We start from the raw sequence: 144,179 nt of genomic DNA on the forward strand, positions 1-144,179 counted from the left end.
AGTTAAAGTGAATAGAAAATTGTCTCCAAGCATAACTTTCAAGGTGTAGCAAAAGTTAATATCTGAAAGGCACCCTAGAGAAATGCAGAGGGCCCAGCAGAGAGCAAGAATGCAAAGCCTGGCCACAGAGCCAGTGGCCGTGAGCCATACTGATTCTCTCCAAATCATTTTCCTTTGCAAAATTGGGCCTGTCACCATGCACTGGCCCACTTCATGGCATGACCATAAAGATACAATGCGTTGATGGCTTAAGCACTAGAGATATACATTCAAGGGTGCTTGTGATTCAGTGATGAACTTGGTGGGCATTGCAGGCGTGAAGCTCCGCCCTGCTCCAACCCACTGAGGGGACACCCCTCTGAGCCTCAGTGTCCTGGCCAAGCATCCTGCAGTGGCAACAAGCCCTTCCTTGTAGGGTTGGTAGGGGGATATTAAACACCATGTCCCACATAGAGCACACTCAGATCGTGGTACGTTAACAAATGTATAACCTGTATTGAACAAGCGCTACATAGGTGTGGGACCACAGCTATTCTTTTGTTTTCCTCTGTCCCTTCAGACTTCCTACAGTGAGGAGTAATATTCTAAGAGCCTGGGTGAAGACTCGGGCAGGATGAGAATTTTCTGGTCACTCACAGATAGTCCTCTGTTGCTCTTAGCCATAGATAATCTTGATCACAGAAATTAAAGTGTCTAGTCCCTCGCGATGGTCTTGGTCTCGACAACCGTGGTTGTCAGTTGGCTCTTCACTGTCTCCCCTCTCAGCTCATTCCTGCTCCCAGATGAAAGCCTCCAATGGGAAGAGGGATCCCCTTTCTCTTTGCCCCTCTTTTCCAGCTCACTGCTTTTCCTGTCCCCCTTTGCTTTTCCTCCCTTGCTAGTTGTTTCAGAGAGAAGCAGTGGTCAAAGTCATCTCTCATGGGCTCTGCAGAGCCTCCTCTTGTCCCTGAACCTGAGCAGGTGCATCTATTTTCCAGGTAGTCCTTGAAACTCTTTCCTTAGCCACCGGGCACCCAGCCTCCTCCTCCTGAGGACACCCCATCCTATGAGCTGACCCTACTAGACATGACCAAGACTCCCTCATGTCAGCTCTCCCCTGTATGGTCCCATCTGGTGCATGGTGGATGCTGTCCAGTCTCCCGCCCAGACTAGTTCTAGGAGTGCAGACCCGTCCCCACCTGGCCAGCCTACTGGCTCCAAGGCAGAGAGTCATCTCTTTCCCACTCTGGATTTTCTGGGGTAGCAGGGCGTCAGGCTCCATTTGTGGTTCACTTTAGTTTTCTGAGGCATGGGTCAGGCCTCAGTTCTGGGTCTCCCAACTGGATGGAGTCCAGATCAAACTCCCCAAGTGGTTTCCTGGAAGCCACCCTTGCTGGGCTTATGTCAGAAAATATCTCCTCACAAAGGGAAAGGATTCAGCAGAGCGGCAGCTCTCTCCCTTGAATATCCGTTTGAGCCACCATAAACGTTAACTGACTGTTACTTCTAAGGCTCGACCGGTGGCCAGGCATCACGCTGGGTGCCGGGAGAAGAGAGATCAATAAGACACTCTCTTGTCTCTCGAAGAGGGATTGTTCTTCCTCGGGGTCTCTTGAACCCGCCACTTGCTTTCCTAGTGTTTCGCTCTAACGTAATGGCTGTGGAGAGGGCCCTCTGCTTGGTTACCTCCTTCCTGCATGCTCAGCTCTTCCAGATCAGCCTTCCTGAGCCTCGACTCTGACAGTCCCACCATTCCACAACTGCTCAAAAAGGAGATTTCAGACCCCATGCATCCAACGAACGTGTACTCTGGGCCAGGCACTATTTTCAGCAGGAGGGATACAGCAGGGCGTGGAGGAAGACCCTGCTCCAGCTGCGGGCTGGAACAGACCGACAATGAACAAGCACACCATGTGGCACGTGTTGGAAGTGTCAGGAGGAGAAGGAAACCAGGGAAGTGCCTGGGAGGAATATCCCATCTTCGAGTGGTGCCAATGTTGAAGTTTACCTAAGCCCTGCGATCCTGCAGAGCAGGGAAGGTTAAGGAAGCCCCACCCACTCCACCCTTTGTGTTCCAGAAAACTGCTAACGGCAAAGAACCACCTTTTCCGCCATAACTGCGATAAGACTCCCAGGTGCCTCTTATTTATCCATGACAAGGCCAGACTCTCAAAATTCCCTTTCTTTGCCGCATAATTAAATGAACTGTTTGTCCCCACTGATCAATTGTAACAAAATGCTTGTCTACCAAACTTTGGTTAAGCTTCTCTCCTCCCTTTAGGTTCCTGAACTTTGGACCTCCCTCACCCTGAGCCAGCATATGACGCCCCCTGAGAACAGGCTGGCCTCAGGGTCAGACATTCTCCGATCTATCCGGTCACGCCACCCTGTCATCCCACTACCCCAAACCTGGTTGATTCTAGTTTTATTTACTCCTCTCTGTAAATAATCTCTTGGAATCAATCCATTGACACCGACTAGATCAGCGATGTGTTTATGTGTAATATGTGAAACGATGTACTTTCCCAGTGTATGAACTACACTACTACCTTATTCTTATTTTATTTATTTATTCTATTCTTATTTTAAAATTTAAATTATATTAATGAAGATGATATAAAACTAAAAGTTCAAAAGAAGACCCACAGACATAGGAAACAAACTTATGGTTACCAAAGGGGAAAGGTGGGGAGGGGTAAATTAGGAGTTTGGGATTAACAAATACACACTAATATATATAAAATAGATCATCAACAAGGACCTACTGTATAGCACAGGGAACTCTACTCAATATTTTGTAATAACCTATAAGGGAAAAGAATCTGAAAAAGAATAGATATATAGAGAGATATGTAGATATGGATATATGTATAACTGAATCACTTTGCTGGACACCTGAAACTAACACAACATTGTAAAACAACTATACTTCAGTAAAAAGTAAAATAAAATAAAATAAAAATAAATAAATTAAAAGTTCATCTTCTCAGTTGTACCACCTACCTTTCAACTGCTCCAAGTGTTACATGTGGCCAGTAGAGACAAGAGCATTCTTTAGAAAATTGAAGTTTATTCATTTAAATACTGAATTAAAGATCATTTGGATTGAAATATTTAAGTATATTGCAAAGCACCTGTCCATATTAAGTTTTTTTGGTGATTTAGATCATTCAGTTTTTTCTTTAATATTTACTTACTTACTTACTTACTTACTTATTTTGGCTGCCCTGGGGCTTAGTTGTGGCATGCGGGCTTCTTAGTTGCAGCATGGGGACTTCTTAGTTGCAGCATGCATGCAGGATCTGGTTCCCTGACCAGGGATCGAACCCAGGCTCCCTGCATTGGGAGCACAGAGTCTTACCCACTGGACCGCCAGGGAAGTCCCTAGATCATTCATCTTTGAACTGTGTATATAAATCATGGTACTGTGTGTATACATTGTACATACAGTGATTTCCTATCCCTTTGATATTTACTGTGTTTCTACTGTTTCCCAAGAATCCGAGCGCTCATCTGCTTTTAGTATAATTTTCCCATCTGTGAAATGGAGATAACAATACTATTAACTATCTCATAAAGTTAAATGATATAGAGAATATAAACAACTTAGAACAGTACCTGACACATGGAAAATACTCAATGAATATTTGTATGTTTAAGTTACAGTAAATCAACTATACTTCAATTAAAAAATAAACTTAGGGCTTCCCTGGTGGCGCAGTGGTTGAGAGTCCGCCTGCTGATGCAGGGGACGCAGGTTTGTGCCCCGGTCCAGGAAGATCCCACGTGCCGCGGAGCGGCTGGGCCCGTGAGCCATGGCCGCTGAGCCTGCGCGTCCGGAGCCTGTGCTCCGCAACGGGAGAGGCCACAACAGTGAGAGGCCCGCGTACCGCAAAAAAAAAAAAAAAAACCAAAAACTTAAAAACAAACTTTTTGCCCAACTCCGGAGGCACTTGTAGATCTTATGGTCACAGTGTTCTCTCCATTGTAAGTCTCTTTCCCCCCTTGCAATAATCCTTTTTGAACAGAAGTCTTTCCTTGCTAAGTCCAGATGTGTTTTTTATTTGGCTTGGTCAGGGAGAGTCTCTTTCCACAGGAACGTTTCAGCAGAGATGTGAGGAAGTCAGGGCGTGGAGCTGATCCATTCTGGTGGGAAGAGACACTCCAGGCAGGGGGAAAGCAAATACAAAAGCCCCAAGGAGAGAACACACTTAGCATGTTCAAGTGACAATGAGAGGACCAGTGGGTTAGAGCATCACAAGGAAGAAGAAGGTGATCAAATATTAGGGCAAAGGGATGCCAGGGACATGATTATGCAGAGCCTGTGGAACATCAGAAGGACTTGGGATTTTATTTTAAATGGGACGGGTACCCAGTGGAGGATCTGGAGGCAGAGACAACTTGCATTTTACTGAATCAACTTGACTACCGTGTGAAGAATAGCGGGGCAAAATTAGAAGTAGGGGAATAAGTTGGGTTTTTTTTTTTTACAGTAGTTTGTCAAGAAAGATGGTGGCCGAACTAGGGGACAGAAGTGGTGGAGATGATGAGAAATGGTGAGATTTGGGATGTTTTTAAGGAAAGCAGACCGAGTTTGCTGATGATTGAATAGGGGTGGAGAAGTGGGCCGGTGAGAGAGAGGATCCCAGAATGAGTCTAAGGTGTTTTTTTTTTGCGGTAAGTGGGCCTCTCACTGTTGTGGCCTCTCCCATTGTGGCGCACAGGCTCCGGACGCGCAGGCTCAGCGGCCATGGCTCACGGGCCTAGCCGCTGCCCGGCATGTGGGATCTTCCCGGACCGGGGTACGAACCCGCGTCTCCTGCATCGGCAGGCGGACTCTCAACCACTGCGCCACCAGGGAAGCCCGAGTCTAAGGTTTTTGACCCGAGTAACTAAAATTAGAGAGTTGTCATTTACTGAGCTGATGAAGCTATGGGAAAAGTGGGGGAATCAAGGGTTATATTTGGGGCACATGAATTTAAAATGTCAGTTAGATATTATCTTAGCTGGGACAGAGCCCAAGGTGAGGACCTATGTGTAAGTCGTTTATTTAGGAGATGCAGGGGCCAGTGGTAAGAATAGGGAGAGTGAGACCAGGATGGAAGAGAGGCCAATGAAAAGGTGTGCTATCCACTGCTATATATAAAATAGATAACTAATAAGGACCTACTGTATAGCACAGGGAACTCTACTCAATACTCTGTAATGACCTATATGGGAAAAGAATCTAAATTCAATCTAAATCTATGGAGATATATATACTTATAACTGATTCACCTTGCTGTACAGCAGAAACTAACACAACATTGTAAATCAACTATACTTCAATAAAAATTAATTTTTTTTAAAAAAGGTGTGCTAGCAAGGTAGCTGCCATGTGCGATGATGGCTCAAATCTTCAGAGATACCTGAGAAAATACACCAAATGCCCCCAGGATCATCTACCTGAAAGGCAGGAGGCAGGAGCATTTTTTCCACTAGCTCCCCACCCCTGCTGGCTGAGAGTTTCTCCAGGCATGCTAACATCACTGCACTTTCTAGTTGCCCATGCCCTGAATGAAGCCAGCTGTCTGCTGTGGAGCACTGGAGGAATCCCTGGGGCAGGAGGGGAAAACTCTTGGTGACTGCTCTCTGCTAAATGAGTCAAACCCTGCAAGAAAGTGTTTATCCCAGCCACCTGATCAAAGGCATGGACAAGAGGCTTCGAACCAGGACATTGGGCTGGAGATATGAAGTCATCAGTGTATATGTAAACATATACATGTTTTTCCTTGAGTGGGAAAAAGGCTAAAAAGGAGGAAAACTTCCCTGTCACACTTCAAATCAAACCATTTAGACAACCATCCACTCTATCCATTGGTGAGCTTGATTTTGACATAGCTACCGGCAGAGCCCCCTCCTCTCTGAGGTTTTCCCATATTGGAAAGTGAAATGGGAATTCCCTCCTCCAAAAATGATATAATAGACTACAATGCTGGCTCTAATTCAAATGGAAAATTTGAGAGGCATAAATACAGGCTCCCTTATAGAGATGCTAGAACACGGGCACATGCACCACAAACATCCTTAGACAGGTGTGCAGCCTCATGCAGAAGCAAGAGAATAAATTTGTGCTTGCCTTGCTCTCTCTGTCAGACCAGAGGTGACTGTCTCGCGAAGAATGGCCACTTGGAAGTGTGGGCAACTCAGCAGCAAGCAGAGGAAACACTCAGGAAATGACTGATTCACAGCACTTTTAAATTACTTAGCTTCCCCTGCCTCACAGTAGTAAAATGAAGAGGTGAGACTGGATGATTTCTGAGGTCCTGTTCTGCTGACAAATTCCCATTGTGTTCCATTTTGGACTTATTACATTGAGTAATTGACTTCATCGGACTCAATGACACAATCAAAGGCTCGTAAAGAGCGTGGGGTTCCTGGAGCCAGAGTAAAGAGCGGTGCGTCATCCTCGGCTGCTCTGGATCTGGGGCCCTCTAGTGGACAGAAAGTCCATTGAGTTTCCAAGTCCGGGCTTTAATATCTGAAGTAAAATATTTGGGACCCACTGGCCAGTTCTGAAATCTTTGATTCTTTTTCCCCCTAGAGGTAAAACAGGATTATAGATTTGTTTTTCTTACATTTAAAGCGTTCCAATATGTTATTCTCTGCTGAATATAAGATTCGGTGATATTCCTGGATGGAAGATTCACAATCTAAAGTCGAATAAGAAGCTACCCCTGGTGAAAAGATTGGAAATACTTAGGAGAAAGAAAAGCGACCATGTCTTGGGAGAAGACAATGGTTATCCTTGCATTATTTAGACATTTATTTCAAGATGGCGAAAGAACATTTCCTGCCATTATGGCAGAACAGAAGTCTTTCCTTTTATCCCCTTTGTTCCTTCATCTTCACTTTTAGTTACAGAGGGGTTCTCTTACCAAGAAAAAAAATTACTTTAAGTATTGTAAACAGAGGAATATAATGCAGGGGTAGAAGAATTGAGAAAACAAACAGGGTTTGATGAGGTGCCCAGAGATCAGTAAAAACAGAAAGGCACTGCTACTCTGAGGATGGAGGGTAAAGGGACCTCAAGGCACCTGGCTGAAGCTACACCCCAGAGAGCCTGCCCAGCAAGAGATGGAGGCCCAGAGGAGATGCAACTGCTGTCTCATAGACAGACTGAAGCAGAGGAAGATCTGGGGAAACGTCTCCCTTCTCCATTCTCCTACCAGTGTCCTTCATTGACCAAATCTCACCCATGATCCAGAAGCATGGAAAACACAGGCTGAGGGGCTAGACCCTGTGATTCAGAGCAGGGCAGAGGCAGAGAGCGGAATTTCTCCGAGTTCAAACTGACCAAGAACCGGCACAATAAAGAGTAGAAGTTATGATGTCAACACTGATAAATATTAGCCATAGAGAGGTTTGTAGACCATGGATCTACAGGGCTAGCTAGCTTCCTGGGCACACAACCTGTGTAGTTGCACAGGGTGTCACACTTAGTTTAATACTCTGCTGTCTCTGTCTTGAAATCCTTAATTTTTAACAAAGGGCCTCCAAAAAGTACATTTTCATTTTATACTAAGCCTCACAAATTGTGTAGCCAGTCGTGTGCATTAATCATCTACAAATTATCGTTGTAGAATGCAGAGAATGCGGCTCTGCTGTCATCTTTCCAGCATAGAGCTAGGACCTGCCATGAACAAGGGACATGGTTGAAGCAGTGATCCTGAAGTTGACTTCAAGGGCTAAGCAGTAGTGTCCACCAGGATCCAGGGACAAGGGGAAAGGGGTAGAAAATTAAAAGGGGGGGAGGGGAACCAGAAGAGAAAGGACTCCCGAAGGGCTGACTCTGAGTGGACTGAGATGCAGTCCAATAGGCATGGGTAAATATTCTGCTCCATATTCTGGACTCGCAAGTGTATGAGATCTGCCACCAGGAAGATTGAGTCTTTTCTGATAAACAACTGTGCCTGCCCTTTCCAGACACTGCCAAGCACAATAGTAGGATTATGATAATCATTTCACAGAAGAAAACTTGTATAAACACACCTAATCGCCTCAAGTTTTCAGTGAAAGCAGTTTGGTATGAGGAATTTTAAAACTGTAATAAAGATTATAATTTTCTTATTCAGAACACTCAGGGAGCTTGATTTTGCAATTTCCTATGCTGCTAAGCTCTTCCCATTTCTCTTTTATGCATTGCTCAACAGTTACAGGCTTAAGTCTTTAAATTCCTGGGCCTATAGCCCACCTTAAGACCCTCTGCTTTTATTAAGACCAAGGAAGCTGGACTCTTGAATTTTTATGTTACCAAGACCTTAGTAACAATGTTTATTTTGAAGGTAGTAAATGTCAGAATTATATAGGATTTATCTTTCAATATAGAGGTTTTTAGTTAACAAATCTAGTTGTTGTTTACAATCTGCTAGGCATCGTTGTAAGTGCCTTACAAATATTAGCACATTTAATTCTCAGGAGAACTCCTTAGAACTCCACCTTCTGTAGCATCTTCAACAGGGAACAATAAACTTGTATAGCGATTACAGGACAAAGGAAAGCAGTTTTAGGTGTGTAAGGGTGGCAAATCGCAAGAAGGTAAACATATGGGAGGAAACTAATAGAGTAAGTTTTATTTGCAGATTCCTCTAATGCCATCTCCAAGCTGATAAGAGTCTAGAGTCATCTCCAGTAACGGAGAATTTATATCTTGCCTGCACACAGAATTGAGGGAGGGTAGAGAGTTTTTCCTGCATTTCCTGCGGCTTAATTGCCTTCAGCTCAAAAAAATGTTTATGTCAAAGAGGCATAGCTTGGGATGACATATTCTGGTTTCCTTCAGGAGGTGCTCTTATTTCATTTTACAGATGAGGAAACTGAGGCACCAAGCGAACTTGGAATGAGCATGTAGCCAGAAATCCATAAAATAACTTTTTCTAAATTCTGTTATTTTAAGCTGTCTTCCCTTTCTTCCTGTATTCACAAGTACTCACACTCTCTGCACCACACCTACCATCCTTGAATGCATAACACACATTGTGTTCAAGATCACCAACTTCCCCTTTAAACACACAAAATGCACAGATTAAAAGAAGGTACCAGAACTTCCCTGACGGCTCAGTGGTTAAGACTCCGCCTGCCAATGCAGGGGACCAAGGAAGCTGGACTCCTGGTGGTGGGTTCAATCCCTGGTCCAGGAAGATCCCACATGCCGCGGAAAAACTAAGCCCCTGTGCTGCAACTACTGAGCCTGTGCTCTAGAGTCCGCGAGCCACAACTACTGAAGCCTGCGCGCCTACAGCCCGTGCTCCACAACAAAAGAAGCCACCGCAATGAGAAGGCCGCACACCGCAACGAAGAGTAGCCCCCACTCCCTGCAACTAGAGAAAGCCTGGGCATAACAACGAAGACCCAACACAGCCATAAAAAAATAAAAAAATAAAAGATAAGGTACCTGCCCTGAGGGGGACATACAAGTAAACAGTTGAAAGAGACGAGTTTGCAGGCAGAAACACCTGACCGCTCCAAGTGTAAGGAGAAAGTTAGGCGGGAAGCTTCCTTGAGGGGTGATCCTTGCACTGAATCTTGGAGGGGAAAATGTACTTCACCAAGCAGACAAGCAAAGGAAGAATTTCCAGGACCAGCATGTAGAGAGGGAGACTGTTGGGGAAGCTAGTAAAGTAGTCTTGTTCAGGCTTCAGAGGCGGCACCAGGCCTCTCAATGATGCTAAAGCTGGCTTCATGCCCAACTGCTGAGCTACACCCAGGCCAGCAGGGTGGCACCAGCACACATCATAAACCACTAGATAAGACAGAGTCAGTCATGGGACCCCTTGAGGGTCTGGCCAGCCCCCGGAATCAAGAACATTTCCCAAACTTCCCAGAGCTGCAAATTTGCACGTAGGCTGACTGTTATCAGCCTGCGGCCTGGTGCTAAAAGCTGTGCTCCTTCGAGTGGCAAACTGAAGTCTTACCCGTCGGGTGGACGCACCACCAGGACTTTCCCAACTGGGACTCCAGATTGCTGTTCAAGGGGCTTCCCAGCATTGCTTGGACCTGGATGTAGGTGCTTCCCCAATTCGGAGACGTATAAACCTCTGTCTTTACTATTCTCTCTTAGTTAGTTATACTATTCTTTTCTTAATTAGTATAATGCAATTTGTTAATTCAATAAACTCTCTCTAAATTCTTGTTTAACTGAGTGTAGAGTGGTTATTTTGCCAGCTAATCCTATGAACCTTGAAACCGAAAGTAAGGCTTTCAGCAAAACACAGTCATTGAACAATTCATCTCAGGACTTAATGAAGCTCAGGTTCTTTAGGTCTCAGCACAGAAGGAATTCAGTGAGGAACCAAGTGGTAAGAAGTGGATTTGTTAGTATAGGATGCTTGTGGATTTATTAGTACAGGATGGATTAGTATAGGATGCTTGTGAAGGATACAAGCGGGCAGGCAAGAGAGCTCTGCCCTGATAACTAAGTGGGCTACATTTTTATAATCCAAGGAAAAGTGGGGAGGGGGAGAAGACCACCTTCTTCCTCATTCTTTGAGTAGACAGCAGGCTTACATCATTAGCTTCTCCTTCATGTCATGGGGCTATTCAAATCAGCATAAGAGTGGTAACATACAGTAAAATATGTTTAATCATCTCAGGTTTCAGTATAATGAGGGTCTTCTACTTTGGAATGTCACCTTTTCCCTCTATTCCTGTCCTTGGTACGTGCAGAGGTGCATGTCCTAAGGATCATCATCTTGCTGACCTCCACCAGCAGGATGCAGGTCTCATTTTTTCACTTAATGGCCTGGGGCATATCTCGGTGCTTTCGTTAGGGGAAACACTGACTGAAACTGCCCACTCTGGCCAGGCAAAGACTGTAACAATTTGCATGAGTTATTTTAGGACAGGAGATCCTGGTAAGGAACACGGAACTAACAAACCACCACCAACCAGAAGAATATGGGAAAGGTCAAAAGGAGAGAGGAGACTCCAGTCCACATGTCCTACCAACCTCCCAGAATCCTCGCTGGAATCCATCTTGGCTGAGTGACGTGCCCACCACCAGAAAGGACGCTGAGTCAGAATGGTTGGCCAGAGACAACCCAGAAACTAATCCCATCACCATAAAACCTGAGACTGTGAGCCACATGGCAGAGCAGTTCTCCCGAGTTCCCTTACCTTCCTGCTCTCCACCTGGGCACCCCTTCCCAATAAAGTCTCTTGCTTTGTCAGCACATGTGTCTCTTCGGACAACTCATTTCCAAGTGTTAGACAAGAGCCCGCTCTTGGGCCCTGGCAGGGGTCCCCCTTCCTGCAACGCTTTTATTGCATGGTTTCATTGTTAAGCAGGCCTGTCTTGTTTCACAATGTTCTGATTACTTTCTTGAGTGGTCATTAACTTACAATGGTCTCCCAAAGTTCCTTCTCTAACTATAATCCCCTAGCGGGATTTCTAAAGCTACCTGTGTAACTATCCTACTCTATCCCTATCAGCATGATGGATCATATGGAATCTAGGGAACTTCAGTAGTATTCCAATGTGGTTTAAGTGCAGGCAGGCAAGGGTATGTGTGGTGTTAAAAGATAGCACCCCCGCCCCAATTAAAATTGTTACTGAACTTGAGTCTGCTCACCCACAGCACAGCAAAGCCAATTTACTGACACCATGTTGTAGTGAAGGAAAGTACAGCATTTATTTGCGGGGCACCAAGCAAGGAGTACAGGCAGCTCATGCTGCAAAAAGAGCCAAAATCTCTGATGGTCTTCAGGGAAGAGTTTTTAAAAGCAACATTTAGGGATGAGGACTGCAGGATGCATGACTTTCTTCTGATTGGTTGGTGGTGAAGTAACAGGGTGGTGTTTCAGGAATCTTAATCATCAGTCTTCTGGTTCAAACTAGTCTGGGGTCTATGGGGTCTATGTGTTTGTGCTCAGTCTGAAGTTACCATCCTCTACCTGGGTGGGCTACTTAGTTCCTGTAGAACTCAAAGATATCAGATTGTTCTGTATATCCCTTGAGGAGGAATTAAGACTGTGCTTTATCAATGCACTATTGCTTCTTGCACTACTGTTTTCCCTTTGTTTCTACATTCCCTCACTTCCCTAATTAGTAACTGTCTGAATCTGCCCTTTTGGAACTCAGGGGAAGCCTATAAACAAGAAATGGGGAAACAGAAAGACTTTTGTAAGCAGGAGGGCCCCACAGGATCCTGCTCAGTTTCAAAATCATGACTGTCATATAGATGTAAAAATGAACATGTTAAAGATTTTGTTTCTCCCATCAGGCAGATTTTATAATAACCACTCAAAGGGTGAGTCCAGAGAACAGACCCGTTTATAGACCAGGAATATTGAAATAAATGTGCAAACGGAGGCAAAACTGGCTTCTTCCACAAGGAGTGGGAAGTCCACTGAACTTCTGTAGGAGAGAATTTGCATATCTATAGACCATTATTTTGCAATGCTACCACTCATTTACAACTTATATAGTTGTAAAGTATCTCCCATAGAATCAGAATCAGATAATGCAGAAGGATGACTCCTGTGCATAGATTTCCACTGAAGCACACCTTCTCCCCTACAGTGGCAGTAAGAGACAAAATCAGCAATTCAGGGGCCATATCAGAAAGAGCCACAGATACCACAATGAAGAGTTTGGACTTTCTGTTAGTTTCAGTCTTTGAGCAAAGGAGGTTCATGAAAGGTCAAGCTGGGAAATGCCAAGACATCCTTTCATTGGAAGGGCATGGCCTGGCGGCAGGTGGAAGCTGACTGACAAAGCACAAGGATGGAGGCATGAATAAAATCTAGGAGGTTGATGCAGTGGGTCAGAGTCTGCAAGCCAGAGCCAAGGCGAGTGGCTGACAAACACAGAAAGTCGAATCAAGCGGACCTAATGAACGTGGATGCGAGGGATGAAGTGGAAAGAAGGGTATCTGATGGTTTCTAGGTTTCTGACTTAGACAACTGGGTAGACGGTGACGCATCCACCAACACAAGAGGAGCAAGCCCGTGATGAAAGACAAGGTCACTTTTGCACAACTTAAGTCTGAGGTGCGTATAGGATGTCAGGAAGGCATATGGAAAGGGACCCCCCCACAAGAGACTTGGGGAGGAGTTAGAAGCCACTCGGTTTTTGCGAGCAACCAGGCGCCAGAGGTGGCCGTGGGAGAGTCCGGCCTACTGGAAGGCTCCACCCCCATGCCCCGCAACGAACGGCAGAGGGGCCAGCTGCAAAGCCTCGAGGTCCTTCCGCCCGTTGGGCCTTGCCGCGCCTGCCCCAGGCAGGCATCGCGGACCCCACTTCCGCTTCCGGTCCCAGGGTCTTGGCGGCTGGGCGCGGCGGGGCGGGGCTGAGGGCCGCGGGTGCCTGGCAGCCGAAGCAGCTTTTGTGTGGCCGGTGGGCTCCTGCCAGCGGGCGTGGCGGGCCTCGGTGGGCAGACGGGCGGCCCGGGGCGGATGCGGCAGCCGCGGGCGTCGGGCCCAGCGACGGCCCTGGGGCGTGAAGGCGACGCGCGAGGCCCGAGGAAGAGAAGCAGGCGGCCGGGACCAGGCGAGGCGGGAGGCTGTGGCCCTGAGGCCGGGGGGCGCGAAGAGAGCAGGCAAAAGAGGGGGATGGTGGCCCGGACGTCTGGGAGAGAAGAGGTAGAAAGTGACAAGTCGGGTGAGGCGTTCGGGGCTGGGAAGGCCTCAGCGAGGCGGCGAGTGGAGGGGCCGGGGGGCCAGGTGGGCTCTTCAGACCCGTCGGACCAGCCGGGCTTCGAAGCAGCGAAGGAGGCGGAGCTCCCCTTGCAATCGGGAAGACACAGTAAGGAAGCACGCAGGGGTCACTCCCTTTCTAGCCTTTGCACCCCTTCTCCTGCACCCGTGTTTTACCACTGGCGTTTCACTTGCATCTACATGGGCTTTACTGATGCACACGGTTGACCCGGAGAGAAAAAAACAGGAATTCGCTTAAAAGGTGTTTGTCCTGTTAGGATCCCTTGCTCAGAAGTTCTGTAAAAGGAATTCCTACTAGTGATTCACTTTGGCTTGTATGAAATCATGATGCTGGAGGTTATTCAGCTGTCTTAGAATTTATACAGGACCTTAGTAAAAATTAGGTCTTTGATTTAAAAACAAATGTATGTTTCCATATGGCTATTCAGGGAAATAAAAATGGATGGCTTCACAGTTTTTTTTTTTTTAAGTGATATTGCTTTTTCCTCCTCAATGTAAAATGTTTTCTGGTGTGTTTTGTTGTTTTGTTCAGCCAAGGAAAAAAGAAAAGTTTCTGAAGCCTCAAGTGATGATCCACAGCCAGGGATTGACCTGGTAAGAAAGGAATCATTAACCAGTTCGGAATCTTTCCAAACAGTGGAATGCGGTGAATTTCAAAGTATGGCTTTCTTGCAGTCTTTGGGTAAGGAAAGTTTGGTAAAAGGTATTAAAAGAAGAATTCGAATTAAAAAAATTAAAAGCTTAGAACGGCCACCTCTCAAAATAACTGAAAATAAGGCTACACAAAATAGTAAGGTTGAATTCCAAGATGAACTGTACAAGAATACTCCAAAATATTCTTGTCACAGCTTGTCACCTGGAGTAGGAAATAATTGCATTTTAAGATTACGTGATTGCAGTTTTTTCCCCCATTCCAAGAGTTGTAACGATGAAAATAACCTTGCATATAAACCTGATGGTGGATATATGCATGTACCAGAAAATTCCTCAGAGTTAAAGAAAGAAAACCCTAGGAGTCTTGGAGATAAGAGTGACACAAATAATATTCCTCAGCATTTACAAACTGAAGAAAACTTAATGGGAGTAAATCAGTTATTACTTGAAGAAAATGACTCATACCAAAGTAAAAATAAGGGCTTGCTTTCCTGCCTTCAAAGTGAAAAAAATAAACATTCATTAGAGGAGAGCAGTGTTGGGAGAAAACCCAGGAAAAGGATGAAGGTGTCTGAAAAAGGAGATGAAATGGTTATTAAGATGAAATTCTCTAATGTGTATAACAAATATGAGCTGGTGTTACAAGAAAACAAAACAGGTGCTGAAGGTAAAGAAACAGAGACTTTAGAGGCTAAAAAAAGTCCTTTAGAAGTTTTGAGAAAAGTAAACAATAACACGCTGTCACCAATGGATCCTTTATTAAGTCTTCCAGAAACAGGGAAAAAAACAAGTCATGAACACCATGTAAATCCTATGTTTCAGAAAACTCTTGAGCCACTTTCAAAAGAAGAAAAAAAGAATGCTTCAGAGCCTTTAGGATGTAAAAGGATGGATCCAGAGGAGTATTTTAAGTGGATGAAAAACTCAATAGTGAAGTCACCTAGCAATTGCCATCCTATTGAAAAGAGAGCTTCGAGGGAAGACTCGAAGAATGAAGCTGAAGAATCTAAATTTAGCTGTCAAAGAACAATACCAATGACTGGCAAAAGAACTTGGCCTTGTTATTCGTGTGCTAGAATATCTGCCCAGTGTTGGAAAAAGGCTTCCTTGCCACAGTCAAATAACTTTCTTCCTGGGTCTCAGGAAAGTTTTAGGCAAGATGATTTTCTTAAACACCAAACAAATCAAACTCGTTTAACTGATTCCAAATTGATGCTACAAAGTTCTCTAACAGAAACAAGCAGTGAATCTTCAAGTAGAGAGAAATTGGATTCTAATTTAAATTGTTTATCTTCAGACTCTACAGTGGAACCTACTTTAATGGTTATAAAGGAACCTATCATCAATGATAATAAAAAAATGAAGTCAGAGAAACTAAGCAGAAGTGCGTCAGAGATAGTTTCTAATACTATTGAAGATACTCCATTAACTAATGTGACTCAAAACTTAACAGGAAGTCAAAAAAAAGATAGAGGGAATTTAACAAAACTGAATTTGACAGTGGCTTCCCAGGATGGCCAGGAAGCAAATAGCTCTACAGGCAAAACTATTCATCGAAAAGCATGCATTGCTAAGCAAACACTGGTTGTTCCAGACTTGATTAAGATATTGAACACAGGACGGCTGACTAATTTTAAAATTCCCTTACTTAAGAACAAAACAGAAAAAAGAAAAATACATGGCAAGTCATCAGAGAGAGAAGTATATAGTCCCCTAGAACTTCTTGACAGTTTATCTGGAGCAGAGGTAAGGCAGAATAGGACTAAAGAAAATGTCACCACAGTAACTTCAGGACCTCAATCTTTGAGCATACAAAATAGTGTAGTTCCAGTGCAAGCTGGTTCTGACTCATACTGCAGTAAGAGTTCCTGTATTATTTCTCCAAGCTTTTTAAAGCAAGGTAATGATAATAAGCCATCTAACCACATCTCTAAACCAGGCAATATTGTTTCTAATAAGGAAGCTGTTTCTCTCACAGTTGAAAATAATACTATTTCTTATGATCCTGGGTGTATAAAGAAAAGTCCTGCCTTCTGCTCTAGTGAACAAGAAAGATTCAAAGCAGTTTTCTCTGAAGTTAGTGGTAGAAAAATGACTGAGAACGTTTCAGAAATTGAAGTGGGGTTTCCAGATATTCTTAAAGCATATGAAGATGATGTCCTCTTAATCGATGTAATTCAAGATGACCCAGATCTCTTTGGAGTCTCCAATGAAGGAGAGCTCTCATTTACTTCCGAGGTTCCCGTGATAAGCCAGGAGCCCAATGTTGCTGAAGAGCACCAGTCAACAGACTCCAAGCACATGGAACTTCCAGAAAAGAAAGAACCAAGTGATGACTTGAGGTATGCATATTCAAGTATGCCTTTTGGTACAGATTATTGTTGCAGGTTTCAAAAGCACTTTCTACTCTTAGGTGTCACTAATTTATTCAGTGATCATTGACGCTCCATTATTTTTTTAACCCAGTTATTTATTAAATGTAATATAGTATATAATTGCTAAGACCTGGAAATGTCATTAATGCTGAAACTTAGAATCAAAATAAAACAATTATATATATTTGAAATTATAATGGAGCAGATTAGCTGTTCAGAATTTTAAATGGTGGTTTATAAAGTGGCTTTTTAAATTAGTGAGATTGCTTCTTTCAAAAGTCAAATTTATTTTCATAGTTTTTTAATAATTGTAAATATACAGATATACTTTTATTTCAACCAAGTTACGTATTAAGAACAGTGCTATGTATTTTAACCCATTTTCTGTGGCTTCCTTGTTAGATAAAAAATCCATTTTTCAGTGACCAGAGAAGCCTTGGAAAAGTTTATTTGAATTAGAACTTGAAAGTCGAATCAAAAGTTAAACTAATATTCAGAGGGGAAAAGCACGAATTTTTTTTCATGGTTTTACTTTTAAGGTGATGGTTTTATTTTTTTTAAATTTATTATTATTATTTTTTGAGCAAATGTTGCTTTAATATCAGCAAGGATAGAATAGGCCTCTTGGTTAAAAGCAAGTAAAGGTGATTCTTTTTTTTTTGCCATAAATAGTAGAATTTTTATTTATTTTGTTTTTAATTTTAGAATTTTATTTATTTATTTATACAGCAGGTTCTTATTAGTTATCCATTTTATACATATTAGTGTATACATGTCAATCCCAATCTCCCAATTCATCACACCACCAACCCCCCAGCACCACCACTTTCCCCCCTTGGTGTCCATACATTTGTTCTCTACATCTGTGTCTCTGTTTCTGCCCTGAAAACCGGTTCATCTGTACCATTTTTCTGGGTTCCACATATATGCATTAATATACGATATTTGGTTTTCTCTTTCTGACTTCACTCTGTATGACAGTCTCTAGATCCATCTAAGTTGATGGTTTTAAATGATGACTTAGCCACCAAAGAGAGTGAGTTTGCCTGAATCAACTTTAAATGGAGCCAAGTAATAACCTTCTTGTTCGGGAAATTGACCTATCTGATTGGCCTAAATTTTATTTACTATTATGTTATATTTTACTAAAGTTTTATAATTCTTTAAGCTCTAATTTATACTTGTATGTTACAGTACTTGAATATTGGAATGTTCTGTGAACAGACTCGAAACATAAACACTTTCCACTAAGATTCAATAGTACATGACTTAAATTTGTCTGGTATTCATAAATTTTAGTTACTTTTGTGATATTACATTCTTCTTGATGTTCTTAGTGTGACGATAACTTGTAACATCACCAAATAGAGTACTTTCTATATCCCAAAGGAAGGACCAAGAGCTTTATCTGTTATTTTTTAAAACCGTCCATAATGAGGATGGTAATCTGCCCATTTTGAGGTGGAAAAAATGAAGATGAGAAGTTGTCAGTTGTCCAAATTCACACTGCTAGTAACAGAATCTGGATTTGAACTATCTTAGTTTAAAATTAGTGGTCAAGAACTTAACCTTTATAGTCTGACCTAGGTTTTTGAATCTTTTCCTTTCCCTAATAGCTCTGTCACCTTGTAGGCAAATTATTGATATTTTACCTTATCTGTAAAAAGGGAAGGTACTTGCATCTCAAGGTCATGAGGATTAATCAATGAAGGGATGGGAAAGGTTTTGGTGTAATACTGAGTGAATAGTAAGAGCTCAATAAAAGGTAGTTAATTAAAGGTGCTTTTAACTCTTTCAAAGGCAAACATCTCTGTTAGCTAACAAGATGTTGACAATGAACTGCAGTTGAAGGTAGAAAGAGAGAAGTGTTGTAAACTGGGCATAAAGTTTGTTTTTTATACTTTTTTTTCTTTCCTAGGATAATGGCTGATTTTATAAAAATGATACGTGTTCATTATATTAAAAGTGTAAGAGGGAGGGAATCTCACCACCCAAAATAACAAATTAATTACTCAAAATTTGTATGCCTGTCTAGGCATATATGTGGATATAATTTCAGAAAAGTTGGATCATGCCACTTTTTAGTAAACATTTAATTTTACTTACGTTTAACTTGGGGAAGGAGGGACTGAAGTGAAACTAAAGGAACTGCTGAATCAATATACTTTTTTACAACAAGAAATTAGTTCCTGGGCTTCCCTGGTGGCGCAGTGGTTGAGAGTCCGCCTGCCGATGCAGGGGATAAGGGTTCGTGCCCTGGCCCGGGAAGATCCCACAGGCCGCCGAGAGGCTGGGCCCGTGAGCCACAGCCGCTGAGCCTGCGCGTCCAGAGCCTGTGCTCCGCAACAGGAGAGGCCACAACAGTGAGAGGGCCGCGTACCGCAAAAAAGAAAAAAAAAAAAAAAAGACCAAGAATCAAATTTACTTCAGATAATTTTTCTATTATTGTAACTTCATTTCCTTTTATGGCAGGAGTACCAATTATACTTGTTTTTAGCTCTTTTTCCTTTCATCCCTGCTTCTGAAGTTTTGGTTTTTAAGTAAACTTTAAAATTTCCTCAGTAGTTATTTTAATATTTTCATTTTTCTGCACTGGAAATACCAGTTTTACAGTCATCCACAGTGCTAGGATAAACCTTAACAGGGAAAAATGGATGCATGATCACCAGAGGGTCTGCTAATAGTTATACAGAAAATTGTTAATGGTTCTAGAACTAGATGAAGCTTAAAACATAATTTCTAATGTCAGCTCTCTCCCTTTTACCAATCAGTTGCTAATTAGTACATTACTGTATCCTCACTCTACGACACTGAGAGGTTGAAACCTGTTAGAATGAGTTTCTGTTTTACAGAAATAGAAATTGAAGATGGGAGGGCTATGCCCAGAAATTGTCAGAAGCTCTGGACTACCTCTTATTGGTAAAACAGGTAGACAAACATGAGCTTATTTGTAAGGCATTTAAGTTATGTTAGAATACTTATTCATTGTCAGTCTCCACTGTGGGGGAAGTCCATATTAAAATCCAAAGCATTAGAAGCATATTAGAACTAATTCCCTAAGACTTGAACTGATGAACTTAGACATATATAATGGGTGAAATAGGTAAAACTTTTGAATTAGCCTGTAAGTATAGTTAGAGATCTGAGAATGTCTGTAATAGTCAGTGCTGGACAGTTAATCTGTACTAGAATATAGGATTATGTTCAATCACATATGCTAGAATATCAGTCAAGTGATATTATACAGTGGATCATTGAGATTTTAAGAATCTGCCAGATATTCACGGGAATTACTATATAGCTGGGGAAGTGGGGACTAATGTGTTTGAAACAAAAATATGCAAACTGAGGTACAAGAACACTAGTAGTTTAGAAAAGAGGGTTGAAAGGGCCTCTTGGAAAAGCCAAAATTTGTACTGATCCTTAACTGTTGGATTGATTTAGATTAACAAGGGGGAAGAAGGAAGAAAGTTTGGAGAGGTAGAAAATTAATAAAGAAAATGTGGGCAGAAGGTAAAGGTAGCTATGAATATGGTTGTGCAGGGCAGATTATGACTTCTTCAGACAGAAGTAGGAGCCGTTCTCTTCCCACAGCACCTTTTGCTACCTCACTTATGGCACTGATTTCATGATGATATAATTTACATCTCTCACCTGCTAATACTATTGGACCTCTTTTTTTTTTACTTTTCTTTTTTCTCTTTATTTCCAAATTTATTGAGACATATTTGACATATTTGAGACATTTGATGTATCATTTATGTAAGTTTAGGGTGTACAATTTGATGATTTGATATATGTATATGTTGCAAAATGATTACCATAATAAGGTTAGCTGACACATTCATCTCTGTTCCTATGAGTTCTTTCTTTTAGATTCTACATACAAGTGAGATCATACACTATTTGTCTAGACAAAATGAAAAGGCAGCCTATGGAATGGGAGAAAGTATTTGCAAATCATGTATCTGATGAAGGATTAATATCCAAAATACATAAGGAATTCATACAACTTAATAGCAAAAAACCAAATAACATGATTACTTTTTTTTAATCTTCACATAGTTAGGAACTCAACAGATTGAGTCAGCCAACTAAGAGCATTGTACAGGCCTGATTACACAACAGGAATCAGAAAATTTAACTTTAGCCAACAAAACATACACTAATCTAGTAGACCTTAATAATTTTGATAAAATATGTTTTATTTGCCCATTTTATTATAAACACAGTTATTAGTCTTGTTTTATTTTCTTTGTAGATGCAACATTTAATGAGTTCAGTGAAGTCTTGAGAGGAGAACATATTTTTTGTTACTGAATACAGTCTAATTTTCATCTTGATACCCACCAATGTAAATACAGTTGCACAAGAATATATACTCTTGTGTATATTCTCTATTTTTCTTTCTTTCTTTCCTTTTTGTTTCTGGTGTAATCCTCTCTAATAAGTTCTTGGTTTAGAGTAGATATCTCAGACACTTTTCCATGGGACCATCATTTTCTCTTTGTGTGTGTGTGAGACAGATATTTAACTTTTGTGTACCATATCTTGTATTCCATGGCTCGCATAAACTGTTGGACTTCTTGAGGGTGGGAAATGTCCATGTCTCATTTGCCTTTGTAAACCCAGTCACTCATACATTGAGGGAGGGGAGAGAATTAAGGTTTCAGTTCCTACTATGTTGTAGGCTGTTTCTCAAGCATTGGAATATATGTAAATGGAGACAGTGAATCCTTTTTTTCTAAAGCAGATAGATGTTTAAGAATAGTAAAAATAAGACTTGATAAGTAGGGTGATACCAGACTAAGAAGGTTGGAAAATTAGGCATCAAAATTTGAACTTGGTATAGAATTGATGCTGGTGATCAGTTTGGATCATTTATACCACCTTTGCAACTTGGACTTAAATCCATGAAAAGCCATTGTACATTCTAGAGCTGGTAAATAATAACTTCTAGGGGGAAAAATACCTAGCACCACTGTACAGAAAATAAAAGCCTATTACTTTTGCTCAGGCATTTGAATCCCATTTAGACCATGCCTAGCATGGATCTATGTTGGGTAAATTATATTGTCTCAAGAAATCCACCCCACTTACTTTCTCAGATCTTGGGGAATCAGTTTGTTCACCAGGTTTACAATACCAAATGACCAAAAAAAACCCAAAAACAAAAACAAAAAATGCTTTCCAGCAAAAGTAAAGGTCATTCTCTTTCTTTCCCTCATTTATTTAGACTCCTTGGCCTGTCTTTCAAGAAGCTCATCTTACTCCATTCTCCCTGTCCACTGAATATCTGAGGCACTCTAACTAGAATGCACAATTTTACACTTAATTGTAAGAACTGACATTTAGTGTCTACCCTGTGCTAGATACATTACTTATGCTATTTCATTAAGTAGAACAATTCTGAGATTGACCATATCTTTAAAATTGAGTCAAAGTCACTAACTTTCCAAAGGACACACAACTAGTAAGTATCAGAGCTGAGATCTGGACACAGGGCAACCTGCTCCAAAGTCGATCTCCCCTCCCCAAAACAGCATGCTGGAAGAGTGGCACTTTGGTTCTTTACATGGCTTCAAATCCATTATTCTATAGACTGCCACAGAACATTATTTACTTTTTGACCCCTTTCCTCTCTCATCTCGTCCTCCTCTTTATTTTTTTTAATTAATTGATTCATTTATTTATTTATGGCTGCATTGGGTCTTCATTGCTGCACGCGGGCTTTCCCTAGTTGTGGGGAGCAGGGGCTACTCTTCGTTGCTGTATGCAGGCTTCTCATTTCTGTGGCTTCTCTTGTTGCGGAGCACGGGCTCTAGGCACACGGGCTTCAGTAGTTGTGATGCATGGGCTTAGTTGCTCCGTGGCATGTGGGATCTTCCCGGACCAGGGCTTGAACCTGTGTCCCATGCAATAGCAGGCGGATTCGCAACCACTGCGCCACCAGGGAAGCCCTCATCCTTCTTTTTAAAGTAGCAGGTGGTGCAGTTTGAAGAAGCATCATTCTGATTTTTACTTTTTTCTCTTTTGGACCACATAAACCATCGTTTGTTTTTGCTGAAATAAATGGTACTGTACTTGATGGAGTTATCGTTTGTAATATTAGGAGACTGAGCACCTCACATCCTGGCATCAGGCTTGGGAACCTCTGGCCCACTGAATTGGATACTGTAATATTTCTGTTTTGGGCCGCTGTTATCTGCAGAATAATTGCCCCAGTGAGTTTATGGTAGTCCTTTTCGCAAACAATACGTGAGTGTGTAAATAAGTGAACATTGACTGCACTCAGCTAGTTAGCATCTCAAAAGAAAGCAATAACATTCTGAATTTTTCTTGGGCATTCTGAATTTTTCTTGGGAATTTTTTCTGAATTTTTCTTGAGCAATAACATTCTGAATTTTTCTTGGGCAATAACATTCTCTTAGTTTTCAAGCTTTTTCTGCTAATAATTATTCTAGAGCTGTCGTCTTCAAACCTGTTTGTCAGTTACCCATACTAAAGATACATTTCACATTACAGTCTGGTACCTACCTATGAATATGTAAGACAATAGATTTATAAAAATAGTATTTCCCTTACTACATGTGGTCTAGTATCGTATTTTGTATTTTATTCTGTTTTATTTAAAAATCCTGGTTGGAACCCATTAAATCACATCACCCCTTGAAAAATGCTCTGTTAGAGGATAAACCTGATGTAATCTATGTAGTTCTTCAGAAGCCTCTCTTATTCTCCTCTCCTTTTTGCTCAGATCTTCTCTTTTGCTTCCCTGTATTCTGTAGCCTCACCCAAGTCTGTTTCTCTCCTTTCCTCCTTCTACCCTTCATTTTTCCCCCTTTCTACTCCACTAATGCAAAGCTGTAATATATTTATGGGGGTTACAATTTTATTTTTCCTAATCTAGTTGAATTTAACTTTTTCCTATCTCTTTGTGTCTTGCAAATTCAAAACAAAACTAAATTACTTCTAACAAGAGTGGCATGTGCAATTTTACCTTCCTTGTAAGTTACTTATTCATAGTAAAAAGTTTCTCACTCTTATGAACTATACCAGCAGTATTAAAAAATACTATTGTAATACACTTGCTATACTTATTTACGTTTTTGGGTTTTGGGTTTTTTTTTTTTAAGGAATAACCTTCTGTGTGTCTGGGCTGTACCTATTTGTGAATGTAACTTTCAGCATAATTAGAAACAGCCCTCAATTCTCTATTTATTGAGTCAGTTAATCCTATTCATGCTATTATCTTGAATATCTCTCATGGTTTTTCCTTTCTCTCAATTCTCACTGCTACTATCTTATTCATATTTCTTCTAAATTATTGCAATTAGCTCCTGGTTAATCTTCCTGAAATCTCTTAGTATATCCTCCTCCGCAGTAATATTTTGAAGTAGAAATTGATCTGCCAGTGACTGCTTACAGTACTCCGGTGGCTCTCAGCCACCTGAGGATAGAGTCTAAATTGATTGGCATGGCTTATTATGGCTCTTTGGTGGATCTGCATCCATTCTGTCTTTGGCAGCTATGGGGTTGGTGGGGAGGAAAGTGTGGGGGGAGGCTAATAAAAGATAAGCAGAGCAGGCAGCTCACTGTTTCCACAATATGTCATTATCTGAATCCTTTTGCACGTGTTTCTTTATCCAAAAGTTCCTTTCTTTTCATTCATTTGTCCTCTAAATCACATCTGAGATATTATTCTAGGGATTTGTTCCAGTAGTTCTCTTGGCACAGATCTCAGTATATTATGTCTCCTTGTATGTGCACCTCCTCCTACGCTGGGAGTTTGTAGACAGGAGAGAGGCATCTTCATTTGCGTCTCCGTAGTGTCTGGCCAGGAGGATGTTAGGTGCTGAGTATATGGTTAGCAACTAGATGCACATGGACCTTGTTCTCACAGAGCTTTTAGTCTATCAAGGGCTGCAAATGATTAAGCAAATACAATAAAATATGATAGGAAAAGTGCAAGGTGTTGAAGGCTTCCTTGCCCTAGTAACATTTAAGTTGAACACTAAATAATGAATAGGAACTAGGCAATAGGTGAAGAAAAGTGAGTAGAAAATTGAGAGGGAAGGAGTAGTCTATCGGTAGGCCTGCAGGGAAGAGCATGTTACAACTGAGAGACAGAAATAACATCCCATGGCTTAGTGTTCAGGTGGCAAGAAATGAACCTACAGAATATGCAGAAAGCTCAGTCGTGCAGGGCTTTGTAAATAGGATGACCATAGAATTGATCTTCTGAATTGCAAAAATTTTGAGAGGGAAATGCGGGGGGAGGTATTAATAATTAATATGCCAGGATAAGAGGCATACACAGATCATCCTAGACAAACTAGAATTCATGGTGAGTTTGAACTTTATCCTAAGAGTATATAGGGATTCACTGAAGGACTTGACTTCCAGTAGAGAATTTGATCAGATTTACATTTTAAAAATCATGATAGCTCTGGTGTGGAGAACAAATTGGCAAGGAGCTATTGTCATAATTAGACCAAAGGACATGGTGACTTCAACCAGAAGTGGGAGTGGATTTGAGAGAGGTTTAGGAAGTGAAGATTGATTAATCAAATGGGGGTGAGGTTAGAGGTAGGAGTTAAGGATGATACCTGGTTTCTCTTGTTTCAAAGAAGGGCATTACAGTTCTCTGATGAAAACAGGCAGGATTGGGGAGGGATGCTGGTCATGAGGTCAAATTTAGACATGTTGAGTTGGAGAGACCTTTGAAATACTGAAATGGAGATATTCTAATAGATATGAGTCAAGAGGTATGAATTGGGGGAGGAGATTTGTATATATTTGTGTCTTGTTTGTACTTTTATTTTCCCATTCTTTTTTTAAATTTATTTATTTTATATTTAATTTTGGCTGCGTTGGGTCTTCATTGCTGCACAAGGGCTTTTCTCTAGTTGCGGCGAGCGGGGGCTACTCTTCATTGTGGTGTGCGGGCTTCTCATTGCGGTGGCTTCTCTTGTTGCGGAGCATGGGCTCTAGGCACGTGGGCTTCAGTAGTTGTGGCACGTGGGCTCAGTAGTTGTGGCTCGCGGGCTCTAGAGCACAGGCTCAGTAGTTGTGGCGCACGGGCTCAGTTGTTCCGCGGCATGTGGGATCTTCCTGGACCAGGGCTCGAACCCGTGTCCCCTGCATTGGCAGGCGGATTCCTTCTTTTTTGTTATATACACAAGTTTTTTCAAATGACAAGGTAGTTCAAAGCAGAAAATCAAAGACGATACTATTTTCAGAGAAAATTTTTTTAAAAAGCAGAATTAAGGTTCTGAATAATTGAGGTAACATTGAAACTTGGAAGGAAAATCCCTCTCACAAAGTATAATATCATATAATTTAAAAAGCCATTGGTTTTCATACATGTGTCTATAAACTTAAAGTTATATAAATGCACTTACTTTTTTTTAACATCTTTATTGGAGTATAATTGCTTTACAATGTTGTGTTAGTTTCTGCTGTGTAACAAAGTGAATCAGCTATATGTATACATATATCCCCTCCCCCTTGCGCCTCCCCTCCCACCCTCCCTACCCCACCCCTCTAGGTGGTCACAAAGCACCGAGCTGACATCCCTGTGCTATGCAGCTGCTTCCCACTAGCTATCTATTTTACATTTGGTAGTGTATATATGTCCATGCCACTCTCTCACTTCGTCCCAGCTTACCCTTCCCCCTCCCCGTGTCCTCAAGTCCATTCTCTATGTCTGCATTTTTATTCTTGTCCAGGTAGGCGGATTCTTAACCACTGCGCCACCAGGGAAGTCCTATTATATTTTATTCTGTGTACTTTTATATACTTTTGTCCAAGTTTTTAAAAATGGAATAGTGTTTGGCCACTTTTTTTTTTTTTCCCCCGGTACGCGGGCTTCACACTGTTGTGGCCTCTCCCGTTGCGGAGCACAGGCTCTGGACACGCAGGCTCAGCGGCCATGGCTCATGGGCCTAGCCGCTCCGCGGCATGTGGGGTCTTCCCGGACCGGGGCACGAACCCGTGTCCCCTGCATCGGCAGGCGGACTCCCAACCACTGCGCCACCAGGGAAGCCCTGGCCACTTGTTTTTGAGTGGCTCCTATAGCTGTAGTTTTCATTTGTTGAGCCTGTGCCATTGGCTTTAAGGACATTTTATCTTATTTAATCCTCACAATAACCTCGTGGGTAAGTGGTATTCTCATTTTACAGATATGGTTAGACTCAAAGAATTTAAATAGTTTTGCCACTGTTGACATAGTAAGTGGCAGAACAATATTTGAACCCAGGTTGGTTTAACTCTGATCTCCATAGCTGTTACCTTTAGACCTTAGGTTGTCTTCAGAGACTACAAAAAGAGATTCAAAGTGCTCTCACACTCTTCCTTTTACATTGGCAGTAAGACATACATACACATGCTTAAGAGTAGGAGGTAAACATTATCTTGCATTGGTGTAATACTTTAAAAATGTTTTAAATGCCTGGTATATGTCATCAGTTCTCTCTGAGTAACAAAGTTTGAGTGGCAGCACTCCCTAACAATTGTGGCGAATGTGATTAAAGAATCAAATGCAGGGGCTTTCCTGGTGGCGCAGTGGTTTAGAGTCCGCCTGCCGATGCAGGGGACACAGGTTCGTGCCCCGGTCTGGGAAGATCCCACATGCCGTGGAGTGGCTGGGCCCGTGAGCCATGGCCGCTGAGCCTGCGCGTCCACAACGGGAGAGGCCACAACAGTGAGAGGCCCGCGTAACGCAAAAAAAAAAAAAAGAAAAAAAAAAAGAACCAAATGCAGAATCTGCTTGGGTGTGCTATCCCAGAATAGTACTCTGGCCTTGGAGGACTTGAGCTGATGTTCGCCAGGCTGCTAAAGCTAGTATTGTGTAATGTTTAGAGGAGTGGATAGTTTTGCTAGAATATGTTATAATGTGTAAGCTCTGTTTGCTTTATAATAGAGAACTCCCTGTACTGGATCCTGAATTGATGAAGTCAGAGATCTGTGCTTCCTTGTCAGCAGGTAAAATTTGACATTTTCAGAATGTGTAATATTGAAGTATTTTTATATCTCTATTTAGGCATAGTCAGAATGAATTCATTAAAATAGGAAGCTTTTCATTTTAGAGTCTGTCAACCACGTTTTACAGTTTGTCAGTTTTCCTCAGTTTTGCCTGGTTGGCATATCAGATTTTGAGAAATTTTCCAGTTGATTATTTAATAAATAACTTTGTTAGGCTTTATCTACAAAAGATAATTGACCTTAGCAATTTTTGTAGTCTCATTTTTGAAATTGAAATATATATTTAAGCTTTACCACATTTTAAATCTGAGTCCTTTTTAATATTTTTTTAATAATAGCTAATCCTAAGTTTAAATAACTGAATCTTTACAGGAAATAATTTGAAAGTTAATTTCAAAAACTTGAAAATTTTAAAAATATATTGAAAAATAGCTGGACATGATCAAGAAAGATTCTTAAATTTATCTTTATGTCTCAATTTTGTCTTACTGCCAATTCTTTTTATACCATGTAATGGAGTTATTTTGATAGAGAGGGAGGAATAAATGTATAATTTGCTGAAAATGCTGCTTCATATTTGTCACATTGGACTTTAAAAGAGTCTCTGAATTCTAACTCATTTTTAGAACAATCTTTAAATGACTTGGTTATTTTGTCATTTAAAGTTTCTACAGTTGAATATTATTTCTTTTCAGCAAGTGAGATAAAACATGATTCCAAAGGTGCAAACATTTCCTTAGGTGAAGTTACTAATGAGACTTCTTCAAATGAAAAACTGGGAGACGTCAGTGAACACACAAAAAGTTCAGACTTGGATGAAAAGGTACTAGGGAATCTTTTGCATATTCTTATTTCTTGGTCCAGATAGTGGTAAATACAGAAGTCCATCTTAGCAGTGCTGTCAGGTGACAAGGGAATGGCCTTTTTGTTGAGTAAAAGAGTCACGTCATTCTGGCCATGGGACATACTGCTTGATGCTTGCCATAAGCACAGTATTAATAGAGTTTCACTTGTCTGGGAAAATGGGGTATGCTGTTTAATTATATATTTAGCTTTTTAGAATCCTAAAGTTCTTAAACCTATGTAAATCTTTCTAAATTGTTACATATCTTCCTGCCTCACTAAGTACAAAGTACTGAATATCATTTGATCTTCTTTGAAATTTTAGAATATCATAGTGTCTGAGTGCTATGAATGCAAGCATCAGTTATTCGACCACAGATGTAGAAGGCATAGGAATTGGAGCTAAACCTAACTTGATGTTGGAACATACCACTGGTGTATGATATGGAGAAAATTGGGGGTATCAATTATCTGCCGGATAATGTGTATGATTGTCTTAACCTTTTGAATAATTTAATTGACTCCTAGACAACGATTTCATGTTTCTTTCTCCTTATTCCTCCTCATTTGTCCTCATAGCTAACAACCTTGTTTCCTACTTTGCCAAGAAAATTGAAGTAATTGGAAAAGAAGTTCCTACCAATACATTAGGCCACCTACCTGCACCTGTTCCCAAAACTCCAGCTTCACTTCTGTTACACTGGATGAACAGGCCAAGGCTATTCCCTTCACCTGTGTGCTAGAATCCATCTCTTCCCTCTCTTAAAATACTACTCCAGTAATTCTCCTTTCATTACTGGATCATTCTCTTCAACATAAGCATGCTTTTCTCCCATCTTCAAACAAAACCAAAAATACATTTTCATGGTCCCATTTTCCTTTTCACCTGTCGTCCTGTTTCTCCAAAGACTTGTCTAGACCCTCTATCCCCAGTTTCTCTCCTCCAGTTCCAAAGATACTCACCTTCACCTCCACCAAAACTACCTGTCTTAAACTCTCCAGTGACCTGCTTGTTGCTGAGTCTAATAGACATAGTTCAGTCTTAATCTTACTTAACCTATCACCAGTATTTAACAGTTGATCACGCTTTCCTTGAAACATTTTTTTCACATGGCTTTCAGGTTAAACATGCATGCCTAGTGTCCTGTCTGTCTGCAACTTCCCAGTTGGTTTCGCTGGTCTCTCCTGCTCTCCCTGACCTCTACATGTTGGAGCGACCCAGTGCCTAGACCAGGAGTCTGTTCTTTTTTCCTGTCTAGATTTGCTCCTTAGATGGTCTCATCCAACCTCATTGCATTGAATGCCGTCTGTGTGCTAAGACTCTCAAATTGCTATCTCCAGCTTGAACTTCGTCTCTGAGCTGCAGACCTTTCTGTCTAGTTGCCTATTTGATTTTTCCACTTGGATGTCCAATTATGCTTCTCAAACTTAACATGTTCAAAACTGACCTCCTGTTAGATGTCCCCTACCCTACCACAACCAGCCGTTCCTGTAATTTTCACCTTTTCTATTAAAGGCAACTCTATCCTTTATAAGTTATTTAGGCTCAAAAACCTTGGATTTTCTTACTTTCTTTTTCTCTCACTCCATATCCAGACTGTAAGGAAATCCTGCTGGCCTTAGCTTCAGATGATGTCTGGAAATGATTCACTTTTCATCACTCCCACACATACCACACAGGCCCAGGCCCAGGCCCCGCCTAATATCATCTCCTGCCTGAATTACTGCAGTGGTCTCCTAACATTTCTCCAGCTTCTGATATTGTTCTCTTGTAGTTTATTCTCAACATAGCATAAATTAGATCATGTTATTCTTCTGCTTCAAACTCTCCAGTGGCTTTTTATATTGAGATTCCTTACTGTGACCTACGTGGCCCTTTATCTGTTCCCCCTACCCCTCCCCTACGTTGTTACCTCTCTGATCTCTTTGACTACTCTCCTTATCCATTTTACTCTGACCACATTAGCCTCCTTGCTGTTCTTGGAACAAACCAGGCTTTCTCTCACTTCACGGCCTTTGCCCTTGCCATTTTATCTCCTAAAAAAAAAAAAAAAAGATGTAGTTTACTTTCTTATTTCCTTCACATCTTTACTCAAATTTCATGTTCTTAGAGAGACCTCCGCTAGCCATCCAGCCTAAAATTCCAGTATTCTCCGTTCTGTCAACATTTCATATCCCCCTTTCTTGTATTTATCATGATATAATATACTTTACATTTACTTATTTATGTTTACCTCCATCTCTTCCTGCTAGAATGAAACTCCATGAAGGCAAAGATTTTTGTCCATTTTGCTCACAAATGAATCTTTAGCACCTAGAGCAGTGGCTGGTACAGAGCAATAACACAAATGATTGGGGTTTTTTGGCCGCTCCGCACGGCATGCAGGATATTAGTTCCCTGACCAGGGATCAAACCTGTGTGCCCTGCAATGGAAGTGCAGAATCTTAACCAGTGGACAGCCAGGGAAGTCCCAAATGGTTGTTGAATGAATACTGAATGTGAACCTCATTTGAAAATAGTCTTTTGAGACTTCCCTGGAAGTCCAGTGGTTAGGACTTCGCCTTCCAGTGCAGGGGGTGCAGGTTCGATCCCTGGTTGGGGAGCTAAGATCCCACATGCCTCGGAGCCAAAAAATCAAAACATAAAACAGAAGCAATATTGTAACAGATTCAATAAAGACTTTAAAAAATGGTCCACATCAAAAAAAAAAAAAGTCCTTAAGTGTTAGAAGTGTCCTGTAGCATGAATAAAAATATCACAAAGTACTTGCTTAATGGTTTGATGATAACAGCCACTATGTATTGAACCTTTATTAAATGCCAGCCAGCCAGTGCTAGAGACTTAGCACTGGTTATATCTTATCCCTATGACATAAGGAGGTGCTGTTCAGGAGTTCCCAAAGCCACCCTCAGGTTCAGTGATTTGCTAGAAGAACTCACAGAGGTCAGCAAAGCTGTTATTGTAACTCAAGGTTACAGTTTATTTCAGTGGAAGAATACAGATTAAAGTCAGCAAAAGAAAGAGTCACATAGGGCAGAGCACAGGAGAAACGGAGTACAAGCTTCCAGTTTTTCTCTCCCAATAGAGTCACGTGGACACTGCTTGGTCCTCGCAGGAGTGATGTATGACAAAAACAGAATATTGCCAGCCAGGGACTTGCCTGAAGCTTGGTCAGGGTTTTTATTGGGGTCAGTCACATAGGCATGGTTGACCACCTGCATAGCTGACCTTAGTCACTCAGTCTCCATCCAGTCCCTCCAGAGGTCAAGCTGATACCACATGGCTCAAGGACCCCGTCATAAATCACAAAGACTTTCTGGAGTGGCCCAAGGCCTCTTCCATAAATTACACTTTAGCTTACATTATCTGTTGTGATCCCAGACACCCAGGTAAACAAAGACACACAATCAAGCAGCATATTCCAAGGGCTTATAAGTTACCCTCTAGGAGCAGGTCACAGGCCAGACCTTTAACATACGGCATATGGACAACCCAGATTTACTGCACATGAAGTGTGTACTGCTATTTCCCTTTGCAGATGAAAAAACTGAGACTTAGTATCTTGTCCAGGGTCACACAGTAGAATCCCTTGACTCTATAGCAGGGGTCAGCAAACCTTTTCTTTAAGACTAGATAGTAAATACTTGTCTGGCTTTGTGGGCCATATGGTTGCTGTCCTAGCTACTCAGCTCTGTTATTGTAAGGAGAAAGAAGCCATAGACAATATGTAAACAAATGTCAATCGCTGTGTTCAAATAAAACTTTATTTACAAAAACAGGCAGCCTGCAGGCTATAGCTTGCCATAGCTTGCCATCCTTTGCTCTAAAGCATTAAAAAATAAACAGTTTGTACTCTATTCTACTTAAAGCAGAAGAGAAGACTTTTTGCTTTCAATTCTGCAAGGATAGATTTTAAGAGATGTTTGCCAGAATTCACTGAGTTCTTAACTAAATATTTAAAGATGTAGACTATTTTCAATATTAGCTCTTTTAAAAATAATCCCCAAAATCATTTATCTACTTCCTAGTGTAAACTTTTTGGATTTGTTTAAGGGAAGGGGAATGATACTTTTATCTTTCAGATACCGTGGTAAGCTTCAAAGTAGCAACTCTTTAGAAAATATTGATACATGACCCTGTCAATAATATTTGTCATTAAAATATCTGGCCCCAGAATTTGGGAATTAACAAACTTTATCCATCTCTCACCTTATATTTTAGGAACTTTAGAGGGTAAATAGGTTGATTTATAGGACATATGTCTAGCCTGCCACTTTTCTGCTTTTATGTATGGTTTTCTGTGAATTTTTAGAAATGCTTCCTTACTGATCTTTTACATATATATATTTCTGTCTTTTCTACAGACCTTGTTTTTTCTTTCTCTTGTATATCAGTTATACCCAGAATCCATATATAACAATTTTTAGATTTACCATGGTAGTAGTTGCTTAATGATTCTAGTTTTGACCCCCAGATAGTTGAAATGCTAGTGTACTTTTTAATTTTTATTTTGAAACAATTGTAAATTCACAGAAAGTTGCAAAAGTAGTTTTCCTCCATGATTACATCTTAAGGCACAATATCAGAAGCAGAAATTTGGTATTAGTATAATGAGTGTATGTAGTTCTGTGTATATTATCAAGTGTGCAGATTTTTGTAGCCACCACTGCAATTAAGATAATTATGCCATCACTACAAAGATATTCCTTATGCTACCCCTTTGTCACACATCCCTCCCTACCCCTAACTTCTGTAACCTTAGGAACCATTAATATGTTTTCCATCTCTGTAACTTTGGTATTTTGAAATAAATGCCCAGGTTTGCAGTTGCTGGGCTGTCTGGTAATTGCATGCTTAGGTTTTAACTTGGGTGGACTTGGCCTCCAGGTTACTCCCCTGCGGTAGTAGGCAGTTGAAATGTTTTTTCAGTTCGTTTAGTGTCATCTGGGTTGTTTGGAGTCTACCTTACAAAGGTGTAGTTCAAGGGTCAGCTAGAGATTTGGACCAAGTTTAAAGCAGATTTGGGGGCTCTCTCTCTTAGGCTCTCCCGTTTCCAGGATTCCCAGCCTCACTTCCCAGTTTCTGACTTTGCCCTGTACTCTGTCTTCTGGTTCTTTGTGTCAGTATAGCAAATTTTTAGCCTTCCCCAGTGGTTCCAACCAATTAAGGCCTCTCTTTAAGAATAAATCCATAAAAACATGACTGTTACCCAGTGTCATTCCCTCTTTTCCTCCAGATTCTGCCTACTTTTCATATCTCTCCAGTGTTTTCAGGCAGAGTTTTTTTTTATAGTTCATCTGAGAGTTATAGTTGTTACCTGAAGAAGGATTAGCCCAATAAGAGATACTTACTTGCCATTTCTCAAACTGGACCTATTGTGTGTTCTTTTTAATTTTATACAAACGACAGCTTATCGTTCTTTGTCTTTTTTTAACTTAATGTATAATGGAGATTGTTTCCTTTCCATATATGTAATGATACTTTGTTTTTACAATTATATAATTATCCACTATATGAGTATACTCTATTCAACAAGTTACACTGTTGATGGACACTTGGTTTGTTCCCATTTTTTGCTATTTTAACATTGTTGCATTATGCATCCTTGAGCATAAGGCATTTTGCATATGTGCAAGCATTTTTGGATTAATTCTTAGAAGTAGAATTTTCAGATTGCCCTACATAGAGATTGCTTTGATTTATGCTTCCATCAACATTGTATGGGAATGACAGTTTTCTCCCCCACACACTCACCAACTCAGTATTAAATTTTTTTTATTTTTGTCCATCTGTACATTTTTACAAATGACTTTTCATTTGCTTTTCTCTTATGAGTCTAGTTAAGCATCTTTTAGTATGTGTAAAAACCATTTACATTTTCTTCTGTGAACTTCTCTTTTACATCCTTTGCCCATTTTTCTTTTGGGATTTTGGTCTTTTTTTATTTGCAGGAACTTTTCATATATTAAGCATATTTGTTCTTTGTCATATGTTGCCATAACTTTTTCCTGTTTTTTCATTTGTGTTTGACTTGGTTTTCATTTGTGTTTGACTTGGTTTCAAATGCCATCTTTAATAGTTTGGTTTTACCTTGAAGGAGCTTTTTATTTAGTTAAATGTATGTGTTTTTTTTGTTTTTGTTTTGTTGTTGTTTTAATTTATTTTATTTTTTATTTTTATGGCTGTGTTGGGTCTTCGCTTCTGTGTGAGGGCTTTCTCTAGTTGCAGCAAGCGGGGGCCACTCTTCATCGCAGTGCGCGGGCCTCTCACTGTCGCGGCCTCTCCTGTTGCGGAGCACAGGCTCCAGACGCACAGGCTCAGTAGTTGTGGCTCACAGGCCTAGTTGCTCCGCAGCATGTGGGATCTTCCCAGACCAGGGCTCGAACCCGTGTCCCCTGCATTGTCAGGCAGATTCTCAACTACTGTGCCACCAGGGAAGCCCCTGGTGGGCTTGTTTTATTTTGTGATATTTGAGTTATGAGTTGTGTTTAGAGAAACCCTTCCCCGTTTCTGGATCAAAAATGTTCACCTGTATCTTTTTCTAGTGCTTTTTTGGTGTTATTATGTTTAAATTTTTTATCAATATAAATTTAAATTTTATCTTGGAAGAAAAAAAGTAGAAACGATGTAACCTTTCTGTTCTTATTTTGACAGGTGACTTCTGTCATCTTAGCATATGAAAATATTTTAAATGTTTGTATTCAAACCTACTGATACCGTAATTCATGGTTTCTGCCTTTGGTGTCAGCTTAGGCTTTCTCCAGCCTCCAAATTATATAACTACTCACCTTTATTTTATTTTTGATACTTTCAGTAGTTTTTATATTTAAATCTTTAATGAACTTAAAGTATTTTGGCATATGGTGAATTGGTACCAAGCTTTTTTCCATCCAGTCAGCTAGCCTGTTGTTCTGTTACTATTTATTTTTTTTATTTTTTTGTGGTATGTGGGCCTCTTACTGCTGTGGCCTCTCCCATTGCGGAGTACAGGCTCCGGACGTGCAGGCTCAGCAGCCATGGCTCACGGGCCCAGCCGCTCCGCGGCATGTGGGATCTTCCTGGACCGGGGCACGAACCTGACCTGCATCGGCAGGTGGACTCTCAACCACTGTGCCACCAGGGAAGCCCTGTTACTATTTATTGAATCATTTCCTCACAAATTTCAAATGCCATCTTTAATAGTTTCGATTTTTATGTATAGAATTATTCTTTTACTTATCTTTTATTTCATTAATTGCTCAGGTCCTGTACCAATTCCATACTGTCAATTAGTTGAAAAATAAAAACAGTCAGGAAGGCTTGCTTTAAAAGATACTAACATGTATTATAAATCTAAAATATTTCTGGCTATTCTTATATTCTTTTAAGAGCTTTAAACACACATTGTAATTTTTTAAATGTATAAATTAATTTGCAGGCAATTAACATTTTTTACCTTTAACATTCTCATCTAGGAACATGGTATATCTTTCTATTTGCTAGTGTTTCATGTTACTCAGTTGATTTTTATAGTTACAATAGTATATATAGTGTGTACCATTATTGTAAAATATGATTGTGTATTTCAAAAAGACTAGAAAGATATAAAGTAAGATATTAAGTGGTTATCTCTGGCTGCCCAAATGATGGGTGATTTGGGGTGTTTATTTTCTTGGTGCTTGTTTTTTCAAAGGTCTAGTATGTATAATTTTCTTATAATTAGAGAATCACAATTCCCAAAACACTAATTACTAATTGTAAAGTGCTTTAAGTGTAGCAATGTTTTAAATACATATAAATATTTCTAATGAAAAACACATTTATGTTGGTAAATACCGCCTAAAAATAAAAATCACTCAAAGCTGTTTTTTCCTGAATAAAAAGAAATATAACTTTAATTGTCCAAAATAATTTGAAATGGTGGCTTGCATAATTAAAGGTGACATCAAAAATTGGGGAAAATGTATTGATTTATATTAGTTTTTCTTAACAGCAGAGATTTTAAAATCAATGTTCATATTTTAAATAATGTAGAGTAGAATTATTTTCCTGCTTGACCATAAGCTAGTCGTTTAATTAACATCTAGTACATTCTGATCTGATAAGCCGCATAGCCTAATATGGAATGCAGAGATAGTCACTTATACTATTTAACCATAATCTCTTCACAGTGTAGATTTTTGGACAAGGTGACTATTCAAGAAGAAAAAGAAGATATTTATGAAGTTTGCAAAAGGTCTGTAACATAACTTTTAATTACATAATGTTAAAATAGTCATTCATGTAATTTGTATCTTGAGCATATTTTTCATTCTCTCCTGTATATACTTGGGCTACTATGCCGTAAACAATATATGGGTATTATTTAAGTAATGTGTCAGGTGTATACAGATGTCAGGGATATTGTAAGTTACCTTAAAGTTATCACTAAGTGTTTGGAGCCATTAAAATATTTTTTGAGGGAGGAATGAGGAATAGTGATAAAATAAAAGAAAAAAAGATGTGTATGTGACTTCTATGAAGGTAAGACTAGCTGAAATCAGATGAACATTGCAGTTTGCAGGTATCTTCTATGTCTGCAGCGATTAGTACTGAGAGCTACAGTACAGTCACTGGAACATATACAGATACCAAATTTAGATTTAGAGGACACCTTGGAGGTCATTTGATCCACCCCCCACACCTATTTTGCTGTTGAGGCAAGGCACGGTCGGGTCAGGTGACAAATATGTTCAAGTTCTTTTATGTTAAGACAGTGTTTTTCAAAGTGTGGTCCTTGGAGCAGCTGCATCATGTGGGAACTTGTCATAAATGTAAGTTATTTGTTCCCACCCCTGACCTACTGAATCAGAAACTCTGGAAATGGGGCCCATCAATCTGTGTTTCAATAAAGTCACCTAATAAAGTCAACTAATCCTGCTACATGTTCAAGTTTGAGAACCATTACGTTAAAGAAAAGCCTAGGTAAGAATTAGATTGGCATAGAAGCCCGTATGGTTCATGCCCACTTGAAGATCTTAAAAAGAAAATGTGACAAGGTTAACTTTTTTTTTTTCCTATTAAAAACATTTTGCTTACAAGCTAAATAGTTGCAGCCTGCAGAGTTTTGTCATCACCTTGGCTCTACCATAATGACCAGGAGTGTGACATTGGGTAAGTCACCACATTACCCTGGGTTTCATTACCCAATCAAAATAAAAGAATTTTTCTAGATAATCTTTTCCATCTATAAAATTCCATAATTCATATTTGTTTGTTTTATGTTACTGCTTTTATTTTGTTTTATTTGGAGGGGGTATGATAATTGCGCATATCAGTGATATTCCAAGTTGGGGAGAGAAACAAATATTTTTGTGTGAAATTATTGAACTCCCATCAGTGCTACTAGGTTTCAACTGCTATAAGCATTGGCCCCTTTTCTTACTATTTTTACTCTCTGCTGGCCAAGGGAACCCCAGCTGAAAAAGCTTTATTAGAATTGTGTTTAAGGTAAAATACTGTAGTATCTGAATGAGGGTGTAAGTCTTTCTCCGAAAAAGTAAATTCATTTATATCTGATAGCTCTGAGGTACTTTCCACCCTCCCCCTTGCTTAAGTTATTTATTTTTCTAGGTTAAGTGACCTCCAGATTAAGGGTTTTTTGTTAATTGGCTATATAGGATCTCACATATTAGAACACAGTCAAAGCTGTTTAAATCAGTAGCCTAGAACAATACATTTCTTATACCTTCTTCCCAAAGGAAGTTCTCAAGTACATGTATAAATTTATTATATATACATGTCCTGAAGAATAACTTACAGTTCATTTATTTTATTGCACTGTTAATAGAATCATTGCATGATCTTTTCTGGATTTGGATGCTAGTCCAGTTCCTCCTCAAACCTTTTGTCTGACGTGATCAGAAACACTTTGCTCTAGTTTAAACCCCACCACCCCACTGTTACCCATACCCTAGCCGTTTAACAAGTATCAGTTTTCTAGTTAAGAAGGCAGGAACAACCTAGTGAAAATACTGAAGAATCATAGTATATGATGGTAGTACACAGCATAGTATGTAGACTACATCAATACTATCATTAGGATGTGTTTCTACTTATTTGATTCTCATTACTTTATGTCTTTAGAATAAATTTAAATTCTGATTTTGGGTTTTCTGCTCACACAGCAGCGATTCTAAAAATACAGATAATGTGGTTGGTGAATGTCAGTTGGCAGCGCTGGGCCCCAAACCTCTGTGCTTATCAGTGCCAGTGCCACCTTTGAATCTAAGTGCTCATCAGGAAGACACATTACTGAAGCCCTGGATGAATGGTACGATTTTCTTAGTAAAATTCTGTTGGCTTTGATAATATAGAAATGATACAGGAGATTTTTCCACCCAAAACAAAAAAGTTAAGAAAGAAATTGAGGGAATTCCCAGGCGGCAGTCCAGTGGTTAGGACTCTGCACATCCACTTCAGGGGGCACGAGTTCAATCCCTGGTCAGTGAACTAAGATCCTGCAAGTTGTGTGGCAGGGCCCCCCCAAAAAAAGAAGAGAAAAAAATTGAAACAAGTATAGAATATGCTAAGATTAGAAGATTTGTGTACCTTTAGTTAGTACTTTTGATGGAGCAACTTCTGAGATATCTGTATTTATGCAATAGTGTTAGTATAGGTAAATTATAGTCTATACCTAAAATATTCATATTTTAAGTGAGTGTTTTAGAAATTTAGAATGTAGTTTAGAATTTGTGTCTTTTTTGATAATTCATAATGCTGTGAAAAAATAAACTAGATTGAAGAATTAATTTAGAAACAATAAAATCCTGTTGTGTATGTAGCTCACACCTAACTCTTCTGGACTTCCCATTACTGACTTCATGCTGCCTGGTGTTGTGTACTATAGCAGCAAGCCCATGATGATCACGTGTTTTATCTTAAAAAGCTTTACCTGTTTCATAATGAAAAGTACTGCAAAGCTATGCAGCAAAAACGTCAGCTTGTCCCAAATTATATCTGGATGCTGCCAAAATGAAAAATGAAATTGCTTAAGATAAAAACATTTTTGTGTTATCTTTCGAAAAAATAATTTTTAAATGTCCTAATTCTCATTTTAAAAGACTAACATTAAGGGATAATGATCCCTGGTATAATAGCTCGGGCTGCCATAACAAAATGCCACAGACTGGGTGGCTTAAACAACAGATATTCATTTCACACAGTTCTGGAAGCTAGAAGTCCAAGATCAAGTTTCTGGTAGAGTTCAGTTTCTGGCTGTCTTCCTGGCTTACAGACGGCAGCCTTTTCACTAAGTCCTCACATGGCCTTTCCTTGGTGCATGTGCATGCGGTGGGGGGGGGGGGGGGAGGGAGAGGGAGAGGGAGACGGGGGGGGGGGGGGGAGGGAGAGGGAGAAAGCTCTCTGGTGTCTCTTATAAAGACATTGATTCTATCAGATCAGGGCCTCATTTTTACAAACCCATTTAGCCTTAATTACTTCTGCAAAAGGCCCTAACTCCAAATACAGTCACTTTGGAGGTTAAGGCTTCAATATATGAATTGGGGGGAGACACGGTCGGTCCATAGCACCTGGGTTTGTCAGTAGTTTTCTTCCCTAAGAAAGGTTTATTGTGTGTAATATTTGTCTGTTTAACTTACAGACAATCATTTGAATATAGTACTCAGTTCTGCTGTGTAAGGCTTTTAAGAAAGCATCTTTAGCTTATAATGAATTTAAAATGTTAAGTTCAGATCTAGACATCCTTAAGGAACACCTAAGATGTAAATTACTGTATATTTCACAGGAACATACCACAGCAGCAGACCTTGAACTGAGCACAAGAAGTCCAAAGTGAAATATTAAAGCAGATAGTAGTAGTCATCTGTTTGATTGTTATGAAAGGAATAAGTTGTAACATATTGGAATGTAATGTCATTCTTAATCATTTCTAGATTTCAGATTTCCAGGAAAACATTCTCTTCTAAAACCGCAGGATCCTGAAATTTATGAAATATTTAAGAGGGAAAAAACTATAGGGGTAAGCGCCCCATTAAAAAAAATAATAATAATCTTATAAGCTTGTGCTTTGGGGCTTTCTGATTAATTTCCCTATCATCATTTAAGCAGTTCTGGACATTTTATGGATTTTAAATGGGGGTTGGTGGTAAGGGACAGAAAATGGGTAGCGATTCAGAGGATGTTCACAAACAGTATAACAGGTTTAAGGCAGAGGGTGGGGCATGGGATATCCAAAACAAAATACAGGATGAATAGTTCCCTGTGATGAAGGAGAAAGCTAGTGATATAAAGCAATTGATAGGAAAAGCCTGTTGTAAAAAGCTTTCACTCATTGCCTTTTTCCAATAATCAGAAAAGCTAAGGAGATTTTTGGTTCTAATAAATGCATCTGAAATATGCATATTATTACAGAATTAACTTTTTATACAAGTTAAAAGGGCAGGCACATGAGAAGGAGGAGGGAAAGTATAAACTTTTAAAACCACGTAAAGTAAAATGGTAGTAACTGATGAAATATAAAAGTTTTACACTAAAGGAAATTGCAAAAATTCAGACAAATAACTTTAAATTGATTTTTTTCATAATTTTTAAAAATATAAACTGTTTGGAGTTACTTTTTATCAAGTCAGCAAACAATTTATCGTGATACTTTTTTGGATGTATAATATTTCTGATTGTTTCAAATACTTTCTCACTTGATTGCAGTAAGTGTTTTACAATTAACACAGAAAGGGAATTTGTCTAATTTTCTAGGTGTTCCAGAAGTCCCTAGGGTTGATGATACCCCATAGATATTGCAAATTTCATTTTAATACATTACGTGGCTGTGAGCGATCACAGTGCAAGTTTGCTCACGTGCCTGAGCAAGGGGATGAAAAGGTAAAATATGTTAAGTCTTTGAAGTAGAGATTGTTTTAATAACCATCTCAGTCATATGTTTTAATTCAGATTTTCATCAGCTCCTGATATATGAGCTTTGCCTGATTTTGTGCTTTACATAAATGGAATCATACAATTTGTATTCTTTTGTTTCTGGCTGCTTTTGCTCAACATTTTTGAGATTCATCTGTACTTTTTTACTTAATTGTAGATGCTTCTTTCTCATTGCTGTATAATATTAAATATTCCATTGTATATCAAAATGGTTTTTGTTGATAAATACTGCTTTTGATGGGTGATTTCTAAATTTGGTAAATACAGTAGTGTTCTGCATGTCTTTTGGTGAACATATGAACACATTCTGATGGGTTATACTTAAAACTGGAATTATTGGGTCAAAGGGTCTACATATATTCAACTTTAGTAGATACTGCCAGACAGATTTCCAAAGTGGTTTACCAAATTACACTCTAACCAGCAATGTTTGAGAGTTCTGGTTGCTTTACATCCTCACCATCTCTTGGTGTTATCAGCCTTTTAATTTAAGCCATTCTAGTGGGTGGGGAGTGATACTCTCCCTAGTGATTGATGAAGTTGAGCACCTTTCAAAATGTTTGTTAGGTGTTTGAATATCCCCTTTCTGTAAATATCTAAATATTTTGCCTATATTCTAGAGGATTATCTTTTTCTCGTCCATCTTAAGAATTCTGTATATATTTTAGATACAAAGGCTTTGTTGGATATACGTATTGCAAATAACTTTTACTACTTTACAAGTTGCCTTCTCACCCTTTTATTTTTTTAATTTTTTTTTGGAGTATAGTTGATTTACAATGTTGCGTTAGTTTCATGTGTACAGCAAAGTAAATCAGTTATATATATATATATATATATATATATACACATATATCCACTCTTTTTTAGATTCTTTTCACATATAGGTCATTACAGAGTATTGAGTAGAGTTCCCTGTGCTGTACAGTAGGTGCTTATTAGTTATCTATTTTATATATAGTAGTATGTATATGACAATCCCAATCTCCCAATTTATCCCTTCCCCTCCCCTTTTCCCCCTGGTAAACCATAAGTTTGTTTTCTACATCTGTGACTCTATTTCTATTTTGTAAATAAGTTCATTTGTACCATTTTTTTAGATTCCACATATAAGCATATTTGTCTTTCTGTTTCTGACTTACTTCACTCAGTATGATCATCTCTAGTTGCATCCATCTTGCTGCAAATAGCATTATTTCATTCTTTTTTATGGCTGAGTAATATTCCATTGTATATATGTACCACATCTTCTTTATCCACTCCTCTGTCATAGGACATTTAGATTGCTTCCATGTCTTGGCTATTGTAAATAATGCTGCAGTGAATGTTGGGGTGCATGTATCTTTTCAATTTATGATTTTCTCCAGATATATGCCCAAGAGGGGGATTGCTGGGTCATATGGTAGTTCTATATTTAGTTTTTTAAGGAACCTCCATACTGTGCTCCATAATGGTACCAATTTACATTCCATCAACAGGCCTTTTCACCCTTTTATTTAATTAATTAATTAATTTATTTATTTATTTTTGCTTAGTTAAATCTCTAATTTTATTTTATTTTAACATCTTTATTGGAGTATAATTGCTTTACATTGTTGTATTAGTTGCTGCTGTATAACACAGTGAATCAGCTATACGTACACATATATCCCCATATACCTTCCCTCTTGCATCTCCCTCCCACTCTCCCTATCCCACCCCTCTAGGTGGTCACAAAGCACGAGCTGATCTCCCTGTGCTATGTGGCTGCTTCCCACTAGCTATCTGTTTTACATTTGGTGGTGTGTATATGTCATTGCCACTCTCTCACTTCGTCTCAGCTTACCCTTCCCCCTCCCTGTGTCCTCAAGTCCATTCTCTGTGTCTGTGTCTTTATTCCTGTCCTGGCCCTAGGTTCTTCAGAACTGTTTTTTCTTTCTTTTTTTTAGATTCCATATATATGTATTAGCATACGGTATTTGTTTTTCTCTTTCTGACTTACTTCACTCTGTATGACAGACTGTAGGTCCATCCACCTCACTACAAATAATTCAATTTCGTTTCTTTTTATGGCTGAGTAATATTCCATTATATATATGCCACATCTTCTTTATCCATTCATCTGTCAATGGACACTTAGGTTGCTTCCATGTCCTGGCTATTGTAAATAGAGCTGCAGTGAACATTGTGGTACATGACTCTCTTTGAATTATGGTTTTCTTAGGGTATATGCCCAGTAGTGGGATTGCTGGGTCATATGGTAGTTCTATTTGTAGTTTTTTAAGGAACCTCCATACTGTTCTCCATAGTGGCTGTATCAATTTACATTCCTACCAACAGTGCAAGAGGGTTCCCTTTTCTCCACACCCTTTCCAGCATTGATTGATTGTAGATTTTTTGATGATGCCCCTTCTGACCGGCGTGAGGTGATATCTCATTGTAGTTTTGATTTGCTTTTCTCTAATGATTAGTGATGCTGAGCATCCTTTCATGTGTTTGTTGGCAATCTGTATGTCTTCTTTGGAGAAATATCCATTTAGGTCTTCTGCCTATTTTTGAATTGGGTTGTTTGTTTTTTTGATATTGAGCTGCATGGGCTGTTTGTATATTTTGGAGATTAATCCTTTGTCAGTTGCTTCATTTGCAAATATTTTCTCCCATTCTGAGGGTTGTCTTTTTGTCTTGTTTGTGGTTTCCTTTGCTGTGCAAAAGCTTTTAAGTTTCATTAGGTTCCATTTGTTTATTTTTGTTTTTATTTCCATTACTCTAGGAGGTGGGTCAAACTTTTCACCCTTTTAAAAGTGTCTTTGGTAAACAAAATTATTAATCTTTATATAGTCCAATCTTATCTATTTATTTCCCTTTTATGGTGTTGACTTTTTACATGCTGTTCAAGAAAGCTTTGCCAAGATCATGAAGATGTTCTTTTATGTTTTTCCTTTAAAAGTTTTCTTGTCTTGTCTGATATTTACATTTAGAACTCTAAGCCATCTAGAATTAATTTTTTTTTAGGATGTGAGAAGGTCTAGATACATATTTTTTCCCATGTGTATCTCCAGGTGACCCCAAACCATCCTTTCCCCCACTGCACTGCAGTATCACCATGTCATAAATCAGCTGATTGTGTATGAGTGGGTCTATTTATAGGATCTCTGTTCTAATCCATTGGTCCATGTGTTTCTCCTTATACCAGTAAAAGAAGTCCTCCCTTCCCCAGTTGATTGCTAATCTTGACTCTGTTTCCTAGGCTATTTCTTTGACAGAGATTCTCTGAATAAGATTTTTGTAATGAATTCAACGTACATTTCAAATCTTAGTTAACCTAACATCAGCTTCTTTATTCCATTGCTTTCAATTGACTTAAAAAAATTGGGGACTTCCCTGGTGGCGCAGTGGTTGAGAGTCCGCCTGCTGATGCAGGGGACACGGGTTCATGCCCCGGTTCGGGAAGATCCCACATGCCGCAGAGCAGCTGGGCCCGTGAGCCATGGCCGCTGAGCCTGCACGTCCGGAGCCTGTGCTCCGCAATGGGAGAGGCCACAACAGTGAGAGGCCCGCATAACGCAAAAAAAAAAAAAAAAAAAAAAAAAAAATTGGAATAAGCAAAAAGATAGGACTGAAATTTGTGTAGATTTTACGAAATATAAAAAGGTAATTTTACATTTTTCGTGACTTTTATAGGTTTGTATGGATGTGTTTAAGAAATATATAAGTATCAACGAACTTTGTTTGCTACAACGTGCAGGTATGAGACAATGGAATTATTACTATGAATTTATTAATACAAGAGTTTCAAACAATGCTATTGTCTTAATAGTTTGAAAGTAAATTCAGTACTTTTGAGTATGAAAACTGAATGCCTTAGAGTAGCTCTCTTGGTGTTAGAAAGGATTAATAAGTGTGGCATTTTGGTTAATACAAAAAGTATAATCCACCTAACACTGTAATTCCCTCACATACTAATATTTTTGTGACATAGAAATTTTATTTACAGTTGTAATACAGGAAAAAAGATATTATTTATTGGCTTAAAATCTTTCTGAAGGGATCTTTGAGAAACTGTATCTTCCTTACTTATTAGCCCTTTTCTTTTTACACTATCCCTTGTAGCCAGTGCACCATCCATCGTTCTGTGCAGTTCCCTAAATAGGGCATGCTGTGTTATAATAGAGAGGGCACTGCTGTCTCTACCCAGGATCCCTTTCTTTTATTCCACTTCCCCATAGCAAAGACCTATTCATCTTTCAAAGCTTACTCATAGGAAATAGGATAATCTCCTCTTTTAGGCCCTTATCTGACTCCACAGCCTCATCCCATTCCCTGCTCCCATCTCTCCCTACTACGTTGTGAGCCCCAAGAGGAAGGGACCAAGCTTTACATTTGTCACCCTGACACAGCCACCAAAACCACATAGTATTATGGTAACAGAGCACCATATTCATCTGCTTAAAACATCTAGCTAAAAACAAAATCTCTGACAAGTTTGTTTTGCTGGTGATATCATCTCCTCTAAGGATTAGAGGAAGCATATGAGGGAACTGGTAGTCTGGACTTAATCCAGCTGTAGCAAAGAGGAGGTAGTTAAGGTAGAAGTAATAGGAGCCTATATAGGGAATATACCTGTCACCTGACACGTTGTGATAACCAAGGAGGAGAAGCTACATATGGTTAGATATGGATGAACATTTATATTCCAGAAATAATTCCATAACATATATGGAAGAAAAGAGGATGACATGGGAAAAATGCGAAACTCCCCAAAACGTAATTCTGGTTGTGTGAATATCCAGTATGGGAAAAGGAAAAATATATGTTTATTCAGTTATAAAACAATAAATACAGAAAACAAAAATAAAAACCTATAGTGAAGAATCAGTGCAGGAAGTTGGCAAAAACCTATATAAATTACGTTTGATGTGAAAATAGAAAGTTAGATCAGCAGAACAGATAGATAGCTCAGAATAAACTTGATATTATGTATAAAGAGGTTTAGTGTTTAGAAAGACCATAGGGTTTGGGAAGGAAGACTCATTTTATGAATGATGTTAGGAAAACTGGATAGCAACTTAGAAAGAGAAACTCTGAATATCACTGGTATAAAGTATAGATCTAACTGCTCAGGCCCTCAGGAACAGAGGCCTCAGGGACCACCTAGTTCACAAGGGGAGGTACTGAGAGGGTGAGACTCCCCATTACCCTATTTAACCATAAGTTCATTTTTATCTGTTTTATATTTAAATTTCCACATAAAATTCTTCTTCCAGAAGTTGTTTGACTAAAAACATTGTGAAAAACTACTACTGCTTAGCATACACCAAAATGAATAATTGTAGTATGTTGGTAATTCAGTAAAAAGAATTAACATTTTCAATTAGATTTTTTTGAAAGTTGATAATTTCTGTGGTTTAGAGTAATCAAAGGAAGCACAAAAGATAAAAATTTGTTTATATAAATGTAAACTGAAAAAAGCTATTAGCTTCAAATATTTTAAAATATATGTATGCTGAGCTCCAGAGTTACCACATTATTGGATTCAAATGCCCACTTTTCAATCAAAAAGTCATATGACATACAAAGAAATGAGCAAAATATGGCCTATTCAAAGGAAAAAATAAATCAACAGAAACTATCCTTGTAAAAGACCTGATGGCAGATAAATTAGACAGTGATTTTAAAACATTTGTCTTAAAGGTGCTTGAAGAACTAAGGAAGATGTGGGGAAAGTCAAGAAAATAATGTGTGAACAAAATGGAAATATCAGAGCGATAGGAAACCTAAAAAGAAACCAGAAAAATTCTGGAGTTGAAAAATACAATAACTGAAATGAAAAATTCACTAGAGGGATTCAAAGGCAGATTTGAGCAGGCAAAAGAATCAGATAACTTGAAGATAGGAGAGTGGAAATTATCAGGTCTGAGGAACAGAAAGAAAAATGTTTGAAGAAAAGTGAATACAGCCTGAGGAACACCATGAAACAGAACACTGTGGAAGTCTCAGAAGGAGAAGAGAAAGAGAAAAGGGTAGAGAGAATATTGAGCAAATAATGGCTGAAAACTTCCCAAATTTGATGAAAGTTGTAAATATAAATATCCAAGAAGCTCAGCAAACTCTAAGATGAACTCAAAGAGACACACACCAAGACACGTTTTAATCAAACTTTCAAAAGCCAGAGGCAAAGAGAGGATCTTGAAAGCAGCAAGAGAGAAGCAAATTATCACATACAAGGGATCCTCAATAAGATTATAAGCAGATTTCTCATCAGAAACTTTGGAGGCCAGAAGGCAGTAGGCCAATATATTCAAAGTGCTAAAAGAAAATATCTGTCAACCGAGAATCCTATATCTAGCAAAACTGTCCTTCAGAATTGAGGGATAAATTATTGATATGACATTCCCGGATAAACAAAAGCTGAGAGAGTTTGTTTTCTTTAGACCTGCCCTTCAAGAAATGCTCAAGGGAGGCCTGCAAAGTGAAATGAAAAGGCATGAGACAGTAACCTGAGGTCATATGGAGAAATAAGGATCTCAATAAAAGTAAATACGTGGGTAGTTATAAAAGCTAGTATTATTGTAACAATGGTTTGTACTGTACTTTCTGGTTTTTACATGATTTAAGAAACTAATACCTTTAAAGAAAAGTATATTATTAGTGTAAAAACTAGTATTATTGTAAATTTGACTGGTAACTCCAAATCCTCTTTTCCATATTATTTAAGAGACTGATGCATTTGAAAGAACTGTTAATTAATGTTTTCGGGCACACAGTATATAAAAATGTAATTTGTTACCTTAGCAACTGAAAGGGGTGGGGATGGAGCTGTAAAGAAGCAGAGTTTTTGTATATTATTGAAGTTAAGCTGGTATAAATGCCATGGTAACCTCAATAGCTATAGAATATGCACAAACGGAAATGAAAAAGGAGTTAAAACTCACTCAAAAAATCAGCTAAACACAAAATAAGAGAGTAATGCAGGAAATGAGGGACAAAAAAGCTATGAGACATACAGAAAACAAATAGCAAAATCAGAAGTAAGTCCTTCATTATCAGTAATTACTTTTAAAGTAAATGGATTAAATTCTCCATTCAAAAGACACAGATTGGCAGAATGAATAAAAACACATTATCCAATTACATGCTGTCTACAAAATTTTCACTTTAGAGCCAAAGGCAAATAGATTGAAAGTGAAATGATGGAAAAAATATTCTACACGAATAGTAACCAGAAGAGAGCAGGAGTGGCTATACTAATATTAGACAGAATAGACTTTAAATCAAAAAAGGTTACAAGAGACAAAGAAGGACATTATATATAGTAATGAAAGGTTCAGTATAGCAGCAGTATAAACGTTTATACCTAATGACAGATGATCAAAATACATAAAGCAAAAACTGGGCTTCCCTGGTGGCGCCGTGGTTGAGAGTCCGCCTGCCGATGCAGGGGACACAGGTTCGTGCCCCGGTCCAGGAAGATCCCAAATGCCGCAGAGCGGCTGGGCCTGTGAGCCATGGCCACTGAGCCTGCGTGTCCGGAGCCTGTGCTCTGCAGCAGGAGAGGCCACAACAGTGAGAGGCCCACATACCGCAAAAAAAACAAAAACAAAGCAAAAACTTACAGAATTAATGAGAGAAATAGACAGTTCTACAATAATAGTTGGAGACTTCAATACCCCACTCACAATAATGGATAGAACAACCAGACAGAAGTAAAGAAATAGAGAACTCAACACAATATACCCACTAGATCTAACAGACACATACAGAACACTTTACCCAATAACAGTAGTTTACATATTCTTCTCAAGAGCACATGGAGCATCTTCCCAATAGACCATGTGTTTGGCCACAAATTAAGTCTCAACAGATTTTAAAAGATAGATATTATACAAAGTATCTCCTCTGATCACAACAGGTTGGAATTAGAAACCAGCAACAGAAGAAAACTGGAAAATTAACAAAATTGTGGAAATCGAACATACTTTTAAGCAACCAAGGGATCACAGAAGATGTCACAAGGGAAATCAGAAAATACTTAGAGACAAATGAAAATGAAACACAACATTCCAAAACTTATGAGATGGAGTGAATATGGTACTTAAGAGGGAAATTTATAGCTATTGTATAAATGTTTATGTTAAAAAACAAGATGTCAAATCAACAACCTAACTTTACAACTTAAGAACCTAGAGAAAGAAAAACAAACTAAACCTAAAGCTAGTAGAAGGAAGGAAATGATAAAGATCAGAGCAGAGATAAATGAAATAGAGAAAAATGAGAATAGAAAAACAATGAGAAGAAAATCAATAAAACTGAAAGCTGCTATTTCAAGAAGACCAACAAAATTAACAAATCTTTGGCTAGATGGACTAAGAAAAAAGGAGAGAAGATTGAAATTGCTAAAATAAAAAAAGTGGGGACAATAATACAATTCTACAGAAATAAAAATGATTATAAGAGAATACTGTGAATAATTGTGTGCCAAACAAATTGGATAACTTAGATGAAATGGACAAATTCCTAGAAAAACAAAATCTTCCAAGACTAAATGATGAAGAAATAGAAAATCTGAATAGACCTACAGCTAGTAAGGAGATTGAATCAGTAATCAAAAATGTTCTGACAAAGAAAAGCCCTGCACCAAATGGTTTCACTGGTGAGTTCTACCAGACATTTAAAGAACTAATATCAATCCTCAAACTTTTCCCAAAAATTGAGGAGGGAACACTTGCTAACTCATTCTGTGAGGCTGAGGCTACCATTGCCCTGATACCAAAGCCAGATAAAGAAACTGCCAAAAAGGTAACTACAGATCGATACCCCGTATGAACATTGATACAGAAATCCTCAACAAAAACTAACAAACCAAATTCAGCAGCATATTGGAAGGATCATAGACCATGACCAAGTGGAATTTATTCTTAGAATGCAAGGATAGTTCAACATACAAAAATCAATCAGAATAATACACCACATTAACAGAATGAAGGGGAAAAACCACATGATCATCTCAATTGATTCAGAAAAAGCATTTGACAAAATTCAACACCTTTTCATGATAAAAACACTCAAAAGACTAGGAATAAAAGGAAACTACCTCAACATTTAAAAAGCCATATCTGGGCATTTCTATACACTGACATTGAACAATCTGAAAAGGAAATTACAAAAACAATTCCATTTACAATAGCATAAAAAAGAATAAAATACTTATTAACCTAACCAAGGAAGTGATAGACTTGTACGATGAAATCTACAAAACATTGCTGAAAGAAATTAAAGATAAATTAATGGAAACACATCCCATGTTCACAGATTGGAAAACTTAGTATTTTTAAAATATCACGGGCTTCCCTGGTGGCGCAGTGATTGAGAGTCCGCCTGCTGATGCAGGGGACACAGGTTCGTGCCCCGGTCCGGGAAGATCCCACATGCCGCGGAGCGGCTGGGCCCATGAGCCATGGCCGCTGAGCCTGCGTGTCCAGAGCCTGTGCTCCGCAACGGGAGAGGCCACACAGTGAGAGGCCCGCGTACCACAAAAAAAAAAAAAAAAAAATGTCATTACTTCCCAAGTGATCCCCAAGGAATCCCGAAATAATCTTGAAAAAGAAAAAACCTGAAGGACTCATACTTCCTATCTTGAAAACTTACTACAGAGCTATAGTAATCAAAACAGTGTGGTACTGGCATAAAGACAGACATATAAACCAATGGGCTAGCATAGACAGCCGGGATATAAAGCCTCACATACATGGTCAAATGATTTTTGAGAAGGATGCCAAGATCATTCACTAGTGAAAGGATAGTTTTTTAGTGCTGGGAAAACTAAATATCCACAAGCAAAAGAATAAAATTGGGCCCTTATCTAACACTATATACAAAAATTAGTTCAAAATTGATTAAAGACCTTAATGTAAGACCTACAACAATAAAACTGAGAAGAAAGCACAAGGACAAAAGCATCACACATTGGATTTGGCAGTGATTTCTTGGCTATGACACCAAAGACAATGGGAACAAAGAAAAAATAGACAAATTGAACTTCATGAAAAATTTAAAATTTCGTTCATTAAGAGACAATATCAGCAAGATAAAACAGCAGCCCACAGAATGGGAGAAAGTATTTGTAAATCATATATCTGATAAAGGATTGGTATCCAGAATATACAGAGAACCTCTAAAACTCAACAACAAAACCTGATTCAAAAATAGGCAAAGTACTTGAAAAGACATTTCTCCAAAGATACACAAATGGCCAATAAGCATGTAAAAAGATGCTCAGTATCACCAATCCTAAGGGAAATGCAAATCAAAACTACATTGAGGTACCACCTTACACCCATTAGGATGACTGCTATCGAAAAAAACAGAAAACAACAAGTGTTAGTGAGGGTGTGGAGAAAGTGGAACCCTTGTACCCTATCGGCAGGAATGTAAAATAGTACAGACACTGTGGAAAAACAGTATGACAGTTCCTCAAAAAATTAAAAATAGAGTTACTGTATGGCCCAGCAATTCTTCTCTTGACATATACACAAAAGAATTGACAGCAGGGTCTCAAAAGATATTTGTACACCCATGTTTATAGCAGCATTATTCACAGTAAAATGTGAAGCAACCCAAGTGTCCGTTAAGAAACTACTTTCTCAAAGGAAATGTTATAATTTTTGGTAGAATGTTCATATCATAAATTGGAATAAAAATATCCCCAGGGTCAACATGTTGGTGGGGGTTAAAACAGCAAGAAGGGGTATATGTCAAAATTGTCTGCATCCACCCCTAAACAGGCCACTGCCTAAAGTCTCCATGGGAGTGTGGCTCCTTAGGAGTTCGTATTTAGACCATTATGTATGAGGCAGTTTGGCCCTGTTTTTTGTGGGTAGCATATAAGTTAGCTCCCAATCTAGTGCCTAACATCTTGGTTAACATGTTATTGCCATTAACTTTTGCTTTAATTTATTTTCATCAAGTATTTCTGATACTGGAAGTGTACCTTTTAAGAAAATGAATTTATACTACTTGATCTTTAAATATGGACAGGTTGTCTAATTTAGGAAAGATGAATATCTTAAAAGCAGCAAATAACTTTAACATATACTTCTTCCTTTTTAGTAAACACGTTTATGGCGTACTACAGAAAGTTCCCTCCGGGTATACACTTTGATCTACAAGTGCTAAATAACCTTCTCAATTCTTTACTCAAACATTGTTTACTGAGAGAAGTATTTCAGGTCATGAGCCTCAGCATAATGGTTAAAATGCTGGTAAGTAACCTGAAAATATTTCTAATACTTTAAGTTAATTTATCTGTTATATTTCTTGTTTGTATAATTGAGCAGTTACATTTCTGTTTGTTGAATACTTCGTAGAGAACACTTGTGTTTTTCAGCATAAACAAATTTGAGAAACATAAGGTGTACTGAAAGAAGACATGAAAATGAGTGTAATTTTTTTGTTTTATCCAGCCTGCTCTGAAAATATTACTAAAAACATTTGAGTGTGTGGCAACTATGAAATTAAGGAATGCTGTACCTGCTTTAATTGATATCTTTTGCAAGGTATGATTTCATTTTATCCCTTTTATTCTCTAATACTGAATAACCAAGAAAATAATGATTTCTGCTTACACTCTTAAATTGCCTTTTACTCACATTCTTAATGCCAAAGAATTCTGTTTTCAGAAATGTTCTTTTTCTCCCAAAATAGGGTTTATAAACAGACTCCAGTGACTGACAGGGCTTCCCCTTAATTAAATAGTTGTAAGCACTCGAGGTGACTTCTTTCAGCTTCGTGAACTGTCCTCATCTCTACTTCTTAAGGATGATTAAAGAAAGTTTTCTTTTTCAAAAAGATTTGAGGTCATATATAACAAAAGTAAATACACAAATCAATGTGTAAATAGGACATTGTTACCAAACAAAGCAGATAGATAAGAATATGGTGGCAAGGAGTTAATTTTCTATTTGGCATTAAGCAAAAAGAAAAACAAAAATTTTTACAGCTTTTTAAAGGTATATTAAAATTTTTACTGTTGTTGAATATCTAGTATTTGGTACTACCCAGCCATTCATTTCAGAATAGGCTTAATAGCAGGAAAACACCCAATTCTCACCCATTCTCTTTAGGAAGCAGCATTGGAACCACTCTAGCAGATGAACAAATATTTCAGTGAATACCTCTAGTACCATATTACAAAACTTGACAAAGTTACTTGCCTGGAAATTTTTTGAATCAAGAATTACTCAAACTTCCAGTTACATAACAAATGAGTCACAGGGATGAAATGTACGGCATGGGGAATATAATCAGTAATAATGTAGTATCTTTGTATGGTGACAGTAACTAGACTTATGGTTATCATTTTGTAATGTACAGAAATATCAAATCACCATGTTGTGCACCAGTAACTAACGTAGTGTTGTGGGTTAATTATACTTCAGAAAACAAACTCATAGAAAAAGAGATCAGATTTATGGTTACCAGAGGCAGGGGGTGGGGGGATTGGGAATTGGATGCAGGTGGTCAAAACTTACAAACTTCCAGTTATCAGATAAATGAGAACTAGGGATGTATTATACAACATGAAGAATAGAATGAACACGGCTGTGTGTTCTCTATGAAAGTTCTAAGAGAGTAAATCCTGAGAGCTCTCATCACAAGGAAACAAATTTTTTTCTTTTATTTTGTATGTATATGAGATGATGGATGTTCACTCAAATTACTGTAATCTTTTCGTGATGTATGTAAGTCAAATCATTATGCTGTGCACCTTAAACTTACACAGTGCTGCATGTCAGTTATATCTCAACAAAACTGGTAGATAGATAGATAAATTTAAAATTAAAAAAATGAAAAGAAATTACTGCTCACCTGTAGTCATTGTAGAAAACCTCAGTTTAATACCTCTCAGGAATTTTATCATCAGGGATACAGTACAACCACCAGTGCTATACTTACTAAAAGACAGAATGAGTACCAAATGAGGTACAGCTGATAAAGTGGTTGAGCTAACTTGGAGAACAGGAAGAATATACAAGTTTGCATTCAAAAGTATTATTTTCATTTTTATTTTAAATTCTTGATGTAAGCAGTCTTATTGTGGTTCTCAAATATTTGAAGAAAAATATGCTTCAAAGTTTTAAAATGAATTTTAATTCTGTTTGTCTCCATGTTACACTTCTTCCATCAGTCTCATTTTTTTCCACACACATTGGTTTTGACTCTCATATTTTTATGAGAATGACTACTGTTTTCCCTCTTCTACAGCTTGTTGAAGCTGGGATGGTACTTGACCCAGAACACTTTAACTATATTATTAAGCTTTTATACCAAGTACAGGCTTCCAAGCAAGAAATAACTGAAGTTCTGGAAATGAAATCCAGGTAAGAAGAATCACTATAATTAGGACTAAAATATATGTATTTTGGTGGGGACTTAAAAAGGATGAAGGCAAAGCACTTATTATTGTTCATATGCTCACCGTAAGCCCTTCTCCTTCCTTTGGCTATGGCCTAGTCACATTGTCATCAGCTGCTTCTAGCCAACCCTCCTGGCCAGCCTCACCAGATCTTTTTCAGTACCTGATTTCATCTCAGTGCCTGGCAGATCAAATGTAAAGTCTCCCTTGCTCTGTTTCATAACTTGCTTGATTCTACTTAATGCACTCTCTTATGTGTATACAAATTACTTTAATTCTTTTTTCTCTCTCACTTCTTGCCACATTAAATAAAATACTTTAATGTCTCTCCTTCATTCTTTTTATTGATTGATTGATTGATCGATGGCTGTGTTGGGTCTTTGTTGCTGCGCGCAGGCTTTCTCTAGTTGCGGTGAGCGGGGGCTACTCTTTGTTGTGGTGCGCGGGCTTCTCATTGCGGTGGCTTCTCTTGTTGCAGAGCATGGGCTCTAGGTGCCTGGGCTTCAGGAGTTATGGCTTGCGGGCTATGGAGCGCAGTCTTAGTAGTTGTGGCGCATGGGCTTAGTTGCTCCACAGCATGTGGGATCTTCCCAGACCATGGCTCGAACCCGTGTCCCCTGCATTGGCAGGTGGATTCTTAACCACTGCGCCACCAGGGAAGCCCTCTCCTTCATTCTTTCTCTTACTTGTTCACTTTCTCTATTCAGTTTATGGGCCTCCAAAGGCCTTAAAAAAAAAAAAACCCTGTACTAATTGTAAGAGTAGTACCATAATATACCTGTATTGAGAAAAAGGAAAGCCATGACTTCTATAAAAATTTTTATTATGCTGTCACGTACATAGAGAAAAGTATACAAATTTTAAGTATTTAAATGAACTGTAACTTTTTAACAAAATCAAATTTGATAAAGTGCAAATGATATCAACCACCAAAGTCCTTGAGAGTGCCCAGAAAGCTCCCTCCTTCAGAGGAGCTTCCACAGTTGTTTTTATCTCATTTCTTATTATCCTCTAGTACAGAGGTTTCCAAACTTTCTTGGTTCACAGTGTCCAGAGGCCAAAATAAATACATTAACAGTACCATTTATTAAGTAGTTAAATCCAAACAAGTTAGTAGCAGTTTGACAGTGTCTGACAGATGTCGCTTGAAAATTTAAAATGACCTGAGGAGCCCCTGTGAATTTGCTCTAGTGCTCTGGATGCCATAGTGCAGTTAGGGAATTTCAGCTCTAATTATACTACTTCCCTTCAAACACCAGCATTTAAGGCACATTTGAGTTCTTCAGGTTCTATGATTTTTTTAAATTCCTTTAGTGATAGTTAATACTATTTATGTTGCATATGAAAATTATGACAATTTATTTGGTAACCCCTAAGTTTGAAAATTGTATCCTTATGCACTCTCCCCCTTCCTGTGTGCTTGCTTCAAAACAGTTATCTTGTATTTTTTAGGAGGTATTAACATTGGTGACCTATTTATTAGTGAAGGAGAAAATTTAAAAATAACTGTGGGTAGCTAAGATGTGTAGATCATGGTTGGGGATATGGACCCAGCCCCAAGGCAGAAGGAAAAAAAATTTAGTATTTATTATTTTATATTTGAATTTATATCTTCTGATGTTCTTTGAAATTATTACCCGTTTCTAGACAGGGACGTGAATTTTAATGGACATTCTTATTTTGATTTTGATTATAATTTTTAGTTAGCTGTAGTTCATTTGAAAGGCTTTCGCTTTCAGTGGATAAGGCTACTACAAAGAATTCTGACATTTATATTCAGGACATCAGTGAAAATTTAGGTGTGTATATAATCTAGGAAATTTGTTAACATACATTTACTGACTTTAAAAATTGTATTTTGAAATAATCTTAGATTTACAGAAATGTTGCAAAAATTAGTGTGGCGAATTCCCATGTTCCTGTCATCTAGCTTCCTTTCATGTTAACATCCTACATAATAATAGTGCCAATATCAAAACTAGGAAATTAATTTTGGTATAAATCCATTAACTCACTACAGATCATATTGCACTGTAGTAGGATGCACATGGTTCAGTATATCTTATTACTGGTTAAGTTAACCTTTATCACTTAGTTAAAAAGATTATCTGCCAAGTTTCTACACTGTAAAGTTACTCTTTGTCCTATTGTAATGAATAAATATCTTGGGGAAGAGACTTTAGCATTATGTATTATGCTGTTTCTCCTCAAAACTTCATACATTAATTTTAGTATTCTTCAATGGCTCTTTACTACAGGTTACTACTGTGGTATTTACCCAATGGTGATTTTGTATTTTCCCCATTTTTTCTACATTAAAAGAATTTTATTTATTTATTTGGCTGCACTGGGCCTTAGTTGTGGCACGCAGGATCTTTAGTTGCGGCATGCAGGATCTAGTTCCCTGACCAGGGATCGAACCCGGGCCCCCTGCATTGGGAGTGCTGAGTCTTAGCCACTGGACCACCAAGAAAGTCCCTTTTCTACATTTATTTATTTATTTTTAAATAGCATGCTTCCTTTTTTTAAATAGCTATTATTGCTGGGGGGTTTTAAAAATATTTATTTATTTGTTTGGTCACACCAGGTCTTAGTTGTGGCAGGTGGGCTCCTTAGTTGCAGCTCACCAGCTCCTTAGTTGTGGCATGCGAACTCTTAGTTGCGGCATGCGTGTGGAATCTAGTTCCCTGACCAGAGGTCGAACCCAGGCCCCCTGCATTGGGATTGTGGAGTCTTAACCACTGCACCACCAGGGAAGTCCCTCCCTTTTCTACATTTATTAATTGGAATTTTTCAGTAAAGAAGAGCTGTCCCTTCTCCATTTATTTACTTATTCAAAATTTATGTCAATGTGAACTCATGGCTGTTTATTTTATTCTATGGGTTACTCATAATCTAATAATATAGTTATTTATTTTGTTGCTCAAATTGTTCCAAATTTGACCTTTGGGAATTCCTTCAGGTTTGTTCCTACATCCTTTCATCATTTTTTTCCCGTTTTTCTACCACTTTTGTGTTATTTGAAGCCACAGAGTTAAGTCTCATCTTCTCTTTTCCCTGCTCCAACATTGGCAGCAACCATTTCTCCAAGGAGCTCTCGTTCGTTTTATTAGAGAATGGTATTTCAAAACCAAGACCTGAATGTGTTCATTGCTGCTAGAGTATCATTGCAGCCAGGTCTTCTCAGTGGACAGGGCTAGGAAATATATGTATGTATACACAACATACATACACACACAAGATATATATATTTATTTCTCTATTTTTATATATATTACAAAAAACATGAGTACATACTGATAGCTTGATTCGAATCCAGCACTACAGGTTCATCTTAGCCATCCCTTTTTCATATTTATAAATTCTTTCTCCAACAGTGAGAAACCTGACTCTCATTATCTACAATATATTTGCTCATTTATTCAGTCTTATGATCCACAAAAAGTAGTTTCAGAACTGCTAACCCATACCTCTGTGGGAAAAAAATTTAGTACATTTTTAGTATAAGGTTATTATAGTATTCAGCCAAAATATTGCTTCCTAAGTTATTTTGTTTAGTTCTTTTTTTTTCCTATGCCCATTCAATGTGATTATTCATTTGTAGACCATTTAGGTTTATTTATTACTGTTTGTATTATATTTTCAGTTATCCCACATCCTAGTTGGTTTGAATTATTTAGGGAAGTATGTGAAAAATTGCTGTCTGTTCTAACAGTCAATGCTGTACTAAAAAGATGCAATGAGCAATGTTACTCCAGTTTACTCCTGCTCCACCGTTTCCATTTCATCCTCCTCTCTACCCCTTTTCCACCTACATACTGGAGGTAACCAGTCTTTCAGTTTTATCCTCTTAAAATGAGCAGATGTGTATGTATTTTCTTATATCTACTTCTTTATTACATATAGTGTAGAAAATAATGCTCTTTTTTTTTAATTTGCTTTTTTTCACTCAGACAGTATATCCTGGAAATCAATCTAAATCAGTCCATAGAGAAATTTGTCATCTTTTAAACAATGCAGAGTACTCCATTTTATGGATATACTTTAGGTTATTCAATCAGTGATGGGTATTTAAGTTGTCCCCAATATTTTGTAATTTAAAACAATGCTACTGCTCTTGGATTGGAAGAATTAATATTGTTAAAATGACCATCCTACCCAAAGCAATCTACAGATTTAATGGTATCCCTATCAAATTACCCATGACATTTTTCACAGAACTAAAACAAATAATCCTAAAATTTATATGGAATCACAAAAGACCCAGAATTCCCAAAGCAATCCAGAGGAAAAAGAACAAAGCTGGAGGCAGAGCCCTCCCAGACTTCAGACAATACTACAAAGCCACAGTAATCAAAACTGTATGGTACTGGCACAAAAACAGACATGCTGATCAATGGAACAGAATAGAGAGCCCAGAAATAAACCCACACACAGTTAATCAGTTAATCTTCAACAAAGGAGGCAAGAATATTCAATGGAGAAAAGACAGTCATTTCAACAAGTGGTGTTGGGAAAGCTGGACAACTTCATATATTTAAATCAGTAAAGTTAGAACATTTCCTCACACCATATACAAAATAAACTCAAAATGGTTTAAAGACCTAAATATAATGACACCATAAAAATCCTAAAAGAGAACATAGGCAAAACATTTTCTGACATAAAACGTAGCAATATTTTCTTAGGTCAGTCTCCCCAGGCAAAAGAAATAAAAGCAAAAATAAACAAATGGGGCCTAATGAAACTTAAAAGCTTTTGTACAGCAAAGGAAACCATAAACAAAAGACAACCTACAGACAGGGAGAAAATATTTGTAAACGATGCGACCGACAAGGGCTTAACTTCCAAAATATATAAACAGCTCATACAACTCAATATCAAAAAACCAAACAACCCAATCAAAAACTGGGCAGAAGACCTAAATAGACATTTCTCCAAAGGAGACATACAGATGGCCAACCTGAAAAGATGCTCAACATCGCTAATTATTAGAGAAATGCAAGTCAAAATTACAATGAGGTATCACCTCACACCAGTCAGAACGGCCATCATCAAACAGTCTACAAACAATAAATGCGGGAAAGGGTGTGGAGAAAAGGGAACCTTCCTACACTGTTGGTAGGAATGTAAATTGGTACAGCCACTATGGTGAACAGTATGGAGATTCCTTAAAAAGCTGAAAATAGAGTTGCCGTATGATCCAGCAATCCCATCCCTGGGCATATATCCAGAAAAGACGAAAACTGTAATTCAAAAAGAAACATGCACCCCAGTGTTCATAGCAGCACCATTTACAATAGCCAAGACATGGAAGCTACCTAAATGACCATTGACAGATGAATGGATAAAAATTAGGAACTTGTCCTTCCTTTTTAATGCTCTGGAATAATTTATAAAGCATCGGGACTAATTACCAAAATTGACCCCATAGTTGGCTGTCACACACTATTGTTAGTTTAATGGAACGCTCCTCTTTTCTCCTTTTCTTCTTCTCCTCTTCCCAGTTGCCAGTGTGCTTCTCCTTTCATTTTTGTCTTTTTTTCTTTCCCAGAAGCTATCTATACATTTCACAAATCACTTTCTTTAAATCATACAAAACTTTTAAGTTCCTTCTGTGTAGTTTGTGTTCTAATATACCCAGACAGTTTTTTTCTTAGCATTTTCAAATTTAGTGTGGACTTTGTCTTTGTAATGGTAGTTCTTAATCAATGTTAGGTCCCTCTGGTAGTTTCCCTTTTTGGTTCTCCCCTACAAGTATTTTTGTTTGTTTGCTTTGTTTTGTTTTGGTCAGTATTTGCTTGCCACAAATCCTTATGGACCAGTGAGAGTGAAGTGGGAGGAGTAGAGATGAAGTGCTGAGATTTAATTTTTTTCTCTTTTTAATCACAATTATCTTAAAGTTTTGACATTCTCTGTCTTCAAGTTAGGATGAAGGTATGATTTCATGTGGAATTTGCTTTTTCCTCCTTGTTGCCTGTGGTTTAGGAGGAAATAGTATAAGTTAGGTGTCTGTGCAGTTGCCATTTTCTTCAGCGCTGAATAATTTTTATAGTATATTTCTCTTTCTCCAGTCTCTTAGGTATAATTTATAGAACAGATGAATTAGGACCAATATTGACTTCTTGGGTGATGAACATAATTAACCCTTTTTTATTGTTAAAGGTTACAGATGAGGCAGTTTATAAAGAACTGGAAGTGTGATTTAGAGTCAGCTTTGAATGAAATAGAGGTATGCTGATTATCTTTTAAATAAATTTCTGGGATCTCCAAAAACCAATAACAACAAAGAAACTTTGGATAGTAACCCAGTTTTAGAAAAGTTTTACAATGCGGCTGTTACACAGAGAAAAGAAGGAAAAGAAGTTTAATTTTTTGCAGGTTAATACTTTGAAATGCAAACATAATTTCTAGAGTTGTGAACTGTTCTAAAAATAATTCTCGAAATAGTTCAGTTTAAAATTGACTTATGTTAAGCTATAATAATCTATAGCTTAGCCTTTAATTCTTGTCACTAGGCAGACTCCCTCAGTGCACAAATGACTTGGCTTTCTTGTCGAGATCCATAGGTGGCTGCAGTATGTGACATGACAGGGTAAAGCCAAGGTCATTGTGCACTCTCCAAGCATTTAAAGTCTGAAAAAGAAATAGAGGACTTTCAGGATGACTGTACTTTTTAATTTAAGATCATTTTTGTACTCATTCTAGTAATTGTTGATCTAGTCTAAATTAGAATTTATATACTTGAAACAATTTTTTGTTGGCATGGGAAACTTTCTTAGTTTAGAATTGAAAATAATAGGAAGATAGTAAGTTTACTGAAATTTACCTTGTAGCGCCTTTTGTAGAAGAAATGTAATGCCCAAAATTATGTGTGGGCTGCAAATCATAAATGGCCAACTAACTGTAAAATGCAATCTCTAAAAGTAGTAAAATAGTGTATTGCTGTGGAAGTAGCTCAAATCATGCTGCTAATCATCTGTTTTCCTTAAATCTATCTCCACTGTGTAGTTCAGGTTTGAGGGTGACATCATTAAGTACATTAGGAGCTAGATAATTAAAACAAGTGTATGTTGACATCTGGAACTTATAGAGGCATTGCTATGTACAGTAACATGTTACTGCTGTTGTAACACTTGTCAGTAAGTTTATAAGGTTTGCAGAGATTGTCTTATTAATTTCTGTATATCTGATGCCTGCATGTGCCTACCCCATAATACGTTTGCATAAATGACAACTTGCATTTTTTGTTTTGTTTTTAATAATTCTCATAGCATTATAAAGAAAAAGGTGACTGGACCAAATTGGGAAATTTATACATTAACATAAAACTGGGCTGTGAAAAATTTGCAGATTTCCAGAGATTTTGTGCTTGTATTGCTGAAACACTGACAAAAGACTGTAAAGAAGAGAGACCAGGTGTTCCATTTTGTGAATTCGCTGAAACAAGTAAATGTCACTGTTTTTGTCTGAGTATTGTGTGTTAGGGTGATACAGTGTTCTTTATTATTGATTGATGGATTGACTGGTACAATGTTCATAACATATAAAGCTCTTAATAGTCTCCATGTTGGAGATAAGTTAACACTGCAGTTTTTAGATACTTTTCCTTGTTTTTATAAATTTTTCCATCTATTTATTGTTAAATTAGATTATAATGATAAAAGGTCAATAGAATATCAAATGTTTCATGTTCTTATTTTTCTTTTCATTCAGATTGGTAAAACTATTGCTAAGAAATTGTAGTGGAGCATCTGAATTTTTGAATCATTAAGTTGTTACTATCTTCACTATTGCCACGTCAACAAAATTCCTATATTTTTGAGACCTTTCTTTTTACATCAGCTCTTCACCGCTATATTCTCTGTCAGGGTCGGCAAACTCTGTAAAGGACCAGATTTTAGGCCTTGCACGCACAGTATATAATCTGTGTCACACGGTTTTCTTTTCAAACAACCCTTTAAAATAAAAACCATTCTTAGAATCTCAGCAGGCTGTACAAAAACAGGCCACAGGCCAGATTTGGCCCATGGGCTATAGTTTGCTGATACCTGGTCTTTGTGGTAATATCACTAATTCCATATTAAATTTGCCTTTTCCATCATTCTAAGGGACTGTTTCACTTTCTTCCATGTACCTACTTTGTGTTTCAGTTAGCAAAGATCCACAAAACAGTGAAGTAGATAAAACTTTGCTGGGAAGAATTGGAATCAGTGCTATGTACTTCTACCACAAGCTGTTGCAGTGGTCCAAGGTACTTCACTAAATTTTATTTTGGCTTGGTATATAGAGTGTTAGTTTAAAATTTTTGAGCAGAATATAGGTTAACCCTGAAAATTTGCTAATAATTTGCTAAAAATTTGCTAATAATCATTACGGGTGGCAAATTGAAACTTACACAATAAGTGAATTATTAGGTGGTATATTAGGCAAATACGGAAAGGAGATGGCATGAGAAGAATATCTGTGACTACTATGAAGAATCTCAGTATAAGGAACACTTAGGAAGCTGTGCTAAATATCGTATTTATTTGAAGCACCTTTCAATTCAGAATTTATTTTGCCAGCTCTTGAGTATTGGTAGTATTATAATTTTGGAAGCTCTCTCTTAAGATGAACCCGAGATGCTAACAATTAACAGAACTCTTTTAAAATCACTTCTTAGGATGCTCTGGAATACTGTATACCATATATCTTCATGTCTACCTTTGAGGCTTAGCTCACCATAGAAGTGGTGTAGTGATTCTAGACCATATTGTGCTATCATTGTTTAGATTTCCCTGAGGTGGTGGTGGAGTTATAGATTCAATAAAGTTAAGTAAAGTAAAGGACAGAAAAATCCAAAATAGGGAGAAGTGCTGAGGGATGGAGAGTAAGATGGTTGAGAGTGGGGTTACTATTGAATCAACTATTAAAATGTATATTTTATTCCTTCCTTCTTTTTATAAAGAGGTTATTTCACAATTGAAATAATATTTAAGGACATGATCACTCAGGTACACATACAAAATTCATGAATTTTTTTTAAAAGAAAATAATTTTTAAATAATCATTGTACAGAAGGTCTCCAGTCTCCAACGTCTTCTAAGCGGTTTAGCACTTATTGTGTGGTAGGCCTGGGATGGGCAAAATGTACCTTGGCTCCGCTCTCACATTCTAGCTTAAAGTCTATCATAGCATTAATTTCTTGGGTATTTAATGCTTGAGAATTTGAGGACTACCTAGTTAGAAGACCCTTTTTTAAAACTCAGACTGATTTTGCTGAAATTTTAGAGTATGTTTTAATTTTATTTGGTTTCTTTTTAAAGATTTATTTTTGATATGGAACATTTTTAAAGTCTTTATTGAATTTGTTACAATATTGCTTCTGTTTTATTTTGTTTTTTTGGCCATGAGGCATGTGGGGTCTTATCTCCCCAACCAGGAATCAAACCCGCACCCCCTGCATTGAAAGGCGAAGTCTTAACTACTGGACCGCCAGGGAAGTCCCCTTTATTTGGTTATTTTTATTTAGGATATAAGCAGTTGGTGAATTTGTGCCCTTTTCTTTTCTTTTTTTTTTTTTTCCTGGCCGTGCTGCGCGGCATGTGGGATCTTAGTTCCCAGACCATGGATTGAACCCGTGCCCCCTGCAGTGGAAGCACGGAGTCTTAACCACTGTACCGCCAGGGAAGTCCCAATGCCTGTATTTTAATTTTAAATGTTAACTATCTTATTTAGAATGAGTATTTTATTATCTTACTTAGCATGAATTTTTTAATGAAATATTCCATTTTGAACATAAAAGTAAAACCACTGAAATTAAACTTAAGGTATCCCTTGAAAAATGCACTCATTTATACAGTCAGATTGAAAGTACTTTGACATCATAATATGCATCTGACTCAAAATAGCATGTAATATAATATAAAACAAGAGTCTGAAAACCAAAAGCCAGATCTGGCCCACAGCCTGTTTTTATACAGCTCATGAGCTAAGAATGTTTTTTACATTTTTAAAGATTTAGAAATTTAAAAACAACCAAAAAGAATATGAAGCTGACCAAATGTGACCTGCAAAGCCTAAAGCATTTACTGTCTGGCTTTTAATGGAAAAATTTTGCTGACCTTGGTATAAAATAATAACACATGTCCAATTTCTGATGTCCACCCTAGAGACAGCCTTTATGTAGACAATGTGAAATAATTATCCTATTGACTCAAAAAAACAATTTTCAGACAACAATTTTATCCCCCCCTTTTTTTCTATCATTTTCTATCATTCTTTATTTAAATTTCATATGAAATAATCTTTTCATTGACTTTCCCTCCTGGATCTCAGGATGATCAACAGAAGAAGAGCAAAAACATAGGATGGGTAGCTTTCCACATTAAGGCATGAAATCCTTTTGCCAAATGAAATCTTTAGAGGAGGCTCAGTGAATAAAACAGATGAAAGGAGAACCGAGGAAAGGGGGCCCAGTGGTGGGCGTGGTTAATGAGACAAAGCCCTGCTTGCTCACCTTCCCTTTCCATCTTTGTGGCTGAGCAGGAAAGGGCTTAAGGAGAGAGTCTTAGAGCAGTTTGGCAACCATCAGTCTAGAATTATTCAAATTGCATAATTGACTTCTATATAATTATCAGTGACTTTGTACCTCTATAATACTCTTAATGATTGATACTCAGTGGGTTTTTTTGTCTTTTTTTTTTAACTCTAGGGAAGGAAGGTCTTAGATAAACTATATGAATTAAAAATACATTTTACAAGTTTAAAAGGACTTACAGGGCCTGAGAAGTTAGCACCGAGATGTCAAATTGTGAATATTGCAGCAGAAATTTTTCTAAAAAGTGGAAGCCTAGATGGCGCCATTTGGGTGTTAAGGGGTAAGTTCTGATATATGCCAGCATGAAATAATTTGTTAAGCTTGTTATAAATTCTTGGTTTTGTAGTTACCTCAAGTTGATACTGAATTGTGGGTGATAATTTGGTCTAAACCCCTAGTGATCATGCGGGTAGGAAAGGTTGTTATATAAAATGAAAGGAGAATGGTAACCTAGCTTTAAAGAAGAAACTGTGTGAACCTTTGCTGAAAAGTTAGTTCTTACTTTGGCCTAAGCACTGTATAGATGCTTTACCTGATTATCTCAATTAATCTTCATAGAAACCCTATGAGTTTGGAATTATTACAATCCCCATATTATTGATAAGAAAATGTTGTCAGGGCTTCCCTGGTGGCGCAGTGGTTGAGAGTCCGCCTGCCGATGCAGGGGACACGGGTTCGTGCCCCGGTCCGGGAAGATCCCACATGCCACGGAGCGGCTGTGCCCGTGAGCCATGGCCGCTGAGCCTGCGCGTCCGGAGCCTGTGCTCCGTGACGGGAGAGGCCACAGCAGTGAGAGGCCCGCGTACCGCAGGAAAAAAAAAAAAAAAAAAAGAAAATGTTGTCAGAGACAGTAAGCAGCTTGCCCAAAATGACATAACAAGTAAGGAGTGGAGGCCGGATTTAATCCCAGACAGTACAGCTTCAGAGCCCAAGCTTCAGCTGCTGAAACAGGGAAATCCTGATTGCAGTCTGCGTAACTCTATCTTTGCATGTGCCGACAACCATGGCTCCAAACCAAGACAGTAAAGATTATTTCCCCCAGTAAGTCAAATCATCTAATAGAAATTGCAATGAAATTAAGCCAGCAGAAGCAACCAAGGTTAGTTTGGCATGAGGTAAATAAAATTTAGAGAGCACAGTAGTAGCACAGCATCTAATGTAGCTTTGGCTACTTGGACCATCAAGCAGATTTTATTTGATAAAATGAGATAGATAAGAATGAAGAAACTTCGAGAATCTCAGTTTAGGTGGAAGATGGAATAAACTCACAAGTAAATAAAATAGAAAACTTTTACACTAACACACAAAACTAGCATGCATACATATTCATATATACATAAAATACCATATTCACTGCTGAGGGTTTATGGAATATAGAGGTTGTGATTAGACTTTGTGATCAAAAGCTTGTTGGAAAAGGTTTTCTTCAACTTAACAAATGTAACCAGTGAGTTTTCCTAGGACGGGAAGATTAATCAAAGTAGAAAGATACCACACAAAATACAAATATACAAATACAAAATAGAATGTGCATAAAAATAGGAAGTAGCAAAATGCAAGCCAGAGCTCACAAGCTCTGTGAGAAAGAAAAAATGTGGCAAGAATGGAAAGGGTAAAATAGTTGGTAAAAATGGGCCTGGATGATCTTCTGCCTAAAAGTTTCTGGCAAAACTAGTCTATCTCAAACTAGAGACTGGGGGAGGGTTTGTGGGAGGGGTGTGGAGTAGTCTATGGAGATTTTAAATTTTTATAATTTTGTTGTTTCAATTTTGAGATTATCTTTTAAAATTCTATCAGTTACAAACACAGGATTTTCTTTTGCAGTGACCATTCCAATTGAAAGTCATTTTTCATAAGTAAAATTTTATTTCTTTGAAAAAAGAGGGCCCACAGAAGTATGTTAAGTTATCCCCAGAATTTTTTGGTTCTTCAAAGGTTCTGCAGTGAACAGGCCACTCTCAAGAAAGGAAATACAAATGGCTTGATCTCACTTGTAATAAGTGAGAGTAATACTCACTTGTATTAAGAGAAATAAACATTAAAATCCTAAACACCTGTCAGACCAGCAAAGATTAAAGTTTTGTGATATGCTTTTCGTGAGGGTATAGAGAAATGAGCCTTCACATATATTGTCTTTAGGGGCTTTTTGACAAAATATCTGTCAAAATTTAGTAATGCATATTTCCTTTAATCTGTTAACTCCATTTCTAGGAATTTGTCCTACAAACACATTTATATCTGTATACAGGGGTATGCACTGTAAGTTATATGGAATCTCTTTTTTAAACCATCAACAATGATAACAAAGAATTCCAGATAACTTAAGTGTCTGTTAAGGGTGTACCAGTTAGTGAAACTGTGTGACAGCCATATGATGGAATAGAACGACGTAGAGCTGCAAATACTCATTGGAATGATCTCCAGGATTTACCACCAAGTGAAAAAAGGAATGTGCTGACCGGTGTACACAGTATGCTACCACTTCTGTAAAAAAATAAAATGGATACATACATACTTGCTTTATACCCTTAAAATACTTGCAGAAGGATGCACAAGAAACTAGTAATAGTGGGTGCTTCTGGGAAGAAGAATTGACTGCTTGGAGGACAGGGATGAGAGGCATATTAACTTGTTACATATTTTTTCTATATTTTTTGCTTTTAAAAATATGTGCATTTATTACCTACTAAACTTTTTAAAGAAGGGGTTTACATACACTTACTCATATTTGAGTAATGTAGAATATTTTATACATTTTTTTTTTTTTTTTTTTTGCGGTACGCGGGCCTCTCACTGTTGTGGCCTCTCCCGTTGCGGAGCACAGGCTCCGGACGTGCAGGCTCAGCGGCCATGGCTCACGGGCCCAGCCGCTCCGCAGCATGTGGGATCTTCCCGGACCGGGGCACGAACCCGTGTCCCCTGCATCAGCAGGCGGACTCTCAACCACTGCCCCACCAGGGAAGTCCACATTTTTATTTAATGGGTGGCAGCCATTATGCAGCAGTCCCCAACCTTTTTGGCACCAGGGACCGGTTTCGTGGTAGACAATTTTTCCACGGTGGGGGGGGCGGGGTTGGGGCGGGGAGGAATGGTAATGCCAACAATGGGGAGCGGCAGATGAAGCTTTGCTCGCTTGCCCGCGCTCACCTCCTGCTGTGCGGCCCAGTACCGGTCTGCAGCCCATGGATTGGGGACCCCTGCTCTATTGTTTGGGCCTTACACATTTTCACTTTCACATTTTAAACTCTTTTTCAGCATTGGTACCTTGTATCCTGGCAAATGAACAACAAATTCCTACCTTGCCTTATATACCCTTACCAGCATTAAAAAAAAACCTTAAAACTATAATTTTATAATTAAGGTTTGGAGGCTGAAGAATAAATGTCTTAACTTTCTAGAATACAAATTTTGTAAAAAAAAAATTTATATATGCTATTTATTGAGAAACTGCTCTTGAATTTTTAAAATAACTTTTATTGCCTTTATATAAGTAATACATGGTTATTACGATTTAATAATATGTTTTGCTTATCCACCCCTTCTTATTTCTCTATAATGAAATATAGAGAAATTTCTATAGAGAAATAAGGGGTGGATAAGCAAAACTGATGACAAAAAATCCTTATTCAGCCAGCCACCCAGTGTTATAAATAACACTATAGTGTTACTATACAGACTCTTTAGTACCTTTCATTTTCATCAGGCAACAGTCTTTCTGTGGACATCTTTCTGTGAAAGGGAATATTCCTCTACAACATCACTTAATGGGCTGCATAGTTTTCCATCTTATAAACAAATATAGATAAACATAGATACATAGATATGTCCATGAGTCCACTTTTCTTGAACTAGCTGGTTTTTAAATTTCTATGATAAACAAAATCCCTACTAAACATCCCTGCTAAATCTTAATTATGCCCTTAGGATAAATTCTGATGGAATTGCTGGGTAAAGGTAAGGGCAGTTTAAAGCTTTTTGATAAATGTTGGCAAATTTGCCCTTGTTGCCATTCAGATTTGCAGCAAGTTATTTTGAGTTAATTAGAAAGCCTCCCTTTGTGAGAAAATCCTTAGAGAACAATTGCATAGGTATTGTCTATACAGTCATTGTCCTGTTAGGGATCACAGGTGCACATAAACAGTCCAGATGTTAGTGCCCAATTTTATGTTTTTTAGTTACCAGACAGACTGGCGCACTTCAGTTTATGCAAACCCTAATCTGGCTATTCTGAACATTCCATTCCAGGTGTTACCTCTGTGAATAGAATACAGAAGTACTCTACACCTTTAGAAGTGTTGAACTAATTATACTCATCTTGCCAGCATTTCAAGATGCATATTATGAAGCAAACACCCTTGCCAAATTCATTATTATTTTTCCTATCTCTTTGTTAGTTTGACAGGATAAAAGTGATATTCACTCGTTTGTTTTGCATTTAATTGCTTATTAGAAAATTTAACTATTTTTCTTTTTATTTCTATTTGTACTTATTCTTTTGTGAATTACCAGTTCACATTCTTGGTCTGTTTTTTAATATTAGTATTTCTCATCATTATTGATTTAATCAATTGAGAAGTAAATTAATGAAGGTATCTGTCTAAATGAGTTAATAATTGTAAAGCACTAATATTTGTAAAACACTGCCTCGTAGGTAGTGTAAATCAAGTCAACCAGTCAAGGGAGCTCTAGTAATTTAAAAACAAGCTCCTGCTTTAAAGTTTTCTACTCGATACTTAAGACTTTATGTGGCATTGTATACTTGAATTATTAAATCTTTCTTTAATACTTTCTGTATTTACTGTGCTGGGAAGGCCACAAAAGAAAAGGATTGACTCCTGCTCTTACTCCAGTTGAAAAAGAACACAGGAATGTGATTTGAATGTTACATGACAACGTTTCATTATGTGTCTCATTATGTGTAAATGATTGAGGGAATTAGGTAAATGGTAAAATGCTGGCATTTCTAACATGTTAACACCTCCGTGTTCTATACTACAGTCTTCCATTGTTTTTCTCAATGTGAAAATCAGGGCAGAAATTAAGGAACTTCAGCATTATAGGTAATATTCTCTTTTCTTTAAGCTGTGTGATGAGTACCTAAGGATTCTTTTTATTACTTTATTATTATACTTTTGTAACTTCCATATGTTAGATATTCCTCTGTACATAGCAAGTATTTTATTTAAAAATTTTTGAATAGGCAGATATTGTGGGGGAAAGCTGCTCCCCAAGAATAACAAAACTAATTAAATTATGTATTCTTTACTGTAAACTTGTTTAATTTGTCTACACAAACAATATTTTACCTTATAATGTATACTCATTATAATCTGAACATTTTGTCATATAAAAATAATCATTAACTTCAGAATCAACAACTGATTGGTACATTTAGAAAAACGAAGAATTAGTAAAAAGGTAAAAATAACAAAATGGTCATTAGTTGCATCTTCTTAGGATGATGATCATCACTATATAAGTTGTTTCTAATAAATCTGAGCTATGGTTATCTTTCTGAGTACACATATTTAAGTTTTTCCACTTTCTCCAAAAGATACTTAAAAACATTTGTTGTGATTATACTGTTAAATGTAATTTTCATGGTGTAAAGTACTTGTACTTTTTCTTTTTGTAAGAGTCAGAGTGGGTCATCAATACACCACTGTGGCCTTGTGATAGACTGGATGTGCTCAATCGGCATAATCTGCTCTGTACAATTGCACAAGAAATTTTAGCGAAGAGTCTTTACAGACAGACATTTGAAGTTTTGCAAAATCTACCAGGTTTTCAAAATTCTCAAGGTATGTTTTTTAAAAAGTCTAGCTTAATTATCTCTGGCCCATCTGGTATTTAATAAGAAACAGTTCTCCACCTGTTTTGGTTGAATTTTATATTCCAGCATATATTTTTAATGATGTTTTTTGTAAAATGTGTTCTCTGCCAATTGAATAGGCTTTCCTGATGGTTTAAAAAAAAAAAAAGAACAAAAACCAGAGATGCTTATCTTTTATCAGCAGTTCCTACAAGGAGCATTTCATCATTCCTTTTCTAACCTCTGTCAAGTCATCAGCAATCAATGTTAAGTGACCCCAGCAAGCTTTATACTGTGCCTTAAAATAATTTTTTGCATTGGCATAATAAAGAATACCTTTTCTTTTATCACTTAACAAACAGAGAACATAGTTTCCATTACCTTGGAACATAGGAAAACATGGAATAAATGGAGGAAATTAAGCAGATGATGGGTTCAAAGAAAGAGAATGCCAGTGTGGGCAATGGCAGGCAGTGCTCTTGAATGCTTGCAAGTCATATGTCGGCAGCAAGAGAGAGTCCCTGTGAAGGGAAACAGCAAAAGCTTTGGGTCAGGAATGAGCTGGGCAATGGGTTCAGAGTGGTGGGTTAATGTTTAATGAAAACGTTAACTTGAAGGCCTCCCCTCAGTGCTTTATCACTCTCCATTTTCCCATGTATTCCACTGAGATACTGTATTGTCATTAACATTCTTATCTGATTCTCCCTCTAGATAGTAAGCTCCTTAAAGGCAATTGTTTTCTTTATTGTGGTATCCCTGGTACAATGGCTGCTGTAGAACTGGCTTTTGATATACAATTATCGTGATAATGAAACAAAGTATAATAGTGAGATCAAACAGATAGTTGTGCCAGATTTTGGAAGACCCTGAATGGCAGGCTAAAGGAATTTTCTCCTCTATGTGTAGTAAGGGGTCACTAGGGTTTTGGCGCCAGGGCGTGACATAATGGAGTTGGTATTTTCGGAAAGTTCCTCTGGTGGTAATGTTTAGAAAGAGACTAAAGGTAAGGAGATAAATTTCCTGATAAGGCCTAGACCACTAAAAAGCCCTAAAGTGATAAAGACCTAGAGTCTACTTCATAGACCCACCTGACTGAATATAGGGGATAAAAGAGTTGGAAGTATCCAAGGTGACTTCACTTTCTTCTGAGTGAAAAGCAGAAAGGAGTAGACATACCCAAGAAAGGAGGTTTGTTTTTTTTTTAAATTTGAGAGACAATATTTATGAGTGGATGATTTATTTTTAGTCGTGGGAAAAACAAGTCTGAGGTCTGCACTGTAGACAGAATGCAAACAGAACCGTGCAGATGCAGTCACACTTGAGGACCATGGACAGAGGTGTTAATGTAGCCTCTGAAATCATATTCCTTCCACATTCTCCATTACAAAGTGAATGAACCGTTTTGCTTTTGTTGAATTTTTTGTTTCTTTGTTAACTTAGTATGTAAGATGATTGCATTTTGGTGACTCTGACTCTTATAGCAGGTAGGAAGGGGCCAAGGAGAGCAGAGGGGAAAGGAGTAAGAGAGAAGTTTGAGAGAAGATAGATAAGTTTCACCATATCAATGATTTTTTTCTTTTCAGAAACTGTGGAGGTCTCACAGTATAGCCTTCTTTTTAATAAACTTCTAGATGCCTGTATAGAAAGCAACAGTCTTGGTATATCATCCTCTGTAGCAGAATTCATGATTTCAAAGAGCATCCCTATTGATTTTTCCTTTCTTAGAAGATTAATTACTTCTTTAGGAAGAAGTTATTTATGGCTCAAAGCCAGAGCCCACTACAAAAGTAAGTTACATTTTAAAATTTTAAATTTTGATATATTGGTTTTGAATTTGATTTTCTAACCTGAAATCTATGTATAATATTCATGGCGGGGCATTAAATATGTAAAAAGAGCAGTTGATACACATTTAAAAATAGTGGTCTACATAGATTTGTGCTCTTTTGAAACATGTTATTTCTCATTTCTAATTGCTGTATTTTTATTTCTTTCTATATTGGCATGTCCATGGGAGGATATGAAAAGGAAATAAATAACAGAATTTGAACCAGTTTGGCATATTTTATAAATATATAGGAGTAAACCAATTGGTAGAATGAAGCTTAAGGAATACATATTTATCCCTGGTATATCCCTGATCTTTTTGGTTAGAATATGTTATAACAGGCACATAGGAAGTACAGAGGGCGTCGTTACAACGCAACATGATATATAACAGTTTTTCACATGGCTCCTAGTAATGTTTACAACTGTTCCTCTCTAACAAGTAAGCCTAGAAAATGAATATCTTCTCTAGTCCCAATCTCCTTGCAAGTATTTTAATTAGAAAACAATTCTGTGTAGAATCTAGATCTAGAAAGGAATTCTTTTCTGCCTTCATGCAGTAATTTGTCTTAAATTTCCATTTCTACCACTATCAACTATATGACAAACATTTGAGTACCTACTCTGTGTCACCACTGTGCCAAATGTGTCAAACATCCCAGCCATCTTACACCAACAAAAACCTCTCTGAACTTGGAAGTGTTTTCAATGTTCCCAGCTGTGATCAGTTCAGCAAGTGGTAACTTTTTTTTCCCAGTGAAATGGGAAAGAAACTACTAGTGTGCATTACAGGTAGTAAAATAACATATTATTTGATCAGATTTTCATTTCAGTTACATGTATTCTTATATGTGTGCTAGGGCATTATGTAAAATGTATTTCTTATTGTAGGTTACAATAAAACGTTTTGAAAGCAGAATTTTTATAAAAGGATGATCAGAAATTTAGAGGCAAGGTGGAATTATTTGTTCATAACACCTCATTTCAATTTTGTGGTTATGTTTCAACTACTTATACTATTTCCCTGCAGACTGCTAGAAATCACACCACAAAGTATATATGTACTATTTGCTATAACTTCTTGATTTTAGTTTTTAGAATTGATGTTAATGAGGTATTTTTTTCAAATAATTGTGCAATTTGGGAAAAATGCCATCAGAAGGCATTTATGTGCCGCAGGAATAACGTGTTAACTTGGAAACACATAAATGAGATTTCTATGAATCTTTCTGTTTTTTAGTTGAAAATAAAATTTTGTATTAAAACAGCTAAATTTAATCATTTAAAAAATTTTCAGTTGACAGCTTTATTGAGCTATAATTCAAATACCACACAGTTCACCCATTTAAACATGTACAATTCAATGGCTTTAACTTATGCAAGTGAGGTTATAGGGTAAAGAGTATTTTTGTTTTGTTTTGTTTTTAATGTGCCTGAGTTATAAAATGAAGTGAGTAATTTATAGTCACTGATCAGTCTTCAGGACATCTCATTTCCTGACAGTGTTGACGTTTAAAATATCAGTGGAACTCTCTTTGGATCTGTCTTCACACACAGGTTAACACATGCTAGGAAAGCCTTTCCGTGCCTTATAATCACATCTAGTAGTACATATTTGATTCTGAGCTTACAGTTAAGTTTTCATCAAGGCACTGTTAAGGCTGTAGTACCAGTGCCTTTGTTTTGCTTTTTTCTTTAATATTTTTTACAGCTTTATTGAGATAATTTCACATACCATAAACTTTACACAGGTGAAGTGTACAGTGCAGTTTTATTTGTTTGTTTGTTTATTTTTGGTTGTGCTGTGTCTTCATTGTTGCACGCAGGCTTTCTCTAGCTGCAGCGACTGGGGGCTACTCTTGGTTGAGGTGCGTGGGCTTCTCATTGTGGTAGCTTCTCTTGTTGCGGAGCACAGGCTCTAGACACGCAGGCTTCAGTAGTTGTGGTACACAGACTCAGTAGTTGCAGCTCATGGGCTCTAGAGCGCAGGCTCAGTAGTTGTGGCACACGGGCTTAGTTGCTCCGCGGCACGTGGGATCTTCCTGGACCAGGGCTCAAACCCGTGTCCCCTGCATTGACAGGTGGATTCTTAACCACTGGACCACCAAGGAAGTCCCTACAGTGCATTTATTTTTATTTTATTCACAGAGTTGTGCACCACAATCTAATTTTAGAACATCTTCAACACCTCTAGAAAAAGAAACCCTGAACACATTTATATTCACTCCCCATTCCATGTATGTTTCCCACCCGACCCAGTCCTAGGCAACAATTAATCTATCTCTATGGATTTGCCTGTTCTGGGCATTTCACATAAATGGAATCATTCAGTTTGTAGTTTTTTGTGACTGGCTTCTTTTACTTAGCATAATGTTCTCAAGGTTTCAGTGTTTTCAAGGTCCATATCATTAGCCTATATCATTATTTCTTTCCTTTCTAATTACTGAATAATATTCCATTGTACGGAATTTGTTTGTCCATCCATCAATTAATGGACATTTGCTTTGTTTGCACTTTCTGACTATTGTAAGTAACACTGCTCTGAACATTCACATGCAAGTTTTTGTGTGGATGTATGGTTTTCATTTCTCTCTGGAGCAGAATTGGTGGCTCGTATGGTATATCTATGTCTGGCATTTTGAGGAACTGCCAAACTGTTTTCCAAAGAAGCTATCTGTTTTACATTTATATTCCCACCAGCCATGTATGGAATTTCTAGTTTCTTCACATCCTTGCTGAGTCTTTTATTTTAGCCTTCCTAGTGGATATAAAGTGATACTTCACTGAGGTTTTGATTTGCATCTTCCTAATGACTAATGATGTTGAGCATCTTTTCACGTGCTTATTAGCCATTTGTATATCTTTGTATAGAAATGTCTATTCAATCCTCTGCCTATTTTTTTCTTTGTACTTTTTTAAATTGAGGCGTTTTTCTTGTTTTTTCTTGTTGAGTGTGTGAAGTATGTGTGTGGGTACATATAAATACATACTATTCATATATGTATACATGCACTCTACATACAAGTCCCATGTCAGATATATGAATTCAATTTTTTTTCTATTCCAGGAGTTATCTTTTACTTTCTTGATGGCTTTGCTTGTGTTCCCTAACTAACCAGAAGGAAATTGTCCAGGGACAGCAGAATTGCCTTCCTGATGCTCCTGATGTGCTTACCTAGTCCTAAAAATACGGCTTTTCTGTCAGAACTGAAATGTCGGGAAGGGAAGATGTTATTAGTATATTTTTTCCTTACTTTCCCCCGCTAAAACCAAATAGGAGTATTTTTCTTTTCATGTTTGATTTTAGGGTAAAAGATAATATTAGTAAATTTCTACTTAGTTTGTTGGCTTTTGTTTTCCTCTTCTGCTCAGAAGTAAAACAGGTGTGCATGTAAATTATACCTACCAATATTTAGGAATGTTAACGAGTCAGTAGTTTGTTGGTCCTGGCAGTGATCTAGGAAGGTGGGACTTCCTAGTGGTTAAGATTCCAAAATCTGGAGTCAGAAGGCCAGGGCGCTTACCCAAAGCCCCCCCATCTATAATATGGGAGTTGTTGTACCTAATTGCAAAGGTAGTAAACTGTCAGGTTAAAATTAGATAAAACCTGTGTGTTTAGCTCAGGTACCTGGCGTATAGTAGGTCCTCAAAGATTAGTCATCATCATCCATATTAGAAAGATTTATTGAAGAAATTTAACTTAATAAAACATTTTAAACAAATTTTACACACAGATTTAAATTGGTTTCAGTAAAAGACAACAATATAATATTGCCTATATACAATTTGGATGTCCTGGACTGATGTATAGGGGATTTCCCTGTATGTCACCTGTAATAAGCACCTAAACAGTTTAAAAGTTGAATCTGTTCTTTGGAAAAGCAAAATTTTTAGAACATGAATTGGAGAACAACACACTGAGCACCTACATGATGGAAATGTATCTTACTCATTTTTATATCTAGTGTTTAGCACAATGCCAGACATTTGTAGGAACAGCAAATATTTATTGCACAAACTTTAGCAGCACTATAAATAAGTACACTCAAAAATACTATAAAACTGTGTGATAGAAAGTAAAATCTTCAAATTATAATTTCTATTTTCTTCATTTTGGATTCATAATTCAGGATATGTAGTTATATATATAATTATATATAATATTATATATATAATAACTGTATGTAGTTGCTATTAGACCCAGATCCCATTAAAACAAAACCCAAGTAGCTATTCTGGTTTTTTAGTTATTCTGAAATTATGTTGTGTTGACTATGGCTTAAAATAAATGGACATTTGCTACAATGAGGCTCAAATTTCTTTTTCAGGGTTTGTTTTTTTTGTAATTTCTCACTTCATGTTTAATGTTTCAAAACCATTTTACAAAGAATGATCTCAGTTGTACTAGGATAGGCTCACTACCATATAATTTATGCAATAAATCTGCTTTGAATGTGAAGAATTATTCTGAAACAAAAGTAATTATCACCTGTGGATATTTTGTAAGTCTAGGTTTTCACCTACCGGGGTTTTAGTAAAGTTTGATCTGTTACTTGACTTTCAGGTGCTCTTTCATTGGGTTGCTACCCACCATTGGAGGGAAATTTATACCGAAAACTTCTACTGATTCCTTCCTATTTGTCTGAGATTGAAATGCTTTTAGCTATTGAAATCTTCATGGTATCTAATGCTAGTAGTATTCAGAGTCCTGGAACTTCTACACAGATGCTGCAGATAGTTTTAAAAAGGTTGGTTGAAATAACTTCTGACTGCATCCTGAAAGCAGATCATGTCCCTACACTTGCCCTAGGATGTAAATGTTTTATTTGTTTGTATATATATAAACAGTTATATATTTATATACTGCATATTTATATATTCATATACTTGTGCATGTGTGTATTGGCAAACTTTGGTAGCATTTATACTGAGAGGATTTTACGTATTTGAGGTTGAAATCCAAACAAGTTAGTACCTTTCAGTAAACATTTTAACAACTTCAAAGATCTTGTTTAGGTGTTCAAAGAGATGGGTCTTTTTTTTTTTTTTTTTTGTGGTACGCGGGCCTTTCACTGTTGCGGCCTCTCCTGTTGCAGAGCACAGACTCTGGACGCGCAGGCTCAGCGGCCATGGCTCATGGGCCCAGCCGCTCCGCGGCATGTGGGATCCTCCCGGACCGGGGCACGAACCCGCGTCCCCTGCATCTGCAGGCGGACTCTCAACCACTGCGCCACTAGGGAAGCCCGAGATGGGTCTATTTTAGGTGTGGACCTTTCTCGTGTACTGGTGGTTTTTAGTTAGGTACCTAAAAGTTATCTTTTTGGTCAACACAAAAGATCTAAGAACCAGGTCTAAAAGGGAAATATATGATAATCTATTAGGTTCAGTCAAGAATCCAGTTCAAAATAAAGCCATCAGCCTAGTTTCAATATTTTAAAATGTTGTTATAAATACATAAATATTATAATGTAGTTGTTGGACCAGAGTGGCATCCCTTCAGATAATTTTGTTCAAAATCCCAGCATTTAGTTTTACACCACTCCAATTTCTTGTCAGCTCTATCTAGGAAACTTGTAATATAAGGATCTCATGGGACTCCTGTTTTGGCGTTTCTTAACAAGAATTTTGCTTCAGTTTACTGGTGTTAGAAACCAGATCCTCAGACTGAATATTCTGTTAGTTATCTATTACAGTGTATAAGTTATCCCAAAGCTTAGTGGTTTAAAATAGCAAGTATTTTCTTAGTTTCTGTGGGTCAGGAATTTTAGAGTAGCTTAGCCAGATGGTTGTGGCTAGGGGTCTCTCATGTCATTGGACTCAGGATGTGGTCAGGACCTGCAGTCACCTACTTGATGGCTTCACTGCGGCCGGAGGATCCGTTTCCCAGCTGGCTCACTCATGCCTGTTGGCAGGAAGCCTCAGCTCCTCACCACATGGGCCCCTCCATAGGTTCCTTAAGTGTCTTCATGACACAACAGCTAACTTCTCTCAGAGTGAGTGATCCAGGAGAGAGAACGCAAGGAGGAAGCTGCAGTGCCTTTTGTGATCTTACATCAAGAACTGTGAAGGCTCTGAGATTCCACCCCATTTGCAGGCTGTAAGTCAGCCTGCCATAGTTGCACGGATCCTGGCATAAGACACAAGACCTCCTGGGTTGGAGACAGGACTTTATTACTCGTGGCACAGCAAGCAGCATGATTATCTGCATATTTGTATCTCTTCCTCTTGCTCCCAGGTCCCACACTTGGGCCCAGATGGATACCTGCACATGCAGTGGGTTCCATTACATGAGAGGAATCCTGAACTTAGGAACCCTAATCTTTTACAATGGGTAATAAACATACCTGTCCCTTGCTCTTCAGATGGAAACGCTATCTCCACCTTGTAAGGCTGTAAGCAAACCTGTCTTTTGCTCCTGAAGGAGAAACTATCTTTGTCTTTCAAGGTTGTCCACTATATTAAACATCCTTGAAATCTGGAACAAGGGTAATCAGTGTCTCTGCTCTCAGAACTTCCAGAAATGCAAGGGACCATGAAAATTGATATCTAACAATCTAGTGTCCAAAGTTGTGCATCATTTCTGCTCTATTTATTGGAGATAAACAAGTCATTCAATCCAGCCTACACTTAAGGGGAGGAGAATTTATTTTAGGTCTACCTTTTTTTTTTAAACCCACTAAAATTAGCTTTTTTGTTAATTTTAGTGGGTTTAAAAAATTAACAAAATTTGTTAATTTTGTTAATTTTCCTGAGGGCCTTCTGTTTACAACTATGCACTACAGTTGCATGAGGCATTTGGGCTCTCCATTATCCTAATGAGGGTTTGGTTTTCTCATAACTTTCCATTCCCCAAATATGCAGTCTGTTTATTCATTATTGAATTTGTGGGGTATTTGTGATGCCAGCACATAACTAGTGACATGCCTGGATCTTCTATTTTGTCCTAACCAATATTGTTTTCTCCATTACTGTTATCATACCAAGCCCTGCTTTGTTACATTAACCTCTGAGAGAGTTTTTATTCATCTTAAGACTTTCAGAAACTGCATATAGTTGGTGTATGCCCAGTCTACCAGATTTCAGGCACCAATCCTAAGCCAGAATGTACTAGAAGCGGCCTGACCAATCTTTGCTCTCTATGATCACTGATTCCTGTTCAAAGTGGAAGTCCTTACTCCCACCACTCTGTAGACCACACTGTTGTGCTAACACAGGTAGGCTCATACTCGGGCCTTGCTGCTGAGCCTTATAGGTGCCCAGAGCAGGATGCAGTGAACACAGAGAAAAAGTGATGCCTAATAACAGCTACATCTCTATTTTATATACTTCTTACTCCCTATCCCATAGGAGAAATAGCCATAAGGTATGAGTTTTATGAAATTTGGTGACTGTTAGAAAAGTTATTTTAAAATTCCAGCACTTTAGTGAAGTACCTTAAATCAGGACTGAAAATAACTTAGTAGAAAGTTATTCAGATATGAATATACTATAAATATTATAGTATACTATAATATACTATATTATAGTATATTATATAGTATATAATATACTATATTATAGTATATATATACTATATAATATACTATATTATAGTATATTATATACTATATAATATACTATAATATTATACTATAAAAATTTAGTATAAAGGCATACAGCTACAATTTCTGTTACCAGATGTGAGCTACAAATTAAGTATATGCTTATAATTTAAAATAGCCATATCAAGGTAAAACACATGTTAGTAACTCCAAACTCGATTAAATTTACTATTCTTTTATGAATTATAATGAATAATTATACAGTTGTTAATTTGAAAATACAAAGAGAGAGGTTATTAGTTGTGTTCTAGATCAGTGTTTCCAAACTGCGGGTTGTGGCCCATTTGTGTAGTGAAATCAGTTTAGGGGGTTGCAACCATTTTATTTTAAAAAATGAAACAATAGAAAATAGGGTCATAAGGGTAAGTCTTGTTTTGTGAAACTTTTCAGTTTTTATGTATGCAGGTATATATTGGGTCACAATATAAAATGTCTTTATTACTGTGTGTCATGGTCAAACAAGTTTGAAAGCCACTGTTAGAGTAAAAAGGGGCTTCCCTGGTGGCGCAGTGGTTGAGAGTCCGCCTGCAGATGCAGGGGACGCGGGGACTGTCATAGCTTAGAACCAATAAATGTAAATTACTATCTTTTGAAGAAACTATATAGCTTCTTTTTAGAGTTTCTGACTTTGTGAGGTGTTCACTTTGTAGATGTGAAGAAAACAAATCTTGGAGCAAGGATGATTATCAAGCTGCAGTGGAAAGATTAATTATGGCTGCTCGTATATCAGATCCAAAGCTCTTCATTAAGCACATGACCGTCAATGTTAATAAGGAACAGGTTTATAGTTTGGAACATTGTTCTGCCCTGAAATGGTTGAAAGAGAATATGAAGTGGGCTGGAAAGGTTTGGCTTTTCAGTAACCATTAGTTATTAAAGGCTTTTTTTTTTTTAAGTTCAAGTAATCATTGATGAAAATAAAGACAGTTTTCACTATATTCAGCTTTGGCGCTTTATTGATTTATAGTACGTCAGTAGTTTTCAAACACTAAAAATTTTGAGGTATGCAATTTATGACAGTTTTACCCATACTGCAAATGATTTTTCAGATTACTTTTTGACATCTCTTTAATTTAGGTAAACCTAATATGGTGAATCCCAATTTATTCTGAAATCCAAACAATGAAAAATCACAAACTGAGTATTGTGCAGCATTTAATAAGAGGGAGACATAAAGGGGAAAATATTCAAGCAGGTGTCTGGAGCTTTCAGAACAACCTTTAGGGTTATGAAGTAGATTTGGTGAGCACTCAGTCCAGTCTCTAAAGCCTATTGTACATTTGTAAAGTAGAATAGTAAAATAATACTGGAAAATGACTCAAACACTAAAATTCCAGAGTACCTTCTGAGTTATACCAGAAATTTTAAATTATTCTCTAAAGTTTTCCTTTAGTGTATCTTAAAATACTATATGTATCTTGAAAATTTGTAATTTATGTACATTACATTAGGTATGACTAAAGAAATCAGTATTTTAAACAAATATACCAGAACCTATCCAAACAAGACTTGTACTTTTCAAGCCACCTTGGGAAGTTTAAGCTTCTTTTCTGAACCCATCTGCAGAATCTGTAGCAGTCATTCTCCAAGGTGGTCATCCTCAATCCTTAATTTGATACTTTAGATTTGATACTTTAAACCATAATTTAAATCATTTAGAGAAAATGTCTGAGTAAGGGGAGTAATAAAAGAGTAAGTGGTAACTAAGGAGACTGAAAGTATTTCTTAAAGGGGTTCCCAAAATATGGTAATGGCAGCATCACTGGAATAAGTCTATAACCTCACAAGAATAAAAAAGTTAAAACCTAGCGCTTAGCAGAATGCCTTACTATGATAAAATGTGGAATGAATACTCTCATGAATGGGATATGGGAAGTAAGGCATAAGTAGACATCAAGAAAGAGGCCCCCCAAAAAATAATAAAAAATAAAAAAGAGGCCCAGTTCTCTAGTATGAACAAATTGGGTGACTAACTGCCATTACTGAAATTCAGCACCTAAGAAATAAATTGGGTTCGGAGATTACCATCATCAGTTTGAAGTGCCTTTGAGGACAAGTGAAGAACGGTAAGTGGGCAATTATAACCTTATGCTGGTGGCAAGGATGTATTTGAAAGGATGAAGATGCGAAAGATGATAAATTAAGCTTTTAGGAAAAATGGGATTGGATGGAACGAACCTCAAATTGACCAGATGGTTTCTAATGAATGATAAATCAAGAACCCTTAGGGCTGGAACAAAGGGAGGTTGGTTGTTTTGTTTGTTTTGTTTTTTGGTATTCTGGGGGTATTTTTTGGTTTGGGGTTGTTTTTTTTCCCCCACCTCGGTCAACGGTGCCAAAAGGTAGGAAAAGAGCGGTTATTGTATTTGTCTTATTCCATCTGTGGCAGTTTATGGGAATAACCAAAGTCATAGAAGCGAAATACAGCTAACAGTAAAAACCCCAAGCTGATAGTGGAGAATTCCTTAAGGGCCAAAGTCAAAAGGAAAATACAAACCGGAGAAAATAGTTTTAATTAGCTATATTTATGTAAAGAAAGCCAAAGGCTATACTCAGTAAGACCTTTAAAACCTGGAGGTCTCAAGCGAGAGTCGTCCTAAGGCGTCAGCTCCGAACGCTCTACGGACTGATCCGCCAAGCCAGCCTCTTTCCCTCCCAGGCGCCGGGGGTTGGGGGACCCGGGCCGGGGAGGAAAGCTGGCTGGCGCGGAAAGCGGGCCGGCGCATGCGCACGCTCGGTCGTCCTTCTTTCTTTGCCCTCCCCACCAACCCTCGGTCCAGGCCCGGCCACCTGCCGCCCAGTCATTTTCCGACCCCCTCTCGCCTAGTCCTTCCTATCCCTTAGCGCTCATTCGCGCCTTCTAAAGCTTTCAGCTGAGTGCGCAGAGCCCGCTCCGGGCCGGACCGTAAGAAGACGGAGGGACGGGAGCTTCCACGCTGCGAGAACGCTGGCGTTCACCTAGTTGCTGACGTCAGGGTGGGGCTGAGAACCGCTAGGCTTTTAAGCCGCGTCCTGGGGCTCTGCGCAGGCGCCCCAGAGAGGAAGGCCTGGCACGCTTCAGCCAATGAGAGCGCGACCTGCGGCCCGACCCAGAGCCCGGACTCCTCTCGAGCAAGCCTCTGCGGCAGGCGCCGACGGACGGGTGGAGCAGTACGCGCCCAGCTGAGATTTCTCGGGTGGGGACTCAGCACCGCGGGTAGGAGCCTGTCAGAGCCTGTCGTCAGGTGGGGCGAGAGCGGGCGGGAGCTCCGGCCCGGCGGCGCGCGCTCGTTGGCCGGGCTGGCGCCCCGGTGCGCATGCGCTCCTGCCTGGCCCAGCGCACCCTTGCAGAGCCCTGCGAGAGGATCGACCGTCCTTCCTCCTGGTACCTGGTGGGAGGTGGAGCAGGTAGGAGGAAGCCCTCGCGGCGGACCCTTGCCAGAACTGTAAGGAGCCGGACGGGAGGGGCTCCATTTGTGCTTTCAGGCTGCTCGGGGCAGAAGCGGGGGTGGGGGTGGGGGTCGGGGTGGGCAGAGATCAGAGTCGCCTTAGCTCGACGTGCTAACTTTTGAACCCAGGCAGTGCCGGGATCGGAGTGCCCGCATAGTATCTGTTTTAACTTGTTTTGAAATGAGAAACCTGAGACGATTTAGGTTTTGTTTCCGACTATTATATTTCCCCGAAGTCTTTGACTTATCCTAGGATATGGTTATGATTCAAATCTCATAGCAAAAGATTTACAAAAGGAAGCTTAAAAACCCTTGATACTTTGCTTTGCTGCAATTTATTAATTTATCTAAAGGGCTTCCTGCTTTTTCCCTTCCCTAAGAAGTGTTAAACCGAAGAGCAGTGAAATATTGCCTGCTTTTATCTCTCCTTGATAGAACAAACTACTTTTTAAAACCTTACAAGATAGTTACTAAGGAAAGTCACAGTTTAAATGAGAGTAGCCTGAGGATATTAACTCTGTTCAAATAAGTTACTAGGACCTCTGTGTGGCAAACGTGGTTTCTATCGAATGTAATTTAAACTTCTTAGACTACCCATAATTTGGCTTTTCCACCAATTTAGATATCTCTTTCTACCCAGTTTGATCTGAAACTGCCTAGAAGATTTAATGCCTCACTTTAAACAGCACAGGACTTACCTGGTGGCGCAGTGGTTAAGAATCCGCCAGCCAATTCAGGGGACATGGTTTCGAGCCCTGGTTGGGGAAGATCCCACATGCTGCGGAGCAACAGGCCGTGCTTCACAGTTACTGAGCTTTCCCTGACAGTGTCATGTTCACTTAAATTTGCCTTGAATTGGCCTAGATCAGCGCCATCCAACAGAAATACAATATGAGCCACAGATGTAATTTAAATTTTTCTGGTAGTAAATCACAAAAGACCAGGTCGTGTTTTGCTTTTAAAAAAGCAAAAAGGAACAAGTGAAATTAATAAATTATCATTTCAACATCTAATCAGGATAAAAAATTATTAATGGGATACTTTGCATTTTCTTCATACTAAATCTTTAAAATCCAATGGGTACTTTACACTTAAAACACGTCTCAGTTCACAGTAGCCACATGTGCTAGGGACTCCCTTATTAGGCAGCACAAGTCTAGATTCGAATTCTCTTTACTGCAGTGTGAACCTTTTTAGGTAATAGGCAACTCACCAAAAAAGCAGGCAGAAAATACCTAACTCTTAACCTATAGTAGCCTAATTTTTTTTAAGTTCTTTCTAAATCTAGAAACCATGATTTAATGTTCAGACTTGTATTTGAGAACATTTTATTTTCATTGGGAGAATCTCTTGTCACTCTTCCAAGTATTAATGTCCTTTTTTTAGTCATTGCTCAGTACTAAGTTTAATTATACCCTATGATTACAGAGTGAACAATGAATGAATTATTTTTCTGGACAACTGAAGACCCGGACTTTTAAATACAGAAACTTTTTTTTTTTTGACTTTGATTATTTTTGACAGAATCACTTCTAAAACATGCTCTATAATTCTCTGCATAACATACTTTATGCTCCATGTTTGAAAGTCACTGAGGATACAATCCCTAATTTTTGCAACTTTGCTGTGAGTGACTCTTTGGAGACTAATTCTGAAGTAACTCTTAAGATGAATCGCTAAATCAGCTTTTCCTAACAATTCTTTTTTTTTTTTTTTTTTGTGGCCTGGCCACATGGCTTGTAGTATCTTAGTTCCCCAACCAGGGATGGAACCCGCGCCCTCTGCAGTGGAAGCACCGAGTCCTAACCACTGGACTGCCAGGGAAATCCCTCCTAACAATTCTTATTTATAGCTGTTTAGATATGTACATTTCTAAACAGTGTAACTTGGCTGCCTGCCTCTCAAATTCTTTGTGAATCAAATTGGAGACAGCCAGTCTTTTCTAAATCAACTTCCAAAAATTTTATTGTCTTTTTAGTGTGCTTTAACTTCTGTTTCAAATCAGTGATCATGACAGTTCCTTTTCACTGTTTTATTTGTTTTGATGTCTTGCTTTGGAAAATGGGGAGTAGAGTATGACTTGGATCACCTACATTGCACATCAGATGGAGACCTTGTGATTTCGTGAACTTCTAAGATACTGCTGCAACAGACCATTAAAACAGGTTACATCATTGTTGCAATGGTAGGCCTAAGTTCTAGGCCTACTTAGTTCAGTACTTCTGACTTTTCAAGGCTTCTTATAAGATCATTTTATGCTGAAAAGGATGATGGTTAGAACTTGGCTGCATATTATTTTCATCTCTTGCCCATTCATATTCTTGGTTGATCATATGCCCCTCGAGTATTATTCCTCGTTTCTTACCCAAGTTTTAGCTCATTTATTAGCATCTTGGCAGTTAAGTGGCATAAATTTTCTTACTAATATTAAAAATGAAATGTCATTGTGTGTGAAGATGAGGGGCTGTTTTCTTCTTGAGCTAGATTGGAATCGCAGTCCAGGGCTGTCACTGGACAGATTTCCCAGGGCCAGGGGCCTGTCTTAAATACTGAATGAACAACACGTACCTGCTCTATTCCTTTTCATTGTTTAATTTTGTATGCTAGAAGCATTGATTTTTTTTTTTAAGAGCATACTTCGCGTGCTCATTGTAAATAAACTAGGAAATAAAAAAAAGTAAAGGGCTTCCTCTCCTACCACCTAAAGAGAGCCAGTGCTGGATTGGATATGTATATTCTTCTGGTCTCTTCTTTGCAAGCTTGGAGGCTTGTACCTGTTCTGTCTTACTAAGTCGAGATTGTTCAGTTACTTCATAATGACGTTTAGTGAGAATTCAGTCGGTCATGGGCAGCACTGAAACTTTAGTCAAAATGGTTCTTTCTAACTCATTGTATCTCCATTTAATCTCAGAAATTTTCCAAATGGTAGGAGTATTTCTGGTATCCGTATTCGTCTCAAACAAAATAGCAAGGTGAAGGGTTAAATAAAAATCACGTTTTTAAACATTTAAATGAATACCTATAAACACATTCTGTATCCAGGAGGGTCTTGCCACACCAGCCAACCAGAAAATGAATGGAAGCACCCACTGTTGTTTGCAAATGCACTTTTTAAATAGGTCATTCTTGATTTGTCTTTTAAATACATCTTTCTATTATCCTGTTAATGGCAGTTTTGCTTCATTACCTTGGTTCAGATATATTAACTGCATTATGAAAAAATTTTTTTAACTTTTTAATTCTTAAGATTTGACAGAATAGGACTTGAGCCACGTGGTGGTTTGTTTTGAGCAAATACACTCTTCCACAGGCTCAGAGCTTCATAAGCCGGGGGAAGAAAGGATTTTTTACGTGGTGATTATCATGTGAATAATATGGCATTTCAAGACAGGTTGCTCATACAATTTTTAAAATCACTTGGTCAGTTGACATGGAGACTATAGTATAGTTGAAATTCTTGCTGAAGCTCTAAATTATTGGAAAAGTCCATGTGATTCAAATCATGTTCCCCCTTTTATCTGCTTAACCTTTTAAAAAAAAAATAAGCTTTATTTTTTAGAGCAGTTTTAGGTTCACAGCAAAACTGACCAAAGTACGAGTTCCCACATACCCCCTCCCCACACACAGCCTCCCACACCTGAGTTGTACATTTGTTACAATCGATGAACTTAAATCGACACTTCATTCTTGCCCAAAGCCCATAGTTTACATTAGGGTTCACTCTTGGTGTTGTACATTCCACGGGTTTGGACAAATGTATAATGACATGTACCTACCATTGTAGTATTATTATACAGCGAGTTTCACTGTCCTAAAAATCCTCTGTGCTCCACCTATTCATCCCTCCCTCTCCTCCAACCCCTGGCAACCACTGATCTTTTCACTATCACCGTAGTTTTGCCTTTTCCAGAATGTCATAGAGCTGGAATCATACAGTATATAATCTTTCCAGATTGGCTTCTTTTGCTGAGTAATATGCATTTAAATTTCCTCAATGTCTCTTCATGGCTTGATAGCTCATTTCTTTTTGGCAATGAATAATATTCAATTGGCCGGATGTACTACAGTTTATCCACTCACCTACTGAAGGATATCTTGGTTGCTTCCAAGTTTTGGCAATTAAGAATAAAGCCACAATAAACATCCGTGTGCAGGTTTGTGTGTAGACAAGTTTTCAGTTCATTTGGGTAAATACTAAGGAGGGTAGTTGCTGGATCATATGGTAAGAGTATGTTTAGTTTTGTAAGAAAGCCCCAAACTGTCTTCCAAAGTGGCTGTATCATTTTGCATTCCCACTAGCAATGAACGAGAGTTCCTGTTGCTCCACATCCTCACCAGCATTTGGTGTTGTTGGTGTTTTGGATTTGGCCATTCTAATAGGTGTGTTGCAGTATCTCATAGTTTTAATTTGCATTTCCCTGATGACCTGTGATGTGGAGCGTATTTTCATATGCTTATTCGCCATCTGTATATCTTCTTGCAGGAGGTGTCTGTTCAGGTGTTTGGCCCATTTTTTAATCAGGTTGTCCATTTTCTTATTGTTGAGTTTTAAATGTTTTTTGTATATTTTGGATAGCAGTCCTTTGTCAGATATGTGTATCTTTTACAAATATTTTCTCCCAGTCTGTGGCTTGTCCTCTTGTTCTCTCCACATTGTCTTTTGCAGAGCAAAATTTTTAATTTTAATGAAATTCAGTGTATCAATTCTTCTCCTTCATGGATCATGTGTCTGGTGTTGTATCTAAAAAGTCACTGACATACCTTAGGTCATCTAGGTTTTCTCCTAGGTACTCTTCTAGGAATTTTATAGTATTTTTGTTTTACATTTAGGTCTTTGATCCATTTTGAGTTAACTTTTACGAAGGGTGTAAGGTCTGTGACTAGATTAATATTTTTGCATGTAGATGTCCAGTTGTTCCTGTACCATTTGTTGAAAAGATTATTGTTGCTCCATAGTATTGCCTTTGCTCCTTGTCAAAGATAAGTTGGCTATATTTTTGTAGGTCCATTTCTGGGCTCTCTATTCTGTCCCATTGATCTATTTGTCTGTTCTTTCACCAGCACCACACTGTCTTGATTACTGTAACTTTACAGTAAGTCTTGAAGTCCAGTAATGTCAGTCCTCCAACTTCATTCTTCTTCGGTATTGAGTTGGCTATTCTGAGTCTTTTGCCTCTACATATAAACTTTAGAATGAGTTTGTTGATTTCCATAAAATAACTTACTGGGATTTTGATTGGGATTGCATTGAATCTGTAGATCAAGTTGGAAAGAATTGACATCTTGACAATATCAAGTCTTCCTATCCATGAACATGGAATACCTCTCCATTTATTTAATTCTTCTTTGATTTCTTTCATCAGAGTTTTATAGTTTTCCTCATATAGATCTTGTACATATTTTGTCAGATTTATAACTAAGTATATCATTTTGGGGGGTGCTAATGTAAATGGTAATGCGTTTTTAATTTCAAATTCCACTTGTTCATTACTGGTATCTGCTTAACTTTTTAAGTGATTAATGGATGCCTGGAAGTTGACCTACATATATATTCAGAAATGTTTTGCCACCTGAGACCTGTGAGAAGGTAAGCTTTGTGGTTCCATCTGTTATTAGTATTTGTTGGGGTGGAGGGGTGTGGAATCTGTTAGGTGTTTAGCTAATTTCAATTTATTATAATTTATCAAATTCTAACTATTTTGTGGATAATGTGGTGGAGGGCAGGAATAAAAAAAGAAACAGAAAATTCATGTGAACATCCAGGTCCATTCTCCCAAGAGTCCATTCAGAGTAGAAGGTGAAAAGAATACCATCTTTCAAAATAGTTCAGTGTGAAAAGTTTAAGAGGAAAAAAAGATAAAGTTTGTCCTTAGCACAGTTCTTATTACCATGTTGCCCTCAAGTCTATTGCCGTCATATAGAAAACCACGTTACATTTAAATTGTATAGTAAGGTCATTTGACTATCATATTTGCTATTTATGTAGTAAAGAGTAGATAGTCTAAACCCTATCTACTTCAAGAAAGGATTTAAGGAGTTCAGTAAAATTTAATTGGCACAGTAATAGGCATATATAGGGTAATCAAAATGGAGACCAGATACCCTCTAGAGAAAGATCATTTGTTAAAAAAATAGAACTGATGAGACAATTATTCAAACATCAAATTTCATTCTGGCTTCTTGGTAGCCAAGTCAAAAGAGATAAATAAGTGTTTATTTGGCTCAAAGTATATAACCAAAATAAAATTGGATCTGTTCCATAAAAATGACATGTGAAGTTTTAGATTTCTAAAACATATTTGGCAATAATTAGTACTTTTAATTAACTATTATGTACATGAATGACTTAGTAAATAGTCATTGTTAAAAGGAATGTCTTGGGACTTCCCTGGTGGCGGAGTGGTTAAGAATCCGCCTGCCAATGCATGGGACACGGGTTCAATCCCTGGTCTGGGAAGATCCCACATGCCATGGAGCAACTAAGCCCACATGCCGCAACTACTGAGCCCATGCGCCACAACTACTGAAGCCCACTTGCGCTCTAGGGCCTGCGCGCCGCAACTACTGAGCCTGTGTACTCTGGAGCCTGTGCACCACAACGAAAGATCCCGCGTGCCACAACTAAGACCCAGTGCAGCCCCAAAAAAGTAAATTTTAAAAAAAGAAAAAGAAAAGAAATCATGTGGGACTCACTGCTTTCAAAACTTTTGTAGATTTCAAAAACCCACAAAATTTTACACTTTGGTTTCTGTCTTATTTCTATGGTATTTTCCATACACAATAATCTTAATGCTACTGTCACTTTATACACGGGGGATTTGTGTCCATGTCAGTGCTCTGGTGAATAATAAATCCATATCTTTTAAAAAGGTTATGTCCAGGAAAGATATTTCCATACTGGTTTCTCTACTCAAGAGCTTTATCAGGAGCTGAAGCAGTCAATGCCTTGAGGCCATTCTATTTTGCTGTACATCCAGATTTCTTTGGACAGCACCCCAGGGAAAGGGTAAACAATTATTTTTTTACTTTTTAACATTTAGTCTATGTTTTTGTTTAGTTTATTTACCTTTGCTACAGTATAATACAGAGAGTTCTATAAATTGGGGTTGGTTTGTCACGGTGGAATGATCAGTGCTTTGAACTATAGATACTGAAAATTGAAACTAAAACTATTGTTTTTTTTTAATGAAAGCTGTCATGTTTTATGCAGGCAATAAAGATATCATGTAAACTCCTTAGAGTATTAGTAATCATATTTTCTGTACCAGGTTTGAAAGTAAAATTGAGGGTTTGAAGGAAAATTTAAGGGCTCTGATACCCTAATCAGTCCTTTTTTTTAAGGTTGATGCAAGGAGGGTTTTTCAGTGCCCAAATAGTTTTTCCTTATGTTGCATGCTGCTGGTCCACTTCCCTATATCATCAGTTAATGTCTTCTCAAGGAATACAAACTCATGATGAACTTAGTTAGGAAGGTCACCATTTTTTAATGTTAGATAATATATTACAAAGCCAGATGCTTTGGAATAATTTCATTGGTTCCTTTTATCTTCCTTAACATTGACACCTGGTTTAACATGAAAAGGAATTTAAAACTCTTGAAAATTAGAACATTATTGTGTTGCTTCTCCCCCTTTTTTGGGGGTGGGAGGGCATGCCTTGCGGCTTGCACGATCTTAGTTCCCCAACTAAGCGAGGAGTCCTAACCACTGGACCGCCAGGGAATTTCCTGTATTGCTTTTTTCTACTTGCCATGGAAAATAAATCAGTTTTGCTTCTTTGCTTTAGGAAAATATTCTGTTTATGATAGTTGAGATATATATATATATATATATATATATATATATATATATATATAGGCTATTTGAAGTCATATCCTTTTTAAGTAATTAGTAAATTGAATCAACAGAAAAATACTACCTTGGAGATGTAATAATTTAATACAAATTATTGGGGATGTCATAAATTAACACAATTTAATTTAATGTTTAATAATGTAAAGTTTTTAAATCCAACGTGTGAGGAAAAATTAAGCTTAGTACTAGGTGACTGGTTTCCCTCCTCTACAAGTGTACCTTTTTTTTTTTACTAAAACTTCAGTGTGCTATAAAAGGTGAACTCAGCAGGCTTGGGTTGCTTTGTTGCAAAGAAATGCCAGGCTTCAGTACTGGCCCTTCACTGCCTCCTGGGAGATGAGCTCTGAGCCCCTGGGATATCCTGGCCTGATAAGAATGTTTTTGTGTGCCGGGGCCTTGGGCCACACCAGATAGTTTATGCTATCTGTATTTTACGGTGATTGCCTGTTTTCTCATGTCTGAGGCCCTCTGGGGAGGCTGGAGACTGAACAGCTATGGTCAGTCATGTGGGCATGTAGTGCCCCAGTAAAAGCCCTGGCCCCCAAGGCTTGGATGAGCTTCCTTGGTTGGCAGCACTTCTCATGTGTTGTCACATATCCTTGCTGGGGGCTTAAGCACTGTCTGTACAACTCCCCTGGGAGAGAACAACTGGAACCTTGCGCTTCGTCCCTACGGGACTCCACCTTACATGCCTTTTCCCTTTGCTGATGTTAATCTGTATCCTTTTGCTGTTATAAACTGTAACTGTGAGTATAACAGCTTTTCTGAGTTCTGTAAATCCTTCTAGTGAATCATCAAACCCCCAACACAATATAGCTGAGAGCGGTATATTGTAATAAATTCAACAAACAAAAACAAACTGTTCCTAATTTCAGATCACACTGTGTTTCTGAGAAGACACCTATAGGGATAAGAAGCACAGTTATTATTTATGCCATTTCTTGGAACTGTTCCTTCACTAAAAGACATTTCTTTTTTCACTTAACAGTACATCCTAGAGATCACTCTGTGTATATTCCTAAATACCGTCTGTGTCATATTCTTTCCCTTTTTTTCCTTTTGGTTGTGTAGCACTCCATTGAATGAAGATACCATAATTCAACCAGGCTCTGAAAGGGCATTTTAAGAGCCCTTTACATAGAGAGAAATTAGCTCTTTGCTATGAAATAACTTGCAAATTGGGGAATTCCCTGGTGGTCCAGTGGTTAGGACTTGGTGCTTTCACTGCGGTGGGCCTGGGTTCAATCCCTGGTCGGGGAAGTAAGATCCCGCAAGCTGCACAGGGCGGCCAAAAAAGAAAAAGAAAAGAAAGAACTTGCACATATTTTCTTCTACTCGGTTTTTGTCTGTAGACTGTGTGTGTGTGTGTGTGTGTGTGTGTGGTTTTTTTTTTGTTTTTTTATGTGTTCTTTTCTTAAGTTTTTTTTTTAATGGAAGTATAGTTGATTTACAATGTGTTAATTTCTGCTGTACAGCACAGTGATTGTTATACATATATATGTATTTATATTCTTTTCCATTATGGGTCATCACAGGATATTGAATAGAGTTCCCTGTGCTATATTAAGTTTTTAAATTTTTTTATGTAATTGGATTTATCAATCATTCATTACCTGGGATATTCAGCCATAGTTAGGCTTTTTCCACATCTAAGTTATAAAGAAACTCAGCCATGTTTTCTTCTAGTACTTATGTGGCCACATTTTTTTTTTTTTACACATCTCATCCCTATGGAGTTCCATGTTGTGAGGTGGGATCCAATTTTATCCTGTACTGAGGAGCTATGAAATCCCACCATTTTTTAATACTAAATTCTTTAATATACTCAATAATGTGTTTAAAAGGTCGGGATATAATCTCTGACGTTTCCTTGTTCTATTTTGTGTATAAATGCCTCTTAATATTGTTTTCCAGGAAGTCAATGAAAATTCTCTTAAGAGATTAAGTGCCTACTTAGAAAACCTCCAGAAACCAGGCTTCAAGTCTTTGAAACCAACCCAGCTTATGTTTTATGTAAGAGAAACAGACCAGAACTCCTCTGATGGCCAGGAACACTTCAGCACTTCCGGTACGTTTCTTATTTCTCGTGTGTCCCTTGCAGGCTTGGTGTGATGTGTCACATCTGTCTAACGTTGCTAGAAGACCTTCGGGTTGAAGCCTTGTCATAGAAAATAATATCATTTAATTGAGTGTTTTCCTGGAGTTAGATTCTGTTCCTGGTTGCATGTGTTTGATGAGCCATTTTTTATGTTTAAACTTTTCTGACTAGAAAACTGAAGTGTTCCTATTTGTCCCCTTCCTATTTCAGTGCTGTTTTAAGTATTAAATGTCTATATAACAATTTATATCTTTAAAAAATATAGCTTACATTCTCTAATTTAGTCCTCAAAGTACCCTGTGAGGAAGGTAGTATTTGCCCAATTGTAACTTAGTAATGTCCCAGGACCATGGAGACAGAATAGGGGTCTTGAGCCCTTTTACTCCAGCCTCATGCTGTTTCTAAAATCTGATCAGTCTTCCTGTACAGCCTTCTGTTTTATCCTTTGTCACTGCTTTAGCCATGATCCAGTGATCCTTTAAACTAAGGATGAATGTGGGTCTGTCCATGCTTTTCATGATCCTTGAGGAAATAACTTTATTTTTAGAATGAACTTTAAAACAGTTTAAAGATTTACTAAGAGCTTTCTGTGAACTAATGCTAAAACAAATAGCTGTCGTGAACTCTGGCTGAGTGAAGAGAAAAATCCTCCACTTTCAGTTAATGGTTAACTTTGAACCATTTATTAAATGAAAATAGATTATAAAAAATAAATTAAAAATGGGAGAAAACATACAGCATAAGTGACAAAAGATAATGTTAGTATATACGTAGTTCTTAGGAGTCAAAAAGAAAACAGAGCAGCCTGGTTGCAAAAATGGGCAAACGCAATGTCTCGGCAGTTCAGGAAATAATACACATATATAGCCAATAAGTTACAAAAACGTTTAGCCTCAGTAATCAAATGCAAACTAAATTAATTAGGTAATATTTTCCAATAAAGGATATATCCAATCTGGTACAGGCATTCCACACTATATAGCAGCCCTTACCTTGGATTAAACAATTAATGGAATTGATAAATTAAGAGAGAAACTGAGATTTATTCCTTGACTTACCTCTTCTGAGGATAAACTATTTTTTCCTAACCTCAGTTGCAGGAATTTGCATTTTCCTTTCCTCTTTCACTGACTAGAACAATTTTCCTAGCAGTATTTCTCACTTTACCATCAATGATTCAACGAAAAAATCTTTCTTAGTTTGCATGTTCTACATTTCGTAAATCTATGTGGCAGGCATAGTAGGTATCTCTGTGAATGATTTATATTGCAATGACTTTCATCCGTGGCAAAGACAAGAAAACACATTTCGGCCTTCTGTGGAATGGTGAAAAATTAAAAAGAACTTTTATAGTCATCAGTTTTGGCAGTGTTAAATAAATTGTGCTACATTGATTATGTGGATTAGTATAGAGCTACTAAAAAGAAAGAGAATGATGTATATATACAGATAATGGAAGAGTCACCAAGGTTAAATAACAAAAGCAAGTTCAAAGTAATAGATCCAGAATGGAGCAGTTTATATGTTAAAAAGGAAAAATTCACACTGTTGGGTGTGTCTTTGTGCAAACACATAAGCGTATATATCATATATAACATACACACAAAGCACATAGAAAAGGTCTAGAGCAGTGCTGTCCAAGAGAACTTTCTGCGGAGAGGTAACTGTTCTGTATGAGCGCTGTCTGGTACAGCTGGCACTAGCCCCATGTGGCTACTGACCACTTGAAGTGGGGCTACTATGACCAGGAACTGAATTTTAAATTGTATTTAATTTCAATCAATTTAATTTTACCAATAAATAGCCACATATGGCTAGTAGCTACCGTATTAGGCAGTGCAGGTCTCAGTGCTTGTGTACCTAAATGTTAATAGGGTTACATCTAGTGCAAGTGTGAGGTTGTGTGCCTGTCAACAGGAGACTTTTACTTTGTATATATAATTTTACAAGAAGGATGTACTTATATAACACTTGTATAATTTTCAAAACTAATTTTAAAAATCTTTCCAAAAAAAGAGTCAGCATGTTATAATGGGGAAAACGCTTGGCTTGCTGGCAGCTCAGATTTCAGCCCTCACTTCACGCTTCTTAACCTCCTTGAACCTCCGGTTCTTCACATTTCAAAAGAGAGATAATAATGGCACTGGTGAGAGTGTTCATTGAAAAGTTATGTAAATTCAACTAGCGCCATGTTTAATACCCAATAAAGGTGCAGGGGAACCAGTAGATTTCCTACTGTTGACGCAAGTTAGATTACTACCCTGAGCCCAGGGACTACTTGCATTAAAGTCAGATTGTGAAGTGCTAACTTTTAAAAAATTAGGGAACTTTGAGTCACTTCTGAAAATATTGTGTCCCTAGCTAGTTGGATGGGGGAGTATGAGGACAGTCTCTTTCAACCGGAGAGAAAATTTGAGATGGGTTTCTGTGACCCCTGAGACTGGATTGGCCCCCCTCCTTGAACCACTGTCGCAGGGCAGCCTGCCCCACCCTCCCCCTACCTCCACCCTCCCCCGTCTCTTTAGTGCTGGACACCCTCTCTGGTGGACACTTGCTCATAGGAGAGCTTTTCCATCCCTTAGACTGTAGAGACCAAATTTATGAACAGCATTGAAAATATTCTCAATCCCCTTCTTGGGCTGGGGTGGGTTTGGTCACTGGCGCCAAACTAGAAACGGGAGCTGACAGAGGACTTCATGAAGATGGGGGTAGTGTGGTACAGTTTTGGAGAAGGGATGTAGTTTTCCATTTACAGATGATTTTCCAATAGGATGAATTTTAATGAGTAATGGAGTGTTTTAAAGATTTTGATTCTATAAATGTTGTATGAAAAGAAATGTTTTTCAAGTAAAGCAAATAATCATCTGTATTAACTGTTTGGGGGAATTATATTCTCCAGGATTTCGAGCAGTCAAATTTACTTTGCACACCAGAGATCTGCTAAGCACAGTGTTATATATTCTCAACTCCTGCAGTTTATCTATTGAACATATCCAAAGCTTGAATACTAATGTGCACTCCCAGCCTCTCAAAGAGGCCACAAGGATATCTGACAGGCCCCTCAAATGGGACAAGTCCTACTACTCCTTTACTGGATTCAAGGACCCTGATGAAGACCTCGAGCAAGTCTGGAGAATGGAAACAACCCTAACGTACGTAAGAGTTTTTATTTAACTGAACTTATTTGTAGTTAGTAGCCCCCACTCGCCTCGACTAGACAAAAGCCCGCATGCAGCAACAAATACCCAATGCAGCCAAAAGGAAACCCCAAAAAACATGAGCTAGAAGAGAGGGTCTCAGCCTTGCACGCACTGGGATCCAGCCCATGAAACTTCTGCTTATACCCATTGCTCTAACGCTCTCACAGTGTGTCCCGATGAACAAAACCTTCGGAATGTCTGACCTACCTTTTGGTATAGAAAAAAAGTGGGATTGGATAAGTCAGGGCATAAAAGCAACAATGAGAGTTGTTGGACCTTAAGTCAAGAGGCTTTAGAATAACATATTAAAGAAATTCAGCAATTAGTCTGTGGTTCAGTTGAATGTTTCATAGGGTACAATTTTGGTCTGGAGCTAGATGTGTAGCCATCATGAAAAGATTGTCCCAAGGACCCAGAACTCAGAGTTAGTCAGCTGGCAAACAATGAAAACAGACTGGAACTGGAAAAGCCAATTCACCAAGATAAGTGCTATTCCATTGGTTCCTTGTCCAAGCTGAGTATTTATAATTTCCTTATTTGTATGTAGTTCATCCAGTAAAATTCTTCAGTCTTTAATAAAAGTAGACACTTTTACATTATATTATATTACATGTTACTAGATAATGCATTTTTAAGAGTAGGGAACATGTTTTAATCATCTTTCTACTAATCTGCTTCGTAGATTCATAAAACCCAACCAGCATTTTTATTTCACTGAATTAAAGAATTGTTGGAAAAGTGTGAATGTGAAGTGCTGGAGGCTGGGTGTGGAGAACTCAAGGTTTAATATGGAAATGTAAAGTAGCTTAATACAGATGGTAGCAGTAGAAGTGACTCAGCGATGAATGTAGAGGACCATTTTTTTTAAAACAGTGCCTCTGTTAGTTTCATTACTGTTGACTTAAAGTATCTGCTGTTTTTAGCAAGAGATACACTGTGTTAAGGAAATTTTCTGAGTGTACATGAGTTGTGTTACTATGAATTCTTCATTTCCTCCAGAGGGATACTTTGTTTTAAATTCAAGCTCTCATGTTGACAGTTACCAGCACAAGCTCAAAACATGTCATTTTGATTTGTCTACTCTTTAAGGAGGATAGCAACATAAATTAAATAGACCACTGTTTTAGAAATTGAAATCAGTAGAAATATAACTGTCTAATTTATTGATCATTATTATCCAAATTCAGTTGTCAATAGCTATGTATCTTGTCAAACAATGAAGTAAATCCATTCATAGCCAGATAGAACCTTTGTTTTCTTAGCTTTGACAAATGAAATTAACAACAATAAAGCATTACATGTTTTAGCCCTGTTTATAAGAGAGATCTTGCATTCGCTTTAAAACTGTGATTTAAAATTAATATTGAATTATCCTAAATGAAACAGACAGTATTTAGAGTTTCTTACAGAAGAGCTGGAATAGGGTTGTGGCTGGTTCTTGGTGTAATGCTGTTTCATATCTTTTACTTCCATATGTTTTTCTTGGGCTAGAGAATATTGAGAGTTGACTGGTATCACCTTAAATCTTCCTACTCAAAGCTTCTCTTCTAAAATCGACCGGTTAGAGATTTCTGTTTTGTTTAGTTTTTGATGCTTGTATCGGAGGTCCTTGGGTTATATTTCTTGAACATTGATATGTTATTGACTTACCTGAACCAGATCATCACACCTCATAGAGTTTGAGTTTAGCTTATTAGGTATAATTTTAGAGCAGAGGGTCCAGGCTGGGTAGGATAGAAGAGGACAGCTCTACACTGAAAAAGGCAAGAAAAGGAATACATGCTGCTCTTTGGGCCCTTTGGGTAAATTACAGTATCGACTAAATGCCACAAAAAAAAAAATCTGTTGCCTTTACCAGCATGCCTTAGAGGGCCGATGCCCTGGTTACGACAGTTGTATGAATTTGGAAGATTTCATATCTCTTATTTCCATAACCTAACCTGGTCTCCCTGGTCCAGTGTGTTCACACAGGCCCAGCACCCCTTTCCAATCTTGACCTTTTCCCAAATATGGATGTTGCCCAGTTTGCAGGAACCCTGATGAGGGTTTGTTCAAGGTTTTGTTTTATGTTAGTTTTTCCCAGTAAGGATTCCAGGAGCTTATGTCATCAAAGCCAGAGTGGTGTTTGTATCAGTTTCTTGTTTCAGTTATTAATTTTTTATTTGGCCACACCACGTGGCACGTGGAATCTTAGTTCCCCAACCAGGGATCAAACCCAAGCCCCCTGCATTGGAAATGTGGAGTCTTAACCACCGGACCACCAGAGAAGTCCTAATTTTTTTAATTTGTTATTATCTTGCAAATAATTATAAAATTGTTGAACCATTTGACAGGTTTCAAACCATATGAATGGAATGACTGTCCCATAGTCAGGAGATTTAGGGGCTGTAACTGAAACAAAACTTATTCACCACCATGGTCATTTTGGCCATATCCGGTTTGTTTTTATTTTCATTCTTGTATTGTTTACCTCATCTTTATTATATATGTAGTTATAGGAGAGGACGCATAAGGAGCACATGCTGAATGACACAGTTCAGAGGGAGCATAAGAATAATTCTGCAATTTACATCCAGCTGATCTTCACCTGGTTTACAAATTGCATTCACCTGATCAAAATTTAATCTTGGGGCTTCCCTGGTGGCGCAGTTGTTGAGAGTCTGCCTGCCAATGCAGGGGACGCGGGTTCGTGCCCCGGTCCGGGAGGGTCCCGCGTGCCGCGGAGCGGCTGGGCCCGTGAGCCATGGCTGCTGAGCCTGCGCGTCCGGAGCCTGTGCTCCACAGCGGGAGAGACCATAGCAGAGAGAGGCCCGCGTACCGCAAAAAAAAAATCTTGAAAGCATGTTATTTCTAATATTTCAGAATGTAATGTTAAAAAGAAAATATAACAGTTCTATTTAGTGTAAACTTTCAAATAATTTTCCTTATGTTTCCGCAGAGACATGCAGGCTGAAATAAATCACAGAAATTATGAAAATAAATTAGTTGAGTTTTTGAAAACACAACACAGAAGAATTATCAGGTCATAAAAGCTCCATTTAATCTATTTTCTTCTTATATCTGGCAGTTACATTTCAATGTACATTTTAGGACATGCTGTGTAATTTTGAATTTCTCAGCAAATTGTGCTTTATCTTACTGTAAAAATCACTTTATAGTGATAAAAACACTATAATGAAATGTTTAATATGTAAGGTTTTCTAATTATATACTATAATAAAAAGAATATGCCAGCCTAAAAAAAATTAGAAAATGCTACTTTGTGTTGTAGCTTTTAGTATTTCCATATTTTGCATATAATCCCTGATTATCAAATAATTTTATAACTAAAATATATTGCATTTATAGAATTGTGTTTGCAAGGAGACAACAGGATCCATTTGTATCTAAACAGAATGATCCCATATGTAATGTCTATCCCACTGAAAAAAACATGTCACTGAACTATAGAAAGACCACTGAAATGCTATTCTGTTAACTACTGAGATATTAGTAAGTGTCAGACTTCCATTTTTTCTATTTGAACTTTGCACACAAAGTTTTATTTCACTTGCATTGTCTAAGCTCCGAATCCTCTTAGTGTCCACAAAATGCCACATTGGACAATTACAATATTGGAATTATTTCTGTAGGATATTTGGAAATGCTATAATCATGCTTTAACTCATATAATACACTTACTCAGTCTTCTCCTTATTTATAGGCTAAGTCATTGTTTTTCAAATTATAAGTCTTAACTTTAGTCTCCGTGGCCTCCTTTAATCGGGAATGGTTCCTCAGTGTTTTCTTGTCTTCCTTGCCTTGCTGTTATTTAGTAGAATGTCTTTCAATTTGAGTGTTCTGAGTTTATCTGGTATTTCTCATAATTAGAGTCAGGTTACTCATATTTGGCAGGAATACCCGGAAAGTGAAGTGTGTTGTTTTCAATGTTATATAGGAGGCATATGATGTTGATTATCCCATTACTAGTGATATTAACTTGGATCATTTGATTAAGGTGGTGTCTCCCAGTTTTTTCCCCAGTAAAGGAACTATTTTGCCCTTCAGTTAGTTTCTTTTGAGCAGATACTTAGGGCTGTGTAAATATCCTTATAACACTGAAGTTTACCCCTTAGCTCTAGTGCTCATTGATGATTTTTGCCTGAATCACATATTATGATGATGGTTGCCAAATGGCAATTTTCTAACCTTATCATCCCTTCAAGCCGGCTCCTATGTCCCCATCATTCTTTGAGAACTCTCTTACTTCCTGGTTCACCAAGGTGTTCCAGGCTCATCTGGACTTTCCCTGGCCCAGTTTGATTGAACCATTTTGCCAAGAAGCTCTGGTTCTTTTTAGGAGGGAATGATTTTTAGAAACCAAGATCTGGGTGGTGCATGTCTCAATTGCTACTGAACTTCTCAGTGGCCAGAGCTAGGATACATGTATCTTTGTCTTTATATCTATAGATAGATCTAATATCTACATAGAAAGAAAATGCCATGTGTAGAACCTTCATTTTTATCTCCGTGTTTAGACACAAAACACAAAAATTGTTAAACTGGATCAGTTAAATTTTATACACTAAATATAAGAATTCCAACAATCAGGTCATGAATATATAATCGTAAGATTATATTTCATTCTACAGTTTAAGACATTTGGTCCCCAAACCCAACATAGTATGCCATTTGGTAATTCATTTGGCAAAAAATCATCCTTTCTATTACATAATTTAAAGTAAATTGATTAACACGTATGACTTAATAAATGACGAAAAGGTTGAAAAATTGTAATAGCTAATAATCGTGATATAAAGTAAGATATTATTTTCTTATTTCTCACACAGAAAGCAGAAATAAAATCACTACCAGTATTCTTAAAGGGGGAGTAGGAAGAATTATTAATGACTGCACACATTTAGTGAGTCAAAAAAATGTGGAATATAGGGAATTCCCTGGTGGTCCAGTGGTTAGGGCTCTGAGCTTCCACTGCAGGGGGCACAGGTTCAATCCCTGTTCCAGAACTAAGATCCCTGCAAGCTCCTCCTCATGGCCAAAAAAACAAAGTGGAACATCGTTAGTTAGAGGAAAAGATCCCAATTCCTTACCCCAATGTGCAAGACCTTTTATAATCTCACACACACACACACACACACACACACACACACACACACACACACACACATATGTGCCTCTCCAGTCTCATCTCACACCACCCTCCCTCTAGGCATCTTGTGATCTGGGCACGTTGGTTCATCTTATACTTCCCTGTGCACTGGTGTGGTTGGCGTGCCCTTCCCTTTCACTAATCTGCCTGGAAAAATCTGGTCCATCTCTCAGGTTAGAACCTTCCAGGCAGAATTAGTTAATTCTTCCTCTGTTCTCCTAGAAGCTCATATATTCTCTTCCAGTTGCTTCTCGCTCTGTTCCTTACTAGATGTATCTTCCTTAGATTCCCAACACAACACACTGTTCGGCTTTCAGGATAAATATTTGATGCACCCATAATGATTTGATTGGTTCTGAAAGTTTCAATTTGATTACTATTATTTTGCAGCCGCGCTGTGCAGTGTGCCAGATGGTTGTTCCCCGACCAGGGAAAGGACCCAGTGTCCCCTGCAGTGGAAGCGGGAGTCCTAACCAATGGACCACCAGGGAATTCCCTGAACTTGATTATTTTTTAAATGTTTTAGATCACAACATCTCAAACCTTTAAAGTGACTTAATAAGGAACCTTCAAAAGGTTTATTTGGCAAGCACTTCTGAGATGGACATATGAGCCCTTCTGCAGAGTTATCCTAACACCTGACCATCAGTCACTGACAGGTGTCCCACAGGGGGTGTCAGGTGGCCTGGGGATGGCGTGCTTCAGACCATTTTTCCCCTAACCCCCTGGAGCTTTCTCTTGCACGGCTGTACCCAGGGCCCACTCCACCACTACATCTTGGACCCAAAATGTTCCTCTGATCCCCAAGTCACCTTGCCATTCTGCCCTGCCTACTCCTGCAGCAGCCATTCAGCCTCCTAGGCACCACCCAGGCCTCTCGTTTGTCCAGACTCCCCTAGGAGACTAGAGGCTCTGAGCGACAGCCAGCATCCCTTGTGCCATGACCATTATAACACCGAGGAAGTGATAACCTCCCAAGGGGCCATGCTGCTCGGTACGAGGCCACCCAGGCTGCCCTCAGCTCTTTTCTGAAAGCTCTCCCCTTCTAATCCTTATGCCGAATTTGATGTTTATTTTCTCTTTTAAGACTTCACTGAAGTAAACGTTCTAAGAAATGCAGAATTAAAAGAACATCTTTCTGCTGAGCCTATGATGTAGTTGACGGGGGGAAAAAATAAAGGTGGAGAGAGGTGAGACTAGAGCTGGGCATTTGGTTGGGTGGAAAGGAACTGAGGGGCAAACAGACCCACCCGACAGGAGCATGTGGACGGAGACACCGAGACTGGTGAGGTCTGACCAGTGGGAGCACTTGGACAGAGCGCTGAGGGGGTGAGCAGGGAGGCTCAGGGTGCTAACAACCAAGACGAAAACAAAGGAAGAGACTGGATCTACCCAGTTAGAATCCACAGAGTTCCCTTCGCAAGTCCCTTCATCAGGAAATACTGCCTTTTGAATGTCACCAGTACCATTAGGTGCGTCTTCTGAATTGACTTTTTCACCGTCTGGCTGCACTAGAACATCATCTGCTCATTTGCTCCAGTAGGAAAAGGGTCGCCTGTAGATGACTGATGTAAGTGACGGTCTAGTATAGCCTGCCTAAGAGTGCAATAAACATGAGTGAGGTTTGAAGTATCTTTAATTCTTTAAAAATCATCCCATCTTTGGAAATCTAGCAACAGGCTTGGTGTAATTTAAATTGAATTTTTTTGATAGACAAAGGAAGTTGTCATAAGTAGAATATGATTTAACAGATGCTGGCAGTTTTCCAAGAAACCTATTTTAGAAGTATTTACTCTAAAAGAATAGACTTCGCAGCAGTACTTATAATTTGGCAAACGTTTGATGGCAAACTCGATTTAACACTGGGGCTGCTTTAAGTCAATGAACACGTCGTTCAATAGTAGAAATGTTTGCATTATAGTTAGTATTGCAAAGTGTATATCTCTGTTTTTTTTCTTTCTAGATCCTGGTTAGATAATAATGGGAAAAGTGCTGTTAAAAAGCTGAAGAATAGTTTGCCACTTAGAAAAGAACTAGATCGTTTAAAAGATGAACTGTCCCATCAGTTGCAGCTCTCGGATATCAGGTAATGAAGAAGAGAAAACCTAATTTAGAGATTACCTTTGGTAAAGGTTTCTAACAGTTAAATATTTGCATCTTTAATTATTGTGTTCACTAAATATTCAGTTATCTTTTTATGAAAGTAATCAAATGTTTATGTAAGAAAATCAATATGAATTTCTTGCTTAAAATAGTGAAGTAAAGTTTAGATACTGATATTTTTAGCATAATAGTTTTTTTTTTAACATAATGGGCTTGTGAAAAATATACTTTTCCTATGCCCATAATGTATAAAAAATAATTATTTCCCAATCATGTAAGACTGGTACTTAAGTTTAAAAAGAGGAAGGGAGATAAAAAATAAATGTTGTATTCTTTTATTCTGTGTTATATAGCATGACTTTTTTTTTTAATTGAGGTATAATTGACATATAACATTATATTAGTTCCAAGTGTTTTACATGATAATTCATTATTTGTATACATTGCAAAATGACCACCACAATAAGTCTAGTTGACATCTGTCACCATACATAGTTACAAAACAATTTTTTTCTTGTGATGAGAACTTTTAAGATCTACTCTTTAAGCAACTTTCAAAATGCAATACAGTATTATTACCTGTAGTCACTATAACAAGACTTTTTAAATGTTTTCATAAACTTAGAAATCACAGTTGTGTAAAGATACATGCTGAATCTTTATCTATTATAAAAATAGATTTAACAGCTGTTACAACCCTAAGGAGGGGGTGGTGTGATTCAGTCATGGGACTCTGCATTACAAGAACCCTGAGGTATTGTCATCTGGTCTGGAGCTTAAACTTCTGTTCCTCTTTGCTGTAGCCTGTTTTGTTGTTTTCAGCCATGATTATCAGGACTTTTTACTTAAATTGAACCAAATGACCATTTGGATATCATAACAGCACCTTTTTCCTGGGCTTGCAGAATACAGATAGTACTTATATGTTCTATTCTTATGTATTCAAATCATAGTTGTCCAAGAGGATTCAAATTTCAGAGGAAAGTGTTTGTTTACACCTGGACTGTGTGGCATGTTTGGGTTTGTGCTGATAACTGCAGTCTTTTCATCACATCCGAGCTGTGATTAGAGGGGGCCCTTCCAATTCCATAATCTAGTAACATAGACTTCACTAACTAAAAACAAAATAATAAGATCCTTCTTACAGGTATGTAAAAAAACAAATTAATATGCGTGAAAATAACTTTTTCTAAATAAATTTTAAGAGATGTGAGAAGGCAGAATGGATCAGGAAAATGAAAGGATTTCTTAAACATAAAGAGAAATAAACATTATTTTACAATATAATGGAGAAATTTCTCAGCTATGGTAAATATCAATAGCTATAACCCATATAAACAAAAGCTCTTCGAGGTTCTCAGTTTTTAGGAGTGCAAAGGGGTCCCGAGACCAAAACATTTAAGGACCATGGACGTGAGTGTCTCGGCTTACTGGGAAATTAACCAAGTCTCCAACGAAAGGAAGCATTGTGACTGATGACATTGTGTGTTAAAGGAATAATTTTGAAAGCCGATTTCACTTGATCAGAAATGACATTCATCAGAATTGGTGTTAGCATGAAGAAGGAACCTAAGTTTTCTGAAAGCCTGTTGAGCGCCTTACTCCTTCACATGTTCATCCCCTATGATTTACACTACCTGTGCTGTAAGAAGTGTCCCCACTGGGCAAGCATGAAGAGAAACCTTAGGAAGACTAGAGGCAGTTTGTTGAAGGTCACAGAGCTAGTAAATCACAGAATTAGAATTCGAAGGTTGGTTTTCTGATACCACTTAATACCGGGGCTCTTTGCACATACACAGAAGTGCCTCTGTGACATCATGTGAATATCAAGTCCCATTTTGTCACTGAGGTGTAATAATGTTCATCTATAAAATGAGCAGATTACACGATGTCGTAAAAATCATTTTCTCTAGAATATGATAAAAAAAAAATTCTGATAAACCAAACTGGAATTCCTAGTTGGAACTTAAATCTAAGACAACATTGTCATTAAGCAACATAAAGAAGAAAAAGATCTTTGTCAAAATTTTCCCCATTCCATCCTCTTATTTTAAGAGAAACAACACAGTGTATTTGCTTGTTTTAAGTCTTTGGATCGCTGAATATGGTGCTAAGATTTTTACCCTCTGGTAAACGATTCATTTCCCATTTGGCTGCTTCTTGAAAAATGAGTTAGTTTGGAAACATGTTGTGTGTCTCCTTGAGAAAGCAACTCCTCGGCTTTCACGGCAGTCAAGCAGTGGGGGCGAGTGTGTGCCTCCCTCTGGGGGGACACGGGTGTTAATGGGCTGTGTGCTCTGTTGGACCAGGTGGCAGAGGAGCTGGGGCATCGCCCACCGCTGCAGTCAGCTGCACAGTTTAGGCCGCTTAGCCCAGCAGAACTTGGAAAGCCTTAAAAATGCAAAAGGTAAACAATTTCCATTCACTTCCGAAATCCATATCCCTTAACGGCTATACACATCTGTAAATTCTAGAAGAAAGCTAAGTGTTAAAAGTCTTTGTATTGATAGATGTGACTTTATATCAGCTGAATTTTAAAATCTGTTCCTTTGACTTAAACAGTGACATAAAATTAGGCTTTAAGCTTCTACCGAATTTAATCCTGAGTTGATACATGAAATTTACGTAATTATTTGCACAGTGCTGAAAGAATGAAGCCTCTCTGGACAGTGACCAAAGGTTTGTGCTTTATCATCAGGATGTACAATAATATTTACAGACCGGTCCGGGATGAGTGCAGTGGGCCATGTGATGCTGGGAACAATGGATGTCCATCATCACTGGACAAAAGTAAGAAAAAGCTTAAAAGCAAAAAAAAATCTCTAATTTGTTATCGACATACTTTTGTTTCAAACTATGCTAATATGTCAGTAAACTAAAAAAAATTTGAATCATCTGTTTGCAGATCAGATGCTTAATATTTTGTAGTTTAAATTGTTAGAGGACTGATTTTTAAGTCCGTTTTTATCTGGAAATCTTCTAGTCTTTTCTGAAGCATAGGCTAAAGGCCTTCATTCTGTTGTTTTGTTTGTTTTGTTTTCAGCAGATTTACTGTGGTATAATTGACTTACAATAAACTGTACATATTTAGTGGGTATAATTTAGTGGGTATATTATAGTGGGTAAATATGTATATTTACGTATGTAAATACCCATGAAACCATTACCATAATCAGGATAGTGAACACATCCATCACCCACAAAAGAATGCTCATGTCCCTTGTAAACCCTCTCTTCCATCTACCACCCCCTACCCCAGCAACCACTGGTCTGCTTTCTGTCACTATAGATTAGTGTATATTTCTAGAGTTTTATGTAAGTGGAATCAGAGTATGTTGGGGTTAGGATCTGATTTCTTTCGTTTAGCATAATTTCAGATTCATCCATGCTATTGTGTGTATTTATTCCTTTTTATTTCCACGTAGTATTCCATCATATGGATATACCAGTTTGTTTATCCATTCACTTATGGATGGATGTTGGGTTATGTCAGCTTTTGGCTACTAGAAATACAGCTGCTATGAACATTTATCTACAAAGTTTATATGGACATATATTTCCTTTTCTCTTGGATAAATACCTAAAAGTGGAATGGCTAGATATGTTAGGGTATTTTAACTTTTTAAGAAACTGCCAACACTTGGGCTTCCCTGGTGGCGCAGTGGTTGAGACTCCGCCTGCCAATGCAAGGGACACGGGTTCGTGCCCCGGTCCGGGAAGATCCCACATGCCGCGGAGCGGCTGGGCCCGTGAGCCATGGCCGCTGAGCCTGCGCGTCTGGAGCCTGTGCGCCGCAACGGGAGAGGCCACAACAGTGAAAGGCCTGTGTAACGCAAAAAAAAAAAAAAAAAAAAAAACTGCCAACACTTGCTATGGTCATCTTTTTAATTTTAGCCACTCTAAGAGGTGTGTGGTTCTACCTCATTGTGGGTTTAATTTGCATTTCTCTAATGATGAATGGTGGTGAGCATCTTTTCATGTGCTCTTTTGCCATCCGTATATCTTCTTTGGTGAAATATCTGTTCAAATCAAATATCTGGTAGAAAATATTTGCAAACCACCTACCTGACAAAGTCTTTGTATCTAAATATATAAAGGACACTCAAAGCTCAACAGTAAAAAAAATAAACAATTAGAAAATGGGCAAAGAACATGAATAGATATGTCACAGAAAAGGACATACAGATGCCAAATAAGCACATGAAAAACCATAGGGAAAGGCAATGAGATGTCACTGCACACCTGTCAGAATGGCTAAACTGAAAAATAATGATACCACCAAATGCTGGCGAGGATGCAGAAAAACTGGATCACTCATGCATTCCTGTTGAGCATGTACAATGGCACAGGCACCCTGGCAAAGCGTGTGGCAGTTTCTTATAATAGTAAACACGTGTTTATCATGGGGTTTGGCAGCTGCCCTCTTGGGCATTTATACTAGAGAAACAAAACTGTACACAAATGTTCGTGATAGCAAAAAACTAGGAAGAACCCTAATACCCTCCAGTATTTGAATGGTGACGCAAACCTTGGCACATCGATGCAACAGAACTCCACTCGGTGGTAAGAAGGAATGAACTGCTGATACAGGCAACAGCTTGGGTGGCTCTCAAGGGCATTGTACAAAGTGAAAAAAGTCAATCTCACAAGAATACATGCTGTATGATTCCATTTATATAACATTCTTCAAATAATAAAATTATAGAAAGAACAGATTAGTGGTTGCAGGGGTCAGGGGATGAGAGAGCAGAGGTGTCTGTGGCTATGGAAGTGCAGCAGAGGGGATCCTTGTGATGGAACTCTTCTATGTCTTGACTGTGGTCGTGTCACATGAATCTCTACGTGTGATAAATCTGCATATGATTAAATCCACACGAGTGCAAGTAAGACTGATGAAATCTGAACAAGGTTAGTGGACTGTAGCCATGTCCGTTTCCTGGTTGTGATTGTATATAGTTTTGCAAGATGTCACCATTGGAGAAACTGGGTGAAAGACGTGTGAATCTAAAGTTATCTCAAAATTAAAGGTGTTTAAAACGTAGCTACCATTTACACATGAATAACTCGTTGAGAAAAAAGTTGAAAAGTAGGTAGTAAAATTGTTTTTCAAAAAGTGTTAGAAGTATATTATAAATACTTTGTGGAATTTTTATACTGCTATTGCTTTTATTATAGCAGAGTTTTTGATGCCTTTCAACTCCTCTAATATAACTGCAACTTTCTGCACAAAATCTGAGTCCGTAATGTAGGACACAGGTCCTTCCCCGACCCAGCGCCACCTGCCTCTTCAGCCTCGCCTCCTTCCACTTAGGCCACGTGTGCCACCCTCCAGCCACACCAAACTCCTTGTTTTTGAACCTGCTTTGTCCCTACTGGTGCTTCCAGGTTTGCACATGCTTTTTTCTTCCCCTGAAACTTTCCCACATGCAGCTAACCTTCTCTATTCCTTATTTTTTTCATTGAAATATAGCTGATTTACAATGTTGTATTAATTTCTGGTATACAGCAAAGTAATTCAGTTATACATACATATACATATTCTTTTTTATGTTCTTTTCCATTATGGTTTATTACAGGATATTGAATATAGTTCCCTGTGCTATACAAGAGGACCTTGTATATCTATTTTATATATAGTAGTTTGTATCTGCTAATCCCAAACTCCTAATTTATTCCTCCCCCACCTCCTTCCCCCTTTGGTAACCATAAGTTTGTTTTCTATGTCTGTGAGTCTGTTTCTGCTTCGTAGATAAGTTCATTTCTGTCATATTTTAGATACCACATATACGTGATATCATATGGTATTTGTCTTTCTCTGTCTGACTTACTTCGCTTAGTTTGGTCATCTCTAGGTTCATCCCTGTTGCTGCAGATGGCACTGTTTCATTCTTTTCTATGGCTGAGTAATATTCCATTGTATATATGGACCACATCTTCTTTAACCATCCGTCAATAGACATTTAGGTTGTTTCCATGTCCTGCCTATTGCGAATAGTGCCGCTCTGAATACTGGGGTGCATATATCTTTTCAAATTATAGTTTTGTCTGGATATATGCCCAGGAGTAGGATTGCTGGATCATATAGCAACTCTATTTTTAGTTTTTTAAGGAACCGCCATACTGTTCTCCATAGTGGCTGCAGCAACTTACATTCCCACCAACAGTGTAAGAGGGTTCCCTTTTCTCCACATGCTCTGCAGCATTTGGTATTTGTAGACTTTTTGATGATGGCCATTATGACCAATGTGAGGTGGTACCTCATTGTAGTTTGGACTTGCATTTCTTTAATAATTAGCAATGTGTCTAACCTTCTCTAAATCCTCTTTATCTCTTCATATTGATTACATTAGACGTCTTTAGAAACCTTTGCTTGACCCTCCAGTCCCTTCACCCTGATGCGGCACTTGGTACGCTGAATTCTGATTCTTGTTTTGTTTCCCTGCACCCTGACCATGAGCCCTGGCAAACAGGGACACAAATTCTTATAATCTCTATATTCCAAGGACCCAGTTTAGTACTTAAGTACATGATAGGTGCTCCATAATTGAATTTAGTTGAATTAAGGGCAATTCTGAAGGAATAGACTTTCTAATAGAATAGAAATTCTGAAAGAATAGACTTGGAATTGAAATATGTAGACTTTATTTCTAAAACCCTTCTTTATTATACCATTTAATCTTTCTAACCTAATTTGAGATTCTTACCTGAATATTTAAATGTTAGTACTTAACACTTATTTTTATTTGGAACATATTTCTTTTCTTCTGCAATCTCTTCAATTCCTAGCCAGAAGTTCCTAAGATTTACAGTGGTTTATTTTGAATATTAATATTTCCAGCATTCCATAGCTTTTTTCTTATTGCTTACTTGAACTTTCCTTCTAGGAAAATAATTTATCATTTTCTTGTTAGAATTTCTCAGTACCATTTATTGGAGTCCTCAACTTGGACTGTTAAAATACCATAAAACTAAATATTCCTTCCCTTTTTTTCAAAAAAAAAAAATACTGTAGCTTTTTGAAAGATTACCGAGTTATTTTGACCTGCAGAGGAGGCTGATGCTTCTGGAGGACCAAATAAGCTATCTTCTAGGTGGCATCCAAGTTGTTTATATCGAAGAATTACAGCCAGTGTTGACACTTGAAGAATATTACTCTCTTCTCGACGTGTTCTATAATAGACTCTTGAAAAGTCGAATACCTTTTCACCCTCGAAGTTTGCGTGGTTTGCAAATGATCCTTAACAGGCAAGTATCTAAAACAATTACTTTTATTCATTCAGTCAGATGGGCTGTGTATGTCTATGCATGAAATTGTTTTGTATTTCCATGTGTGATTCTTAGGAGTTAAAGAAAGGAATGTCACCACCTCTGTTGGCAACACTCTTTTAAACTTGAGAAAAGCCAACATGAGAGGATTGAAAGATTGAGTCCCTAGAACGTTCTGTAAATATATTGCCACTTACAGGGCAAATCAGTCCTGTGGAAAACTTTATAGGATTAAACTAATGTGAAATCAACAGTGTGCATATCAGGCACCGTGCTTGGTACTTAAATGCATTATCTCATCGGCTCTCACAACCTCACCATGGAGTGGGTTACTACCCCCATCTTACAGATGAGGAAGGTCACAGGGCCAGGAAGGGTGTGGTCATCCTGATAGTGTGTCCCTTTGGGGACAGCAAAACTTCAAATCAATTCTGCTATATAGGAAGTCCACTACATATGAACCTTCAAGTTGCAAACTTTCAAAGATGCAAGCGTACGTTCACGTGTCCAATCTCATAAGTTAGTTCATGTGTCTGCTGTACATTGTCACATGCGTGCATCCTCTACAAGTGGTTGTGCTTTTGTGTACTTCACTGTACAGTACTGTAGAGAGTACAGTAGTACAGTATCTTTATTTCAAGTGTTTGTTTTTTATGTATTATTTGTGTGAAAAGTATTATAAACCTACTACAGTACAGTGCTATATAACCAAATTGTGTTAGTTGGCTAACTTGTTGGACTTAAGGAACAAACTGGACTTAGGAATGCACTCTCGGAATGGAACTCGTTCATATGTAGGGGACTTACTGTACCTTTGAGGTGGATTTTCTTGATGAGTTCCTTTCCATTAATCAGACTAAGAAAATCGTTTCTTTGGGGGTGGAGAGGTTGCTGATTTTTCCTTTTACATATGCTTTATTACAGTGACAGATATGCTCCAAGTTTGCACGAACTTGGGCATTTTAACATTCCTATCCTCTGCGATCCAGCAAACCTCCAGTGGTTTATTCTCACCAAAGCCCAACAGGCAAGAGAGAACATGAAAAGAAAAGAAGAGTGAGTGCTCTTAGCCCTCTTCCTGTCTTACCATTCCATCTAATCGTTGAAAATATTCAGGTAGTCAGAACTCGTAAGTATGGGAAATTAAAACTGTATTGAACTTAGGATATCGACTGTATTAAGCTGTATGTCACTTAGGAGTAACATATTTATTTATTCCCCCGGTTGTGCCAGGGATTGGATGTGGCTGTTTTCTCAGTATAATAACCTCAGTTGCATTCCCACCATGTACCTCAATTTGAGAAGCAGGGCCTGTTAATATAAAAGTCAACTCAGGAGCAGAGTGAAAGATAAGAGTATCAGAAAGAAACTGTGCAGATGGAAAAGGGTGGCAACAGGGGGGAAAACTCAGTTACTACTTGATTAATTAGAATCTTCACTGTTTAAAATTTTGAAATCTGCTGAAGGAAACAAGCGTCGTCTGCACTGTCATTAAATTGAGAAGAAATCTTAAAGTGAAAAAGGTTTTTGGTTCATAAGCGGTGCTGTCTCGATGCCATTTGTATCTTTGAAGGAATCCTGTTATAGTAGTTTTGTAGGCAGTAAGATAGTGTTGATGATGTTTCATGGATCTACTATGAAGAAAGGGAGAGTTTTCCTAAAGATGTGGCCTAAGGAGGTTTGGCTAGCAAGGATTCATTCATTCGTGCAGCCGTCTTTTGCTGTGACCGTTGGGGATCGGAAGCTGTGCAAGCCGCCACTGGTAGAAAGATGAAGGCCTGGTCCCGAGGCTCACAGGAGACGCAGGTGCCCTCAGTGTCAGGGGTGGTGGACGGAGAGGGGTCATGCGTGAGAGGAGCCAAGGCTGACGCTCTGGGAAGGGAACAGGAAGCAGAGGCTGTGGCCGAGGAGGCCGAGGCTGACGTGTCCGGGGAGCAGGGTAAGGAGGGCGGGGGCAGGAGCCTGGTGGGTGGAGGACCCGGGTGATTGTCCGAGTGTGCTGCTGGGGCCCCCCTCTGGTTACTTACTTCTCTGGCCTCGCTGCCTGTTCTCTCCTCGAGCTACACAAATTGCTTGTTTAAAAAGCCAAGGATGTGAAACAGAGAAAGGGTGGCCACGCAGGAGGGCTGTGGACATGATCCGTGTCCCAGGAGATGATGGGGTCATTTTATGCACCAAATAAGTGAAGGAGTCACATATCTGTTTCACTTGTGGAACTGGTGACAGTTCCTGGCCAGATCCTATTGGACAAACAGCCTGCTTCTTGATTGGTTGGTGAGCATTTGTGTTTGTCGTTACCTTTTCTAACCATAAGTTTGTTTTCGAACTCTATGAATCTGTTTCTGTGTTGTTAATAAGTTCATTTGAATCACTTTTTCTTTAGATTCCACATGTAAGTGATATCATATTCATCTTTCTCTGACTTCCTTCCTTCCCTTAGTGTGATCATCTCTAGGTCAATCCATGTTTCTGCAAATGGCATTACTTTGTTCTTTTTTTTTTTGCGGTACACGGGCCCCTCACTGTTGTGGCCTCTCCCGTTGCGGAGCACAGGCTCCGGACGCGCAGGCTCAGCGGCCATGGCTCACGGGCCCAGCCGCTCCGCGGCATGTGGGATCTTCCCGGACCGGGGCACGAACCCGTGTCCCCTGCATCGGCAGGCGGACCCTCAACCACTGCACCACCAGGGAAGCCCTATTTTGTTCTCTTTAATGGATGAGTAATATTCCATTCTGTGTATGTACCACATCTTCTTTGTCCATTCCTCTGTCTATAGACATTTAGCTTGCTTCCATGTCTTGCCTATTGTAAATAGTGTTGCAGTGAATGTTGGGGTGTATGTGGCTTTTCGAATTATGGTTTTCTGCAGATATACGCCCCAGCAGTGGGATTGCCGAATCATATTATAATAGCTCTAGTGTTAGTTTTTTTAAGGACCCTTCATACTATTCTCCATAGTGGCTGTTACTGATGTCCATTCCCACCAGTGACATAGGAGAGTTCCCTTTTCTCCGTGGCCTCTTCAGCATTTATTGTTTGTAAATGTTTTGATGATGGCCATTCCAACTGGTACGAGGTGGTACCTCATGGTAGTTTTGCTTTGCATCTTTCTAATAATTAGCAATGTTCGACCAGATGAATGGATAAAGAGGATGTAGCACATATATACAATGGAATACTCAGCCATAAAATACCAAATTTGAGTTATTTGAGTTATTTGTAGTGAGGTGGATGGACCTACAGTCTGTCATACAGAGTGAAGTAAGTCAGAAAGAGAAAAACAAATACCATATGCTAACACATATATATGGAATCTAAAAAAAAAAAAAAAAAAAGGTTCTGAAGAACCTCGGGGCAGGACAGGAATAAAGATGCAGAGGTAGAGAATGGACTTGAGGACACGGGAGGGGGAAGGGTAAGCTGGGACGGACTGAGAGAGTGGCATTGACATAAATACACTACCAAACGTAAAACAGCTAGCTAGTGGGAAGCAGCCGCATAGCACAGGGAGATCAGCTCTGTGCTTTGCGATGACCTAGAGGGGCGGGATGGGGAGGGTGGGAGGGAGACACAAGAGGGAGGGGATAAGGGGATATATGTATACATATAGCTGATTCACTTTATTATACAGCAGAGACTAACACAACATTGTACAGCAATTATATTCCAACAAAGATGTTAAAAAATAAAATGTTTTTTTAAAAGTTACCGATGTTGAGCATCTTTTCATGTGCCTTTTTTTTCAACAGTGTAAAATTTACCTCTTGAAATTGGCTTCTTGAAAGTCTGCCCTGTTTGAATTCTTTTGCGATTACCAACCCCAGGACATTTCTTGAGGGCAGGTGTCATTTACAGCCCCCCTCCCACCCCAGGCCTTGTGACAAGTGCCCATCAGCACTGGTTTTTAACTTGTTTTTCTGGGAAATGGCCACAAGGCGGCAGGATTTCTTCATGCCAGCTCTGCTGCCTTGGGCACCCAGAACCTCAGGGAAACTTGTTTCTGGGTTGTGAATTAGAACAAACACCCAAGGGCTTTTGTCTCACTGCCCCTTACCCCTTCCCCTTCACCACCAGACAATACCCAACCCCTGCAAAACCGCTCTGCTGAGTGTGCTGTCGTCCGGAGGCCGGGCGACTGCACGGACGGAGCTGGAGGTGGGAGCCCCACCACTAGGAGACGTGGAGACCAGGTGACTTTTCAGATTCTTCCAGCCCAGAGAATCCACCATCCTTTGGGTGCAGTAGGCTTGGTTTAGCTGTAGGAGGGCCCACCTGGATCTGGAGGTTGTGGTTCCATCCAGAGGGGACCAGGCACTAGAGGGCCAAGCAGGGGCTCGTTTGCTGGCATATCCTCCCCAGCTCCCTCAGCCCCAGGACAGTCCAGCCTTGGGAACCAAGCCTGCTCAGGCTCTAGGGATGTGACACCTGCCCAGGTCTTAATATTCACAAGGCCTGCAGGGCTGTAAATAAATAACACCTGTCCTCAAGAAATGTCCTGGGATAAGTAATCGAAAAAGAATTCAAATCAGTGCAGTATTTCAAGAAGCCAATTTCAAGAGGTAACATTATTCACACTGTTTAAAAAACAAAACAAAACATGACAAGATGCTCAACATCCCTAATTATCAGAGAAACGCAAATCAAAACTGCAACAAGGTCTCACCTTGCACAGGTCACAATGGCCATTACCCAAAAGTCTACAAACTATAGTAGCTGGAGGGGGTGCAGAGAAAAGGGAACCCTCCTAAGCTGCTGGTGGGAATGGAAACTGTTAACAGCTACTATGGAGAACATTATGGAGGTTTCTTTAAAAATTAAGAATAGAACTACCATATGATCTGGCAATCCCACTCCTGGGCATATCTGGAGAAAACCATAATTTGAAAAGACACATGCACCCCAATGTTCACTGCAGCAGTACTTACTATAGCCAAGACATGGAAGCCTCCTAAATGTCCATCAGCAGAGGAGTGGATAAAGAAGGTGTGGTCCATATATACAGTGGAATATTACTCAGCCATAATAAAGAACGAAATAATGCCATTTGCAGCAACATGGATGGACCTAGAGATGATCACACTCAGTGAAGTGAGTCAGACAGAGAAAGATAAATACAATTATCACTCACAGTTGGAATTAATTTTTTTAAATGATGCAAATGAACTTACACAACAGAAACAGACTTAGACTTCAAAAACAAAGTTATGGTTACTCAAGGGGAACCATTGGGGGGGTAGGAATAAATCAGGAACTTAGGATTAGCATACACACAACTACTACATGTAAGATAGAAAAACAGCAAGTACCTAGTGTATAGTACTGGGACCTCTACTGAATGTGATAATCTACATGAGAAAAGAATATATGTGTATGTATAACTGAATCACTTTGCTTTACACCTGAAACTAACAATGTTGTAAATCAACTATACCCCAATAAAATCTTTAAAAAAATAAGCACTGAAGGATAAACCAGAAATTAATTAATTAATTGTAAGTCTCACCTACCTTCCGTTGTGAGGCCTGAGGATCTTGCTACATCGTATCTGCTGCTTTTTCTGTTTTCGCACTGGGCATTCTATAGCTTTGAAATAGTGCCAGTAGATTTTTAAGGAAGGAAAATAAAAATCAAATATTTTAGTTTTTGAGCGTTTCATCCACCAGATGCTGAGGTAAATCCAACCCCGTGATCCATCTTGATTCCTGTCCTGCTTCCTCATTCCCCACATCCGGGCCGGCAGAGCTCTCAGCTCCACGTTCTCCGTCTCTCCAGAACCCCGCCCGTCTCGTGTCCCTTCCCGCTGCGCCCGGGTCTCAGCCTCCACCATCCTGTGATGCCCTGTCCCGTGGCCGCGCCTCCGCATGCACGCCCCCGCCCAGCGGATTCTCAGCCGAGCAGCTGGAGCGAGTGGTCCTTTGAGAGCCCGGATGTGCTCCTGCCTGCGAGGCCCTGCCGGCGGCCTCCTGAACTCGCCTCCTAAGACGCTGCCCTCACCCCTGCTGCTCCTGCCAGAGGAGCTTCTTACCTCCTCAAGGACACGCGCTCTGACCCTGCCTGGAGCCCTTCTCCCCCATGGCTTCAGGCTCCGCCCCTTCCCAGCCTCAGGTCTCAGCTCCCCTGCCACCCAGCAGCTTCCCCTCATCCCTCCCACCTGCCACCCATCTCCCTATGACACGCTGCTTTCCTTGTTCATTTACTGTCTGCCCCCCGCCCCCGCCCCATATAGCATGTGAGCTTCATGAGGGCAGAGGCTTTGTCTCTTTTTTTCTCTCCAGTGCCGGGGTCGGGGCCTGGCACATGGGAGGCTTCAGTCAATACTCACCGACTGGATCCACTGACGCTCATGCTTCCCTGGCCTCCTTCTGGCTCTGGGCTCCAGAGCCTTCATCCCTGTCCCCTCCAACACGGAGGGTAAAGAAACCATTTGCTGCTGGTTCCGTCCCGCCTGCCCCCTTGGCCTGGGCCCCCTACAGGCGTCTGCCCCGGCCCGGCTGAGTCTCCCCTCCCCGCTGCCTTCTCTCCTCTCCCTGCGCCGCCGTCCCTCCCTAGTCTGGCCGCCTGCATCGCAGCCACTCGGTGCTGGTTAGACAGCCTTCTTGCCTTAGATGAAGCCTGTTCTGACACAGTGGCTTTCAGACACTTTGAGCTGCATCTCTCTTTATAAAGTGGATTCTCAAGTGGAAACCCAATTGATAAAGAAAGATCAAGGTTGGCAGGTGCTCCAGTTGAAGAGGAAAGGAACTGGAGGCCGTCCATACCCACGAGGGCCCTCAGAGCACCTCTGCACCACCCTCGGCTTGCTGAGCCGTTTAAAGACCACCGTTCTAAGCTAACATCTGGGTCCTGTCCTTCCAGCCCCTGCACGACTTCTCCAGGTTGCCTGACTTTCAGCACCTGTGTCTTACCCTTGGCGGGCAGAAGACAGAACCTGTGCCCCGGTGGGGAGGGCGGCCTCCTCCAGCCTCTGGTCCTGGGGTTTTTCAGGAATCTCCAGAAGTCGCTCCTGCCCGGGTCAGGGTTGGACTGTAGGGCCTCCTGAAGCTGCCGGTGGTGCTCTCAGCTTCCTGCTTTTCTCAGTCACCAACAGCTGCTCCCGGAGAAGGGATAAGAGACTTTTGAATTATGCATTAATTAGACAACAAGGACCTATTGTAGAGCCCACGGAACCATACTCAATATTTTGTAGTAACCTATAAGGGAAAAGAATCTGACAAAGAGTAGATATATGTATGTATAACTGAACCACTTCTCTGTATGCCAGAAGCCAGCACAACATTGTAAATCAACCATACTTCAATTAAAAACATTTTTTAATTAGAAGTTAAACTTAAATAAAAAATAAAAATTTTTAAGAAGCCAAAAAAATTATTGTATTAATTATCTTTACCCCATTACTGGTAAAACGATTTAACAAATACTTAGAGATACATGTGGTAATAATAGGTGCTACAAGATACCTATGGACAGTCTTCTGAGCGTATAATTTGGCCTTTGTGGATACCATTTTCAGTGTTGAGAGTAGAAAGTTATGGCCCAATATATAAAAATATTTTTTACATTTTATGTTCTTTTATTTGGTTATAGCTTGTGGCAATCAGATGTTTGTTTTCAACATAACAGGTTGAAAGTCATTGAAAACGAATTGATGCAGGCTTCCACGAAGAAATTTTCTCTGGAAAAGTTTTATAAGGAGCCCAGCGTTTCAAGTATACAAATGGTGGATTGTTGTAAGAGACTTCTAGAACAATCACTGCCTTATCTACAAGGGATGCACCTGTGCATTTCACATTTTTACTCTGTTATGCAGGATGGAGACCTTTGTATTCCTTGGAATTGGAAGAATGGAGAAGCCATTAAATAACACAGAAATCTGTATTATTTTTTAAAGAGATAAGAAACTGCTAAACTTATTTAAATCCACAATTTGATGTAACAGAATTACTGACATGTTAAAAGAACAAAGTTTCTAACTGCTGCTTTAAAAGTAGACTTTTTAAAAATTAATTTCTATTAGGAAACTTGTTTTAAAAAGGTTTTATCTCCCAATCTTGTAGTGTTTCTTATCTGATTGGCAGGACTGGCTGAAAAGAAAGGATTCTACGGGGTGAAAGATTATATATATATATATATATATATATATATATATACACACACACACACACACATATATATATATATTTTTTTTTATGAGTGAATGTTGGTAAGTATAAACAGGTCTCGTTCAATATAGCTCTGGAGTTGCGGAACTCATTTCCACCTGTAACAATTCAACATGTGACTTTATAGTTACATCACATGTATCGATATACACACCTGTATTTCACAGCCAATTATGGACAGTTTGAGTCCAAAACAGATGACTGATGGGTAGTAAAAATTCGTTAATCAAATTTTGCCTAGGGGCTTCCCTGGTGGTGCAGTGGTTGAGAGTCCACCTGCCGATGCAGGGGACACGGGTTTGTGCCCCGGTCCAGGAGGATCCCACATGCCGCGGAGCGGCTGGGCCCGTGAGCCATGGCTGCTGAGCCTGTGCGTCTGGAGCCTGTGCTCCACAACGGGAGAGGCCACAACAGTGAGAGGCCCGCGTATCGCAAAAAAAAAAAAAAATTTGCCTAAAGAGAGAGTAGATGGGAAAAAGCAATTGAATTAATAAATGATATTGACATTATCATAAGCTGTCTGATACAGTTTGTTAAAGCATTTCCAGAATGCATTCCCTATGCATTAAGATAGCCTAACTGTTGATAGCCTATAACCAAGAGACAGTGAATTTTTTTGAAACACTGAATGAGGTGATTCATTTGTTTCAAGGACAAACACTATCCAGAAAAATCCTTGTTTCTCAAAGAGTTCCATCAAGTAGGGCCAAGTTTAAAATGATTCGGGCCGTTCAGGATCTGCCACCCCTCTCAACCCCGGTCTTCCAATGATTAGAACGCTGGTTAGAGCCCCTCTGAGTCACCCCCTGTCCATAGTTGTGTGGACTTTCCTGGACCCACCACCCAGCCCAGCCCCAAGCCCTATAGACAGACACAGGGCTTTTCTCTGTGGATATTTCCCTTAGGATGATATTTTTAACCAATCCAAAAACCTCTTCAGCTTGTTTCTCACGAGGACAAGGTGAATCCAGGTTTGTAACAACATTTTTGAGGCTCTTACTGCTGAAGAAATAAGAAAGGAATTTTTTCCATAGTGCGTTAGAAAGGAAAAGAGATGTTAAAAATGATTCTCGAAGCATGGTGCGAGATTATTTGATTATTTGAATGATTATGATTATTTGAACACTTTAAATTCAAATGTGTGTTTGAATAAGTATTGATTTGTAATTATTATAGTTTGTGCATATCACCCCTTTTAAGCTGTGCCTAACAACTGTACTTAATTTTTTTTTCTCATATAAAAATGTTGTTGCCTATAAGTTTTCCAGAGCCAAATAATGGGAGTGAAAAATTCTTTAGAGGTTACATAGGGAAATTTATTTGAGGGAATTCCCTGGAGGTCCAGTGGTTAGGAATCCACGCTTTCACTGCCAAAGGTGAGGGTTCGATCCCTGGTTGGGGAACTAAGATCCCAAAAGCCATGCAGTGTGGCCAAAAAAATAATAATTTATGGAAAAATAGGTTTGGATTATGCCATTTCTAAAATCAACTAATATAGAATCCTCAATAATATGTTTTGAATTGGACTTTGTCTCAGAACTAATTGTTACATAATAAGTAGTATGCTAACCAGATAATTGTTTTCTCATTATTCATTTGTTAATAGTTTATAACTATTTCAACATAAAGGAATCTACAAAAAATTGGTGGCCTGTTTGACTTCCTCTTCCAATCGAACATAAAAGTTCTGGAAAACTGTCTCCCACCACTGAAAACTAGGACAGGATGAGACCCCTAACCTCAAAGCCTTGGGTCAGAAATGATCTCCAGAGGGACCTGAGCTCCAGCCTCAGGCCAGAGCTCTCCCAAGGAAGAACCAGGCCATGAGCTTGCCTGGTGGCTGTACCCTCTGCCCAGGCTGTCCAGTCAGGGAGGCGTATGTCCAGAGCCACGTCTGTCCACAGGACAGGTCTCCCCAAGCCCTGCTTCCTCCTTTCTCTCTTCAAAGACTCTGCCTCCAGGCAGCCTCCCTGAGTTCATGAGAGGGGCTATGGGCCTTGAGGAGTGGACAGGTGGGCAAGGGGAACCAGGGCTGCCTCAGGAGCCAGCTCACCTTTGGAACCTGTAACCCACCCCTCCCTTGGCCTCAGTCTCCCCATCTGTGAAACATGCCCATTCTTGGAGCTCCTTCTCACCCCCAGTGAGCCTGTCCCAGGAAAACAGAGTCCTCCCTTGGATGGTCCTTGGCCACCAGCCCAGGTGCCTGTTGCTGCATAACAGCTGGATGAGGAAGAAGAGGAGGAGGTGGAGCAGCCAGTGACCAGACAGCACAGACCTGGGCCAACGCCATGCGACCCTCTTCCCTCCACGCCCCTCCCACTGCAGCCCGGTCCTACTGGTCACTCAAAACCCTTCCCTCGGGCTTCTCTGGTGGCGCAGTGGTTGAGAGTCCGCCTGCCAATGCAGGGGACACAGGTTCGTGCCCCGGTCCGGGAAAATCCCACACGCCATGGAGCGGCTGGGCCCGTAAGCCATGGCCACTGGGACTGTGCGTCTGGAGCCTGTGCTCCGCAATGGGAGAGGCCACAACAGTGAGAGGCCCATGTATCGCAAAAAAAAAAAAAAAAAAAAAAATCATAAAATGTGGGAGAGGGGAGTAAGAAAATGTAGGTTTTTTTCTAGACCGTTTTTGAGCTTATATGACTACCAGTCTAAAGAAAGTAGATACAATAATGGGTTAACATATTTGAAAACCAGGGTAACCACAAATCAAAAACATACGATAGGGCTTCCCTGGTGGCGCAGTGGTTGAGAGTCCGCCTGCCGATGCAGGGGACATGGGTTTGTGCCCCAGTCCAGGAAGATCCCACATGCCGCGGAGCGGCTGGGCCCATGAGCCATGGCCGCTGCGCCTGCACATCCAGAGTCTGTGCTCCACAACGGGAGAGGCCACAGCAGTGAGAGGCTCGCGTACCACAAAAAAAAAAAAAAAAAAAAAAAAAATACAATAGGTTCACAAAAAACAAAAAAAAGAGAACTCAAACATAATACAAAGGAAAACCATCAAACCACAAAAGGAAAACAAAAAGAAAAATAAAGGAACAAAGAAGAAATACAAAATCAATTGGAAAGCAAGATTTTAAATGGCAATAAATATATATCTAACAATAATTACCTTAAATGTCAATGGACTAAATGCTCTGATCAAAAGACAGAGTGACAGATTGGATAATAAAACAAGAGCCTACAATACGCTACCTATAAGAGACCCACATAGATTGAAAGTGAAGGGATGGAAAAAGTTATTTCATGCAAATGGAAATGACAAGAAAGCAGGGGTAGCAATACTCACATCAGACAAAAACAAACTTTAAAACAAAGGCCATAAAAGAAGGACACTATATAAAAGAATCAATACAAGAAGAGGATATTATACTTATTAACATATATACACCCAATATAGGAGCACTTAAATACATAAAACAAATACTAATGGACTAAGGGAGCTATTGACAGGAATACAACAATCATAGGAGACTTTAACAATCCACTGACATCAAGGGAGAGATCTTCCAGACAGAAAAATCAGTAAAGCAACAGGGATCCTAAATGACACAATAGAACAGTTAGACTCAATTGATATTTTCAGGACATTACATCCCCCCAAAAACCAGAATACACATACTCTTCAAGCACACGTGGAACATTCCCTAGGATAGGCCACATACTAGGACACAAAACAAGCCTCAACAAATTTAAAAGGATAGAAATTATTTCAAGCATCTTTTCTGACCACAGTAGCATGAAACTAGAAATCAACCACAGAAAGAGAAACAAGAAAAAAGTTATTACATGGAGACTAAACAACATGCTAGTAAAAAACCAGTGGGTCAATGATGAAATCAAAGAGGAAATTAAAAATATTTGAGACAAATGACAATTAAAACACAACCATACAAAAATCTATGTGATACAGTAAAAGCCGTCCTAAGAGGAAGGTTCATAGCAATAAAGGCCTTCCTCAAAAAAAAAAACAAGAAAAATCTCAAATAAACGAATTAACCTATCACCTAAAATAATCAGAAAAAGAAAAACATACAAAACTTAAAGTCAGCAAAAGGTAGGAAATAATAAAGATCAGAGAGGAAACAAATAGAGATTTTTTAAAAATAGAAAAAAATCAATAAAACCAAGAGCCAGTTTTTGAAAGCATAAACAACGCTGAAAAACCTCTGAGAAGGCTCACCAAGAAAAGAGAGAGGACCCAAATAAACAAAATATGAAATGAAAGAGGAGAAATAACAACCAATACCTCAGAAATACAAAAAAACAGTAAGAAAATACTATGAACAACTATATACCAACAAATTGGACAACCTAGAAGAAATGGGCAAGTTTCTAGAAATATACAGCCTGCCAAAACTGAATCAAGAAGAAATAGGTAATTTGAACAGACTAATCACTAGAAGTGAAATAGAATCTGTAATTTAAAAAACTCCCTGCAAACAAAAGTCCAGGGCCAAATGGCTTCACTGGGGAATTCTATGAAACATACAAAGAAGAAGAACGTATACCAAGCCTTCTCAAACTCTTCCAAAAGATTGAAGGGGAGGGACACTCCCAAAGTCATTCTATGAAGCTACCATCACCCTGATACCAAAACCAGACAAAGACACTACCAAAAAAGAAATTACAGGCCAGTATCTTTGATGAACATACATGCAAAAATCCTCAACCAAGTATTAGCAAACTGAATGCAACAACACATAAAAAGGATTATATACCATGATCAAGTGGAGTCATACCAGGGTCACAGGATGGTTCAACATACACAAAATCAATGAATGTGATACACCACATCAACAAAAGACAAAAACCACATGATCATTTAAAATGATGCAGAAAAAGCATTTGATAAAATGCAACATCCATTTATGATATAAACTCTTACAAAAGTGGGCATAGAAGGAACATATTTCAGGATAATAAACGCTATTTATGACAAACCCAAAGCCAATATAATACTCAACAGTGAAAAGCTGAAAGCCTTCCTGCTAAAATGTGGAACAAGACAAGGATGCCCACTCTTATCACTTCTATTCAACATAGTATTGGAAGTCCTAGCCACAGCAATCAGACAAGAAAAAGAAATAAAAGATATCCAAAGTGGAAGTGAAGAGGTAAAATTGACATTATATGCAAATGACTTGATACTGTATGTATAAACTCTATGGACTCCACACAAAAAACTACTAGAACTTATGAACGAATTCAGCTATGTAGCAGGATACAAGATTAACATACATAAATCTGTTGAATTTCTTTACACTAATAAAATATCAGAAAGGAAAAGTAAAAAACAATCCCTTTTAAAAGTGCATCTTAAAAAAAAAAAGAAGAAAAAAACAAGCCTAGGAATAAACCTGAACAAGGAGGTGAAAGACTTACACACTGAGACTTATAAAACATTGATTTTAAAAAATTGAAGATGATTCAAAGAAATGGAAAGATATCCCATGATCTTGGACTGGAAGAATTAATATTGTTCGTACTACCCAAAGCAATCTACAAATTTAAGGCAGTCCCTATCAAATTACCCATGACATTTCTCACAGAACTAGAACAAATAATCCTAAAATTGATATGGAACCACAAAAGACCCAGAATTGCCAAAGCAAAACTGAGAAAAAAGAAGAAAGCTGAAGGCATAACCCCCCCCCAAGACTTCAGACAATATTACAAAGCTACAGTAATCAAAACAGTACAGTATTGGCACAAACACATATATGGGTCAAAGAAACAGAACAGAAAGACAAGAAATAATACCACACACCTACAGTCAATTAATCTTCAACAAAGGAGGCAAGAATATTCAATGGAGAAAAGACAGTCTCTTCAGCAAAATGTGCTGTGAAAGCTGGATAGGGCCATGTAAATCAACGAAGTTAGAACACTCCCTTGCACCATACAAAAAAATAAACTCAAAATGACTTAGAGACTGAAATATAAGATGTAACATCATAAAATTCCTAGAAAGGAATACAGGCAAAACAGTCTCTGGCATAAATCGCGCCAATATCTTTTTTGGTAAGTCTCCCAAGGCAAACAAAATAAAAGCAAAAATAAACAAATGGGACCTAATCTAACTTAAAACCTTCTGTGCAGCACAGGAAAGCATAAACAAAATGAAAAGACAACTTGTGGACTGGAATAAAATATTTGCAAACAATTTGACTGAAAAGGCTTATTCCCAAAATATACAAATAGTTCAAACAACTCAGTAACAAAAAGGCATGATACAAATAAACTTAGAAAACAAACTTATGGTTACAAAAGTGGAAGGGTGGTGGCGAAGGATAAAACGGGAGTTTGGGATCAGCATATACACACTACTATACTTAAAATAGATTAAACAGGGACTTCCCTGGTGGCACAGTGGTTAAGAATCTGCCTGCCAAGGCAGGGGACACGGGTTCAAGCCCTGGTCCAGGATGATCCCACATGCCATGGAGCAACTAAGCCCGTGCTCTACAACTACTAAGCCTGCTCTCTAGAGCCCACGAGCCACAACTACTGAGCCTGCGTGCCACAACTACTGAAGCCCACTCACCCTAAAGCCCACACGCAGCAACTACTGAACCCACGTGCTGCAACTGCTGAAGCCCACGCGCCTACAGCCTGTGCGCCGCAACAAGAGAAGCCACCGCAATGAGAAGCCCGTGCACTGCAACAAAGAGTAGCCCCCTTTTGCCACAACTAGAGAAAGCCCACGGGCAGCAACGAAGACCCAACACAGCCAAAAAATAATAAAATTAAATAAAAAATTTAAAAAATAAACTACAGCAAGATATCACCTCACACCAGTCAAAATGGTGATCATCAACAAGTCTACAATGATCAGAGCTGGAGAGGGTGTGGAGAAAAGGGAACCCTCTTGCACTTTTGATGGGAATGTAAGTTGATACAGCCACTATGGAGAACAGTATGGAGGTTCCTTAAAAAAACAAAAATAGGGCTTCCCTGGTGGCGCAGTGGTTGAGAGTCCGCCTGCCGAAGCAAGGGACAGAGGTTCATGCCCCAGTCTGGGAAGATCCCACATGCCGCGGAGCGGCTAGGCCCGTGAGCCATGGCCGCTGAGCCTGTGCATCCGGAGTCTGTGCTCCGCAATGGGAGAGCCACAACAGTGAGAGGCCCGCGTAATGCAAAAAAAAAAAAAAAATAGAACTACCATATGACCCAGCAATCCCACTACTGGGCATATACCCTAAGAAAACCATAATTTAAAAAGTGTCATGTACCACAATGTTCATTGCAGCACTATTTACAATAGCCAGGACATGGAAGCAACCTAAGTGTCCATAGACAGATGAATGGATAAAGAAGATGTGGCACATATATGCAATGGAATATTACTCAGCCATAAAAAGAAACAAAATTGAGTTATTTGTAGTGAGATGGATGGACAGAGTCTGTCATACAGAGTGAAGTAAGTCAGAAAGAGAAAAACAAATACCGTATGCTAACACATATATATATGGAATATTAAAAAAATGGTTATGAAGAACCTAGGGGCAGGACAGGAATAAAGACACAGACATAGAGAATGGACTTGAAGACCCGGGGAGGGGGAAGGGTAGGCTGGGATGAAGTGAGAGAGTGGCATGGACATATATACACTACCAAATGTAAAATAGCTAGCTAGTGGGAAGCAGCTGCATAGCACAGGGAGATCAGCTCAATGTTTTGTTACCACCTAGAGGGGTGGGATAGGGAGGGTGGGAGGGAAATGCAAGAGGGAAGGGATATGGGGATATATGTATATGTATAGCTGACTCACTTTGTTATACAGGAGAAACTAACACACCATTGTAAAGCAATTATACTCCAGTAAAGATGTTAAAAAAAAAAAAAAGGAAAAAATTCAAAACAGGGCTGACTTCCAGGAAGCCAGCTTCTTAAGGTACATTTTCCTCACACTGTATAAAAAAAACACATGAAAATGTGCTCAACATCGTTAATTATTGGAGAAATGCAAATCAAAACTACAAGACACCACCTCGCACCATTCAGAATGGCCATCATCAAAAAGTCTACAAATAGGGCTTCCCTGGTGGCGCAGTGGTTGAGAGTCCACCTGCCGATGCAGGGGACACGAGCTCGTGTCCCAGTCTGGGATGATCCCACATGCCGTGGAGCAACTAGGCCCATGAGCCATGGCTGTTGAGCCTGCGCGTCCAGAGCCTGTGCTCCGCAACGAGAGAGGCCACAACAGTGAGAGGCCCGCGTACTGCAAAAAAAAAAAAAAAAAAAAAAAAATTCTACAAATAATAAATGCAGGAGAGAGCGTGGAGAAAAGGGAACCTGACTACGTCTTGGTGGGAATGGAAATTGGTAACAGCCACTATGGAGGTTCTTTTAAAAACTCAAACTAGAGCTACCATATGATCCGGCAATCTCACTGCTGGGCGTATATCTGGAGAAAAACATCATTCTAACGGACACATGCACCAGAACATTCGTGTGCTATTTAAAAGAGCCAAGACAGAGAAGCAACCTTAATGTCCACTGACAGAAGAATGGACAAAGAAGGTGTGGTACACACATAGAATGGAATATAACTCATCCATTAAAAAGAACAAAATAATGCCATTTGCAGAAACATGGATCGACCTAGAGATGATAATACTAAGGGAAGGAAGGAAGTCAGAGAAAGACAAATATGATATCACTTATATGTGGCATCTAAAGAAAAAGTGATTCAAATGAACTTATTAACAACACAGAAACAGACTCATAGAGTTCGAAAACAAACCTATGGTTAGAAAAGGTAATGACACAAACACAAATGCTCACCAACCAATCAAGAAGCAGCTGTTTGTTCAATAGGATCTGGCCAGGAACTGTCACCAATTCCACAAGTGAAACAGATATGTGACTCCTTCACTTATTTGATGCATAAAATGACCCCATCATCTCCTGGGACACGGATCATGTCCACAGCCCTCCTGCGTGGCCACCCTTTCTGTGTTTCACATCCTTGGCTTTTTAAACAAGCAATTTGTGTAGATCGAGGAGAGAACGGGCAGCGAGGCCAGAGAAGTAAGTAACCAGAGGGGGGCCCCAGCAGCACACTCGGACAATCACCCCGGTCCTCCACCCACTAGGCTCCTGCCCCCGCCCTCCTTACCCTGCTCCCCGGACACGTCAGCCTCGGCCTCCTCGGCCACAGCCTCTGCTTCCTGTTCCCTTTCCAGAGCATCAGCCTTGGCTCCTCTCACACATGACCCCTCTCCGTCCACCACCCCTGACACTGAGGGCACCTGCGTCTCCTGCGAGCCTCGGGACCAGGCCTTCATCTTTCTACCAGTGGCGGCTTGCACAGCTTCCGATCCACAACGGTCACAGCAAATGACGGCTGCACGAATGAATGAATCCTTGCTAGCCAAACCTCCTTAGGCCACATCTTTAGGAAAACCACCCTGTTTTGAATATAATACTCTCCCTTTCTTCATAGTAGATCCATGAAACATCTTCAACACTATCTTACTGCCTACAAAACTACTGACTATAACAGGATACCTTCAAAGATACAAATGGCATAGAGACAGCACCGCTTATGAACCAAAAACCTTTTTCACTTTAAGATTTCTTCTCAATTTAATGACAGTGCAGACGAGGCTTGTTTCCTTCAGCACATTTCAAAATTTTAAACAGTGAAGATTCTAATTAATCAAGTAGTAACTGAGTTTTCCCCCCTTGTTGCCACCCTTTTCCATCTGCACAGTTTCTTTCTGATACTCTTATCTTTCACTCTGCTTCTGAGTTGACTTTTATATTAACAGGCGCTGCTTCTCAAATTGAGGTACATGGTGGGAATGCAACTGAGGTTATTATACTGAGAAAACAGCCACATCCAATCCCTGGCACAACCGGGAGGGAAAAAAATAAATGTTACTCCTAAGTGACATACAGTATAATACAGTCGATTTCCTAAGTTCAATACAGTTTTAATTTCCCATACTTATGAGTTCTGACTACCTGAATTTTTTTCTTTTTTTTTTTTTTTATGGTACGCGGGCCTCTCACTGTTGTGGCCTCTCCCGTTGTGGAGCACTGGCTCCGGACGCGCAGGCTCAGCGGCCGTGGCTCACGGGCCCAGCCACTCCGCAGCATGTGGTATCTTCCTGGGCCGGGGCACGAACCCGTGTCCCCTGCATCGGCAGGCGGACTCTCAAGCACTGCGCCACCAGGGAAACCCGTACCTGAATATTTTTAATGATTAGACGGAATGGTAAGACAGGAAGAGGGCTAAGAGCACTCACTCTTCTTTTCTTTTCATGTTCTCTCTTGCCTGTTGGGCTTTGGTGAGAATAAACCACTGGAGGTTTGCTGGATCGCAGAGGATCACAATGTTAAAATGCCCAAGTTCGTGCAAACTTGGAGCATATCTGTCACTGTAATAAAGCATACGTAAAAGGAAAAATCAGTGACCTCTCCACCCCCAAAGAAACGATTTTCTTAGTCTGATTAATGCAAAGGAATTCATCAAGAAAATCCACCTCAAAGGTACAGTAAGTCCCCTACATATGAATGAGTTCCTTTCCAAGAGTGCGTTCCTAAGTCCAATTTGTTCATAAGTCCAACAAGTTAGCCTAGGTACCCAACTAACACAATTGGCTATATAGCACTGTACTGTAGTAGGTTTATAATACTTTTCACACAAATAATACATAAAAAACAAACACTTGAAATAAAGATACTGTACTACTGTACTCTCTACAGTACTGTACAGTGAAGTACACAAAAGCACAACCACTTGTAGAGGATGCACGCATGTGACAATGTACAGCAGACACATGAACTAACTTATGAGATTGGACACGTGAACACATGTTTGCATCTTTGAAAGTTTGCAACTTGAAGGTTCACATGTAGTGGACTTCCTGTATAGCAGAATTGATTTGAAGTTTTGCTGTCCCCAAAGAGACACACTAGCAGGATGACCACACCCTTCCTGGCCCTGTGACCTTCCTCATCTGTAAGATGGGGGTAGTAACCCACTCCATGGTGAGGTTGTGAGAGCCGATGAGATAATGCATTTAAGTACCAAGCACGGTGCCTGATACGCACACTGTTGATTTCACATTAGTATAATCCTATAAAGTTTTCCACAGGACTGATTTGCCCTATAAGTGGCAATATATTTACAGAACGTTCTAGGGACTCAATCTTTCAATCCTCTCATATTGGCTTTTCTCATGTGTAAAAGAGTGTTGCCAACAGAGGTGGTGACATTCCTTTCTTTAATTCCTAAGAATCACACATGGAAATACAAAACAATTTCATGCATGGACACACACAGCCCATCTTACTGAATGAATAAAAGTAATTGTTTTAGATACTTGCCTGTTAAGGATCATTTGCAAACCACGCAAACTTCGAGGGTGAAAAGGTATTCGACTTTTCAAGAGTCTATGATAGAACACGTCGAGAAGAGAGTAATATTCTTCAAGTGTCAACACTGGCTGTAATTCTTCGATATAAACAACTTGGATGCCACCTAGAAGATAGCTTATTTGGTCCTCCAGAAGCATCAGCCTCCTCTGCAGGTCAAAATAACTCGGTAATCTTTCAAAAAGCTACAGTATTTTTTTTAAAAAAAGGAAGAAATATTTAGTTCTATGGTACTTTAATAGTCTAAGTTTAGGACTCCAATAAATGGTATTGAGGAATTCTAACAAGAAAATTATTTTCCTAGAAGGAAAGTTCAAGTAAGCAATAAGAAAAAAGCTATGGAGTGCTGGAAATATTAATATTCAAAATAAACCACTGTAAATCTTAGGAACTTTTAGCTAGGAACTGAAGAGATTGAAGAAGAAAAGAAATATGTTCCAAATAAAAGTAAGTGTTAAGTACTAACATTTAAATATTCAGGTAAGAATCTCAAATTAGATTAGAAAGATTAAATGGTATAATAAAGAAGGGTTTTAGAAATAAAGTCTACATATTTCAATTGCAAATCTGTTTCCTCAGAATTTCCCTTAATTTCTTAAATTCTATTTTGAAGCACCTACCATGTACTTAAACACTAAACTGGGCCCTTGGCGTATAGAGATTATAAGAATTTGTGTCCCTGTTTGCCAGGGCTCATGGTCAGGGTGCAGGGAAACAAAACAAGAATCAGAATTCAGCGTACTAAGTGCCACATCACGGTGAAGGGACTGGAGGGTCAAGCAAAGGTTTCCAAGGACGTCTAACATAACCAATATGAAAAGATAAAGAGGATTTAGAGAAGGTTAGATGCATCACTAATTATTAGAGAAATGCAAATCAAAACTACAATGAGGTACCACCTCACACTGGCCAGAATGACCATCATCAAAAAGTCTACAAATAATAAATGCTGGAGGGACTTCCCTCGTGGTGCAGTGGTTAAGAATCCACCTGCCAATGCAGGAGACATGCAGGAGACAAGATCCCACGTGCCGTGGAGCAAATAGGCCCATGCGCCACAATTACTGAGCCCGTGCACTGTAACTACTGAAGCCTGTATGCCCTAGAGCCCACACTCCACAACAAGAGAAGCCACCGCTCTGAGAGGCCCACGCACCTCAATAAAGTGTACCCATCACTCACCACAAGTAGAGAGAAAGGCTGTGTGCAGCAGCAAAGACCAAATGCAGCCAAAAATAAATTAAAAAGAAAAAAAGCTGGAGAGGGTGTGGAGATAAGGGAACCCTCCTATACTGTTGGTGGGAATGCAAATTGGTACAGTCACTATTAAAACAATATGGAAGTTCCTTAAAAAACTAAAAATAGTGGGAATTCACTGGTGGCCCAGTGGTTAAGATTCTGTGCTTTCACTGCTGAGGGCACAGGTTTAATCCCTGGTTGGGGAACTAAGATCCCTGCAAGCTGCTTGGCCAAAAAAAAAAAAAAGAAAAAGAAAAACTAAAAAGAATTACCATATGATCCAGCAATCCCACTACTGGGCATATACCCAGAGAAAACCATAATTCAAAAAGACACAGGCACCCCAATGCTCATTGCAGCACTATTTACAATAGCCAGGTCATGGAAGCAACCTAAATGTATATCGACAGATGAATGTATAAAGACGATGTGGTACATATATACAATGGAATATTACTCAGCCATAAAAAAGAACGAAACTGGGTCATTTGTTGAGATGTGCATGGATCTAGAGACTGTCATACAGAGTGAAGTAAGTCAGAAAGACAAAAACAAATATTGTATATTAACGCATATATGTGGAACCTAGAAAAATGGTACAGATGAATCGGTTTGCAGGGCAGAAATTGAGACATAGATGTAGAGAACAAACGTATGGACACCAAGGGGGGAAAGTGGCGGGGTGGGGATGGTGGTGTGATGAATTGGGAGATTGGGATTGACATGTATACACTGATGTGTATAAAATGGATGACTAATAAGAACCTGTTGTATTAAAAAAAAAAAGTTAACATGACATGTTCCTGGTCAAAAAAAAAAAAAAAAAAAAAAAGAATAGCATTTCAATGGTCTTCCTATAGTTCAATGACATGTTTTTTCCAGTGGGGTAGACATTACATATGGGATAATTTTGTTTAGATACAAATGGATCCTGTTGTCTCCTTCTAAACACAAATTCTATAATTGCAATACATTTTAGTTATAAAATTATTTGATAATCAGAGAATATATGCAAAATATGGAAATACTAAAAGCTACAATACAAAGTAGCATTTTCTAATTTTGTTTAGACTGGTAAATTCTTTTTATTATTGTATAAAATTAGAAAACCTTATATATTAAACATTTCACTGTAGTGTTTTTATCACTATAAAGTGATTTTACAGTAAGATAAAGCATAATTTGCTGAGAAATACAAAATTACACAGCATGTCCTAAAATGTAGGTTGAAATGTAACTGCCAGATATAAGAAGAAAATAGATTAAATGGAGCTTTTATGACCCGATAATTCTTCTATGTTGTGTTTTCAAAAACTCAACTAATTTATTTTCATAATTTCTGTGATTTATTTCAGCCTGCATGTCTCTGCAGAAACATAAGGAAAATTATTTGAAAGTTTACACTAAATAGAACTGTTATATTTTCTCTTTTTAACATTACGTTCTGAAATATTAGAAATAACGTGCTTTCAAGATTAATTTCTTTTTTTTTTTTTTTTTTTGCGGTACACGGGCCTCTCTCTGCTATGGTCTCTCCCGCTGTGGAGCACAGGCTCCGGACGCGCAGGCTCAGCGGCCACGGCCCGCGGGCCCAGCCGCTCCGCGGCACGCGGGACCCTCCCGGACCGGGGCACGAACCCGCGTCCCCTGCATTGGCAGGCAGACTCTCAACAACTGCGCCACCAGGGAAGCCCCAAGATTAAATTTTGATCAGGTGAATGCAATTTGTAAACCAGGTGAAGATCAGCTGGATGTAAATTGCAGAATTATTCTTATGCTCCCTCTGAACTGTGTAACTCAGCATGTGCTCCTTATGCGTCCTCTCCTGTAACTACATATATAATAAAGATGAGGTAAACAATACAAGAATGAAAATAAAAACAAACCGGATATGGCCAAAATGACCATGGTGGTGAATAAGTTTTGTCTCAGTTACAGCCCCTAAATCTCCTGACTATGGGACAGTCATTCCATTCATATGGTTTGAAACCTGTCAAATGGTTCAACAATTTTATAATTATTTGCAAGATAATAACAAATTAAAAAAATTAGGACTTCTCTGGCGGTCCGGTGGTTAAGACTCCACACTTCCAATGCAGGGGGCTTGGGTTCGATCCCTGGTTGGGGAACTAAGATTCCACGTGCCACGTGGTGTGGCCAAATAAAAAATTAATAACTGAAACAAGAAACTGATACAAACACCACTCTGGCTTTGATGACATAAGCTCCTGGAATCCTTACTGGGAAAAACTAACATAAAACAAAACCTTGAACAAACCCTCATCAGGGTTCCTGCAAACTGGGCAACATCCATATTTGGGAAAAGGTCAAGATTGGCTGAGAGGGGTGCTGGGCCTGTGTAAACACACTGGACCAGGGAGACCAGGTTAGGTTATGGAAATAAGAGATATGAAATCTTCCAAATTCATAAAACTGTCGTAACCGGGGCATCGGCCCTCTAAGGCATGCTGGTAAAGGCAACAGATTTCTTTTTGCGGCATTTAGTCGATACTGTAATTTACCCAAAGGGCCCAAAGAGCAGCATGTATTCCTTTTCTTGCCTTTTTCAGTGTAGAGCTGTCCTCTCCTATCCTACCCAGCCTGGACCCTCTGCTCTAAAATTATACCTAATAAGCTAAACTCAAACTCTATGAGGTGTGATGATCTGGTTCAGGTAAGTCAATAACATATCAATGTTCAAGAAATATAACCCAAGGACCTCCGATACAAGCATCAAAAACTAAACAAAACAGAAATCTCTAACCGGTCGATTTTAGAAGAGAAGCTTTGAGTACGAAGATTTAAGGTGATACCAGTCAACTCTCAATATTCTCTAGCCCAAGAAAAATATACGGAAGTAAAAGATATGAAACAGCATTACACCAAGAACCAGCCACAACCCTATTCCAGCTCTTCTGTAAGAAACTCTAAATACTGTCTGTTTCATTTAGGATAATTCAATATTAATTTTAAATCACAGTTTTAAAGCGAATGCAAGATCTCTCTTATAAACAGGGCTAAAACATGTAATGCTTTATTGTTGTTAATTTCATTTGTCAAAGCTAAGAAAACAAAGGTTCTATCTGGCTATGAATGGATTTACTTCATTGTTTGACAAGATACATAGCTATTGACAACTGAATTTGGATAATAATGATCAATAAATTAGACAGTTATATTTCCACTTATTTCAATTTCTAAAACAGTGGTCTATTTAATTTATGTTGCTATCTTCTTTAAGAGTAGACAAATCAAAATGACATGTGTTGAGCTTCTCCTGGTAATTGTCAACATGAGAGCTTGAATTTAAAACAAAGTATACCTCTGAAGGAAATGAAGAATTCATAGTAACACAACTCATGTACACTAGAAAATTTCCTTAACACAATGTATCTCTTGTTAAAAACAGCAGATAGTTTAAGTCAACAGTAAAGAAACTAACAGAGGCACTGTTTAAAAAAAAATGGTCCTCAAAAAAAAAAAAAAAATGGTCCTCTACATTCATTGCTGACTCACTTCTTCTGCTACCATCTGTATTAAGCTACTTTACATTTCCATATTAAACCTTGAGTTCTCCACACCCAGCCTCCAGCACTTCACATTCACACTTTTCCAACAATTCTTTAATTCAATGAAATAGAAACGCTGGTTGGGTTTTATGAATCTACGAAGCAGATTAGTAGAAAGATGATTAAAACATGTTCCCTACTCTTAAAAATGCATTATCTAGTAACATGTAATATAATATAATGTAAGAGTGTTTACTTTTATTGAAGACTGAAGAATTTTACTGGATGAACTACATACAAATAAGGAAATTATAAATACTCAGCTTGGACAAGGAACCAATGGAATAGCACTTATCTTGGTGAATTAGCTTTTCCCAGTTCCAGTCCGTTTCATTGTTTGCCAGCTGACTAACTCTGAGTTCTGGGTCCTTGGGACGATCTTTTCATGATGGCTACACATCTAGCTCCAGACCAAAATTGTACCCTATGAAACACTCAACTGAACCACAGACTAATTGCTGAATTTCTTTAATATGTTATTCTAAAGCCTCTTGACTTAAGGTCCAACAACTCTCATTGTTGCTTTTATGCCCTGACTTATCCAATCCCACTTTTTTTCTATACCAAAAGGTAGGTCAGACATTCCGAAGGTTTTGTTCATTGGGACGCACTGTGAGAGCGTTAGAGCAATGGGTATAAGCAGAAGTTTCATGGGCTGGATCCCAGTGCGTGCAAGGCTGAGACCCTCTCTTCTAGCTCATGTTTTTTGGGGTTTCCTTTTGGCTGCACTGGGTATTTGTTGCTGCATGCGGGCTTTTGTCTAGTCGAGGCGAGTGGGGGCTACTAACTACAAATAAGTTCAGTTAAATAAAAACTCTTACGTACGTTAGGGTTGTTTCCATTCTCCAGACTTGCTTGAGGTCTTCATCAGGGTCCTTGAATCCAGTAAAGGAGTAGTAGGACTTGTCCCATTTGAGGGGCCTGTCAGATATCCTTGTGGCCTCTTTGAGAGGCTGGGAGTGCACATTAGTATTCAAGCTTTGGATATGTTCAATAGATAAACTGCAGGAGTTGAGAATATATAACACTGTGCTTAGCAGATCTCTGGTGTGCAAAGTAAATTTGACTGCTCGAAATCCTGGAGAATATAATTCCCCCAAACAGTTAATACAGATGATTATTTGCTTTACTTGAAAAACATTTCTTTTCATACAACATTTATAGAATCAAAATCTTTAAAACACTCCATTACTCATTAAAATTCATCCTATTGGAAAATCATCTGTAAATGGAAAACTACATCCCTTCTCCAAAACTGTACCACACTACCCCCATCTTCATGAAGTCCTCTGTCAGCTCCCGTTTCTAGTTTGGCGCCAGTGACCAAACCCACCCCAGCCCAAGAAGGGGATTGAGAATATTTTCAATGCTGTTCATAAATTTGGTCTCTACAGTCTAAGGGATGGAAAAGCTCTCCTATGAGCAAGTGTCCACCAGAGAGGGTGTCCAGCACTAAAGAGACGGGGGAGGGTGGAGGTAGGGGGAGGGTGGGGCAGGCTGCCCTGCGACAGTGGTTCAAGGAGGGGGGCCAATCCAGTCTCAGGGGTCACAGAAACCCATCTCAAATTTTCTCTCCGGTTGAAAGAGACTGTCCTCATACTCCCCCATCCAACTAGCTAGGGACACAATATTTTCAGAAGTGACTCAAAGTTCCCTAATTTTTTAAAAGTTAGCACTTCACAATCTGACTTTAATGCAAGTAGTCCCTGGGCTCAGGGTAGTAATCTAACTTGCGTCAACAGTAGGAAATCTACTGGTTCCCCTGCACCTTTATTGGGTATTAAACATGGCGCTAGTTGAATTTACATAACTTTTCAATGAACACTCTCACCAGTGCCATTATTATCTCTCTTTTGAAATGTGAAGAACCGGAGGTTCAAGGAGGTTAAGAAGCGTGAAGTGAGGGCTGAAATCTGAGCTGCCAGCAAGCCAAGCGTTTTCCCCATTATAACATGCTGACTCTTTTGTCTTTCTTTGGAAAAGTTTTTAAAATTGGTTTTGAAAATTATACAAGTGTTATATAAGTACATCCTTCCTGTAAAATTATATATACAAAGTAAAAGTCTCCTGTTGACAGGCACACAACCTCACACTTGCACTAGATGTAACCCTATTAACATTTAGGTACACAAGCATTGAGACCTGCACTGCCTAATACGGTAGCTACCAGCCATATGTGGCTATTTATTGGTAAAATTAAATTGATTGAAATTAAATACAATTTAAAATTCAGTTCCTGGTCATACTAGCCCCACTTCAAGTGGTCAGTAGCCACATGGGGCTAGTGCCAGCTGTACCAGACAGCGCTCATACAGAACAGTTACCTCTCCGCAGAATGTTCTCTTGGACAGCACTGCTCTAGACCTTTTCTACGTGCTTTGTGTGTATGTTATATATGATATATACACTTTTGTGTCTGCATGAACACACACCCACAGTGTGAATTCTTCCTTTTTAACATATAAACTGCACCATTCTGGACCTATGACTTTTTTTTTTTTTAATTTATTTGTTTGGCCGCTCTACGCAGCTTGCAGGAGCTTAGTTCCCTGACCAGGGATCAAACCTGGGACCTCTGCAATGGAAGAACAGAGTCCTAACCACTGGATTGCCAGGGAATTCCCTGGATCTATTATTTTGAACTTGCTTTTTGTTATTTAACCTTAGTGACTCTTCCATTATCTGTATGTATACATCATTCTCTTTCTTTTTAGTAGCTCTATACTAATCCACATAATCAATGTAGTGCAATTTATTTAACACTTCCAAAGCTGATCACCATAAAAGTTGTTTTTAATTTTTCACCATTCCATACAAGACTGTGTTTTCTTTGCCATGATGACCGTCACCACAATCTAAATCATTCTCAGATATACCTGCTATGCCTGCCACATAGATTTATAGAATCTATAAAATGCAAACTAAGAAAGACTTTTTAGTTGAATCATTGATGATAAAGTGAGAAATACTGGTAGGAAAATTGTTCTAGTCAGTGAAAGAGGAAAGGAAAATCCAAATTCCTGCATTTGAAGTTATGAAGAAATAGTTTATCCTCAGAAGAGGTAAGTCAAGGAATAAATCTCAGTTTCTCTCTTATCAATACCATTAATTATTTAATCCAATGTAAATGCTGCTATATAGTGTGGAATGCTTGTGCCAGACTGCACATAACTTTTATTGGGAAATATTAACTAATTAGTTTAGTTTGCATTTGATTACTGAGGCTAAACATTTTTATATGCTTATTGGCAATTTATGTGTATTATTTCCTGAACTATCTAGTCACTGTGTTTGCCCATTTTTGTAACTAAGCTACTCTGTTTTCTTTTTGACTTCTAAGAACTCCATATATATATAATTTATTTTTTAAATTAATTTATTTATTTTTGGCTGTGTTGGGTCTTCCTTGCTGCACACGGGCTTTCTCTAGTGGTGAGCGGGGGCTATTCTTTGTTGCGGTGTGTGGGCTTCTCACTGCGGTGGCTTCTCTTGTGGAGCATGGGCTCTAGGCACCTGGGCTTCAGTAGTTGTGGCGCACGGGCTTAGTTGCTCCTCAGCATGTGGGATCTTCCCGGACCAGAGATGGAACCCGTGTCCCCTGCACTGGCAGGCGGATTCTTAACCACTGAGCCACCAGGGAAGTCTGTCTGTCTGTCTGTCTGTCTGTCTATCTATCTATTTATTGGCTGCACCATGCAGCTTGTGGCATCGTCGTTCCCTGATCAGGGATTGAACCTGGGCCCTTGGCAGTGAGAGCGCAGAATTCCCTGGAACACCAGGAAATTCCCACTAATTTATTTTTTATAATCTATTTTCATTTAATAAATGGTTCAAAGTTAACCATTAACTGAAAGTGGAGGATTTTTCTCTTTACTCAGCCAGAGCTCACGACAGCTATTTGTTTTAGCATTAGTTCACAGAAAGCTCTTAGTAAATCTTTAAACTGTTTTAAAGTTCATTCTAAAAATAAAGTTATTTCCTCAAGGATCACGGAACGGATGGATAGACCCACATTCATCCTTAGTTTAAAGGATCACTGGATCATGGCTAAAGGAGTGACAAAGGACAAACAGAAGGCTGTACAGGAAGACTGATCAGATTTTAGAAACAGCATGAAGCTGGAGTAAAAGGGCTCAAGACCCCTATTCTGTCTCCATGGTCCTGGGACATTACTAAGTTACAATTGGGCAAATATTACCTTCCTCACAGGGTACTTTGAGGACTAAATTAGAGAATGTAAGCTGTATTTTTTAAAGCTATAAATTGTTATATAGACATTTAATACTTAAAACAGCACCGAAATAGGAAGGGGACAAATAGGAACACCTCAGTTTTCTAGTCAGAAAAGTTTAAACATAAAAAATGGCTCATCAAACACATGCAGCCAGGAATAGAATCTAACTCCAGGAAAACACTCAATTAAATGATATTATTTCCTATGACAAGGCTTCAATCCGAAGGTCTTCTAGCAACATTAGACAGATTTGACACATCACACCAAGCCTGCAAGGGACACACGAGAAGTAAGAAATGTACCAGAAGTGCTGAAGTGTTCCTGGCCATCAGAGGAGTTCTGGTCTGTTTCTCTTACAAAAAACATAAGCTGGGTTGGTTTCAAAGACTTGAAGCCTGGTTTCTGGAGGTTTTCTAAGTAGGCACTTAATCTCTTAAGAGAATTTTCATTGACTTCCTGGAAAACAATATTAAGAGGCATTTATACACAAAATAGAACAGGGAAACATCAGAAATTATATCCCGACCTTTTAAACACATTATTGAGTGCATTAAAGAATTTAGTATTAAAAAATGGTGGGATTTCATAGCTCCTCAGTACAGGATAAAATTGGATCCACACCTTACAACATGGAACTCCATAGGGATGAGATGTGTAAAAAAAAAAAAAAAATGTGGCCACATAAGTACTAGAGAAAACATGTCCGAGTTCCTTTATAACTTAGATGTGGGAAAAGCCTAACTATGACTGAATATCTCAAGTAATAAATGATAAATGATAATAAATGATAAATCCAATTACCTAAGATAGTTTAAAAACTTAATATAGCACAGGGAACTATATTCAATATCCTGTGATAAACCATAATGGAAAAAAATATGAAGAACTATATACATATTTCTGTATAACTGAATCACTGTGCTGTATGGCAGAAATTAGCAAAATATTGTAAATTTTTAAAAAAATCTTAAGAACACATAAAAAAACACACATTTTTAAGGAAAACACACACACACACACACACACGAGTCTACAGACAAAAATTGACTGGGAATAAATATTTGCAAGTTATTTCATAGTAAAGAGCTAATTTCTTTCTATATAAAAGGCTCTTAAAATGCCTATCCAGAGATTGGTTGAATTATGGTATCTTCATTCAATGGAGTGCTACACAACCAAAACGAAAAAAAGGGGGAAAGAATGTGACACGGGCAATATATATGAAAGGACATGGAGTGATTTCTAGGATATACTGTTAAGTAAAAAAAGAAATGTCTTTTAGTGACGGAACAGCTCCAAGAAATGGCATAAATAATAACTTTTCTTCCTATTCCTATAGGTCTCTTCTCAGAAACACAGTGTGATCTGAAATTAGGAACAGTCCATTTATTTTTGTTTAATTTATTATAATACACCACTCTCCGCTATGACAGTCCCATGAGCAGCTGAGAGAATTTCCTGTTAGTGAAGGACTAAATCTTCAAAATTAATTTTTGATACTTATCTCCATTTTTGCCCAAAAAAACCAGGCAGAACAACCCAGAAATGAATAAAAATGGGATTGGGGTAAATGAAATTGGGATGGGAGTGAAACTCCTGAGTAAACTTTGTGTTTAGCTTTTATTTATTTATTTATTTGCAGTACATGGGCCTCTCACTGCTGTGGCCTCCCCCACCGCGGAGCACAGGCTCGGACGCGCACGCCCAGCGGCCGCGTCCCACGGGCCCAGCCGCTCCGCGGCATGCGGGATCCTCCCGGACCCGGGCACGAACCCGCGTCCCCTGCATCGGCAGGCGGACTCCCAACCACTGCGCCACCAGGGAAGCCCTAGCTTTGATTTTTGAAACCTATACATGTTTTGCCTATTTTAAAACTGAATTAAAAGTAAGAGGATAAAACAGCAAAAACTGTGCTTCACTCTGAGATCCTGGCCTGATGCCATGACTACATGCGACTCTATGCCTCTTTCCCTTAGAAAGGGGTGAACGTGCCCCACAAGAGTCAGGGGAAAACTGACATAGAAGACAAACTTATGGTTACCAAAGGGGAAGTGGGGGAGGGATAAATTAAGAGTTTGGGATTAACATATACACACTACCATACATAAAACAGATAAACAACAAGGTCCTATTGTATAGCACAAGGAACTATATTCAATAACTTATAATAAACTATAATGGAAAAGAATATGAAAAATAATATATATATATACACATATATGTGTGTGTGTGTGTGTGTGTATATATATATATATATATATATATATATCTGAATCACTTTGTTGTACACCGGAAACTAACACAACGTTGTAAATCAACTATACTTCAATAAAAAAATTTTTTTGTTTTTCTTTGCGGTACGCGGGCCTCTCACTGTTGTGGCCTCTCCCGTTGCGGAGCACAGGCTCCGGACGCGCAGGCTCAGCGGCCATGGCTCACGGGCCCAGCCGCTCCGCGGCATGTGGGATCTTCCCGGACCGGGGCACGAACCCGTGTCCCCTGCATCGGCAGGCGGACTCTCAACCACTGCGCCACCAGGGAAGCCCAATAAAAAAATTTTTAATTAAAAAAAGAGCATTACCAAATCTTTAGGTAAAATGAAAGTGAAAATGATGTAAATTGCACCCATATTAAAGACAAGTTATTGAAAAATATAAAATTCTTCCTATGAAGTTTTTAATAAAAGCATGTGGCTGCATGCAGGGCTCATGGGATAATCCAGGATAAGCACCTCCTCTCGAAATCTGTAACTAAGTCACATACCTTAATATACAAGGTAAAATTCACAGGTTCCAGGAATTAGGACATGACACATCCTTTGGAGCCAGCATGCAATCCATTACATTTGGTGACGGGATCACCATTATAAACTCCCCTTTGTTTCATTCTGCCTTTGAATGACTTTGCAGAGAGAAGTCACCATCTGTGGGTGTCACGCCAAGTCCACCTGGCATTATTTCACATCCGCTCACACCCCCAAAGTTAAGGTCTCCCATGATTCCAGCCTCTACTGAGCCTGCCCTATTCATTGGGCACTTGGGTTGGATCCAGCCTCTCTCTTTTCTAATTGGCTAGTTGTGAGTTTTTTTGTGCACAGCACTTCTCTTTTCTTCTTGGGCCAATGGGTTCCAGGATAGAGCTGCGTCACGGGTGTTCTGTGCCAGTTCCCCCTTTATTGCTGCTCAACTTCCAACCCACCCTTCACACATGCTCTGCAGTAATGAACAGGATTCCTTTAAGCTTCTATCCTTCAGAGTGAGCACAATGGTAAGCTTTTCCAGTAGAGGGTGCTAGGGGGACATTGCAGAGAGAGGGGCTCTCCTGCTGGTTTTGGAGGCTGCAAGATTGATTGGTCACAAGTGTAGGCGTGATGGCATCTGGTGCAGACCTGCCCAGCCATGGGCTCAGAACTCGTGGCCCTCACAATGTAATAGAGAAGACAAATCTGACTCCATATCAGATCTGTTTCTTTTACTTTAACCTTTGTAACCTACTGCTTTTGCTACAAGTTAATTACTAAAGGGATGTTGCCTATAAGCTTAAATTATACATAATGGCCCACCTCTGGGATGCCTGCCTCCCAGGTAATGAGCATTAAGCTAAAATATCTTTGTTAACTCACAGCAAACATCCTGATCAGGCCCACATGTGAATGGCTACAGGAATGAAGAAATCAGAGTCTGAACAGAACCAGGATTTTACTCACTTCCCTTTTAGTATAAAAGAAGCCTGAATTCTAGAGAAGATGGTTCTTTGGGACACTAGTCCACCCTCTTCTTGGTCTGCTGGCTTTCCAAATAAAGTCACTATTCCTTGCCCCAACAAATTGT

General features: G+C 38.8%; 2 protein-coding genes across 3 annotated transcripts; both read left to right on the forward strand.

The window, feature by feature from the left end:
* Positions 1-13,413: 13,413 nt before the first annotated feature.
* Positions 13,414-81,527, forward strand: TOPAZ1 (testis and ovary specific TOPAZ 1; the record flags this gene model as incomplete). Its single annotated transcript, XM_082847921.1, has 20 exons — positions 13,414-13,762; positions 14,207-16,670; positions 27,628-27,689; positions 28,385-28,512; positions 36,684-36,748; positions 38,679-38,824; positions 40,446-40,531; positions 41,266-41,391; positions 45,106-45,169; positions 52,531-52,682; positions 52,884-52,976; positions 54,685-54,800; positions 61,001-61,067; positions 62,110-62,284; positions 62,989-63,089; positions 65,532-65,697; positions 71,054-71,218; positions 72,813-73,016; positions 77,621-77,804; positions 81,308-81,527. 20 exons carry the CDS (start codon positions 13,414-13,416, stop codon positions 81,525-81,527), a joined length of 5,133 nt encoding a protein of 1,710 aa, XP_082704047.1.
* A 2,190-nt stretch (positions 81,528-83,717) lies between these two features.
* TCAIM (T cell activation inhibitor, mitochondrial) lies at positions 83,718-121,467 on the forward strand. Of its 2 annotated transcripts, none has more exons than XM_082848824.1 (11): positions 83,718-84,044; positions 89,600-89,672; positions 90,956-91,091; positions 93,853-94,006; positions 96,936-97,188; positions 104,349-104,471; positions 106,798-106,895; positions 107,187-107,278; positions 111,501-111,733; positions 112,679-112,810; positions 119,375-121,467. In XM_082848824.1, exons 1-11 carry the CDS (start codon positions 83,954-83,956, stop codon positions 119,613-119,615), a joined length of 1,626 nt encoding a protein of 541 aa, XP_082704950.1. In that variant the 5' UTR covers positions 83,718-83,953; the 3' UTR covers positions 119,616-121,467. The 2 variants fall into 2 exon arrangements, with proteins under 2 accessions (XP_082704950.1, XP_082704951.1); XM_082848825.1 differs by having other exon boundaries at positions 84,004-84,082.
* Positions 121,468-144,179: the final 22,712 nt, after the last annotated feature.

The sequence above is a fragment of the Leucopleurus acutus genome (assembly GCF_964270905.1).
Source record: "Leucopleurus acutus genome assembly, chromosome: 10".
Taxonomy (NCBI): Eukaryota; Metazoa; Chordata; class Mammalia; order Artiodactyla; family Delphinidae; genus Leucopleurus; species Leucopleurus acutus.

Bases quoted from the DNA above. Each gene is read 5' to 3' on its own strand.
- TCAIM (XM_082848824.1), top strand. From the start codon at position 83,954: ATGCGCTCCTGCCTGGCCCAGCGCACCCTTGCAGAGCCCTGCGAGAGG. The intron at 97,189-104,348 runs GTACGTAAGAGT...TTTTCTTTCTAG, and splicing joins AGAATGGAAACAACCCTAAC to ATCCTGGTTAGATAATAATG. The intron at 112,811-119,374 runs GTGAGTGCTCTT...TCAACATAACAG, and splicing joins AACATGAAAAGAAAAGAAGA to GTTGAAAGTCATTGAAAACG.